The sequence below is a fragment of the Miniopterus schreibersii genome (assembly GCF_964146895.1).
Source record: "Miniopterus schreibersii genome assembly, chromosome: 21".
Taxonomy (NCBI): Eukaryota; Metazoa; Chordata; class Mammalia; order Chiroptera; family Miniopteridae; genus Miniopterus; species Miniopterus schreibersii.
In genome coordinates this window covers 15,543,151-15,649,202 of record NC_138123.1, presented here as the reverse complement: position 1 = coordinate 15,649,202, position 106,052 = coordinate 15,543,151, and the positions used below count along the sequence as shown (strand labels likewise).

Below are 106,052 nucleotides of genomic sequence, written 5' to 3'. Positions count from 1 at the left end.
AGGAGAGTTAACACTTCTTACCTCCCCAGACCAAGAAAACTCCACACTGTCCTCCAAAAACTGAACAAATCTTCATCTGTAAGAGGGTCATTTCCTCCAGGAAGTCTTCCCAGACCACACCACCCATCATCCACTCAGGTGTAGGCTAGGTGCACTACCTGTATACTTACAGAGCACCCTTGCATAACTGTCAGTCACTCCACTTGTTTAGAAGTTTCCTTAAGATAGAAACTATGCGTTGTTTACCAGTGTCTTCCCTGTGCTTGCCTGGACATCCAAAACTATCTTCGTTTTATTATACTGAAAGAATGTAGTTTGTCATGAGAGCCCCAGGCTATGACAAATATTACTTCCATAAAGAGGACCTCCAAGCATTGTCTCTCTCCTATAGTTGGTGGTGTGAGGTTCAACAACCCATCCTTCACTTTGTAGGCCATCTCTCAACCTAGATTATGGGCCCCCTAAAAAGCTTCCCTAAGTCACAGCCCCTGTAGATTCATGAGGTTTATTTCTCACACTACAATTTGCATGTTTCTTACCAACCTCTAGAGTAACTACTATTCCTGGTCTTGAGGTTCCCATTGCATGCGATCACCACTGTGACCTCTGCCCTAAGGAACATCCATCCAGGTGATCACAGTTTCTGCGGATCAAATTGTGGCGTGGCGCCAGAGTGACATAACTGAAGTACGCTGGAGGCATCCCTGCCAGCTGAGACAAAGCAGCTTTCGGCGTTCCTTGCTTACTGGGAATGAGAAAAAATTATTTTCCTCGAGGGGCTATATTGAAATCTCCACCTTATTAAGTTTATGATAACCCATGGCCACTCTTCAAGACCTATGCATCTTCTAAACAACTGGACAGTTAGGTGGAGATCGTGTAGGAATTTACCACTCCAGTAGCATTCAAGTTCAGGTCTAAGACTTGGTATGGGCACCAGATTGTCTGTTGATGACTGAAGTCGGACCTGGAGAGCTTTAGATTTCCTTCCATCACATGGATTATGTGGAGCATATAGGGCTGCCCATCTATTTTGGTCCCGGGCTCATGATCAGTTCATTTCTGTCAAAGATATCTGATGTGTAGACAATTCTGATCCCCAGACTGGCCCTGGGAATGGTCGTGGTCACCATGACTTCTACTGAGATGACCTCACCTCTCCTGGTGGTTGTGCCCCTACTGGCCTCTGACACCTAGGAATCTGGTGAATGTGAGGGAGTCTGTTTAATACCAGCAGCTTCCCACAGCACCTCCTAATGTACACTGATAGCCATGACAGTCCTTATGAGAAGTGGTGGCACTTTATTTCTCAATGCCTTGAGGAAAGGAGCATCTTCTGGTCCCTCTCAGGGCACAGGGTTAGGAGATTGGTGAGTGAGTGGGATAACACAGTATATCCACACCAACATTCCTGTTTCCTTGGGTTCCTGCTCCTACATTATGCCAAAAAAATTCAGGCATCTGGGCTTTTCTTGTGTGGGCCTCCAGGATTCATTCAACCGACCAAGCAAGTCAATGGTCAGAACCACACCCCCGGCTCTAGGAAGCACACTGAGCTGCACTGTCTTGCGAAGGAAACATCCTGTACTTCTCTCCATGGTTTAGCACCCTCAGGATTGATTCCCACGTGTGTTTCCAAGACTTTTACCAAGATAAAAAGCAAAATCTTGCAACTCTTTTGGTAAAAAAGTCTCCTCCATCCAGCTTTGGTCTTATAGCGTGAAGAGCATGTTAGTGCCTAGCTATGGTTTGGGTAGAAAGGCAGTGAGAAGAGGGGAGGTACAAAAGAACTTGCATTCCACCTTGTAAAGTGACTTCCTGGGGCAAGAACATTATAGGTCTTGAAGCAAGTGAGGAACAGTGTCTACACAGGGAGGAGGGAGGCTGTGTGCTCCGTGCATCCTCAGTCTCGTATGTCTCCACTCAGAATCTCCTGATCCTATTTCCAATCAGCTCCCATATCATCAATGGGACAAGAGGAGGTTGTGACGCTAACATGCTATGACTCAGGAACCCACAGATCTCCCTTTCAGTTTAGTTGCAGTTGCAAAAGACATTCTTTTCAAAGTCACTGAGTCCCTGGTTTTCAGACTGCCTTGAACCAGGATTCAAGACCCTGCCATTCACTTCTTAAGCTTTCTAGCCATTAGCATCAACCCCTCCACCCACAGTTCTAGATTCTTTATGCCTCAGGCTGTTCTCTTGGTTTCTTGATGCCTTAACCTCAGTGGCCCCTTCACTGTACTGGTGACCTTCACTGCAGGTGACCACAAAGGATCATTTGTGTCCTGAAATGTCCTAATACTGCTTGAATTTTTATTGTCCTAAAATCCAACCAGACCACATAATCTCAAATTCTCCCCATTCCCTGAGGGTACGTTGCTGCCACCACTCCTGGTGTCAATTTCGGAATTTCTCAGGATTCTTGATTGCAAGCAACAGAAATAAGCATTGGGTTTTTTGGTTTTGGGTTTTTTTTTTAATATATCTTTATTGACTTCAAAGAGAAGAAGGGAGAGGGAGAGAGATAGAAACATCAATGATGAGAGTCATTGATCAGCTGCCTCCTGCACGCCCCCGACTGGGGATTGAGCCCGTAACCAGGACATGTGCCCTGACCAGGAATCAAACCTCAATCTCTTGGATCCTAGGTCGATGCTCAACCGCTGAGCCACGCAGGCCGGGCCATTGGGTTTGTGTGGGTTTTTTACCCCAATCTCTGCCTTTATCTTCATAGTGTTCTCTCTGTGTGCATCTCTGTGTCCAAAAGTTTCTTTTTATAAGGACACCAGTCCTAGTGGATTAGGACCCACCCTAATGACCTCATCTTTAAAAAAAAAAAAAAAAAAAGACTGGTGAATTTAACGAAAAAGAATGTGTTAAAAGACATGTTATGTAGCTCATGAAATCTTCAGGACTCTAGAAAGAGGAGTGACAGCAGAAATAATGCTGCAGAACTGGTTTGACAACACTGCTCCCACCACTGGCTTGGACATGCTAATTTGCACCGTAGACCACGCAATGCTGGACACTGGAAACTACCTGTATTAGCTTGGAATGGAGACTGTTGCAAAGAACAGAAAACCTGGCAATAGTTATTTAAAAATAAATCCTTTTGCCCGGCCGGGCGTGGCTCAGCGATTGAGCATCAACCTAGGATCCAGGAGATTGGGGTTCGATTCCCAGTCAGGGCACATGCCCGGGTTGCGGGCTGCAGCTGACTCTCTCATCATTGATGTTTCTATCTCTCTCTGTCTCCCTCTCCTTTCGTCTCTCTGAAATCAATAAAGATATATTTAAAAAATAAAATAAATGCTTTTTTTTAAAAAAAAATCTGGAAGTCCTTTGTGGCAAGCATGGATTCAACTGTGCAAAAACAAAATCTGCCAGGGACCCTGGCTCTTTCAATCTGCTTTACTACCCTGAGCATATTGGCTTCAATTCTCAGAGTTATTCCCTCATGGTTGCAAGGTCGCTGCTGCAGCCCTAGATGTTGCATTTGCATTCAAGGCAGAAATTGGGAGAAGACAGAAAGGGTGACTCCTGTATCAGGAAGGCAGGAGTTTTCCAAGAAATCTCAAAACAGGCCTCCTCCTATGTCCCCTGACAGAAGAGCACCCTACAGCCATCCAGCTGGAATGGCTGGAATATAGGAGCCCACATACTCGGCAGGACCAGCTTCTGTAGTATGGGGCAGGCAGGGGAGCAGGCTGTAAAGGTGTTGGGTGAGTGAATCTAGACTAGATTATGAGTCCATGCGTCTTTGAGTCAGGAGCTTCCACTTCAGAGTCTGGGTCAGAGCCTCCTGGTTGACAGAGCCTAGGCTGTGTGCCCACATCCTGGCAGCAGTTGTGGCTGGGAACGTGAGGATCTAGCATCTTCACATTCTACTTCCTACAGTAGGAAGCCCCTCCATGGGCCGACATGATGACAAATATCTCCCCATATGTCAGAGACCTTCCCAGATGATTATGGGCACATAGCTAAAAGTTTAGAATTAGCTTTTCGGGAGACAGATATAATATTTACATGAAATTACCTTTGTAAATTATCTGTCAGGTGTCCTCAGAAATTCTTTTATTTAAGGGGTGAGGAGAAGGTAGACGAAAAAGGAATTTGTGCTGGCCCTTAGCTGGTCGCTGAGATCCAGCCACAACCAGGCATCTCTCCCAGCTCTGAACTTCATGTCCCGACCGCACACCCAGGTACCTGGGACCCCCACTGCGCGGCTGCCCTGGCCCCCTGACCTGTGCCGTGCCCGGCCCGTGCTCCATGCCGGGTTAGCGCATCCGCCTGGGCTCCACTTCTGAGACTTCCCAAGAGAGGGCGAGAGATAGAAACATTAACGATGAGTAGCTCATTTCAAGGAACAAATCCTTGCTGGTATTTTCCTGGGAAAGAGGCCTCTGTTGTATTTGGTATGGCTGATTCCAGCTGGTGAGAAACAAGGTCACTATCCGCAGCCGGCTCGGTCAAGGCCCCAAAGGGACACACTGGTCAGGAGTGGCAGTCACTGCAAAGACGTGCCCTGGACACACATTCACTGACAGGTAGACATTGTTAGATGAAATGACTCAGCAGCTACAGTGGCCACAGAATTAAGCTTTTCTACATATTTCAAATTCAACCCCTGGAATCTTGGTGTCACACGGCTTCAGTCTCCAGATTCTACTCCTAAAAGACTGTTTTGCTCTAAGCAACGCTGTCATGCTCCATCAGATCCGGTGTAGAGACACGGTGACCCCTTCATGTCCACGGTCAATGTGTTAGCTGCTTGTTTACTATTGAGTGAGCCACTGGTTTGCTGGCTATGGTTTTTGTTCTTAGCCCTTCAGGACAAAGTCAGCATTTCTTGTGGGCTTTGTGTCTAAACTGCAAGCTGAAGCCGAGGACGCTGGGGCTTCCGGAGGCCTCAGGATCCCCGGCGGCTCCAGGGGAAGGAGGCGAGATGGCCCCAGTGATGAGGGTTTTGCAGGCCAAGGTTATTTTTGTCCAAAAGTTCCTGTTTCAACAAATCTGACTTTTTGAGAAATATGAGTGATTTATGCACCTATCCGTTTTTATCTCATGCTTGTAATTCCTAAATTTAAAGCGCAGGAAGCATATCAGGTTTTTGAAACAACTTTACAGGATCATAAAATTCACCCATTTCAAGCGTACGATTCCGTGGTTTTTCAGTAGCTTTCCCTAGTGCTGCAGTTATCGCCATACACCTGGGTTCGAGTGTTTCACTCCCCACCCCCAGCATAAGCAAAACAGGCTCAAATTCAGTCAGCAGCCCCAGCGGGATGGTTTGTAACAAGCTCCAGATCCAGGAAAATCGTTGACCACTCACGAAGCGGGCAGGCAGACGGGGCTCACATGTGCTCTGCTAATCGTTCAATAATCGCATTCAGTGGATCTGGGGTAAAAGGGAACTTAGTATAAACTGAGGCCCACAGTGGTCAAGAGCTCAGAAGGCTTATTTACCTGAACCCAGAATGAAATGCCCTGTCCTCCGCTCCAGGGCAGTCACTCTGTTTGCCCGAGTTCTCTCCAGAGTCCTTGGAGCTGCCTGCTGTCCCCCCTGTTCTACTTCTCGGTTCCCATGTTCATCTCCAGAAAAAGTGCTCCAAGTAGCGGGACCAGGAGTGGGAGCCCATCCCACCGTGATACCGAGGGTGCGAGATTCATGCCCAGCAGGGAACTGGCTCTAGTGACAGCCCCCCGGCCCCCTGCACACACGCTTGGGCACTGAGGTGGCCGGGCTGCGCAGGCCCAGGGCCAAGGAGAAGGGCTTGCTGAGAGCTCAGGATGGGCGCAGGGGGAAGGATGAGGCAGGAAAAAGTGCTTCTGAGAAAGCACTCAGGAGGCCCAGGAACAGCCTGTGTCGCAGGTCGGAAGCTTCTTCGATGATAGAGACCCTCCCTCTTTAAGAAAAAAACTGCAAGTACAAAATTAGGTACTACAGTGAATATTTATTTAGAACAACAAATTATAAAATCCAGAAGAATCATGCAGCGTTGTTAACGTCCGAGGCATTTCTGAGCCCCCCTCCCTGCTCGCCATGGCTACCCTGTCTTCTTCACATAAGAACAAGTCTGCAACATGTTTTTCTGCCGAGAGAACAGGAAGATCATTTTCAATAGCACAGGATTGGTTAAGTCCTGTTTTTATTGAAGTTCCGGAGACTTTCGGCTTCACAACTGCCAGTCCTGCAGGCCTTTAGGACAGCTGTGGCTGGGAAACCTAGTGAACTTCTCTGTCACTTGCGACCCACAGCTTTCAGGCACCTCACGCCGCCTTGCACAAGGGTCGATCTTAAATAGTCTTTGAACTGAGGACGCCTGTTACCCAGTCTGTTGTGTTGTCCCCGTCATGGGGGATGAAGTTCTGTTACCCTCCCGGTTCAGGCCCAGACTGCTGAAGGGAAAACAAAGGCAGGCCTCAGAAAATGCCAGCACGTGGGCCCACGCCCAGAGCCTTGTTGGCATTGTCCCTCTGTGGGCACAGTGACTGATTTGTGCTTAGAAAGAGAAGAAGGAGCTCCCTGCCCACGTGCCAGCCTCCGGCACTCTCTCCTGTGGAGACAAAGAGGAGGAACAGGAGGCAGGGAGGCCGCCCCGGGCCCTGCGTGGGAGGCTGGGCTCCTGGGGGTTGGGCAGTCTGCATGGGGAGGACCAGCAGAGGCCTGGATTCCAGCAGGTGGCCTGGGATCAGACCTTCAGACTGACCCTTCTAGAGCAGACAGAAAATTCATACCTGGTCCTAGAGCATCTAGAAGCAAATCCTGAACCAAGTTCTTGCTAATTGTGCTCTGGAAATGTGAAAACAGCAGCAGGGATAACAATTCCAGCAGTAATCGTGATTGATCCCTTGTGTTGTACTGAGAATAAGGCAACTAACTATATTCATTTACTGGGGCCCTTGTGACAAGATACCCCAAATTGGGGGCTTAAGCAAGAGGAGCTTATCTTCTCCCAGTTCTGGAGGCTGGAAGTCCGAGGTCAGGGTGCGAGCGCCGTGGGCTTCTGTTGAGGGCTCTCCTCCTGCTTTGTAGATGCCACCTTCTCCCTGTGACCTCACGAGGTGGACAGGGACAGAGCTCTCTGGTGTCTGTTCGTATAAGGACACTAATCCTGTCATCAGGGTCCCACCCTCATGTCCTCCTATGAACCCAGTTACCTTCCAAAGTCCCCAACTGCATCACAGTGGGAGGTAGGGCTTCAACATATGAATTTGGGGACACAATTCAGCAAAGCACCAATTAACTGAGGGAAGGAGAAAGTCCAGGAAAGGAGCTCAGACGAGCTGGGGAGGAGTCATAGGGGTTGAGAAGCAGTTTGGGGAGCCAGTGGGCGGGTGAGCGGCTGTCCCCCCCACCCATAGTAAGAGCCACCTGTGGCTGCAGTGGCTGCAGCTGCCAACATGCGCGTCCTCAGCACACTGGGGTCACGGGACACTGCCAGCCTCTGCTTGGACGAGCTCAACACCAAATTTCAGAGCGATCTCCCAGATAGTGCCGTGGGAGCCCCCACCAGCTCAGGGCGGCAGCCTGAGGTCTCCCAGCAGTGAGCTGAGTATACGGCTGAGCTGGAGCACGTGGGGTCCCAGAGGAGGAGCCCCTGGCACACCCCATGCTAGGATGCTGAGGCAGGAGGTGGGTGGCTCTGGGCTCACCTGGGATGGACAGGTGCTCCCCTTACTGATTTAAATACAGCCTGGCTGATCACCATGGCTCTTCTTGTTCAGACTAGGCAGTCAGCCTCAGAGGGTCGTTGTGAAAATGAAATAAAATATGCACATGAGCCCTGTGTCTGGAAGAGACCACCAGCTTGGAGCAGTGAACGGCGCTGCTGCTGACAACTCAGCCGCGGTGACGAGCTGGGGGCTGCCATTATGTCAGTGGTGAGGGCTGTGTGCTGGTCTGTCCCCCTGCTCTGGTCTCGTTCCCCCGTAGCAAAGGTGACTCAGCTGCACATGCCCTGAGATGAGCAGCCACGTAGGAGACATGTGATCCCCCAGCTCCGGAGCTGAGAGTCACAGGATCAAGATGGAAAGAGGAGGAAGTGGGGAGTTAGGGAGAACTTGAGGGACAAGTGGGAACTTCGAGTGTGAGCAGAAAAAGAAACGTTCAGTAAAGGGAAGAGAAGAGGGTCTGATGTCACAGGCCCTGTGGGCTGTCAGGAGGGACATCAAGCAGGTTTGGGACCATCCTGAGGTCAGAACACGGGGAGGTGGGGTGAGGAGGCCAGGGACTGAAGTCTAATAGGCTCAAGGGAAACCTGAAAAGCAAACAACCAACAATCATTCTCAGAGTGTCAGGAGGAAGACATTTCAAGCACAGTATTTCATTCATTCCCAAGCACATCTCCATCAATTTATAATACCGTCAAACCTCGGTTCTCAAACATCTCCCATCTCCAACAATTCAGTTCTCAACCAAGTTGTTCACGGGGAAAAAAATGTCTTGGTTGTTGAACAAAACTTGAGTTCTTGACCTGACAGCCCTTTCCTGCTGACACATCAGCATGACAAAAGCGTCTCTCGGGCCACAAACAAAGGAGAGAGTAGGAGTCAGTTCACTGCTAAACCTCGAGGTTAACATCTCAGGAAACTGCGCTGTGAATACCGTCGTGTGTTTTTGCTTTTGTTGCTGGTGAAATGGATGATCAGCACAATTTTAAAAGTTAAAGACACATCACCTGCTGATGTTGCTAAGGGTGTGAGGTGCTCAGGAAATAAGATCACAGGCAACTGAGGAGGTGGAAACACTGTTGCTGATTCGGATAAAGGAAAAGCATTTAGCCGGGGACAGCATTTCAGAGGCAGTGATACGTGAAAAAGCCAAGATGCTGCACCCTGGCTCCTGAAAGACACCCTGGAACCAGTGCTGAAAGTCATTCAGTTAAGGCTAGTTGGGGGGTTAAATAAATTTAAGAAAATGAGGTTTATTTATAGATTAAACAGCACATTAGACATGTACTATGTATAAGAAAGGTTAAAACAGGGAATCATTAGAGGTCTGGAGTGAATTAATTCAACTTACATTATTTTTAATGGGAAAAAAATGATTTGGTTTTCAAACAAATCATCTCAAACAGCCTTCCTAAACAAATTAAGTTCAAAAACTGAGGTTCCACTGGATTGGACTCTCTGAATGGTGGGTGATGAAAGGCTCAGAGACGTGAGGGGCTTTCCCTAAAGGCACACAGCCCTCTGAGGGCAGAGCTGGCCCAGGAAGCCCGAGTCCAGTGCTGAGCACTGCCCAGTGCTGCCCAAGGAGCACAGGAAGGCCCTGCCACCGGCCCACGGCAAGCCCACGCCGACTCGGGCCACTGCAGCTGGCGGCTTTGTGAACTGTTACTTCCCCATCCAGCCTGCTGGCCTTTCACAGGCTACCGGGTGCTGGACTTCGAGTCCGGGGCCAGCAAGCAGCCGGCTGTCCCGCCCCAGTCAGAGCTGCTGAGTGCCCTCCAAGCAATGACCACCGTGCCCTGGCATTTGCATTATAAGTTGTCGATTGTTTGGGCTCGGCCTGGATCCCACCTCTGTGAGCACCAAGGACACCAGGGGATGAGGGACAGGCTACCGGGGACAGGCTGATTAAATGCAAAACGCACCAGGCCTGTGGCAGGTGTGAGAACCCAGAGGTGGTACCACCCAGAGGTGGGCCTTGAAGAGCCCAAGGCAGACAGATGCACATACCCATGTGACACGGGGAAGCCAGAGGAGGGAGGCTCAGTCCCTGGGCAGAATCCGAGTGGCATGACCAGGAGGGGAGGCTTGGTGGGTGTCAGCAGGAGGTGAGGGCAGCTGTTCTGGTCAGTGGCCTGTCCACAGGCCCAGAGGTGAGAGACCCCCAGCCCCTGGAACTTCCCCACACTACTGGGCCAGAACCAGAGGGAGGCTGGAGCCCGGCCAGCAGCCACTGGCCAGAAGCGGCTGAGTTGGGGTCTTACTGTAGGACTGCCTTCAACAGGCTCTCTGTGCTGCAGACACAGTAAACCATCTCTAATTAACTTCAGCACAAAAGGGGTCCATTAGTCAAGGACCCAAAAGTCAGGGAGTGCAGACGTGGGGCTGGCCTGAGAGGCACCAGGCAAAGGTGGGACCCTGTGTCCTCGCACACTCTTCCCTCCGTGTGTCTGTGTCCCAATCTCTTCTTATAGGATCACCAGTCAGACTGGGTAAGGGTCCACCATGATGACCTCATGCTCCCTTGACTACCTCTTAGAGATGCCTATCTCCAAATACTGTCACATTCTGAAGGTCCTGAGGGTTGGGGCTTCAACATCTGAACTTCAGGGGACACAATTCAGCCCATGGCATGGGATTAGCAGGTCGTTTGAGGTAAGTTGTGGCGTAAGGTGAGAGGGTGTGTGATGACCATTTCCAGTGTTGTTGGGCTAGAAACTGTTCTAAGACTGTCTCATGCAGTAGCTACCTTTATCCCTGTGACAACCAACGAATCGCTTACATCCATTAAAAAACAAAAGCAAAACAAAACACAAGCCAGATGCAGCGGCTGGTCCTGGACTGGAGCAGGAAAGTCCCGGCAGACTGCTCCCTGGGACGGTCGACAGTCGGTGTCCCCCGTCTTCAGCGCGTTTCTGGTTACAATACCCATCAGTTAATCAAATTCATCAGCAGGCATCTGTTGCGGATGCGCTCAGTACTGGGCACAGAGCCGGGGAGTGGAGAGCTGGCAGGGGTAAGATGTGTCCCTATGGGCAGGGCTACGGGTGCCGGGACTCGGGCAGGGAAACCCTGGAACCAAAAGCCAGCAGCAGTGGTTCGCTGTGCGTGGAGCTGGGCAGAGGGGACTCTATACCTCTTTGTGTATTTCAATATTTGTTTGAACCACACATCTATCTATATGTCCTGTTCACAAAAATTAAATTAAAAAGAAAAAAAAGAGACACGAGCCCATCCCTGGAGGGACCCGGAATTAGCCCCATTTGTATCAGGCTTTAACTTTAACGACACAGTAAGTCTAGAATTGTCCCATTTTCTTCACCTCTGAGAACATGGACGGCTGGAACCATTACCCTGCTTTGCGAGCAAAGAGCGAGGCCGAGGGAAAGTGTGGACGGGTGGCCGAGCCCACAGCGGAGCCCGGCCCTGACTCCTCGCTTGGGAGCCCTCCACACGAGAAGGGGAGGCTGCTGCTCAGGGCAGAGGCCGCGGGACCGCCGGGCGCTGAGAGGCAAACACCCGAAGAAACAACAAAGGAAAAGCAATCAGGACGTAGTTTAGGGCAGGAAAAAATGTCCTGCTGCTCCGCAGAGACTCTCAGGTGGCACCGTGCGCTGGAAGGCAGGGTAGCAAGATGGAACGCCCAAGTTCAGGAGCAGTGTCCCTCACACGCAGGGGGAGGGCTCGGGGGGGAGCTCAGGACTCGGGGTTACACAGGACACATTCGACAGAGCACCGCGTGTGCAGGGGGGAGGGGGGAGGGGACAGGGGACAGGGAGAGGGGACAGAGGGGAGAGGGGGGAGGGGAGGGGAGAGGGGGGAGAGGGGAGAGGGGGGAGAGGGGAGGGGGGGAGAGGGGGGAGGGGAGAGGGGGAGGAGGAGGGGAGAGGGGGAGGGGTGGGGGAGGGGAAGGGGAAGGGGAGAGGGGGGAGGGGAGGGGAGAGGGGGAGGGGAGGGGGAGGGGGGAGAGGGGAGGGGGAGGGGAGAGGGAAGGGAGGGGGGAGAGGGCAGAGGGCAGAGGCGCCCGGGAGGGCATGCGCAGGGCTCACGCCTGCCCGTGGACAGACACATTTCGCTGAGGTCCGAGGAGCTGCTAGAGGGTCTGAGACAGGAGGTGACAGAAGCCAAACCTGTGGGTTCCCTGCTGGCCCCTCAGCTATCACACACATAGCGACGTGCCCCACATGGCACCAGGTGACTTGGGATGAAAAACGAAGCGAGAAGAGTGCTTCTGGACCTGAAGGAACTTACCTCCTGGTCGGAGAGGTGACAGTAACCGGTGGAACCACCACAGTGAGGGGTGGAAGGCGGATGGACCTGGGAGTGGTTTGCTCAGTAGATGCTGGAGCCCAGCGGCCTGGCGGGCAGGGAACCGAGGTGCTGGCCTGGGTGTGCAGAGAGGGGGGCGTGGGGCCATAGTCCTGGCCTGGCTTCGAATCCCCACTTGGGTGGCACGAGCAAGTTATTTTTCCTTTCTGACCCTCAGTTTCCTAATCTGGAAATTAAATCCTCTGTCTTCTACGCCGTGGGTGGTTGTAATGAATGAAGTCAGATCTGTGGGGAATGCAACACCGGCCCAGCCACCTAGGGCTGCAGGTGGACCGGCTCCAGGGCAACTCGAGCTGAGGTCCCAGGGTCTGGGGCAGCCAGCAGCTCAGCCTCCTGGTTTACAGCCAGCTCCGGGGCTAGAGACAGCCGTCCAAACCTGTGCCCCCTAATTAACAGTCCTGACTAAATGATAGGTGGGTTTTGTGGAAACCACAGACAACCACTGAGGAAACCATGTGGGTCTGAGAGGAAATCAGCCCCTCTTCCCCCACACCCTGACCCTGTCTCCCTCCAGACCCTCCCCCCTTCTCCCCTCCCCCCTCCACGCCCTCCCCCTCTCTCTGCTGTGGACAGGCCAGATCTCATCCAGTGCCATAGTCACCCTTCCACGAACCCCAAGCAGGATGTATCTCACATGCATTGATCAAATATCCCATTTACTTCAGCTCATCACATACGAGAACAGTTAAAAGCGAGAGAGCAGCCACAGTTCCTACTTCCAGAGAAGAGCCTGGAATTATAGGGTGTTGATGGAAGAAGCCACAGAAATCCGGAGGCTGGTCTGGTGCTGAAGGAAGGGGTGGGGTCTGTGGTTACTGCACCCGGAGGAGTGAGCCACGACCCTGACACCCCGCAAAACGTGCACCAATTTAACCTTAGATGTGGTGAACAATCTTTAAATGAAATGTCCCCTTTCTGAATATTTCAGTTGGAAGAGATCTAAACGGCCCTTCGTTTTACACACGGAGAAGGCCTCTTGATAGTGTGAGGTCACAGGGCCAGTGGCTGGCAGGTCTGGGAAAAGCAGGACTGAAGTGTCCTGCTGCAGAAAGGCGTCTTTTCAGCTAATTCCCTGTCCCATAGGAATCAGCAAATGGTCACAGGCTGCGATGGGGAGGCAGACAGAGCCCCCGCCTGGGGGAGAACGGAGTGGCCCCCCTGTCCCCGCACTGCCTGCTGCACCCGCGCCAGGGGTGGCTTGGTTTCTCGGGCTTCTGGCACAACACCTGGCCCAGAGCTACTGGCTCTCGTGCAACCTGAGGAGCGCAGAGACCAGGGTCTGTCCTCTGCGCCTGGAACGGCTTCCGATTTCTGAAGATGTTTCAATAAGCAACAGTCATCAGGCGACTTGGGAAAACATCCACCTGGCCCCGGAGGGCAAAAGCCTTCTAGTAAATAATATCGTACGCCCTGCAGGAAAACCCCTTACTTCACACCAAATAGAGGAAAAAAGTTCTCATTCCACGTATGACGGCTTTGAGGAATTATGACTCGTCCTTGGAAATTTCTGAGAATATTAGCTGGTAGAGGCCAGAGGCAAATGTGAGAATAGAATTAAGAGGCTTATTTACCCTGGGAGTCTTTCAAAGAGAAAAGCCAAAGAAACCAAACAGCAGTCAGTTGAACTTTAAAAAAGAAAAGAAAATCTACCATCCAAGACTAAGTAGATGCATCAAAAAGTCAGAAAAATAATTAAAGATGAGAAGCTTATTACAGAGCATGTAAGTTTAGATTCAGAAGCAAACACATTTGGAAAGAGAGCAAGAGGACCATGAATTTAGGGAAAGAAGCCGCTGGCCCGGGGCTCAACCCCCCCAGGCTTCCTCATCGATGATCATCCAAATCTAAAATTCAGTAAGAAAATAGCTAAATTCTTTATTTCTTTATTATTATTATTAGGTTAATCCTCACCCAAGGATATTTTTTCCATTGATTTTTGGAGCGTGTGGAAGGAAAGGAGGGAGGGGAAGAGAGAGAGAAACGTTGACAGTTGGCTGCCTCCTCCACCCGCCCGGCCCCGGGCCAGGGATTGACCCTTCAGCGCGAGAGCCGATGCCCTAACCACTGAGCCCACGGGCCAGGGCTATTTTTGATTTTTAAAATTTCTTTATTTTTAACTGAAACACTACATCAGTAATTTTTGTAGAAAAAGTAAAACGTACGTTGAGAAGAAAGGAAAATTAAAATCATCCTTCTTACCACCTGGAGAAAGTGGCCGTGAGCGTGTTCATGTATATTCTCCCAGGTCCCTGTATAAGTGCAGATAATTTTGTTATTACCTGTTTTCAGTCAACCAGATATTGCAAGGCTCCTTCCTGTCGTAGTTTTGTGCCCATGTCGCTAGTGACGGCTGATGGATCAGTTTAAATAAGGCGCAAGATGTGCGACAGTGACGTGAGTGTGTCCAGGTAGAAAGTGTGAAGAAAGTGAGAGGGAAAACAACACGCGGTGCTTCTGTTTTCACATAAAAGCTTTTACGTAAAAGAGGTTTCTACGTCGTCTCTGTGACTGCCCAGATAGCAGTGTCTAGCATGTAGGAAACAGCACTGAACATTGCTGAATAAATGAAGAAATCAGTGAAAATGCATTATCTTGTGTATTTCTCATAAAACCGGGGTGAGATAGGCATCATCACCATCATTTCACAGACTTCACAGGTGCCTCTGTCACCCAGGGAAAACTGCTCTGCAACTAAGTAGAGTTTCAGTCCCATTAAAGAGAGAGGGAAACCGAGGCTGCGTGGTCAGGGACAGTCAGTCAGTGAGTGGGGGAGCCTGACCTTGAATCCAGACCCCCATGATACTTTCATTGCTCCCCAACTCTGAAATGCCCTGCCTCACGTTATCTAAGTGGTTTGTGCTATGATGGGACAGTCACGGGTGTGCTGGTTTAACACTGAGCTGTGAGGGCAGGAGCCCTGACTCACAGTGTTTGCTGATTCCCTGGTGTGACTCTGACAGGCTGACCTAAAGCTAATGGCACTTGGGTATGACCATTGTCAGTGCCCAGGAACCAGCTGCCTCTAATGCTGAGTGGAATAAACTTTTTTTCCACCTAACTATTCACTTCTGGATTCTAGGGACTGTGTATCTTTTCAGTTTCACAATAACACACACAGAGACAGCAATAAATAGACGTTTGGGCATAAATGTTCAGCCCGGCTTTGCCATTTCTGTCTCTCATTCTCTTTAGTTTTCTCACCTGGACTTGGGGGAGTACCTGAGGACGGCCCTGTCACTTTGCTGCTTCCCTCTCCCCATCTCCATCTGTGTCCTGGCCGTGGCCTGGGGCACAGCCGTGGGGATGGTGAGAGAAGGGGAGGCCTTGCGGGCTCCAGGGGTCACGCTTCACAGTCGCTTAACACCAAGTGTCCTCCCAGGGTCCCAGGACCTCACTGTTTCCAGAAACATCTGGGCCGTTGCTCTGACGGGTCAAAGGGAGGTGGAGATGGCAGATGGGGGGTGGGGGAGTGAGGGCAACATCAGGCCTGTTGGCACATTTCTTCAAAGCTGAACTGGCACAAAATCCTTAAGCAATTGGGAACCCTGGAATTTGCTAGTTCTGCCACCCAAGGCTACAACTCTTGGGACTTTTCCCCCTGAAACATCTTACCGCTGATCGTCCCCAGAGCCGGGCTCTGCTGTAAAGAGGTTCATCTTGAGGGTGAAATGCGCCCTCAATCAGTGAAGAGCCAGGAGGAAGGGGGAGAAAGACTTTGGCGCCATCTGCTGGAAGCTCCTGTTTTTACATGCCATGTACGAATTCAGTAACTGACAAAATAGAAACTTTGTATTGTTTTCTGATACGTGGTCGAACATCTCCTATACGAAGAAATATGGAAAACATAAATTTAATAAAACATTAGTTAATACTAACTTCTCTCCTAAAACATTTATCAAATCTGCTATCAGATTGAATTTTAACTCTACTTTCTTCCCCCTCCAACCTACCCTCCCTTCAGGTACTAATATCCAGTGGAACAGCCAAAGCTGAGAAAAGAGACAGTGGGAAAAGCAAAGGCTGGGACCCGCTGCGGGCCAGCACAGCCCTGTCCAGGAGAGCTTCCTCCCAGCAGCTTCTAAGCCAGGCAAGCACAGCAAAACGGGAAAAGCAAAGGAGGCCAGCTGCTGGCACCACCGGGCCGCTGGCCACATCCCCACAGCTTTCCTGGGGAGCCTCCGCCCATAGCAGGGCCAGGACGGGGCAGGAGCCTTCACCGGGCAGGTGACATCCTGGAGCCCAGGTGGAACTCAAGCCCACAGCTGCATCTCCACCTCAGGGAGAAGCTTGGGGAAACCTCACGATGCTCTTCTCTCCCTCTTTCGAGTTCTACTTTACCCAAATTCATTTCAACAGCTTATTGGTAGGACACAGATAAATGTTTTCTTTCCCCCAAAAGACTAGACCTATTTCCACAGTGACATTACTTGATATTTTTGCATCATTTGATGCTTTTCAAAGGTTGTCTTGGCTGTCACCTCACTCACTCTGGGAGGTGGGTGGGAAGGTGCTGCTCCTAGTGCCACTGATGAGAACTGAGGCTCCGAGAAGGCACAGTGTGCTGTCCAGACACACAGACCAGCCCCTTGGACTCCCAGGCACCCCTCGGGGCCTTTTAGGGACCCAGGGGCCAGGTGGGGCTTATGTCATGTGGAGAGGCGACTGGGTCACCCTCACCAAAGCCTGGGTGACTGCTGTCCCACCCCCACCCCAGGCTGCTGGAGCAGGTGCTCTGGGGATCTGGGGAGGGAGAACGCTCCAGGGATGTGCTCAAGAACACCTGGACCTGAGGGGGGGAGGGGGGTTGACGCGCAAGATCACTGTGGAGCCAGGACCCGAAGCAGAGTGGATCCTGTGCTGGCCCGGGGGCTTTCAGTTAGATCGAAGGTGAGATGGGTGTGAATGACCATGGGGGGGGGGGTTCCCCATACCAATCCACTCTCCAACACCAGCTCAGTCCTACGAGACTGCTCCCCGCTTCAGACACCAACTTCAAGTCCAAGTTGTCACCTGTGCTTCTGACCAACTATAAACTGGAGGTTCCCATGACCCCTTCTTCAATAACCCACTAGAATGACTCACAGAGCTCAGGAAACAGTTTGCTTACCAGGTTGCTGGTTTGTTATAAACAGGGTATTTATGACAGAGGAAAGGAGAACAATTGCACCAATAGAAGACATTTTTATAGGTGCAGTAAGCTAACAGAGTGATACTAATCTTATTTTTCTCAGTTTAATAGAAACTACGAAAGGTCAAAGGTAGTGCCTGCTACTGCCCACGTCAGCTGGCCAGCTCCGAGAGCTCAGGCTGTTTCCTCCAGAGGGAGAAAGGCCAGTCCTGCCCCACGCCACACCCGGGCTGAGAGGCCCATCCTGCCCACGCTACACCCGGGCTGAGTGTAAGAGCTAGTGCTTCAAGCATAACAACAGCAAAGAGGTTTTGTCCTCATGGCCGCCCACTGCCGCATGGCCCTCTAATGGCCAGTGCTCACTTCTGCTTTAGAGAACCTTCCTCAGTTCTTCTGGCCATGAGGCTTCCAGCCAGCAGGGCGCACTCCCCGCATTTGTCCGTGGGCTGGGAAACGTGAACTAGCCTGAGTCACCCACAGAGCGGCCACCAGGGAGGCCGTTTCTGGTGCTCTGGTGAAGGATGCCTTCATCATCAGTGATAACAAGGCCCTGAGTCAGGCGCCTTCATTGGCCTTTGAGACCCCACAGTCCTGAGCAGTGGTGCACTTGGGGGTATGACACCCAAGACCTGTCAGGAAAAGCCACACAGGCCAGTGGTGCTAGTCTAGAGAGTGGCGTTAGCTTTCAGCCCAGTGGGCATACAGTAAACAGTTGTATGGAATACAATGGTGCTTTAGGCTCAGTTCAAAGGTTATTTTTCCAGGTTTTAGCATTTCAAAGGGCTGAGCAGCAAGACCTGCCAGGCAGTTCCTCTGGGATGGCAGCTCCTGGAGTAGCTCCGTTGGTGGGAAGGGAGGGCGGGAGCCATAGAGAAGTGTGCACAGGTGAGGCGCGGTCAGGGGGCGCTGTCAGGGTGGTGAAGAAGTTCAAGTTTTAGAATGAAACAGACCCAAGTTTCAGTCCATTGATCACTAGCTTCGTGAACTCGAGCAAGCTCTCTGTGCCTCGGTTTCTCATCTATAAGATGATGCTCGTAAGAGTACCGACCTTCCTCGTATAATTGGGGTGTCCAGGGAATATGTTAGGTCAGCATGGCAGAAGGTGGGACAGGAGGAGTTCAGGGAGACAAGTTTCTATACAGTCAGGGGAAGGATGAGGAATGGGGGGGCACACTTGGGGGGGAGAATTTTGAGTTCCAGCTTTGGAGAGGTTGAATCTAAGACGCCTGCGGGACATCGGTGGAAATGTCCTCTGGCCATTCTGCAGCAAGATCTTGGCTGCAGCTGGAGATCTGGGGGAGTCGGGCAGAGAGGACAGTGAGCCAGCAGAGGATGTGCATCTGGAAAGAGCCCTTAGTGGGAAGAGGAGAGAACTGAGGACACCAGCACAGGGGCCAGATGCTGGGACTGCCAGGGGTGGAGGGAGGCTGCTGGGAAGGGGGAGGGGCGGGATGGGGATGGGACTGGGTGCTCCCCAGAACCCTCAGTGTGCCGGCTTTCTGGCCCCAAAGAACTTACCAGAAGGCCCAGGAGCTACGAGCCCTCACTTCAACCGGGCAGCAAGTATGCATTTGGCATCTCTCTTCCTTTTTCTCTCTTCCTTATGGATACATAATCGTCATAATCTCTCTGCCCATCTCCGTCTTGGCCTCTAGGGTAGGCGCCCAGGGGCTCCGCCCTGGGGTAGAACAGGTCTGCTGAATGCATTACCTGGGCGGCGGGGCCAGGCCAGCTGTCCAGCCCCTGGCAGCCGGGCTGTGTTCTCTGCCCACGCACTCCGCCCACACGGGCAGGATGTGGAGATGGAGTTAACGCGGGGCAGGCAGGCAGGCAGGCAGGGAGAGCGGGGTCTGTGGGAATGTGATGCGCCTGCTGTGTGACCTTCGGCTTTGCAAAGCTACGCGCACTTCAGACTAACTTTACAGCACGTCCCGCTGCGCAGTGATGCCACACAGATCTGGGGCAGGCGCCCATGTGTTTGGAGTGGGGCTAGTGGGTGGGAATGCTTAACTTCTGCTCACACCCCAGCAGCTCAGTGTGGAGCTGTGCCTCTCCTGCCCCATTGCTGGTCAAGTCCTCCCCACTGGGATGCAAAGGCCCCCAAGCAAACCTGCAAAAGATGCTGCCGATAGCTCCCCGTACAGAGGGGACAACACCGTCCTGAATCAAAGTCTGGGGGCTCGCCCTGTAAGGACTCGTGTCCCCTGCTCTGCTGGTGCTGCAGGTGCACAGACTCGGCATAACCTTGTTGCTTTGGTCCTGTATCAGGAAAGGGGTGCCAATGAAACAGTTAGTTTAGTTAACATACAGGTGCGTAGGGACGAGGGATGAAGGTGATGGTTAAAGACTAAACACGTCCCAAATGCTGAATGGGCCAGGTGTGGTTTCAAGCACTTCTCCCGCAATAACTTGACCCTTGCAAGCAGATGCGGTAGATGCTGTTATTAGCCGATTTAACGAATGAGGAAACTGAGCCAGAGAAGTGAAGTGCTCGCCCGACGGCACAGCAGGCAGGTGGTGGAGCCGGGACTGGACCCCTGCAGCCTCCTCAGTGCCCGAGCTCTCAGAAGTCCCCGTGCTGTATCTCTGTATAATCTCCTGTGTTTCGATTCGCTTCGCACAGCTTTTTTAAAAGTGGAAATCTCTCTTATCCCGTCCCTCTTCCCATTAGCTCTCTCTAGCTCCTGCCCTTGAACTCACACGGATTTTCCCCTTTTGGCCTTCTGTTCCCTCGGGCCTCACAGCTACCGGGTTCTTTCTTTCAAAAGGTCCCTCTTCTGGCAGATAACCTGTCACTCATGGCACGAGCACTGTCCCTGCTGTGTCGGATGGGTGAGAGGAGGGGTGGCCCAGAATGGCCACCTATGGGTGGGGAGGGGCGTTGTTGCTGCAGCCCCTCCCCCAGATCATCCGATGGGAAAGGGCAGACTCCTCCTCTGTAAATAAAAAGACAGAAAGACTCTCATATATTCCTGGAGAAGCCTAAATTGATACATTATTTCCAGAGTGGAATTTTGCAATATGTAACCAAATCCTATACGTTAGGATTTTCCTTAGCAACCTAATCCTCTGAACCTATGCTATAGACCTGCTGGGGAAAAAAAATTGCAAAAAGTGTGTGTAGAGGATGCTTGATCTGTAAAAGCAAAAGTGAAAATCACTGTGCGCGCCGAGCACCGAGGCTGGACCCCAGCGGGCCGACCTGGGGCGACCTGCCCGCTCCGCTGAGCGCAGGCGCGGGGCACAGTGGGCGGGGCACAGCGCGCGGGGCGCAGGCGCGGGGCGGGCAGCCCGCCGCAGCGAGCCTTCTTCATTTCCTTTAGTAGATCAGGTCCCCCACCCCCATCCATTTTAGGGGGCAGCCAAGGACTGTGTTAGCTGGGGGGGCACGTCAGCAGCAGGCAAGGCCTCCCCTCGCCCAGGGGGGACAGGAGGCCTAAACCCGGGTCAGCAGGATGTGAGAAGCGGCACACCCTTCGAAGGGAAGTCAGCTGTCCTTCCTCTGCCCCCTTCCTGCGAGCGGACCCCAGATAACGCCGGGGGGCTGCCGAGGACCCCGCCGGGGGCGACACTCGGCGGAGCGCAGGCAGCTGCCCGCCGGCCCACCCCCAGCCGCCCAGCGAGAGGCCGTCCTGCCTGGGCCCCTGCAGCCCGGGCTGTGCAGCCGCTAAGCCCGAGCCCTAAGGAGTGGGACGCGGGCCTACACTGCGCCCGCTAATGCGGCTGACACCAGCCACCGCCCACTGCGTGCCACGCACTGCTCCAGGCACGCGACGCGCAGGGCCTCCTTTCAGCTCCAGGCAACGCTGCGAGGTGAGTAGGGTGCACCCCGAGAAAGAAGACGCCGATTTGGGATCCTGGTGACTAAATGGGCTCAAATTGAAAAAAAAACAGAGCCCAGCCGCCATTTCTATAGGAGCCTCTCACGCAAACCGCGCCTCTGAGAGAAGCCCGCGCGGACCCGCCAGCCCGCGCCCGCTCCTGCCACCCAGCCGCCCTTCAGAGGAGCGCGCCAATCCCACTCCAACCTAGGGCGCCGAGACTTTCCCCAGCCAATCAGAGCCGCACAGCTATATCCGCTCCCCTCCCCCAACATCTTCACTGACCAATCAGAGAAGCTCCATTTTGGCCAATCAGGAAAGTGCCTGCTGAACCAATCAAACTGCAAGGATCTAGAGTCCTCATTTGCATGGCAACAGGCCAATCAGGGAGCAGGGGCAGGGCCTTCTCCCGATATAAGCCAGCTCTCCGGCGCGCGGCAGGGCGCTGTCCCTTCCCACCGAGGGAGGAGGCGGCTGTTCAGGGCGCCTCGTAGGGGATTCCTGTTGGTGTGGAATTGGCAGCAACCGCCATCACCTGACAGTAGCATTGTTGTCTCCGTTTTGCAGATGACAGAGGGAGACGTGAAGAGGTCAAGTAACTTGCCCAGGGTCTTGCGAGAAGCGTGGCAGAGCTGGGACGTGCACCCAGGCCCTCTGACTCCAGAGCCCTGTTCCTAATATGGATCCCAAATTCCCACTGAAGTGTGTAGTTTGGGGAGGGGAGGGGACAAGCGTTCCTTTTTGCTTTATACGGTTCTGAATGTTTGCATTTTGGATAACAGTCGTGCATTATTTTTACAATTTAGAAAAGGGAAAGTATTTTTTTAAGTCTAAATATTTTAATGAAAAACACACAGGGATAACATTAAAATGCAACTAAAAAATGAAAATGTAAAAAATCTGCTTTTCAGGCCCAATTGCTCACTCAACCTCAGAGAAGCAGGAAGGATGCCCAACTGCGCCCCAACATTATAACAAGATATAACAAGAGGATGGATTTGGTGCTGAGAAGAGCAGATGGGATTAAAATGCCCCCAGGTGGGTCAGACGAGCCAGCTCTGCTGTTGTCCAAACAACCCGTTGAACACATTTCTCATTTTTCATCATTTGTTTTGCCATAATGTATCTTCAGTATAAACCTAGAAAGAAAAAAACCCCTGAGTCAACCAGGCCTCCCTGAGAGTGGCAGCACTGGCCTCTGCATCTGTAAATATTTAGCACTCCAGTTCCTGGGGGAAGAGAAGCGCTGACTTTTGCAAGCCTGAGCTGCGTGACAGCCTGAGGGCATGCGTCTGGGCCTTGCTGTCGCACCATATTTGGCTGAAATGAGTGGATGGGGGACTGTTTTAGATCATCTAACTGTACTGGAGGACTTTAGATCTGCACAGTTTGAAGGGAGAGGGTATCTGCAAAGTCTCTGGCCTCTCCATCACCCGACTGGGAACCAGGTTCTGAAACCAGCTGGACGTGCTCTTGTCCCTGGCAGAGGTTCTGAAAGCTGAGGAGGTGGCCTGGCTACGTGGCGAAGTCAGCATATTTCAGAAGCAAAGAGGGACGCTCACGGTGACGGGAGTTGTCCTTTCCTAGCTCTGTAATGGAAAGGCCCGGACTAGAGGCCTGGTGTTGCCTCTTGTTAACTGGGCGTCCCTGGGTAACACATGTACTTTGAGTCTGTTTCCTCATCTGTAAAATGGGGGTGAAAATACTGCATATTAAATGAGATTGTAGATGTACTTTGTAAACTAAAGAGCTTTCAGCTGAGATGTGATTAACAGGGTGTAGGAAAAAGATGAGCTCTGTCGGGGGATCTGGGGAGGATTTTTGCGGGAGGTAGACGTGAGCTGTGCCTGTGGACAGGCGGAGAGGCACACGTCCTGTCTCTCCAGTGCTGGTGGCGATTTTTTCTATGTCCAGTGTTTCAACGCCCTTGCTCCTCGCTCCCAAGAGTGACATATTGGGGCCAAAAAACGTTCACATCCTTGACCTAGTAATCCCACTTGAGGGCAGAGGATTTCAGGAAATAATTCCCAGAGAGAAAGAGCAATATTCACTACAGATTTTTTAAAATAATAGCCAAAAAAATACAAGTGGCCTAAATACTAAAAGTAGGGAAATGGTCAGGTTAATTCTACTCTAATAAATGCAATGTCTGCAAAATAATGATTATAAAAGTGATGTCTCGACATGTGAATCATTGCGTCACCATGCTGATTGGAAAAAAGTGAACACAGAAGGATCTGTGTGTACTGCGTGTGGCCTGTCGGAACATTTGCATATTATAACGTTAGAATACAAAAAAGAAAAATACTGGCATAGGGTAACTGTCTCGGGTTGCTTTAGAAACTTTAAACAAAACCTGAGCATCACTCTCTGGTGGAAAGATGGTGGTGTTTGGAGTTGGGATTGTGCTTTAGCCTTAGCCATGCCCATAGTAGCTGCTGAGACCGAGGGCAACTGTTTACACCCCCTCGGCCCAGCGTCCTCACCAGGAAAGTAGAGGCCATCGTTCCTATCCCATGGGGCTGCTGTAAGGATCAGATGATGTCACACACACGACCACATGCCTTGTAAATGGCACAGATGCGGACAATGAGTGAGACAGTCCCCACACCTCACCTTTTACCTGGCCTGTAAAAGATGCAGGGAGGGAGCAGGGGAGGCAGGGGCACAGGCCCTCAGTGCAGGTCTCCCACCTGAGGGAGAGGGAGGAGGCAGGAGGGTGGGGGGAAGGCGCTCAGGTGCTACATGACCCTTGGTCAGGCAGATGGGACTTCTTGACAAAGTCACCTGGCAGAGGAGCGCACACCTGCAGGAACGGGCCTGCACAGCACCCACCGGCCCGGGTGGCGTGCTGGGTGCTCGGTGCCTGCGGCCGGCTGTCAGCGCTGCTCCCTGTCCCAGGTCTGAGCGCATTTTCGAGGCTGCCACATTCCTGTCCTCCGTCTCCTCCTGTGGCTTCTGTAACATTGGTATCTTCTCCACTGTCTCTGACACTCCTATTTCCATGTGATTTCTTCACGAATCCCCCCTAAATGTACTGACAGACGAATCTTTGCAGAGCACACCTCAGCTGATGTGACCATTCACACACTTCTGGTGGCTCCTGGCTACCTGAGACACACCTGCCCTACCTCGTGTGCCAGGCTGTGCCAGGCTGCTCTTCCAGCCCTCCGTGCCACCTGGCCTCCACATCTCTGGACTGGCTGTTGTCACACAGTGCAGCGGGACTGCGTGTGTGATGACTTTGTCACTTGTGGTCAGCTCTGCTCATGTAGTATGAAATTGTGCCTGGACCCTGCGTTTTATGTCCAGGAGGACATGGCTCTCTCTTACAACCCAGTGCAGTTTCAGGGAACGTGATTGTGGGTATAGAGCCTTGATAAGACCCTGGTTGGGGTCCAACCGGCAGCATGACACTCGGACAAGCAGAAAACCACAGCCCAAGTCCTTTTACACGAGGCACGTTTCGGAAACCATGCTCCAGAATCTTCCTCAGCCTGCCACTACCCCCAAAATATCCCTGTGCCTACTCTAGGCAGCTCTGACTTGTTTAAGATTCCTGTGGCGAAGCATTACCTTGGCCAGACCTCCCCTGTCCCTCTGCGTTTAGTCCTGCCCAGTCTGTCTGTCCCTGAAGCCCCTCTCCCACCTCACTTCACCTGCTGATACAGTTACCCTCCTGTCCAATGAGTCCCCTGGCTCACTGTTTGCTGTCAGAAGGTAATTTCTGCCGTCTAAGTAGACGACAGTGGGCAGGAAGCCAAGGGACACCTCCAGGAGGACACATGGGGACAGGCTGATGCTTTGAGAAAGATCTGGAAGGGGAAATCCATGGCCATCTGTGGGGAGACAAGGTTAGCTGAAGAGGGGAAATAGGCCAGGTGCCCTTCAGTCCCACAGTGGCCTAAATGTCATCGCTCTCAGGGACAGCATCAGCAGATCACCTTTTTCTTACTTGAAAACTTGACACCAGAGGGAGCCAGGTGCATCCAAGGAATGTCAGTTATCTTTGCTGTGCTGACGTCTGTTACTGAAATGTGATCAGTTCTGCTGATTGTAACACATGCCACGTGTTTTCCTGAAAATCGCTGCAGAAATAAAAACCACAGGGCTGGGGCATAAAACTCAAAAACTTCACTGAAATTTAAAAACAACAACATAGAAACCTAATACAAATGGTAGCGCAATTGGTGCAGGTTAAATGGTTAAGAAACACACACACACACACACACACACACGCAGCTCTAGCATGTTACCTGGGGAAAAACCTGAGGCCCAGGCCCACTGCTGTGTGAGGGGAAGGGAACAAAAAAGAGAAAAAGTGTGAGAAATGAGAGATAAGTAGAGAAAAGGGACAGAGGACACAGAGGAGAAACAGAACAGAGGATCGCTGGGCCAGAGGCCAGGGTGGCCAGGACCAAGGTGGCTGCTTGCGTGTCCTGTCAGGTGGGAGGAGGCCCTGAATCCGGAAGCTGCGACCCAGCCAGGGGCCGGGCAGCTGGGTGTCCTGCCAGAGCTGGGCGCCTGGGCCCTTACCCATTCCTTCGCCACTCAGTTCAACTGGAGGCGGTTTTCTGTGTTCATCTGGTGTTTTTTGAAGATAAAATTTTACATAAATATGCAAAACCACATTAATTATTTCCTAATATCATTTTTGTTGGGACAGATTTGCATTTCTGAGCTAGTATTATAGCAGAGCTGACTGTGCTTAAACTCATTGAGGAAACAGTAGGGTTTTGCTCTCTGTAGCTGTTCCTTCCCAGTGACCATGTCTCCTTTAGCCTTCCACTGGACTCATCTCCCTTCCCGGCTCCCTTCTTCTGGACTCTCCTGCCACCAGTGTTCTCCACAACGGAGGCAGCAGTGAACTCCGTCATGACAATGCGGACTCTGGTACTTTGGTTGGTTCCCTTTGGTTTTGATAGTGGTGCTTCCTAATGTCAGAAGCTCTTCCTGGGGCCTACAGGGCTGAGGGGCCCACCCCTCGCTCACCCAGCTCATCCACCTCTTACCGCCTTTGAACAGAGGGAGCTCATTCTTGCTAATGGACTTGACCTCTGTGGCCCCAGGGCCCCAAGGCGGCGCCCAGACCTCTGCCTGCAGCTCTCCTCCCTGCACACAGGGCTCCTCCCTCACTGCCCAGGCCTCTGCTGCAGAGGTGTTTCCTTGAGAACTTCCCACATCCGTCTCACACCCACCCACCCACGTCACTCCTAATACAGTTGTGTTCATAGCACTTCACTCATCTTCCACTGACTCAATATAACTGTTTATTTGTTCCTTTATTGTCCATCTTCTCCACTGAGATATTTTTGTCCTCGGGTATGTCCCAGTGCCCAGAACAATGTCAGGTGGGTAGTGGGTGCGCAATAAATATTAATGAAGAATGAATGACCAGCATAGAGTATTGATAGTGATTGAATTAATAAAGAAAATCCATTGTGGAAATAAGGAAATTAAGAACAGGAGCCGAGCCCGGCGGGCGTGGCTCAGCAGTTGAGCGTTGACTTAGCATCCAGATGATTGGGGTTCGATTCCCAGTCAGGGCACATGCCTGGGTTGCGGGCTGCAGCCGATCAATGACTCTCTCATCATTGATGTTTCTATATCTCTTTCTCCATCTCCTTTCCTCTCTCTGAAGTCAATAAAGATATATTTTTTTTAAAAAAGAACAGGCTCTGAGAAGCCATAAATATAAGCTCTTGAGATTAATCTCTCAGTAGTTTCCCGTAATATTGTCTTTGGATAAACATTGTCATGGAACATGACATAGTTATAAAAATATTCTCACAAAAATTATAGAGATAAAAATATAACAGAAAATTGATATTAAATAAAAATTCGAAAAACCATGATTGGAAATGGAATTAAAAACATGCAGATGCTTTACCAACCCTGAAAATGTGAAAGATAATAAATCTTTGTTAACAATAAGAGTAATAATTCTGGTGCTTACTGAAATCTTAATAGGTAATTTTACTTTCTAAAAAAAATCCAATGGAGAAACCTGGCAGACACTGATTTCAGCTGATCAGAGTCGATACCAGGGATAACCGGATGAATGACGTGGCGTGGCTCCTGAAGGGATGCAGCGAGAACAAGGTCACCTCAGCCCCGCAGGGCTGCCAAAGACTGTGCAACCCTAACCTAACCACATGGAAACCATGAGACGAGCCCAAATCGAGGTCGGGTTCTACAAACCATTGACCTGTTCTTCTAACAGATGCCAGTAACATCCAAGACAAAAAGAGGCCAAGGACCTATTCTAGATCAAAGAAGACTAAAAGGAAAGGACAACTTGGATTAGACCCTGGATCATTAAAAATTTCCTGCTAATGATGTTATTGGAACAACTGGTAGAACTTGAATGTGGATGATGTATTTAGATAATGGGATTGTGTCAGTGTCAGATTTCCTAACCATGATTCCGGGTCTTTGTTCTAAGGAGACCTATGCTCAGGTATTTAGGCACGAAGGGCCATGGTACCTGTAATTTACTCTCAAATGGTTATGCAAATAACAATAACATACAGAGAGACATTGAAAGAGAGAAAGCAAATGTGGCAAAATCCTAACAATTGGTGCTCTGGGATGCATTCTTTATCCAATTTTCTTAAGGTTTAAAAATTTGCAAAATAAAGAACTTAAAAAAATGACCACCATCAACAAAAAAACCCAGGCAACCCAATTCAAAATGGGCAAAGGACTCGAATAGACATTTCTCCAAAGAAGATACACAAATGGCCAGTAAGCACAGGAAAGGATGCTCAACATCACTGATTGTTAGGGATACGCAAATCAAAACCACAAAAAATATCTCCCCACACCCATTAGGATGGCTTATCTAAAAAAAACAAAAAACAAATAGATTGTATATATTATGTATCTATATATAATCAGTGTTAATTTCCTTATTTTGGCCACAATTGTATTGTGGCTATGTAAGGAAATGTTCCAGTTTTTAGGAAATATATAGTAGTCAGAGATAACGGGGCCTAATGTTCACAACTTACCCTCAAATAGTCTAGATAATATGTGTGTGTGTGTGTGTGTGTGTGTGTGTGTGTGTGTGTGTGTGTGGAGAGAGAGAGAGAGAGAGAGGGAGAAAGAAAGCAAACGTGGTAAAATATTAACATTTGAGGAAATCTGGGTGAAGGGTATGTGAGAATTTTTGTATTCTTGCAACTTTTATGTAAGTCTAAAAATTACATAAATTTAGATAAAACATTAAAACAACAACAAAGGGCAAGTGGAGCCCAGGCAGTTTCTGGTGGAGGTCCGAGGACAGCGACCCCGCAAGAGGTGCAGAGGGGAAAACAGCATGTAGAAACAGAAGGATTAGACTTTATCCTGAAAACTTTGGCACCTTCCAAACCAAACACACAGATGGACATAATCGTGTTTCCCCAAAGTACCTTGTACCCAAATCTCCTCTGAAAATACAATAAATTGAGCATGGAAATCCTGCTCGATGCTCCTGCTCTGTTCTTTGTTATCTTTATCTGAGATAGTGATTGCCCGGAAGCTGTTTAAAGTAGTGATAATCTTATTAATGAATTACAGGAATTCCTTTAGGCTTGAAACACACCATGAACTCTACCTGACACCCGGTTGAGAAAGAAATCTCCCGTGGCCTACGTGGTCAGTGGCCAAACCGCAAAGGACAGTGAGATGAGAACAGATGTCTCCTTCCGTGAACTGGCCAACTGAACTATTATCCCACTTAACTGCCTGCACTTTTGTCTGCATAAACCAAATAGAAACATTACTTTGGCTTCTTATAGATTTCGCCTGCTTCCTAAATGTTATCCTCCTGCCTCACCTGGATGACAGCAGTCAATGAGAATACAGGTCTCGAAAGTGCAGGGTTTCATTTAAACAAAACAAAACGAGTATTATTAGAACTGTGAGCGCATGTGCCACTGCCAATATCTAATGATTCTAAAAACTACTATTAAATGCTCAAACTGTTGACTTTTATTAATGTACACGCAGCACTGGGCTAGGTTTTGTGAACCTCGGAAAAGCAGCAAAACACGAGATCCCGTTGGCTGTGGCAAGAGCCGCGCCAGGCGTCAGACAGGCGGTGTCAGCAGCCTCGGACTTGGGTTCCGGCTGAGAAGCAATTCAGAGCCAAGACTCAAACTATACGACAGAGTTTATCTAGAAAGTCACAGCCATGGGAGAAGTGAGCCTTAGAAGAAATGGACTCAGCAAACAATTTATAGAGGCAAAAGAAGGGCCCTTGGAGCTTAGGAGAGAGGAAGGATAAGGTAAGAGCCTGGGAGGAGAGGAGGGGAGGGAGAGGCCCTGGGTCCTTTGTCCTAAGGGCTTTTAAGGACCGTGATTTTAGGGGAGGTCCCAGGGGAGAACCTCAGTAGAAAATTCATCAGCTTTCCAGGTGTGTTCTTTCAGGGTTGTGGTCTCCACTGATTGGTTGGTGCCGGAGCAGGGGTCATTAGTCAGTGCAGCTGGTCCTGAGGTCGGCTATGACATCACTTGTCTGGTATTACTGCTTTCCTGGGCCCAGAGCTGAAACGCAACTGAGGCCTAGATGTTATCCCTTGGGGTTCATGCTTAAGGGTTATGACTGCACACTAAACGTATCTGAAACTATAAATTGCAAAGGAGTGCCTGGCACCCAGCCCACATAGTCCTAGTAGGACTAGCAGCGTGGATGTCACGTCCCCCAAGCACCAGGCCCTGTGCAGTGAGTGCAGGGCTATAAATAGGAAATGACAGATAGTTTACAGTATACACTAGACGTACTTAAGCAAGATGATACTGAAGAAATAAGGGAACAGGAACATATGTAAATAGAATGTGAACGTTACGTGTAAACAACAGAGCAAATACATCTTGTGGATGGAAACTGGGGGAGAAACTTCTGTAGACTGGCAGGAGGGTGCGGCAGAAAGAATATCAGCTTTGGTTTCAGATACACTGGGATTCAAATCCTGGCTCTTCCACTAGCTGCTGGAAACTGGGCAAGTTATCTAACTCCCCCAAATCTCATTTCCCTACATCTACTATGAAGCTACTAGCTTGTGCAGTTGTGAATAGTATTAACTATGTTAGGACATGGTTAACATCCCATTGTGTTACTGGTATGTCTGTCTTCCTCAATGGATTGAGAGCTGCTCACAAAAGGAATTGAGTCTTAATGGTCTTCTTTTTTTTTTTTTTAAATATATCTTTATTGATTTCAGAGAGAGGAAGGGAGGGGGAGAGAAACATCAATGATGAGAGAGTTGTCATTGATCGTCTGCCTCCTGCACACCCTCTGTGGGGGATCAAGCCCACAAACCAGGCATGTGCCCTGACCAGGAATTGAACTGTGATCTCCTGGATCATTCATAGGTTGGTGCTCAACAGCTGGGCCATGCTCAGCCGGGCTTAATGGTCTTGCTATTTTGAATTTCTAGTACAGTGTCTGACTTGTGGTGGATTCTTAGTAAATGTTGAAATAATAAGAATCATGGAAATTGTACATGTAGATAATAATACTAGCTTAATATGAAGGGAGTGCTTACTTTGTGCCCTGCTCTGTGCTAGGAGCATTTCATGGGCCATCTTATTTAATTGTCCTAACAATCCTGACTGTAGGTGTGATCATCCCACGCCAGAGGGGAGGATACTGAGGCTTAAAAACCTCCCCCGTTTCCAGGGCGAGTAAACAGCAGAACCCAGGGGCTACTCCGAACCAGCAAAGTGGAGAACTGCTCTTGCTCCTGTATTAGCCGAGGAAAATTCCATGGACCAATAGGAGTTTCAGAAGCTGTCTGAGTACCAAAAAGGGCGAGAATTCATGAAAGGGGTGAGAGCATTCCTGCACAAGTGACTGCTGTGATGTGAGACAGAGGTGGGGCAGGGGTTTGAAGGACGAGCATCTGAGGGGCATGCTGGGTGGGTTATGGGGCTCCTGCTGTGGGCATGTGAGCACTGAGGATGAAGCAGGGGCTCCATCGGAGTTCCTGGCAGCTGGACTGGAAGTGCTGGGGCCCAGAAGCCTAGAGATGGATGGCCCAGCAGTTGAGGCTAAGGATGGCATGGGGTAGAGTCAGAAAGTGCTTTTGGGAGGGAGCTAAAGGAAAAGCCACTAGATTGGGCAACAGGATGCAGACACTCTTAACAAGAGAAGAAAATGTAGCAATGCAAAGGCCACTTAATTAGCTGGTTGTTGGCGTCAATTCAAGTCAGTGAGGAGACTGTATTCAGTGCAAACAGCTCAACTGTGATACAGCACAGCTGCGGAAAGCCTCAGCAGTGTTATAGCTCAATTGTGGAACAGCATGGCTTAGGCTCTGCTCAGCTCCAGTCCCCCCCCCCCCCCCCCCCCCCCAGGACAGCTCTACTCCACCCTAGCGTGGCAAGCAGTTATCTGTGCCTCTGCTCCAGCTGGGAAAAGCTAGCTTCAATGGAAAGGAAAGTGTGCTCTGTGGGCCACCAGAGAGCTGACTTATGTATAGAAAAGGCCCAGCCCCTGGTCCCTGATAGGTCCATCCTCATGCAAATCCACAGCCTGGGCACTGCCCTGACGGGGAATCAAACCCTGACCTCCTGGATCCTAGGTCCATGCTCAACCACTGAGCCACGCCTGGCTGGGCAAGGGCAGTTAGTGCAGGCTTCTCCCTAAAGGTGGCTTGAGTGGGAGGCCCATTTAGCAATAGCTGCTAGGCTCTGTTTATAAATTTGAGCCCAGTTAGCCGCCAGCAGCCCTTCTCAGCAGGTACATTCGTTCTTTCGGTCAAAATCTGATGACTAATGAATTTAAACGATGTCATGAGTCAATCAAAGACTTTATGTTCAGAGGGTGTATTTCACTGGCTTGTTCCTCATGTTTTCTACTGGTTCAGGACTCACGCTCCTTGAATATTCTTTGAAAATTGCTGTTTTATTATGAGAATTATTCCAAAGTGGGTCCCAGGTCCTCAATTTTAGCTAGCAGCAGAAACAGGGACGGCTGTTGTCCTCTCCAGGCTAACACATCAGATACATCCAGCTCCCACCGTCCCAGGTCCTCTTCCCGGACTTCAAAAGGCCGGCCTGGTTCTAGCTTTAACCTTTCGTCCAATTCTAGCTTTCCTCTCCATCCCCGAATATTAAATTTATAATCACGTCGTATGCCTTTCATCGTAATGCTGCTTAGATTCATGTCTTCTCAATTTCCACTTTTTCCTTTCTCAACCTTTTTTTCCCCTGCAGTGTCCCCTAATGTCTCCACTTGCAACCCAGTGCCAAATTAATAATCAGCCGGTATTGAGGGTACCACTGACCTCACTTATCTCCGGTTGTCAAGAGCTCTCAATAGCTCTCCTCTGAGTGTCAGAGCGAGTTTAAAGCCCTAGATCTGATATTAAAGGTTTTCCTTGGCCCAGTCCTTTCCGAGGGCCACCAGCGGGGATGGTCCTTGACGCCACGCTCAGCTCAGCCCCCCGCTTTCCAGAGCGGCCCGTCCCCAGCCTCGGGCTGGAGCTGCGCCTCTCGGTGAGACCGGGTCCGAGTCCCGCGTCCCACGCGAAGCTCTCCTTGGCCCGTGACTCCAGCCCGGATGTCCTTTAGCTCCTGGGGACCCCGCCCAACACTGAATTATGTTACACGTTAGCGGCCCCTCTCGGAGGGTGGGACCCCGTTTCTGGAGGAACTTCCGCAGTAGGGAGCCCTGGACCCCTCCCCAGGAAAGCTGAAAGTGGAGGGATGGTGCAGGAGGTGTCCCGGCCTGGCCCGCTGGCCAGTCCCCAGCGCCTCCCGCTCTTCCACCGGGGCCGGGCGCGCGGGTCCGACCCCCACGCCGCCAGGCAGCCTGGGGGGCGCCCGGCCCACCGTCCGGGACACACCTGCGCCCCGGCGCCGCCCGACCCGAGACGCCGCGCGGAGCCCGCGGCCGGTGCCGCCTCCCGTCCCGCGGCGGCCGTCCGGGGGGAGCCGGGGGCGCTCGGGACTCGCCGCCCCGCGCCCAGCGCCGAGGTCCAGCCCGGGGGCGCGGGCGCCCCGCCCCTCGCGAGGGCTCGGGGGGCAGGGCGCGCCCCGGCGCGGGCCCCCGCCCCTGCCCTCCCCCGCGGGGAGGGGCGCCGAGGGGCGTCGGGTTACAGCCCGCCTTCAGCCTCGGGAGCCGGCGCCGGGTAGCGGGCCGCAGTCGGCACCATGCGCGCGGCGGGCTGCAGGGGCCGGGCCGCGTGGGCGCGCGCCCTGCTGCGGCTGCTGCTGCTGGCGGGGCCCGCGGGCTGCCTGCGCCGCCAGGAGCTCTTCCCCTTCGGGCCGCCTCGCGGGGACCTGGAGCTGGCGCCCGGCGACGACCGCGTCTCCCCCGCGCTGCCGCTGGGCACGGCGCTGCGCTTCTTCGACAAATCCGACATCGCCTCGGTCTATGTGAGTGCGCCCCGGGCGGGGCGGCCGCGGGGGCCGGGGGGCCGGCGGACGGGGGCGTCGGGGGCCGGGGGCCGGGGGGCCGGGGGCTTCGGGGGCGGAGACCCGCCGCCGGCCGCCCGCGCGGGGCGCGCTCGGCGTCTCCGAGACCAGTGCGCTCCCGCCCTGGCCCCCGACGTCCCCAAGGAGCTCGCGGGCTGGGGAGCTCGCCCGTCTGCGAGGCCCTGGGTGCACCCTGCTGCCTCCGGGACCCCGAGACCGGGACCCCGAGCGGAGAGTTCTCCCTGGTGGTTGTGCGAGACATCGCGGCCGGGAAGTTGGTCTCGCCATTGTCCGAGCCTTTGGGGACCGGACACCGGCCCGGCGCGGGTGCTCTGCGGGGCAGTGGCCAGAGCTGGGGCGCGGCGCCGGGGAAGGAGGGGCCGCCGGGCACGGGCACTGCCCGCACCGCTGCGCCGGGCTCCGCGTCTGTCCCGGCGGCGGTTCTGCTCTCTGCTGAGCTCGTCGCAGCCCAGAGTTCAGGCCGGGGAAGCAGGGCTCCCCGGTGACCCAGTTTCCTGTAAGCGAGCACTGTCACCATGGGGGCCCCAGATCTGGAGCGGGGCCAGGCGACCCCCAGCTCTCTGAAGCCCGCTCCGAACGGGCCGGGGCGCTCTGGTGCGGGCCAGGCCTCTGGTGACGCCGCCCGCCCCCGCGCGCCATGTGGATCTCATAGCAAGCTGTGCGCGCTCCAAGGGGGCCCTCGGCGGCGGGAGTGGCTGTGTCCCCCGACGGTGCCTTCGGCCACACCCACGTGGACTCTCGCTTTGCCTGAAACGACCGAGACCCGCGGGGACAGTCGCCTAGCAGTTGACTGCGCTGACCTCCTTGGGTCGCTGGTGAAGCCTAGAAGACCCTTCTTAGAGCAGTGTTTTAAAATGCATAAAATAAAACCCAGGGGATGGCCAAGGAAAGCAATTATGTTGAAATACAGATAAAAGTATTAGAACAAAATTTTTGTGAATTTATATATGCACTTCTTTTTGACCACAGTAAATAGCGAGATGCAGCAGTGGATCCAACAGTGGGTCAGGTAATTACCAAAAGGCCAGGCTCATGAGGTCTGTAAGCATTGGAGACACCTGCAGTGACTGTGAGTGACAGAATATCTGTGACTTCTGCCAGTGGCTAGGCCATTGAGTGCTGCTACTGCTCTGCATTGTTGGCTCTGTGCACAATGGAAGGAAATGCTAAATATCGGGTTCCTGAAAAAAGTGATATTCCTTTTTCCAAGTTAACAGGCCCACTGAATTGTATTCATGAGCCCCCTTGGGGGGGTCACTGGCCCCACGTTTAAAAACCCTGGTGTTAAATATGGGGACCTCCTTTACTCATGGCATCAGACTAACCACACTGCATTCTAAAGACCTGGAAAATCTATTGCTAAAAAGTGATTCCTGTCAAACAATACCTTTGGGTCTGTTTGGGTTTAATTGGCATTTTGAAGACAAAGATTCCCAGAGCTCACTATGGATCTTATATCTGTGCTACAGTTGGGTTCTCAGGGAACTGACTCGGAGATGCAGCTTAGCAGGCAGATGATTTCATTAGGGGTGCTCCTCAGATCCACACCTCTGGAAGGAGGGGACTAAAGAGGGTTGACAGAGGGGAAACACAGCTGCAATAGTCCCAACAAAGGTCTCGGCGAGCCCCCAGTTTGCTCTGAAGGTGGGATGACCTTTCAAAGCTGTCTCATGTCTGAATGAGAGGGCTGGGGCTCTAGGCCATTACAGTGATCTGATCAGTCACTGGATAAGGGCTGCCCTGGAAAGAGGTGTGACCCTGGGTGACCGCTGCATTCTCAGGAGGTGACCCCACCCAGCATGCACCACTCTGTAGATGTGTAGATGCTCTCTGAGCCAATAGAAAAATCCTCATGTGGCCCTGCCTGAGAAACTGAATTGACAGAATGTGTGAGTATGAACCAGGTGCTCTAGACTGCTCTGGGCACTAGACTAGGAGGAGGGAAGAAAGAAAACAATCATTGGATGAGTATGTGTCAGGGACATAATAGTTTTACAGTGCTTAATCCCCAAAACAATTCCCCTGTTTTTTTCAGATGAAGAAATAGTAATAACAGTTAGTAATTGCCCAAGACCATACCACCAGTTAAATGCCCAAACTAGGATTCCTCCCAAGTCTGTGTCTGATTCATGAAGCTTTCAAGCATCAGACCCCAAACATGTGGAAATGGACAGAGGGGTTGTTGTGGGCTAGGATAGTCAGGGAAGACTTTAGAGAGGAGGTTACATTTAAGACTTGAAAGACAGGTTCAATTTCAGTGGGTGGAGGGGGGATGGAGAGGCTGTTCCAGGTGGGAGGGACTGCAGGGGCAAGTGCAGAGGATGGGACCAAGCTTGGCATGTGCTGGGGGAGTGAGGAATGGGATCCGACTGGAGCTGAGGGTTTCCACTGGAATAAATAGGAGGTTTCTGCCAGGATAGGTGGTGGGATTGGGAGATAGAATGTATCAGTTAGCTTTCGCTGCGTAAGAAACAACCAGAAAACCTCATTGAAGAAACAACCAGAAAACCTCATTGGCATGTAACAACAAGCCTTATTGCTTCATTGCCTAGAAGCAGCAGGGTGGACTGATCCACGGTGGCTTTGGCAGGGCCAACTGGGATGATTTGATTCTGCTCCATGGGTCTCTCATCCTCCAGAGCTGTTTTGTCTACTATGGTAGCCATTAGACATATGTAGCTATTTAAAATTGGATAAATTAAATACAGTTTCAGCCTTTCAGTAACACATTTCAGATGTTCAGTCCCCTCCTGTGACTAGTGGTTACTATCTTGGACAATGCTGCTATGGAACGTTTCCATCACCACTAAAAATCCTACAGGGTGGCGCTGCTTCAAAGGGTCAGCTTAAGCGTGTCTTTCATGGGGTCTGTCAGAGCCCAGAGAGTAAACAGAAATGCATAAGTGCTTTTCAAGCCTCTGCTTGGGTCATGTCTCCTAACATCTCATGGACTAAAGCAAGTCACATGGCTGAGCCGATGAGGCAGTGGGTGAGGTGGTTCCCCCACCCATAGTGGCAACGGGCACAGATCCAGGGAGAGGTGAGGCTGTGGGGCCAAGCGATGGAAAACACTGCGTGGAGGGTCATGAAGCATGGCTAGAGGACGGTGGTTGGGGGTAAGCTGTCTGTAGCTGGACACGAGGCATGCCTGTCTTTAGTTAGTAAGTCGGGCAGTGGTTTGCAAGATAGCATGGACAATCAGGGAGAGTTTGGGCGCAGGAAAATCAGTCCCATACATTGCTGATTTATCCGGACATGTGGGATGAGGGCTTACAGGAAGGGGGGCAAGGAGAGAACAGGGCAGCCCTGAGAGGTGATCTAAGATGCACCAACAGGATTTCTGACCAGTCACACATAAGGTGTGAGGAGAAGGTGGGGTTGGGGATGGGGGTGCAGCCAGTAGGCCTCCAAGCAAGCATTCAGGCTGGGGAGGAACATGGGAGCCCCGAGAAGCTGGTTTACTGGACTGGGGTAGTGAGAAACAAGCTGAGCTGGGTTTACAGCCCTTTAGTAATGATCTAAGGTGGCAGTTCTCAAAGTGTGGTCTGGGGACCCCTGGGTGTCCTGGAGACTTGTTCAAGAAATTCACAGGGTCAGAACTCTTTTCTAATAATACTAAAATGTTATTTGCTTTTTATGTCCCATGTTCTCATGTGTATGCAGTGGAGGTCACCAGAGGCTGCATGACCTGAGATACCACTCCCAACAGATCACATGAGTCCAGTGGCCTTCCATTAACCCAGATATCACATTGATGTAAATGTAAAACAATGACACTTCTTTCTCCAAGTACTTTTGAATTTTATTTTTGAAAAAAAATAATGATATTTATGTTAGCATCGAATGAGTTCATATTACTTAAGTTTTATAAATATTTACACTTTTCTTGGTTTTAATTCCTGACATGATAAATATTGGACATGATAAATATTGACCTATATAACCAAATAATAAATACAAGCTTTTGGAGGGTCTGGAATAATTTTTAAGAGTGTAAAGGATCCTAAGACCAAAATGTTTGAGAGCTGCTGATCTAATGGCCGTAGTCTGAGAGCTGTTCAAAGGCAGGAGAAGGAAATGTTCATGGCAGGGTGGAGGGCCATCCTGTGGGCCGTGGCAGACTTCCCTCAGAAGGTCTGGTTCTCCCCATACAGTGACCTCTAATTTTTGGATGATGACTGAGTACAGTCCCAGCAGTGAAGCAGTCCCAGTGGGGAGCATTCTTTGCTCCCCGCTCTGGGTAATGAGTGCGGAATGGACCAGTCTGTAAATGTAGCCAACCGGTGCACTGACCCCCTGGGCTCACATGAGCTCTGCGGCCTTGGCCAATGAACGGACCTCCCTGGGCAAGAGTTCTTCAGAAATATAATGAGGTTGTACAGAAGAATAAAACATTTTCCCTTTTTGACTAGAATTTTATCATCTCAGTTTATTTATTTTTTTAAATTTTATTTTTGTTTAAAATATTACAGATGTCCCTTTTTCTCCCCAATGACCCGTTCCACCCCGTCCCATCCCCCTCCCCAGTCCCTTTCCCCACCATTGTCCGTGTCCTTGGGTTGTGCATATATGCATATAAATTCTTTGGTTACTCTCTCCCCCTCCACCCGCCCACCCTTCTCCGTCCCTCTGACATTCATCAGTCTGGTCTGTGCTTCATGTCATTGAATCTATTCTGTTCATCAGTTTATTAAGTTCTTTAGATTCCACATATAAGCGAGATCATGTGATGTTTGTCTTTCTCTGCCTGGCTTATTTCACTCAGCATAATTTTCTCCAGGTCCCTCCCTGCTGTCCCAAAGGGTACGAGATCCTTCTTCTTTACAGCTGCGTAGTATTCCATGGTGTGAATGTCCCACAGCTTTTTTATCCACTCATCTACTGATGGGCACTTGGGCTGTTTCCTGACCTTAGCTATTGTAAACTGCGCTGCTGTGAACATGGGGTGCATATATTCTTTCTGATTAGTTCTCAGTTTATTAATGCTGGTCGTCTCATGCCGATCAGTAGTTCCAGTTGGCTGTGTAGACCAACAGAATTTCTAGAACATGATTTTATTGCATATTAAGTTATTTATGTCTTGATCATAAAAATGGAGAAATGAATTGGTTATTTGATAAGTTTGGTTTGTTTTGGAAATAAAATCCTTCATGTTATGAAAAAATCATAAAAGTTTATCCTTGGTAGCAAAGATAATTTATACCTCTATCCTGACTCATCTTGCCCCACAGATTTTCATTATACCACGTACAGGAATCTCTCCTTACATAGGGTAAATTTAACTCATCCTTCAAGAGCTGCTAGTTTTCTGTTTTCACCCTACCTTCTCTGCCAGTGTAGGCCGCTCACTTTCTTCAAAGCTGGAGTCATTCTGCCGTGTTTAACAAGGGACTCGTGTCGGGGGCACTGTGCTAGGTGCAGGGCCATAAGCTCTGTGAAATACAGCAACTGAGAATGGCCGGGACCCTGCCCTCACGGAGGTTTCAGAGCTGAGGGAGACACAGGGGACAGGTGACTCCAGTCTCCTGTGATAGCAGATCAACACCCCGAACCTGGGGCGCTCAGAGTCCGTGAGGACTCCATCCGACCGGGTTCATTTCCAGACCCCTCAGTAGCCGAGCGAGGTCTACAGTGCACTGTGATCGCTGCAAATGTGTCCTTTGCTCCTCTCATATATCCTCTGTCCACAAACCGACTCGAAAGCCCCTGGAGTCACAGAGTACGGCTTGGATTCCCTTTGCTCAGTTACTCCTTTCTTTGGAGATCTTGCCAACCTCTGTGGCTTCACCTGCCTGCTCCATGACAGTGTCTCTGGCCACGACCTCTTTCAGATTTTCAAAATCATACCAGATGTTTCCAACCAAATCCTCACCTGCCACTTTGGGTTCCACGTGGCAACTGAGACTTACTCACCTCCCTTGTCCCTCGGCTACTTTCACTGCCACTCGCTTTTCCTTGTTAACGGCACCCTCGGAGGGTTCTTCCACCCCCCTCCCTCCATTCATTTATTCAACAAATACTTAACGAGTGCCCATGATGGGCCAGGCACTCCTGCAAGGACCTAGAAAACAAGTGAACCAAACAAAGGACCCTGTCCTCAAGGAGTTTACACTCTAGCAGGGGCGGAGCAGGAGGCTAAGCAGCAGAAGTTGTGCATTAGTAGGTGACGAGCTGCTGAACACCCGGGTCTGGGATGGAGAAGGCAGTTGAATATGTGAGTCTGGCGTTCAGAAGAGAAGCCTGGGCTTTGGATATAAATTTGGGACTATTGGCGCATGGATGGTGTTTAAAACAAGAAAGCGAAATGCACTCAGGCACAGGAGTGTGTGTAGCTAGAGAAGAGCCTCCAACAGGTCAGGGGTACGAGGAGTCGGCGGCAGACACTGAACTGAGATAAGAGATGAACCGGGAGGTGCCCTGGAAACAAAGTGTAGAAAGTACATCAAGGAGGAGGGACCGCCATGTCACATGCTGCTGAGGGGCCAAAAGGTGAGTACAGAGGTGCCCATTGGGTTGAGTAAGATGGTGGTCACCTTGGAAAATCACTAGCTCTTCATTTCACCTTTTCAGCAGGCCCTTGCACCGCACCTTTCCTGCCGTCCTGGAAATGACATTTTCCAGTTGAGGTCTGTCCCTTAATGCCTTCCCTCCGTACTAACTTCAGGGAAAGGTGACTCCTTGGGATGGATTCGGGGTTTCACCCTATCTTCCTAGCTTTATTTCCAATTTTGCCCGGTCTTCCTTTGGCCCTCTTCTCGGTCTTCTCTGCCTTAATCCATCTCTTATCTCTCAGCTCCTCCCCCGTTCTCCCAGGACCAACTCCATCCTAGCTTCCTAACCGACCAGGGCCAGCAGACGACATTGACCTCCCAATGCTTAGCACTATCTGTAACTCAGGTTGTTTCTCCTTTCTGACGATTAAGAATAATGCTGCTGTGAATGTTTGTGCACAAGTTGGTTTGTGGGTATCTGCTTTCAGTTCTCATGGGTATAGACCCTGGAGCGGAATTGCTGGGTCTTATGGTAACTCTATGTTTAACTTTTGAGGAGCTTTCAAACTGTTTTCCAAAGTGGTGGCACCATTTTGCATTCCCCCCAGCTATGTGCGAGGATTCCAACTTATCATTCTCGCCCACACTTGTTACCTGACTTTGATTCCAGCCATTCTAATGGGTGTGAAGCGCTATCTCCCTGTGGTTTTGATTGGCGTTTCCCTGATGGCTAATGATGCTGAGCACCTTTTCAAGTGTTTATTGGCCATGTGTATATCTTCTTTGGAGAAATCTCTATTCATATCTTTGCTCATTTTTAAATTGGGTTATTTGTGTTTTTATTGTTGAGGTTAAACATCATGTAATAGGACTGCTTCATGAATGAAGCTATGTATATCGTATTGTGTAACATCGGGAGGTAAGCGAGGTTTGGCTGTTGCTCTGCTAGCTGCCAGTGTTGAGGAGGTGACAGCTGGATCTTGTCTGTAACACTGTGTTTTTCCCCTGTGAGCAGCGAGCTGACTAAAGGGCCATGATTTGGCTCATGAGCTGTCCCTTCTCCCATCAACCTTTCACCTAGTGGCTTAGCATCCACCGATGATCCTTGCCTGAGTCAATATTAAATTAAGGTTGCCAAATGGTGTTTTGTTTGGTTTGGTTGCTTGCTTGTTTCCATCAGTCTTTCTACATTTATTGGCTGGCATACTTCTGTAAAGAAGAGCTTTCCCTCACCACTAGGGCCTTTGAGTTACACTGATGCATGATCATCCTGGAAAGGCCATGAATGCTTAACCCTTTCTCTATAATTTCCCTATGATTTCAAATTAAGGGATTCATGTAATCCAAACTAAGGGAGACCTAGTGCTCCAGTGGGTTCAGGTAAACACCTGACCCCAGGTGTTAAGGAGGAGCACGTTTCTCCCCAGAGACTGGAGATTTGGACAGGCCCGGTCCTCCTCCCCGATCTCCTGTTCTGGAATACTGAAGGGCAGACACTGCTACGCCTCTTCTCTGATAGACACACAGAAGTTAAAATTTAAAGATCCAACCACTTAAAAATGTTGGAAGATCATCTTGGGTAGAAATTGGGTAGAAGAGATGGGTAACCAATCCAGAGTTGTTCATTAGCTATTAACTGGATTAGGTTGCAAACATTGATTCATCTCTTAACTATTGCCGCTAGGTTGTCCCTTACTTTTACTTACTAATCCTTTTGTTTCTATTTTTAATGGGAGCCACAGCCATTTCTCTGGCTCTGCGGGGTTAGGAGGGTTAATGGAAAACGTTTGTAATTTGGACTCAAGAGTTTTGTTCTGGCACTTCTAGTGTAGATCTTAGGCAAGTCCTATAAACTGAAACTCATTCTTTCTCATATGCAGAATGAGATGATATTAATGCTCGCTTTACTGGGTTTAATGGGATAGCTGGAGTACAAACGCTTCATGAACTTCGGTGGGGTAGGTCCCAGGCTCTGGGCTGTAGGCTGAAATGAGTCAGCCTCCACCCTGATTGTGTCATGGATTTGGCGATTTCCAGGGCTCTTTTATAAAGCTTTTCTTTTCTTAGGCCCTTTTAGTTTTCCAGCTTTTTCTGGCTGCGCAATCTCTAACCATTGCGCCATCCCATGAAGCTTTGCAGCTTCCATGACTTTTGCTCCCAATATCTCTAAACTAGGCAGCCGAATATAGGGTGCAAATTTTGGTTCCATCAATTGCTTGCTGTCCGTGTGACATTAAGCTAAATTAAGTCATTTCCTTTTCTATTTCGGATATGTGAAGAGAGGCATGGTTGCATGAAATTTTTAAAAAAGCAAAAAGCTTTAGTAAAGGGCTCAGATTTAGCAGACAGTAGTTGAGTTTGTTGCCTTTCCGTATCGCCCTCAGTTATTTTACCTAAAGCCACTGCTTCCTCCCACCCTTGGAGTTCGCTTTTGCAACTTGATGAATTTCATTGTCTTCTCAGTGCAGCCATTTGCATTTCTAGAGTGACCCCATTTGTTTCTCATTTGCACCGACCTCCTCTCACATCTGTTTTGGAAAAGACTTTCCTGCCACCACTGCCGGCTGCTTTCTGCCCTGAGGACCTTGACAAGGTTCATTTAAACCTAAAACGACGGTTGTTTCACTTCCGTGTGCATTTTAATGTAAGGAATCCAACATGCCATTTAAATTTATCTAGTATCTGCATCTAGACTTTTCCCAGTGGTTCGTGCTGTCTGGAAGGTCACCGTAGAGGTGAGCATGAGACAGGAAGTGCCCTTTTAAATGGGGACAGTCCCCTGTTCACAGTTATTCCTCTGAACGTCCTCTTATTAACTTAGCTGAGTTGAAACAATTGCACATAAGTGGCTCCAACTGTTAGCCATGTGGTGCTTGGCCTGTCATCCTGGGGTGCTTTGTGACATAATTGCAGTTTTCGGATAGAGTGTTCTGTAAAGGGGCATTAAGTTGTGAGTAACTCACGGAGTTGAAGTTTAACTTTGCTAAGGGAACTTCTTTTTCCCAGTGTGAACTGTAAGCAAGATTTCAGGGCAATATTTACCTTGGTCTGTGTGCTGGTAGTAGCTGTACAGAAACGCAGGTACAGGAACTCACCAGGGCAGAAAGCCGCAAGGGGCAAAACTGGTGAAACAACAACCTTCTTCCCCAGGTAACCTATCCTCCCTCAGCACGTTGCTGGTCCTGCGGTTTAGACCCCTGAGTGTTTCCTCCCTAAAGATAACATCTAGGCCTCAGTTGAATTTCAGCTCCAGGCTCAGAAAAGTGGCAAAACCAGACGAGTGGCGTCAGGGCTGCCTCAGGACCAGCTCCACTGACTAATAACCCTGCCCCAGCACCGACCAATCAGCAGAGACCACGACCCTGAAAGCTGATGAATATTCTATTGCGACCCTCCCCTGAGACCTCCCCTCAGATTTCCACCTGCAAGAAAGACGTAAATACAAAGGACCAAGGACCCAGGGTGCACTCCCCACGAGGGGAGCACACCAGTGCCATCTCCACCCCCCTTCTTCCCTCCAAGGGGACCAACGAGACTTGCAACCAGGGGAGCAATGGGCAGCGGCAGTGCGTCCTGGGCCTACCCCTTGAACCTGTCTCCAGGGCCCCCTCTCTCTCTGACTCCCCAGCGAGGCTCTCCTGTGGCTGCTTCTATGCTCCTCCTTATCTCACCGTCCTAAGTATATTTTTGCTGCCATCATGGACCCAATACCCTTTGACTCAGTGCTGTGTAGCTCTTCCCTTTGGATATCCCCATCTCCCATCCCTTTTCCTTAAATAAATTCAATTTTTCTTTATCCACCGTCTGAGATGGCTGTTTAGCCTGCCCACGCACCACGGACCTTAACCTTTCAGCTGTTTTTCCATAAGGGACTTAATTAAGAACCTCAGCTAGGCAATGCTTGGTTAGTTTGCGTTACCTAAAGACAGTAAGTAATATAACAGACAGGCTTTGACAGGAGCACTTCAGCGCTCTGGGGTTTTGCAGTGTGACCTACAGCGAATATGGGCGGGTGCCCTGGGAGTCAGGAGTCTGTTCCCAGGTCAGACCCCATGGCGTTCACTGCAAAGGTGCAAAGGAGCTCGTGGTAACTCTGCTGGGGCAGGTGGGGGGCTTCACAAGGAGAAATGGCACTTTGCCAAGGACCCAGCTGCGTAGGGGTCTTCGAGGCAGAGGGGACCATGGATGCAAAAGAGTGCAGTGTTCGTAGGTGAAACAACACAATGACTTGGGAGGAGTGTAAGCAATTTAAAAGCTTTTCGTAGTCCTGGCCGGGTGGCTCAATTGGTTGAAGTCTTGCAGCACATATTTCTGCTCTGGCCTGTGCTCATCAACATTCATATCAAAGCTAACGTCTGGTCCCATGATCCACGTCATTTTTAAAGTAGCAAAAATGGGTGCCCAGAAAGTGATGCTGGTGCCTGCTGTGCAACCCTTAGGATTCACCATTGTTTCTTTCTGCACTTGGGCCGCACCCGAGCCTCATGGCTCTGTAGCCTGGGATTAATGACTGAATCTGCTTTCGCCTGCACCTAGAAGTGGGATCACCGGGTCAAATGACAGTTTCATATTTAATTTTTTGAGGAAACTCCATACTGTTTTCCACAGTGGCTGCACCAGTCTGCCTTCCCACCAGCAGTGTATCTGAGAAGATGCTTGATATGATTTCAACCTTCTTAAACTTGTAGAGACTTGTTTTGTGTTCTAACATGTGGTCTTTCTTTGAGAATGTCTATGTGCACTTGAGGAGAATGCATATTCTGCAGCTTTGGGGTGAAATGTCCTGTAAATGTTAATTAAATCCATCTGATCTAGTGTGTCATTTAGAGTCACTGTTCCCTTGTTGATTTTTTGTCTGGAAGATCTATCCAGTGATGTCAGTGGAGTGTTAAAGTCTCCTATTGTGACTGTATTGCTGTCAATCTCTCCTTTAAAGTTCTCCAGAATTTTTTTTTTAATATATATTTAGGTGCTCCTATATTGGGTGCATATATGTTTACCAGGGTTATACCCTCTTGTTGGATATATCCATTTAGTGTTATGTAGTGACCTTTATTGTCTCTTGTTATAGCCTTCATTATGAAGTCTATTTTGTCAGATATGAGCATTGCTATCTGAGCTTTTTTTTTTCATTTCCATTTGTATGGAAAATTATTTTCCCATCCCTTCACTCAGCCTGTGTGAGTCTTTTGTTATGAGGTGGTTCTTTTGTAGACAGCATATATTTGGGTCATGTTTTCTTATCTATTCAGCTACCCTATATCTTTTGATTGGAGTATTTAATCTATTTACATTTAAAGTTATTATTGATAGGTACTTAACTAGTGCCATTTTAATTCTTTATACCTATGTTTCTCTTTCTATTTCTACTTATTACAGCAGTCTCTTTAACATTTCTTGCAATGCTGGTCTGGTGGTAATAAACTCCTTTAGCCTTTTTTTGTATGGGAAGCTTTTTATTTCACCAACTATTTTTAAAAAAATATATATTATTTATTGATTTCAGAGAGAGGAAGGGACAGGGAGAGATAGAAACATCAATGATCAGAGAAAGTCATTGATCGGCTGCCTCTTGCACGCCCTCTACTGAGGATCGAACCCACAACCAGCGCATGTGCCCTGACCAAGAATCGAACTGTGATCTTCTGGTTCATGGGTTGATGCTCAATCACTGAGCCACACCAGCTGGGCTCACCATCTATTTTGAATGATAGAGTAGTCTTGGTTTCAGATCCTTGCTTTTCATTTCCTTGAATACTTCATGCCATTCCCTTCTGGCCTGTAGAGTTTCTGTTGAGAAATCAGCTGACAGCCTTATGGGAGCTCCTTTGTAGGTAACATATTTCTTTTCTCTTGCTGCCTTTAAGATTCTCTCTTTGTCTTTAAATTTTGGCATTTTAATTATGATGTGTCTGGAAGTGGGCCTCTTTGGATTCTTCTTGCTTGGAACTCTCTGTGCCTCCTGAACTTGTGTGACTTTTTCCTTGACCAGGTTAGGAAGTTTTCTGCCATTATTTCTTCAAACAGGTTCTCTAACCCCTGCTCACTTACTTCCCCTTGTGGCATTCCTATGATGCGAATATTGTTACATTTCATGTTGTCCCACAACTCCCTTAAACTGTCCTCCTGTTTTTTAATTGTTTTTTTCTTTTTGGTTCTCTGATTGAGTGATTTTTCTACCCTGTCTTCTAATTCACTGATCTGATCCTCAGCTTCCTCTAATCTGTTGTTTATTCCTTCCAATGTATTCTTTATTTCTGCTATGTCATTCTTAATTTCCTTTAGAGATTCCATGTCTTTTCTCATGCTGTTGAGCATCCTTGCAATCATTATCCTGAACTCTGTATCTGATAGATTGGTTATTTCCATTTCATTTATCTCTTCTTCTGGAGAATTCTCTTGTTCTTTCACTTGGGGCTTGCTTTTTTTTTTTTTTTTTTTGTCTCCCCATTTTGGCTACCTGTTGGGTTTGTGTCTATGTATTAGGCAGATCTGCTAGGACTCCCAGTCTTTTTGGAGGGTCTCTGGTGCAGGCCAATGTCAGACGCTGTTTGTGACTGGCTTTGAGTACCCTGTTTGGAGCTATCAGCAATCCATAGCTTGTGGCACCCTGTGCTCGGTGTGGGCATGTTTGGAAAGGACCAAGATGCGCACCAAGATCTGCTTTTCTAAGCCCTGGGACCAGAAGCAGATCGGGCAAAGACTCAAAGTACCCAGAGACCGAATTTGCCTGCAGGCTGATTGTTATTCTCAGTCTCTTAATGTGCCTCAGGCTGTAGCACTGGGTTGGGGGAGATGATTTCCACAGGCAAAAGCTGCTGGGTTGGGGGAGATGATTTCCACAGGCAAAAGCTGCTTGGATGGTAAAGGTCTGCCTGAGAAAGATGTTCTCTGCCCAATGGGGGAATGACCTGGCACAGGAATCCAGATGGCTGCCTTCTGAGCTCTATCCCCAGAGACAGCATTCCTAGTCCACTCTGCCCTCCTTCATCTGGAGCCCAAGGTGAGTGAGTGCACACGAAACTGTGCGTTGCCCTCTAAGAGGGTGCCTCCATTTCTAGGTGTATTTCCCTGGCAGACAGAAACCGTGCTGCTTTTCACAGCCAGTTGCTATGTGGGCACCTTTCTCAGTTCTGGTGCTCTGTGCTGGGGAGCCCAGCTTGAGGTTTAAATCCCAGAGTTTGCAGTGAGAGCCCCCCACAGCTGAGATCTCTCTCTAGACCTTCAGCTGCTGCCTGTGGGAGCCCAGCCAGCCCTCTCACACCTCTGCACTTCCTACCAGTCTCTATGTGGTCTCCACTTTCCGTCCTTGGTTATGAGGGTGTTCTCCAGCTCATCTTCATTTGATTCAGGATGGTTTTTCTATGTTTTAGTTGTAATTCCAGTTTGGTCCTGGAAGAGTGTCAGTGTAGCTTCCACTTAATCCACCACCATCTTGGAATCCAGTTTATGGCTTGTCTTGGTACATTTCTATCTGCCTATTCCCAGTATCTTCCCCTCAACAAAACTGAGTTATTCTTAAGCAAATCCCAAACATTTTATTTCATTCTAAATATTTCAGGATGTATGTCTAAAAAAATGACTGTGTTTAAAACAAAATTGCAAAATTCACAATCTCACCTAAAAAATAAGTAATGATTCCTTAATATCATCCAATGTCCAAATAGGTTCATAAAATGTTTTCTTTTGCGTTTTGGTTTAAGTCAGGATCCAGAGACCACACATGGCATCTGGTAGACATGTTATTTAGGACTTCTTAAATCTACAGGTTCCTGTGCCTTGTTTTTTCTTGCAGTGTGTTTAATACAGAAACTGGGTTTTGTCCTGGAGAATGTCCCATGATCTGGACTTTACTAAGCATGTCTCTATGGTGTCATTTATGTTCTGTCCCCTGCATTTCCTATAAACTGGTAGGTAGATCTAGAGACTTGCTCAGATTCAAGTTATAGGCTCATATTTATGCAAACTCTTTGCTTAGCCATTCGTTTCAGTGTCACGCGCCTGTGGAAAGAACTGCAGCCACACCGAATGCTATGGTCCCTCATGGCTCTCACACCTTCAGGCATAATTTCTTGAACCACCTGCATGAAATCCCCTACCCCATTTCCTGAAGGAAGTGAGGGAGGGAGGGGACCAACACATGCCAGGCCACCTGTAAGATCTGTAGCTACATCAATGACCAAGATTGATGTGGTCCTGGTCCCCCAGGGGATGTACTGCATAGTGGGGACAGCAAGCAGACAGTGAGGTCATTACAAACTGTGGTCGCTCCTGGGAAGAAACAAATAGGAGGTGGAGCTATAAATCGGGATCAGGGAGCGAAGGAGGCAGAAGGAGGGGCGAGGAGCCTACGTGGATGGTTAGAGAAAGCTCTCCTAGGTGCTACTTTAGCTGAGCCCTAAAGGATTGAGGCAGAGCCAGTCATGTGACTGCATGCTGTGGAGGAGGGGTGCTAGTGGCTGTGGGGATGGAGAAGGTGCCAGATCCTCCAGAGGCAGGACACAGGACATCGGGTGATGGAATGTCCTAGCTTAAGCAACTGGGTGAATGGCCGTGTGGGGCAGCCCTGCGCAGCAGGACAGATGGCTGTGAATCACTCCAGTGTTCCCAGCCTAGTCCCCTTGGAGACTGTCCTCCTGGCCTCCTAGATGCCTTTCCTTTGTGTTCCCTGCCCTCCTATTGAATTGGTCCATGGCACTTTAGAAAGATGGAGAAAAGGCACAAGGAACATTGTGTGCTTGACATGTTTGTCAGATGAGACTGGCACCTGAACGTACCAAATATTGTCCGTCCTGCTTGCCGTCAATGGTGTATCTGAAAATAAAGTTTACTGGAGGGGGGTGTTTAAAGCTAAAAATCAAATGCAACTTCTGATGTTCTGTATATGATATTTATCTTTGCTGTCATCTCTCTTTAGGATCACCGACAACTGAGTTGAATGTGCAGGAAAACTGGCTGAAAAATCATTTTCCAAAACTGGCACTAATGGGGGTCATCTGGGCTCTGTACAGAGTGTCTGCAGAGCTTAGTGACTGGCCTCTGAGTCTCCATCCCTAAAGCATTTCTTGTGGAAATAGGAACATTCCTGTGCCCAGATTCTAAATAATAAAAGGCACTGTTCGTCTTTTCTAAACCATTGGACTGACTTAAATTTCACTGGAAAAACAGATTTTTAAAACCAAGTTGTCTGTATGTGGCCCTGTGTGTCACTTCCTACTAGCAGCTGATGACTGCCAACTTCTGGTGTCTTGAGAAAGTGAGCAGTTTCCCACGCCCCCGCCAGCTGGGAGGTGATTGGGTGGGGGTGGGGCAGAGCCAGCTGGGCCAGCTCCTCCCTGACCCGTCTCTGCAGCCTGTCTGCGTGCTCCAGAAAGTATTGCTTGTGCCAGGTGATGAGAAGTATGTCCCTTAAACAGCTCATAGCCCAGGAAGTTGGGTAAAGGGGGAGGTGCGCTGAGTTCACTCCCTAAGCTCCGTTGAGTGTTCAGTTGGCTCCACCACATGGAGCCTTTTCACCCAGTTCTGGGCATGTTGCAAGGATTGTGTTTTAAGTTCCTGGCCTTTTTGTCACCTATGGCCTCTCCTCCAGGAACAAGGTCTGAAGTGACTGAAGGATAAGGGTGTGTTTAGAGGAGGGAGGGAAATAAGTGACTAAGAGGCCAACAGGCCTTCAGCTCTCCTGGACAGTCAAGAGTTCCCTGCCGCATTGGTGTTTTTCCAACCTCAGCCCCTTAAAGTGCAAACTGAGGTGCCATTTGCAAAGTCTCTCCCATCTGATTAGGGATTTTATTTTATTTTTTTGACTCTCAGATACTTGAAGTAAAAAGACCAGTGGAGTGGACTCTGTGTCATCAGTGGGCTGTGTGCTAACGAGAACATGAGCAGGTCAAAGCCACATTGTCGCCTGGCTTTGCAGGGGCCAGTGCCCTCTCCCCCCACGGGGCTGTTTGTCCTTCCCATTTTCCCAAGGAGCATGGGCTTCCATTGCATGAGAACGGTGGTGCCTAGTCCCAGGCAGTGATAGCCAATTTCAAGAAAGTTGTACCGTGGTGATGACAGCCAGTGTGGAGCGGGCTCCCTGGGCTCACATCCCAGTGTTGCCACTTACTGGTAACTTTGGACAAACTGATTCACGTGCCTCATTTCCCTCATCTGAGAACACGGATACTGGTGGTCCCTAGTCCTGTGGGGTTCCTCTGAGACTCAGGTGTTAGTATGATGCCCAGAACATGGTGAACATCCAATAAATGTTAGCTATTATTCTATGACAGTAAACTACTCAAGACGACACCATATGCCCCATTCAGATTTCCTTCTAGACACTTCTCTTCTCATTCACTTGTTCCATCATCATCTGTTTGGGTCCATCTTCCTCAGACTTTTCTGGACTGTGGGTTCCTTGAAGGCAGAGTCTGTAGAACTCAGCGGCCTGGTATGTAAGGATTACTCAGCTCGCTGAGAAAATGAATGAAGGCTTTAATAATGACTTACGCTGAGGCTTTGCAGGATACAAAGCTCGCACCTAAGGGAAACCTGAGACCCTTAAGACACTTGTCCTTGGGGACTGGTGTCCCCAGGACATTTGCCCAGGAAAAAACTGCTTTCTACCATTCAGGGTCATATCTTCCTCTGACTCTGCTGTATTTGGCATTGTGTGGGCACCTGTTCTCTGAGTGGGCGCCCAGTCTCCCCTGTAGAAAACGTCACTTCTGTGCTCCTTTTAACTCTGCTTGGTTTTGGCAGGTCACCACAAATGGCCTCATTGCCATGAGTGAACCCCCGGCCGCAGAATCCCATCCTGGGCTCTTCCCTCCGACCTTCGGAGCAGTGGCACCATTCCTGGCAGACCTGGACACAACAGACGGCCTTGGGAAGGTTTACTATCGAGAGGACTTCTCCCCCTCCGTCACCCAGCTGGCAGCGGAGTGTGTCCAGAGAGGGTTCCCGGAAGCCTCCTTCCAACCCAAAAGTGTGGTGGTTGTCACTTGGGACTCTGTCGCCCCCTACCAAGGGCCCAGCGAGGACCCCGCCCAGGAAGACAAGGTGAGCACTCACCCAGGTTCCAGTGCAGAGTCTCACAGGTCGGCTCCACCTGGCTGGTGCTACTCTGAGGTACCGTGTGCTGTGTCACTGATAAAGGCAGGACACCCAAAACAAAATGAGCAGGCTCGTCACTTGTAGGTCCGAAAGCTCCAGCTCCTTACCTGCAAGGCCATAAACCTCTGTTTCAGTGGTGACCGGATGAAAGAAAGCCAGTCCCTGAGAAACTTCCACATGGAGCATAAGGTTGATGAATCCCACCCCCTGGCTGCTCTTACTCTGGGTCGGATAGTGGGAGGTCGTTTCTGGTTAAATAGGGACATTATTAATATGAAGTGAAGGTTAAAATGACCACATAATCCTGAAGGGAGTGAAGAAATGAAGACAAAGTCCACACTCTGGGTGGGGAGACAGAGCCCCTTGCACCTGGGGATGTTTCAGACACAAGTTCAGCCACAAAGCGGTGCAGAGCTCGGACGTGTCCTGAAGGGGGCATCTGAGTAGGTCAAGGAGCCAGCTCTAGATTGGAAGTCACTCTTAAGACATGCCTCAGTGTCTCCTTGGAAAAATAATTTCGCCTCCCCCGTTATCTAATTTTCATAGGATCACACAGTAGGGAGAAACTTGACAGGTCCCAGAGCACCCATTTCAGCGGGCATGTCCCAGCGTGCATGCACAGGACACTTGTCCCACACGGTCCCCGAGGAAAAGTCCTCCCTGGCTAAGTCCGTTTGGGAAATTAGACACGCGTGACTCCTCTTGCTGACTCACTCTGAAAAGCACTGCCATAAAGAAATCTGCTTCATTCTGATTAAATTAGCAGTCCCCCCCACCTTTTGGCCACCCCCCCTTTTCCGTCCCAAGTAAGACACATCACCTCCCATAGATCACCCTTTGGGAAGGTCTGTATGGGCCTGGCCAACACATTTTGCTTTGTCGCCTGTATCTGAGTGCTGTACTTGAACGCTGCGTCAGACCTTTGATTTCTAGAGGATGTGTCCCCTTTGCCCTGAGTGACAAATGCCCAGCCCCCCGTGAAGAGCCCTGCCTGCCTCTGCAGCCTGACCTACCCCTTGCCCGCACATGCTCTGCAGCAACTGTATGTTGTCACCTGCAGCATCTTGCCCTCGCAGTCCTCTCTGCTGTGACATCCTTGCCCTGACCCCTCTGCAGGTGCTCCTTCAGACTTGGCCAGCCCCTCCGCTCCCACCTGCCCAGGGTCAGCATGTCTTCCTGTGACCCCTACAGCACTGACACCCTTATAGAATCTGTTCCCCGGCTTGGCAATGTCTTGTTCACATGTCAGTCTCCCTTCCAGACCGTACATCCTCAAGTGCAGGGACTGTGTCTTCTTACTGTCCGTATCCACGTGCCCAGGGCAACGCCTGGCACATACGAAAGGTTCCACATTTAAGGAGTACTTTCTCTGAGCCTGGCCCTTCGTATGTTATCTCACTGGCCCTCCTGCCATTCCTATGAAGGAGGTGGTTTTATCTCCAACAGATTCAGAAACCAAGGCTTAGAGAGCTTGGGTAACGTGCCCAAGGTCACACACCGGTGATGAGTGAGGATTTGGATCCAGATCTGTTTCCACCCAGAACTCACGTTCTTTCGTGCTCTATGGTGCGTAGGCTCAGTGATGTATGCCTAATAATGACTGTGGCTGAACATGCTTAGTGGCCGTAGATACAAATTCTGAGGGTAAGAATTTGCTAAGTTGCGTGAGATTTTTAGGTCTCTATAATTATGGTTAACCTGAGGGTCACAGTTATGCAGAAGGTATCCATTAATTCATTAGAAAATTTCACGTTGCCACAGCCTTAGAGGCATTCCAGCGGAGCTGTCCTGGAATACTTGTTCCTCCTTTTAAAATAAGGTGAGGACACTGCCATCTTTGCACATTTTACATATAGTCTGGCGAGTAGCACGTTTTAAGATCTGTAGATACTTTCCTGAGTGACTGAATGTTGACCCATCTTCACAGAGAAACACCTTCCAGGCGGTCCTGGCCTCCTCTGGCTCCAGCTCCTACGCCATTTTCCTTTACCCTGAAGACGGTCTGCAGTTCACGACGACGTTCTCAAAGAGGGACAAGAGCCAGGTCCCAGCCATGGTCGCCTTCAGCCAAGGGCTGGTGGGACTCCTGTGGAGCAGCGATGGCGCTTATAACATATTTGCTAACGACAGAGAATCAATTGAAAATTTGGCCAAGTATGCTTCTTTGTTCTTCAGTAGATTTCCCCCCTTAATAAGATCAGCACTTTATTATTTTATTAAGGGTAATGTAATGGGCGTTACAGAACATTACCTAAAAACGTTCCTTGGGTTGCAATTCCGTGTATAGTTTTTATATTTAGTATTTTTTCTGATGAACTCAAGGGAAGATACTCTTAGAATGCACAGGTGTACTGTTTTTTAGGTGTCATCCTCATTTGAAACAGTTTCTACCATCTCCTTTGTAAGTATAAAGTTAGAAATAAAGTGTTTCAAGCCCATCTCTTGCTATGAACCCAAGGCTGAGAACACCCTTTCCCCACATTGACTAGGCAGGAAATCCTACAACAGAAACACTGCTCTCTCAGGCTCTTTTGTAGAATTTGGCAAAAGGGGAGAAAGGTCAGATGCCTTTTCTAAAATTAAAACCTTTTCTCTACCAACATTCTTTAAAAAATAAAGATTCCCCCCACCCCCAATTTCATATTATCAAATTGAGTCTAAAGCTCCTCTGCTTTAACTTAATGGTGTGCTGGTAGCTGCTTAACAGCCGGCTTTACAGGTGTGGAAAAGCCCTCGCTTACAGTGTTTGCCTATTTCTGTGGTGTAAACGCTCCAGCCACGGCCAGTTTCCAGCTGTTCAGGTCACCCTGCTCCACGTGGAGATGAGAGAAGATGAACCATTGTACGGTGTTCATACCATACAGGTGCAGTAGACAAATAACCTCAAGAACATAGATATTAGTAACGTAATTCAAATGTGATGAGTTTTGAGTATTTATTGCCTTTTCAAAAATATAACTTATTTCATTGTAATTTTACATCATTTAGTTTTGTACAACGGCTGTGTTTAATAACTGGCTTACAGAGTTTCTAAAATCTAAGTTGGCTCTCCCGAGGGGCGCGGGCGGACAGGTTGACTGGACGCCCTGTTTCTGCAGGACTCTCCTGATCCCCATCCCCAGGCTTTTGCTCAGTGCTCTCCACCGAGTAGTGGAGGTCCCTTCTTTCCACTGTATAATCTGGTAAGAGTAAAAACGGTGCAGCAGCAAGTGGAGATTAGGGTTAGTCTGTTGTGTTTTGTAATTATAAAATGCCTTTAGAGTCTGAATCTCATTTGCATTTCACTGTTCTTTTTGAGCATAAGAAGGTTAACTGAGACTAAGATTCCACAGCTAACAGACATGGGATTTCTCATAAGCCAAGTCTACTGTTTTCACTAACTACACTTCTGACACCAAATATGTGGCTTTCTTTCCCACACCAACCAATTCTCCAACCCTTCAGACACCATTCGAGTGTCCTCCAGTTCAGTTCAATTCCGACACTAACTGCCCGGAGTTAGCACAGACCCCCAGGTGAAGGGCTCTGTCCCACAAGTCGCCCCCACTTCAGACACCAGTCACAAGTCCCAGGTTGCAACCCCCCCCCGCCCAAGTCACACAACTCAGGAAAGCACTGACATGGTGTTACCAGTTTATTATAAAGATGCAACTCAGAAACAGCCAAATAGGAGAGGTGCACAGAACAAGGTATAGGAGGGAGAGGGGGCACCAATCTTCTCTGCCTCTCTGGGGTCACCACCCTCCTATCACCTCGATGTGCTCACCACCCCAAAAGCTCTCCAACCTCATCCTTTGGGTTTTTTTTATTACCAGCCATGATTGATTAAATGATGGCCACTGGTGATAAACTCAGTCTCTAATTCCTCTCCCCTCCCTGGAACTCAGGGCATGGAGCTGAAAATTCCAATCCTCTAATCACGCCTTCGTTTTTCATTGACCAGCCCCCATCTAGAAGCTCTCTAGGGTCCCCAGCCACCAGTCATCTCATTAGAATAAAAAAAGACACTCTTATCAGTCCAGAGATGACAGGGATTTAGGAGCTGGATGCCGGAACTAGAGACAAAGACCGAATACTACTGACCCTTGAACAAGGTGGGCTTGAACTGCAGGTCCATTTATATGGTGATTTTTTTTCAATCAACACTGTAAATGTATTTCTTCTTTATGATTTTCTTAATATCATTTTCTTTTCTCCAGCTCACTTGATTCTAAGGATACAGTACATAATACATATAACATACAAAATATGTACTAATCAACGATGTTATCTGTACGGCTTCCAGTCAACAGCAGGCATTTAGTAGTTAAGCTTTTGGGGAGTCTAACGTTATATGCTGATTTTTGACTGCATGGGGGTTGGTGCCCCTGACCATGCATCGTTCAAGGGTCAACTGTATATAATTCTTATTATATCACACCATGCCAAGGAAAGATAGTAACAGATAAAATGAATGACTCCAGTCAACAGGTTGCTTTCATGGGGGGCATATGACCAGGGGTTAGTATAAATCGCATTGTAAGGCCTGGCAGTGTCCCTGGAGAGCACCTCTTCAAAGGCAGAAGGTCAGTCTCTGCTGGTCTGTGTCCATTTGGATGCAGCCTCACCGAATGGCCTTGATAGCTTTAGCTCTGCGATGACCACGCATGACCCCATCTGCTCGCCCACCCTCCAGCCCAGCTGCATCGCAGACTGACACCGATCCGCAGGGCTCCTGCTTCTGGGTAGTGGGGGCCTGTTTCCAAGAAGCCTGTCCTTTCTCCTAGGAGCAGCAACTCTGGGCAGCAGGGCGTCTGGGTGTTTGAGATTGGGAGTCCAGACACAGCCAGTGGCGTGGTGTCCTCGGACGTTAGCCTGGGACTCGACGATGAAGAGTATGATGATGAAGATTATGACTCCGTGCCAAGTCTGGGCCCAGAGGATGTGGGCACCACTCCCTTCCCCTCTGAGGCCCCGAGAAGGGGAGACGCTGGCCCGCACAGCAGGCACAGAGCCTCCCCCCGCCGCCTGGCCACCGACAGACCCGCCGGGCCTTCCACTGAGAGGACCAGGTCTTTCCAGTTGCCCGGGGAGAGGTTCCCCCAGCAGCACCCGCAGGTCATAGACGTGGATGAAGTTGAGGAAACGGAAGTTGGTAAGGCTGCTGCAGCGCAGCTGGTACACCCTTAGACACCTGGGTTTCCAGACAGGGCAGGTGCTGGAGGGGTGCCCGCCGTGTGCTTTCTGTGGTGGGGTGTGAGGACGAGCGCTGGGCGGCGGGCGGAGCTGGTGCGGGGCATCCAGACAGGCCCGCACCTTCGAGGCCTCCAGACCTCGTTGGGGATTAGGGCCGTGGTTATGGAGACTGCGGAGAGTGGCCTCTTTCAAGTTCCTTATTATTCCCTTTTGTCTGTTTCAAGGAGAAAAGTGCTTTAGAATTATTTTGAAAGTCAAATTTCTTATTTGTGATTTTTGAGATCAGAAGTATACTCACCCACCTGAGAAAACATTTCAGAAGGCCCTTTGGCTGCTGACGCAGTGGGTCTTTGACATCCGCTTCCTCTTGGTTTTGGAACGAGAACAGCTGATTATTTTTCCTCCCAGCTCCTGTAAGCTTCAGAGTCACTTTGTGAAGATTTTAAAATACAGAATAAGTAGGTCTCCTGTTTTAGTGCAGTATCTTCTAGTCAACTGCATTACATCAGGTTTTTGCTACATTTTGAGGGGAAGCCAGCATGCTTTGCTTCGGCTTATAAAAGACATTCAAACTAAACTGTGTTCATTAATTTTTGCTCTTCAGATTGACCTGTAACCCATTGAAACTCATATAAATAGGATAGTCCAAGCCTTTAAATGATGTTTATTATAACATTATAATGATGAGAGAGCCTACGTCATTCCACAGTCGCTCCCTTTTATTTCTTCTTACTTGTTTTACTGTGTCTCCTAATGATAGCCATACATGTTTGTTCTTGAGTATCCCAATGAGTGGACAAGATCTGGTGGCCAGAGGTAGTGCGCCTCCTTCCTTCCGAGGCTCAGAAGTGGAGACAGTGCTCGTTAGTCACATGACAACGAACGACACGGGTCCGCGTCTCAGGGCTTCCTGCACACTGTATCCTGGGTTTCCTGGGGTGATGCTGACATCCCTCAGAGCATGCCGCTATGCTCTTGCAGCTGGGTTTCAGAGGGATCTGCCCAGATGTGTTGGGTTGTTTACTGCAGATGTTGAGATTTGAGCTTTCACCCTTATCTAGGAGTCTCGGAAATTCTCCTTTGTGAAGTCATTGCCTTGAAATGCTATCATCTCTGGCCCCAGCAACATGTGCATTGCTTGGCACTAGTAAAAGCCTAGATTTGAACCCAACATGTGTCTAAAACATATTTTTCTGTCCATCTATCCCAGTTATTTCACTGTTTTTATTAGAAGAGTCAGTCTTCGGCGGCCAGCAGTGCATTCCTGGGGTTATTTGAATAGTTACCCACAGAGATGCAGGCCACAGGGACCCACTGGGAGCTGGGCCCACAGCTGGAGCTAAGCAATCTGTAGTGTCACATGTGTTCAGCTTGGGGTCCAAGTGTTCCCAACTCCACACTCCACCTCTACACACACTGGAAGTTCCCTCTGGGCGTGTAGGGCTAATGGAACCTTCCTGGGTGAAACTTGGCTTTTATCTTCATCCCTAACAGTCAGCTACAAACTGGATCACTCTCTGCTCTCAAGTTCACCCCTCTTGTCCTTTTGAGCTCCATTCCAAATTAATTTTCTCTGTATAATGAGTTGGTTCTTAATTCCAATAAACTGAACCCGGGAGGTAGACGTTTGAGATAGGTAGAGACTCTTTTTGTTTCTTGAGTGAAAGGAATTGAGGAATTATTTCTAATCAGCTTTTGAGTGTAAGAGCTTCTGAGTTACGCCCCGGGGAGAAGAGGCAAAAAAGTTCCAAAATGCTTTAAAGTCATTAAAATGGCAAATTTAAAAAACAGTAAAAGAATATTTTAAGGTCCCTTCAAAATGTGGAGCTGACCTTTCTGACTGCACCAGGCGGACGCCAGACTGACTGACAGTGGCGCAGGGGCCCGAGCAGATGAGATCAGAGTGCCTTTTGGTGGTTCACCCCTGGGTGGGTGGCTGCTTCCAGCCGCAGCCCCGCGGGGGGGGGGGGGCCGCCCCCTCCCCTCCCCTCCCCCCTCCCCTCCCCCCCTCCCCTCCCCCCTCCCCCCTCCCCTCCCCCCCTCCCCTCCCCCCCTCCTCCCCTCCCCTCCCCTCCCCCCTCCCCTCCCCTCCCCTCCCCTCCCCCTCCCCTCCCCTCCCCTGCCCTCCCCCCTCCCCTCCCCTCCCCTCCTCTGCCCCCCTCCCCTCCCCTCCCCTCCCCTCCTCCCCTCCCCTCCCCTCCCCTCCTCCCCTCCCCCCTCCCCTCCCCTCCCCTGCCCTCCTCCCCTCCCCTCCCCTGCCCTCCCCCCCTCCCCTCCCCTCCCCTGCCCTCCTCCCCTCCCCTCCTCCCCTCCCCCCCTCCCCTCCCCCCCTCCCCTCCCCTCCCCTGCCCTCCTCCCCTCCCCTCCCCTCCCCTCCCCTCCCCTCCCCTCCCCTCCCCTCCTCCCCTCCTCCCCTCCCCCCCTGCCCTCCCCCCTCCCCTCCCCTCCCCTCCCCTCCCCCCTCCCCTCCCCTCCCCTGCCCTCCCCCCTCCCCTCCCCTCCCCTCCTCTGCCCCCCTCCCCTCCCCTCCCCTCCCCTCCTCCCCTCCCCTCCCCTCCCCTCCTCCCCTCCCCCCTCCCCTCCCCTCCCCTGCCCTCCTCCCCTCCCCTCCCCTGCCCTCCCCCCCTCCCCTCCCCTCCCCTGCCCTCCTCCCCTCCCCTCCTCCCCTCCCCCCCTCCCCTCCCCCCCTCCCCTCCCCTCCCCTGCCCTCCTCCCCTCCCCTCCCCTCCCCTCCCCTCCTCCCCTCCTCCCCTCCCCCCCTGCCCTCCCCCCTCCCCTCCCCAGCGGCGCCCGGCCCGCGGGCCGGAGCTGCGGGCCGCGCTCACCGCGCTGTGTTCTCCCCGCAGTCTTCAGCTACAACACGGACTCGCGCCCCACGTGCGCCACCAGCCGACACCAGTGCTCGGTGCACGCCGAGTGCAGGGACTTCGCCACCGGCTTCTGCTGCAGCTGCGTCGCGGGCTACACGGGGAACGGCCGGCAGTGCGTGGCCGAAGGTCTCTGCTCCTCTGCGTCGGCAGGGGGCGGGGGGGGGCAGGCGGTTCCCCAGCTCGATTGGAAATGTTGCCGTCAGCCGGGTCGGACGGGGGCTGGCCTTGAACCCCGCGCCCCGTTTCCCCGCGCTGCCGAGAGGGCCCCTGTCCCTGCCGCGGGGACGGGACGCCGGCCACCCCCCGGGCCACCCCCAGGGCCGCCTGCAGGGCCACCCCCCGGGCCACCCCCAGGGCCGCCTGCAGGGCCACCCCCCGGGCCACCCCCCAGGCCACCCCCAGGGCCACCCCCAGGGCCGCCTGCAGGGCCACCCCCCAGGCCACCCCCAGGGCCGCCTGCAGGGCCACCCCCCGGGCCGCCTGCAGGGCCACCCCCAGGGCCGCCTGCAGGGCCACCCCCAGGGCCGCCTGCAGGGCCACCCCCAGGGCCACCCCCCAGGCCACCCCCAGGGCCGCCTGCACGGACGGGGCTGGCCGGGTGCAGTGGCGCGGCCCGGACCGGGGATTGTGGGTGCCGCTCGTTCCCCGTCGCCTTCACCCCTCGGAGCTGGCGCAGGTTCGGACCCGACGTCCACGGGTTAAACCCCGGAGCTGGCGAGGCCCGTTCCGGCCCCATCCCCGGGGCCGCCCTTCCCACGCCCCCACCGGCCCCCGGTACTGGCCGGGCACAGGGTGACCACAGGTCCTGCGGGCGAGCCCCAGATGGGACGCAGCTGTGGCGTGTCCCCCGCGCTCTGCTCCCGGGGCCCCGCTCAGGGTCACGAAAGGCTGGAGGCTCCAGATAACAGTTTACTCAGCAGGAGCCCTGGGGGGGGGGTAAACTCCAACGAAAACAAAAGCCACAGAAACACTGCCATAGTGAACATTCTGGTTCCTGCAGATGCCAGATTACCTCACTTGTCACTGGCCATTTTCCTGGTGTTTAGTGAGGAAACTCAATTGCTGCTCAAAATTTGACTAAAGTAAAACTTGGAAGAATTTTTCTGTTTTTCAGATCCCCTGCCATCGCTATAGTTAAAAGTTTTTTAATTTTCTAAAAAAAAAAGCTGCTTTCTGGTGCACAATTAGATAAAGTGAGTTTTGTTAAATAACAACTTTGGAAGTGAAAGAAAATTTTGTATACTTCATTTGGGGAGATGTTTTTAACTTCTATAAATGTGTTTTCTGTTGTTTTTACAAATCGCACCACCCAGGGGTGGTATGCCTGAGCTTTGTTTTGGGCTTGGCTTTTGTACCCTGGGGGAAGCTTCCAGAATGCACAGTGAAAGCCTCTCCTCAGGGCCGTCCCGGAGGCTCTCCCGTGCCAAGCGTCAGAGCTGGGAGTGCTGAGCAGTGCACTTGGCTGCAGGCTCAGATATGACAGGCCGTCGGCCCACATTTTAACATTACATACACGCCCAGCAAGAGTCTGGTGGTTTAAACATTTGTTGGATTCTTGCAACATTTGATACATTTTTTTAGCTCAAAGTTTGGTGGAAAAAAGTTGATTTCCTTACCTTGGTTTTCCTGCCTGTTGCTGTGATTGTCTGGGGATGTGTTTCTTCAATGTTAGTCTTCTAATGTCACAGCGTCCCCAGTCCTGACAACCTGTGCAGAAGTGCTGTCTGTCCAGGGCTGTTCAGCAGCTTTCCTGAGGACACACTTTGCACAGAAAATTGCAGAGGTGGAGCGAGGGAGTGGATGTGAAAGCCCTGTCCCTAGTAATTTTTAATCTAGGAAGAAAACCAGACCGGTACAATCAACAATTGATGAAGTTAATCAATTCCAAATCTATACCTGAACAGTCCAAGGTGACCAATTTACCTCTTCAGTTTTTATAAAGATAAAATGAACACACTTGTTTAAAGTAGACAATTTGGTGGGCTTTAGTATATTCACTAAGTTGTATAACTCTCACCAGTACCTAGCTTTAGAACATCTTCATCACTCCAGAAAGAACTCTACCCATTAGCAGTGCTCTTGATCCCCTCAAGCCCCCCAGTCCCAGGCAGCTTTCTGTCAGTGTGATTTCCCTGTTCTGGAGGTTTCATATGAATGGAACCATACAACATGTGACCTTTTGTGTTCGGCTTCTTTCACTCAGCATAGTGTTTTCAAGGTTCACACATGTGTTAGCATGTGTCAGTGCTTTGTTCCTTTTTTCTAGCCAGATAATATTCCATTGCACAGAGAGGCCACACTTTGTTATTTGGGTGGCTCCTATCTTGGCCATTAGGAATAATGGGGCTAGGAAGGCTCGTGTACACATCTTTATGTGTACATGTTTTCTGTCCTCTTGGGTACACGTTAGGAGGTGGAATTGCTGAGGATCCACAATGAAATCTTACTCTTAAAGAGCAGACTCATGTGTGATGGAGGTCAAATGGTAACCTTCAGTTTTCTTATTTAAGTACAAGAACTTAATTTTTTTAGAGCTTCTCTTCATTAAACAATAACAAATATATGCAAGTTATAAATATTCAAACATTATAAAGACATAGAGTGTAGGAAATGAAAGTCCACCGTATCTCCCCGAGTTAACCACTGTGGGCAGTTTGTGTACATCTCTTCAGATATTTCCCCCTAGGGAGATGCTGACATTTTTTGTTAATGTAACTTTTAAAACAAAAACAATACCCCGGATACACTATTTGGCAGTTTATGAAGAAAGCTTTTAAATTTGCGGCAGGTCTCACATCTGTCCCAGTTGTCCGAGTGGAACAATCAACACATCCCCCTCCACAAGGGGGTCCTGGGTGGGTGGGCATGTGCGTGGCTGTGACGTCTGCCCACAAGGCCCGCGTGCGGGCGTGGGCTGCAGTGAGCTCCAGGGCCAGGCTGGCGGCTGAGCTGGGAACCGGGCTGTATTTCAGCCAGAGATGCTCGGTAAGGTGTCAGCAGTCAGGCCACCGACGGCTGATTCCCAGGCATACAGTTCAGCCTTTCTGTTCCAGTGAAATGACTCATTCTGTTCCCTGCCTCTCAAAAGTGACCAATTTCATGGTCATGTAACTCTAGGTCACCCGTGACACTGTTCCTCCCGTAGTTCCTCTGTCACTCAGTTCCCATGGGAGCCCGTCCTGCTCCCCGTCATCAGTCAGCCTGGGGGGCAGGCAGGGCCGAGTTCCTTGGGCCACAGACTCAGGTGTCGGCGCTGTCTTGGAAAGAGCAAGGACTTTCGCTGACCCCACAGCCCCTGACCCCAGTGCTGTTCCCCTCTTTGCTTACAGGGATGGGTCCTGCCAGACATGTTGTTCTTTTGTGAAAAGCTGGCTTCTCTGTTTGTCGCTCAGGTTCCCCCCAGCGAGTTAACGGCAAGGTGAAGGGAAGGGTCTTTGTGGGGAGCAGCCCAGTCCCCGTCGTGTTTGAGAACACCGACCTGCACTCCTACGTGGTGATGAACCACGGGCGCTCCTACACGGCCATCAGCACCATCCCGGAGGCCGTGGGCTATTCCCTGCTCCCTCTGGCCCCCGTGGGCGGCATCATCGGATGGATGTTTGCGGTGGAGCAGGATGGATTCCGGAACGGGTTCAGCATCACAGGTATCACAGCACATGTTAAAGTCAGTGGGCACGGGGTGGGGTGGGGGTGGGGGCCTGGGGATGAACAGAAAGGGAACGCCACGTCTGCGGACAACTTACTAAGCATTTTGTGGCTCTGGGAATAAGATGTTGTGGTAAGATTGCCAGTATTGTTTCATTAACATATATTCACTAAGACAATAGAATTGCATCTGGACCAGGGACTCAGAAATCTCCGCAGGGCAGGTGATGCCACCTCAGCGCCTCATGACCCCAAGTGTGGGGCTCACTGACCCTTGTCCTGCTAATTTAGCTGCCTCCACACCCAAACCACTGACACTGGTCCTTGATATGTCCTCAGTCTCGCTCGGAGGAAAGGAGCCTGTCATCTCCAGCTGGCAAACAGTCCTCACAAGACTCAGGACACCTAAGTCTCCTTGGAGCTCCATAGACACTGGCCCTGCCAGGGAAAGGTGTCGCTAGCAGACATGTGGGGGCAGATGGCTGGGGGGACATTCCGAGTGCACTGGTGCCTCTCCTTGCTCTGCCCACCCGCGTGTGCTGGAGGCCTTTCCTGGAAAGGCACAGGTGGCAGAGCCTTCGTCCCTCACCTCTGGCCGTGTCCAGGACCTGGAGCCTGCTGTCTGGGGCACAGGTCCGTAGCTGCTGCCCCCGACTGCCTCTCCCCACCCTCCGCCCACCACCCAGCCTCGCTAGAGCCTCGGCCATGGCTTGGTTGTGGACACACTGCTGAAAGCAGGGTCTCTGGGCTTTATACCAGGACGCTCTAAAGTCACAGGGCATAGCCGCCAACTTCCAGAAGTGTGGCCATTTTTAGAAAGGAGAGCCTTTATATTTGAGAAGAGGTGAATCTACCCATCAGATAGCTAACCTGTGGCCTAAGGTTTTTTCTCCGTTCCTCAGGCACATAGATCCTGAGTGTTATAATCATGTTCACATTCTTTTGCTTGTAGACGTCGTCAAGCTTTACGGTCAGACCCACAGACCCTACTCCTCCCCCGCATATCTTTCCCTGGGTGATGCTTTGTAACATGCGCCCACTTCAGCGGGGCTAGGGAGTCTTTACAAACTCCCCACAGCAGCAGATCTTTGTTGCTAGCGTGGTTCACTTCCCCAGCACCTGTGCTGTCAGCTGGACGTCAGCCTGGAGGCTGGATATTACAAAGCAGGAGTTGTCAACTTTTTCTGCAAAGGGCCAGAGAGTAAATAGTTTCAGCTTTGCCTAAATATTTTAGGCTATATGGTCTCTTGCGACTCAACTCTATCATTGTAGAGAGAATATAACCATAGATAATACGTAAGGGAATGAGCGTGACCATGTTCTAATAAAACTTTATTAATGGGCACTGAAATTTAAATGCTATGTACTTTTCACATTTCATGAAATATTCTTGTGACTTAAAAAAATTTACAGATGTAAAGACCATTCTTAGCTTAAGGGCTGCCAGTGGATTTAGCCTGAGGGCCACAGCGTGCCAGCCCTGCCTCAGTGGGAGTATGTGCGTGTGGGAAAGGGGGAAGCTGAAGGGGAAGTGCTTTTCCTGCCTGTCTGGGGCTGCTGCCCTGCACACACCCTGGGCAGTTCTGAGTCAATCCCAGTGTGCGCTCTGGTGGTTTCTGGTTTGCCCTGGAGAAGCCCCCATCCTGATCAGGACTTAGCAGACATCTGGGAGCACTTGACACCTAGCAGAGCACTGTCTAACGTACTTCATTCATCTCATTTCCACAAGATAGATCGCAACCCTTTTATCATCAGGAACTGGAGGCTCAGTGGGCTCAGTTCACCCATCCAGAAGCTAGCACAGTTGGGTGTAAAATCCTGGTCGTCTGCTTTTTCCAGCACAACCCCTGAGCCAACCCATCTTGATGCTGGTTTGTGGCTGGGAAACAGCCTCTCTCAGTTGGGCCACATGGATGTCCCAGCTCTGCCCTCAGATGTCATCAGCCCCATTTCTACCAACCGAACTAAAGCACCTCCAGAAGAGGTGCTACCCCATGGCCCTTGACCAGCACTGTGCACCTAGGGCAGGCACAGAGGCGGCTTTCCTGATGGCAAAGTGAAGGATGACCTTGCTTTCCAGGGGGCGAGTTCACCCGCCAGGCTGAGGTGACCTTTGTGGGGCACCCGGGCAAGCTGGTCATCAAGCAGCGGTTCAACGGCATCGATGAGCACGGACACCTGACCATCGACACGGAGCTGGAAGGCCGTGTGCCGCAGATCCGGGTCGGCTCCTCGGTGCACATCGAGCCCTACACGGAGCTCTACCACTACTCCCGCGATGGTGAGGGGACAGCCTGGTGCCTGCACGGCTCCTGGCCACCACTGTAACAGCCGAGCTGCTGCAGTCTCCTGGGCCGCAGAGGGAAACACTGGGCGATACCTAGTAATACCACCTCTCTCCCAATGACAGACACAGTTCACACTCACTCCAGAGAATTTAGGACAAAAAGAAAATAAGCATAACTTAGAGTCACAAAACCAGGCTATAACTCTTATTAAATTTACATGTATTTCCTTTCAGCCTTTTCCCTAGTATATATAAAACATCCCAATATATGTACCCATATATATACAATATCCCAGCAGAAATAGCTCAACATATTATATAATTTTATTGTGCTATACATCTATATGTAGTTTTTACCTACTTTAAATATCAATTTACAGCAAAATTGAAAGTAATGCAATTTCCACATACCACTTACCCACTTCACCGGTTGTTAATATTTTGCCACATGTATCATTCTCTCTCCCATATACACATACACACACACACACACACACACATATATATATACATACAGATTGTAAGTTGTAGACATCGTAACCCTTTATCCTGTAAAAATGTCATGTGTTTTCCTAAGAATAAGAACATTCTCTTACATGGTCGCAGTACCATGATCAGAATCAGGATATTTAACACTGATGCAATATTACTGTATAATCTACAATCAGGTATATAGTCTTTCTTTAAATAAAATTGCAATCATATCACATTATTATATTTTCACTTTTCCAGTTAATATCAAATCATGAGTATTTTATGGTTTTATTAAGGTTTTGAAAACACTGTTTAATGAATCTTTATGGTTCTATTATATGACTTAATTTAAAACATCCTGTTTTCTAAAGCTTGGTTATTTCCAATTTTCCCTTGTCATAATGAGTTGAAAATGACCATCTTCATCATAAATAACTGACCAAATTTCTGATTCTTTTCTAAGACTCAATGCCTAGAAATAGAAGTACTGAGTCAAACAACAAGAACTTTTTCAAGGCTCTTGTTAAGCTGCCATCCAGAAAGGTGGTACTAGTCACTAAGGCTCTGTGGCTTGATGGGCTCTCCTGGGGGTGAGGTGGGTGCCTAGGAGGTGGAATGAGCAGCAGGACCCACTTGCGGTTCTCTGCAGTCAGATGGTGTTTCTGGCAGCCCAGCATGTGGTAGCTGGACGAGAAACAGCTTATACTAATCTTTTATTTATTCTCTGGCTTTATTTTGAACTACAGCACAGCACACAAACATAAAGAGTCTTTTATACTTTTTTTTTTTTAAATAGGAAGTGGAGAGTTTTGTGGTGGGGTGAAAGCAGGCTGTCTTCTGAGTGGGAAAGTCTCTCTCTCCTCTATTGAGGTTTGCTCCCAGCACTTAGTAACTTGTCAGAAATTGGCTACTGAAATCCATTTAATGTTTTAAAATATCAGTGAACTGCTTAATCTAGGGTTATACATAGCAACCACTATTTATTGAATCCTAAATGAGATCATTTCTATAAAGCAATGAGCACTGTGCTAGTCACATGGTAAATGCTTCATAAGTGGTAGGTGATCTGAGTAGTATTCGCCTGCTCATTTCCAGAAGTTTTACCTACCTTATCTCATCCTCTCCCAAGCCATGCTCTAAAAGAAACAGGCTAAAGAAGTTAGTGACTGGCCTGTGTTCACACAGGTGGTGAGTGATGGTGCAAGGTGTGAGTTCAGATGTATCTCCTTCCAAGAGTGTGCTCTTTCCACTAGACCTTAATCTTTAGGTTGCTTCTGGGCAGCTTAGGAACTTGATGGGAAAAAGCAACACATATTACTGATGCAAATAATACCAATAATAGTATGGGAAATCTAGGTAGCAGAAGGAGTCTCCATGTAGAAATAAATGGTCTTATTTACCTGCTCCACCTGCTGTCTCCTGTGGAAGCCGTGAGGCCAGGGATCCCGCTGATAGTTCTGAGGCCTGGATGAAGCCTCTTGCATCCTTACGCTCCCTCCTTTCTCTCCCTGCCTCGTGTCCCTCTGCCCTCCTTTGTCCCCGCCTTGTGTCTCTCTGCCCTCCTTTGTCCCCCTGCCTCGTGTCCCTCTGCCCTCCTTTGTCCCCCTGCCTCGTGTCCCTCTGCCCTCCTTTGTCCCCCCGCCTCGTGTCCCTCTGCCCTCCTTTGTCCCCCTGCCTCATGTCCCTCTGCCCTTCTTTGTCCCCCTGCCTCGTGTCCCTCTGCCCTCCTTTGTCCCCCTGCCTCGTGTCCCTCTGCCCTCCTTTGTCCCCCTGCCTTGTTTCCCTCTGCCCTCTCGCATCCCAGTGATCACATCGTCCTCCACCCGGGAGTACACCGTGACAGAGCCCGAGCGGGATGGTGCTGCTCCCTCGAATGTCTACAGTTACCAGTGGCGCCAGACCATCACCTTCCAGGAGTGTGTCCACGATAGCTCCCGGCTCGCCCTGCCCAGCACCCAGCAGCTCTCGGTGGACAGTGTGTTTGTCCTGTACAACCAGGAGGAGAGGATCTTGCGATATGCTCTGAGCAACTCCATCGGGCCTGTGCGAGGTAAGAGACGGCAGCTCAGACTGGGCATCGTGTACCTGCACGTCTCTCTGTGCTCCGGGACATACTGTTTTTTGTCTCCTACTCATTAAGAGGAAAATTATGTGAAAATATCTAACAGAAAAAAACTGTCTTGTTACCTGTGGTTCTTAGAAAGCCCATCTGTTTGGCTAACCGAAGGCCTCATTACTGTTTGGGGTGAAGGGTGCTCACCTGTGACTTACCTTACAGAGAGGGCCATCCAGGGCGGCAGCTGGCTCTGGAAGGGCTTTTTAAACACTGTAATACTCAACCCCGAAAGGAACATGTGGTCAGGGCCTAAGGAAATCCAAATAAAAGCCGCCGAAATGCAGACAGCCTACAGCAACCTGCCCCATGCCGGCAAGTTGTGGGTGCTTATGGCTACGTGGAAGGAGCCTGCATTTGGGGGAGCTAGGGGGATCTCTGTGCTAGATTTCACGTGGTCCCAATCTTCAGGCCCCTGGGGTTTTGCGTATCTGGGGTCCAGGCAGTAAGGTCTTGCTCTTTGTCAGTGACTTTGGTTCTGCTGCCACACCCAGATCCCTTCTCCAGCTGATCAAGTCTGCCCTTGTCTAGCTCCACGGAGCAGGAGGGCACGTGTCTTCTCCTTCCTTTAGCAACTGTAGCTTAAGGCACCAGGGGTTGGCGCCTTTTTTGTGCAGTGGTCAGACGGTAGACACTGAGGCTTTGCCAGCCAGCCAGAGTCTGTCGCAGATCTCGGCACAGAAGCAGCCACTTACCGACGGCAAGCCAGTGGGTGTGCGGTTCCCCGGACACCTGCTTCACGACGGGGGCGGGGGGCCGGGGGGCCGGGGGGCCGGGGGGCCGGGGGCCTCACTTTGTCTTGGAGGCGGCTGGCCTCCCGCCAGGCACTCCTGCCGCAAACACTGTCACTGCGCGCCTGTCGGCCGTACGGTAACACTGTCGTAAAAAGAGGTAAACCGCGGAGCTCGCGCGGTCTGAGAGCAGAGTCGCGGGCCTAAGCCTCCGGAAGTCAGGGGGCGGCCGGAAGTCGGGGCGCCGCGCGGGGACGCAGTGAGTCTGGAGCGGAAGCGAGGCCTGCGCGCCTTCCCTTCCCGCTCGGACTTTCAGTGGAGAGAAAGCGGTGAACTAGTGGTGGTCTTAGGACAGTGAGCCTTTCTTCCAGGTGACACGGTTTTGTCCCAGATTTTGCTGGTTCCCTGTTTTGAAACAAGCGCGTGGGGAGCAGGAGGGCGGCGGTGCCACCACAGAGATCAGGATCGTCCCAACCCACGCGCGGCTTAGGCGTATTCACGGGGTTTGTAGTTCCCAGGAGTCTTCCTAATTTTACGATGTCCTCAGTGCCCTTCTTAGGCGTCGTGTTTGGTCTTTTACGGTCAATTCTGCGGTGGGAGCGCCCGCAGGTTGCTGCCCGGGCCCTGGCCCCAGGCCCACGGCCCACGGCCCACGGCCCAGGCTGGGCCACGGCCCCGCCTCCCTCTCCGTGGGTGGAGAAGCCTGCGAGCGTTTCTGAGGACTCACTGTCTTTGTCTCTGCCCTCGCAGAAGGCTCCCCGGACGCCCTGCAGAACCCTTGCTACATCGGCAGCCATGGGTGCGACACCAACGCGGCCTGTCGGCCGGGCCCCGGGACGCAGTTCACCTGCGAGTGCTCCATCGGCTTTCGAGGAGACGGACGCATCTGCCACGGTACAGCCTCGGCCCTGACGCGGGGCGGCGGGGGTCCGCGGGGGACGCGTCCACGCCCTGTAACCCAGACTGTGCCGGAGGGGCGAGGCTCCGAGATGAGCACTGGTGGCATGGCCTCTAGGGCCCCCGGGAATGTTAGGGGCGCTGCCCCTTTATGTTGATCAGATGCACTGCTCCAAGCCGCAGAGCAGAAAGTGTGAGGCCACACCCCACGCAGGTGCAAAGGGAAGCTAAGGTCAGGGCTGTTTATAACACGTGAAATATAAGGTTCCCAGGCACAGTTGCATGAGCCGCTTCACAGACACCATCTCAGTTAGTTCAGTAACTGTAATGAGATAGAGGCTTTCATTTCTGCCTTTTAAAAGTTATTTTAAATTATGGTAAAATACACATAATATAAAATTTACCATGTAAACATTTTTAAGCATACAGCTCAGCGGCATTAAGTACATTCACCCTGTTCAACCATCACCACCATCGATCTCCAGAACTCTCTTCATAAAGCTCTGTTCCCATTAAACAACTTCCCATCCCCTTGCCCCCAGCCTCTGGCAACCACCATTCTACTTGCTATGAGTTTGCCTATTCTAGGGACCTCATATTTGTGGAATCATATAGTTATTGTCTTTTTGGACTGGCTTATTTCACTTAGCATAATGTTCTCAAGGTTCATCTATGTTGCAGCATGTGTCAGAACTTTATTCATTTTTAAGGCTGAATGATATCCCTTTGTATGCATATACTACATTTTTAAATTTATCCGTCAGTGGACACATGAGTTGCTTCCATTCTTTGGCTATTGTGAATAATGCGAATATTTGCATGGCTGTGCAAATCTCTCTTTGAGTCCCTGCTTTCAGCACTTTCAGGTTTATGTGCAGAAGTGGAATTGCTGCATCCTGGGGTAATCGTGTGCTTGGTTTTCTGAGGAACCACCATACTGTTTTCCATAGCAGCTGCACCATTTTTCATTCCCATTAACTGTGCAAGGGCTGCACTTTTCTCAACATCCTCGCCAACACTTATTTTCTGTTTCTTTGATAGTGACCATCCTACTGGGTAGGAAATCCATTCCTCTTGTTATATTTGGGAAATTGAAGCTCGTTCAAGTGAACTCATGCCTCTCACTAGAGTCTCTGACTCCAGTGTGTATATTATGCTGTCTTCTCATTGAATTTATTTTATTACTTATAATTTAGTTTCAGATACTTTCACATAGACAGCCTGATATTTACATGTTTGTTGTTAAATTGTAATCTGCTACCAAGGGGAGCTTAGTTGACTCCAAACTCAATGAAGAGTATGAAAACTAGAGGCATCTACTGTGAGAAAGTCCGATTCTTTTTTTTTAAGATTTTTTTTTTTTCTTTAAATATATCTTTATTGATTTCAGAGAGAGGAAGGGAGAGGGAGGGAGAGAGACAGAAACATCAGTGATGAGAGTGTCATTGATCGGCTGCAGCCTGCAACCCGGACATGTGCCCTGATCGGGAATCGAACCCTGATCGCCTGGATCCCAGGTCGACGCTCAACTGCTGAGCCACACCCGGCCAGGCAAGAATGTCCGATTCTTTAAGCTGTTCTACCTCAGTCTGCACCAGAGGGCTCACTAATAAACGTGAGATGCCCGGAAGAAGTCTCCCCAATGAAATGAGGGGTGTACACATGTACATTTGAGCAGCCCCTGTGAATGACTGTGGTATGAGAATCTGAGCCCAGCAGCCTTGGAATGTGGGAACAGTGCCTTAGGTCTGGAATCCCAAGCCTCCAGTTAATGGCGAACTTAGCATGCTGGTTTAATGTGAAGGTTAGAAGACCCTGCTGTCTTGGGTGTTGCTGTGTTTGCGTCAGAGTGAAATGGGAATAGGTTGCACAGTTGTTTAGCCGGCTTACTCATAACTTTGTACGTGTGGGGGAATTCAATCTGAATCTCATCTGCCTTGTAACATATCACTGGGGAGGGGATAAATTCCTACTCATCTCAGATCAGAGTTCCCCAGTATTTCCCAAAAGAGCCTGATAGTCTTGAATGGTTGAATTTGCTCTGGGCAGTTTGAAGCAGCATAATACTGTGGTTGTGAAAGCAGAGCCCTCCCAGGGTTGAGAGGACAGGATGGACACCATGCAGGGGTGGGGCATCCCATTCCTCCAGTCTTTATGGAGCCCTCCTTCAACTTCGTAAGCCAGCTGGATAATAGTAAAGCATGGAGACACTTCCCCACCTGCTGCTGCCGAACCCCAGCCTCTGCTGATTCCATTCTTGGTGCCTGAACTGGTCGTCGTAGGGGTGCTTGCTTCAACCAGTCATGCTTGCACGACCAGCCGTGCTTGATGTGATCTGTCACTGCCACTCTCTGATGTCTTCGCCCAGGAAGACAGGTGGCCTTGTGTGGACTTGCTTTTGTCCTGTGGTTAGCCCTCTTTCTGGCAGATTAGCACCGGGGAATGTGAGTGTACTCCCAGGCAGGCCATGTTTTTTTCGGGGTCACTAGAACGTGCCTCAGAGTGTCAGTACACTGAGACCCTAGGCTGTTGATAGGAAACTGCATTAAGCAGATCACTTCGTGTATTATTTTGGCCTGGGAAGGGCCTTAGGGGAGAATGAAGCACAGCCTTTGTGGTTCAGTGTGCATAGCATTAATAAGATGATAGGCAACACTGCAGGGCGGGTGTTGGTCAGACACTGCCCAGGGACCCTCCATGGTGCTTTGGAGATTTCCAGTTGAGTCACAGCTCTGCCTCTTGGCTCAATGGCTCCTGTATATTTCTCCACTGGGTTTCTGTAAAGGTAGTTTTGGATAAGCTCTCATAGAGTAATTTTGAATATGAACAGGCATTTAACAAATCCATCATGACATTCCTCTCAAAGAGCCTGGCCTTTATGAAAGGGACAAATTGGAGAAACTTAGAGTTGAAGATACGTGAAAAGTAGTCAAAAAGGGAGCAGTAATTAATTCCAAGAGTAATCTAGGATTTTTCTACTGGGTTAGAGAATGATTTATTTGAAAGGAAATCTCTTCCCAGAGAAGAGGTTGACCAGATACTGAATAGTAACAGTAATTTTCAAGCCAATATTGTGATGTTGTTTATGAGGGACAGTCATCACTAATTCACTGTTTCATTGAAGAAATGATTAAAGTCCTGGCCTCAGTTTGGAGAAGGGAAGATTTAAATTAGATGCTAGGAAGGATTTCCAAACTGCAAGGGCCATGAAATATTGGTGGGGAAATTGCTAAGGTCTTACTCTAAGAGAAGCTGTCACCAGCTCTCATCATGCGTGTGGACCTGCATGGAGGTGGAGGTTGTGCTGAGGACCCCCATCCCACCGGTCCTCACACCCTGTCTGCAGTGGTTCTCCAGGTAGGCTGTGAGGGTCCAGTGCCTCTGTGATCTTCCAAGAAACTTTTGAAACATACTCCCTGTCCATAAAGCTTCCTGGGGAGAACGGAGCTTGGTGGTGATGTTCTTGTCCCTTGGATTGAAACCTGCTCTGTGCTCCCTCATGTGCTTTGGCAGTGGAGTGGCAGCCTTGGGGCCCTGCCGTCTGCACACGGCATCCAGATGTCTGTGCTGGAGTGTCCTGGGAGCTGTGGAGCGGGACAGTGGGAGCCAGAATGATCTCTTCTTCCCATGCTGGTGTCACCACAGCTGGTTGATGAGCTGTGAGGCGCACACTTGCTGAGCCCCCCATCTCCACGCTGCTCCTGCTGATGGAAGTGACCACCTTAGGAGGTGCTCTGTTCCTGAACCTCCCAGCTGTGCCTGGAACCGACATCTCGTGTCTGAATTTCACAGAAACATTCATTGCAGTATGTTTTCAAAAAGCTGAATACCATTTGGTTGGGTTTTTGCCTAGGTTGAGGTCCACTGGCAAGCTTTCTCTTATTATATGTAGTGATGTGTGGAGAGGTTTAAAACAAGTCTTCATTGTTTAAAAACTTGCTGTAGATATCGACGAGTGCTCAGAACAGCCCTCGGCATGTGGGAGCCACGCCGTCTGCAATAACCACCCAGGGACCTTCCGCTGCGAGTGTGTGCAGGGCTATCGGTTTTCTGAGGATGGCACGTGCGTGGGTAAGTTCTATGTGTCTGATTTCCAGAATCTTTATTCACGTGGTGGATGTTAGTGCCTGTGGAACAGTGTGGCTGCAGGTAGCCATCCTGGCTGGGTGGAAGGCGCTGGAGTTGGGGGCAGTTTACAAAGCTGAATCTGATTTGTCCCTTTCCTCCAACTCCCTGGGGCGTCATATGTATAAGGAATCAGCACTGTTACTGTTCACGCTAGTAACATCACCTCACCTGTTGCAAGCTTTGTATTACTTTCCGTTTTTATAAAACTTTTTTTAATTCTTTTTTGTTTTGAACATGTGCAAAATTTATTCAGCTCATTAATTAATGAAGACACCAGTGGAGCATAAAATCATTTCAAAAAGACACTTTGAGGAACTACTTATAGGCCACTTGAAAGACAAAAAGAGGTATTAGAAAAAGAAAGTCTCTGACCGTATTTAGGAAGGGTCATTAGAACATGTGTTTGTCATTAGTTGAAGTATCAGCCCACTACATGTACTTTTTAACAGAAAAGTAGGAAACACATTCAACTGAAAGTATTTGCTGAAGGACACATCTGTCACGTCAATGTCAGGCAGTGCGACTCACCAGATGGGCCCTCAGGGAAGACCAGGAACCGTGCCTAATATGGATCATGACACGGTAGAGGTTTCGAAACTTACTTAAAAATTTGGACCTAGGAGCATGCAGGGTTGGGAAGCCAGAAAGCAAAGCTTGAGGCTACAGTCAGTCAGATGTCAGTAGCCAAGATCTTAATGAGCCATCAGGCCCCAAAGCTCAGGACAGATGAGAGTCAGATAGACTAAATCCAGGGCACAACCTAAGACATGGGAGAGCTTTGACCTTAGCCTGTACTCGACAGCCTTCACCTACCCACACTAAAATGAGGCTGTCTCTAGAAACCAGAAACTGATTCTTGATTTCTCAGTTTTTGTTACACCCCACTGACATCTCCCTGATGTTATTGAAAAGCATAAGACCTATTTTTGCATAAACAAGAATCTTAAGTCTCTTTTGCATTGATGAGTGGAGGTGATTTGAAAATTAATCATTGTAGGAAGTTAACCTGAGGAGCAGATATCTCTTGAAGTGACTACCCAGAACATGAACATTTTCTTCTAAGAATTACACCCCTCCCCCTTGCACATAAGGGTTGGTTCTGGCTGCTATGTTGATAGTGTACATTCCTACCCCTTCCGCAAAGCTGGTTGAACCAGGGGTGGTACCTAACACAAGTTGGGCCAGTCAACATTTCTCTCTCCAGAAGTTGAAATTGGAATTCAGGAAGGCAAGTCAGTCTCCGCAAGTTGGTCAGACTGAGGGTATGCAAATGAAGGCACTACCAGACAGCGACCTTTTCCATGTTGCTCTCTGATGTGGTAGAGACTAGCCACATGTGGCCATTTAAGTTTAAATTAAGTAAAATTGAAAATTAGGATCCTTACTTACCCCAGCCATATCAAGTGGTCAGTGGGCACCTGTGGCTAGTGACTACCATATTTAACAGTACAGATATAGAATATTTTGATTACTGAACAAGTTTTTTAAACAGCCCTGATTTACCACATGTTCAGAGAAGCAGAGAACACTTGTGTGCAGAGACAAGGGAAGAAAGTGGATCCATAGACAGAAGTAGAACCAAGAGACAAAGAAAAGGTGGAGGTTAACTGTGTTTTCTACGCCTTTGTTCTAGTCTTGAGTATGTATCCCTGTAATAAATTCTCCTTTCTCACTTAAGCTGGTTTGTTTAGAATGTTTTACTTGCAACTCAGAGATGCTTAGTTAACATAATCTGAATCGTTTTAACCCTCCCCATTTTCTTTCTCAACACACTGTAGCACTGAATTACTTCGATAATTATTGCTATTTTTTCCCCCTTCATTTTTATATCTACAATATGAGGGGTTTTTGTGGGGGTTTTTAACATTTATCTGCAGTAACAATTCCAAAATTTTACTGTGCAGGGAATATTAATTTTTAATTTTAAACCTTTAAGTAATATGGGATAATTAGTTCATACAACCTATGGATAAAGCTTGGCTGGGGTAAGGTAAGGTGGTAGGTGTAGAATTAATTGGAGGGTGACTTGTTTATTTCCTCTATTAATTCTTTTGATTATTTTAATAGCTATTAAAATTAGACTTGTTTTCCCTTAAATTAGTCGCCTTGGGATTCCTGTGGAGGGGCCATCTTATTAGGCACTGCCTCAGATGAATTCTTTCTGATTTGCATCTAAAATTCCATTGGGGGCCATTCTACTTTTGGGTTTCAATTTTACAAGCCACAAGTAGTAACATAACTTCTGAGCCTTATCAAAGTAAGTGAACTGAGGTTATAAATGAGGCTAACTATGCTTTGAGTTGACGATGATTTGGTGATGATGATGATGGGCAAAGAAAGAGATTGTTTGAATTTTTCCATTTTTTCTTTCTGCTGCACTTTGAACTGTTGGTTCCAAGAATTTTAAGTTCAAAGATTCTTGGATAATTCCAGTCTGGAGGGCAGCGTGCTGAATGGGCCATCTGAATTCAACATTTCTTCCCAATTTAAAACAGATTTCTCTTTTACTGCCTCACTGACCCATCTCCTTGCCCTTCTTTGCTGTTACTAAACCCTAATGTGCTTTCTGTTTGCTCTGTCTCGAAGCTTGGATGAGGCTGCCGAGGTCGTAGGGTGAGGTGGAGTCTTGGGGGCTGGAGGGAACAGGCAGTTCTCATATTTTGAGTATGACCCAAACATCTGTGAGTTGAAAGAGGCCAGTCCCCTTTGCACAGAGTTGAGATTTCAGCTCTGCTAAAGCTGCTTCTATCTTTTTTTTTTTTTTAACTAGAGAACAATTTCTGTGCATTTGGCCTGATTTCCCTTTTTGCTTTTTGAGATGGAGATTCAAGGGTTTATTTTTCCTGGCAACAACATCTACATTACATTTCAACTCAAATTTGGGTCGTGGGTCCTTTACCTCTTAGGTGGTAAAGTTCATGGTCCTGGGACAGGTATGTGTGGGGCAGGATGTCCTGGGTTTCTGGATCCAACCATTTTTGACGTCCATTCTCACTAGAGGGCCAGGCTAGGTGCAAATGTCTCTTCATAGGCATTTGATTTAGAGGAAGATACTTAACCTCTCTGGGCCTCAGTTCCTCACCTACAAAATGAGGCAGTTAGACTGCATCATGGGGGTACTATGTCCCATAAGCCCTTGGAGCTGACTCAGGAGCTGCTAATGAGGCTACAAGGAAGCCGTGGGCAGACTCTTATCCTCTGTCCCCAACCTTCATGCTTCCATTTCTTAATATGTCAAAACCTGAGCAAGATTTTCTTTGCATAATGGATCCCATTGCTCAGAAACAAGTGTGGAAACCATCTGAAGATCATGAAATTCCACTAAGACCTGGCATCATGAGGCTTCTCATTTCTCCCTCTGCCTTTAGACCCCATGCAGTTCTTTTTGCTGGGCCTTCACACCTTTCATTCGCTCCTCAGACTCACTGTGTGGAGAGATGGCTCACTGTGCCATACCAAGTCTGCCTAAATGCATCCAAACAAACTCTGGCTCTCACTGGATAACTCCGTGGTCAGTTTCACCTCTCCGGGAATTTCCTTATCAAGACGGGATCCGGGCTGGAAGGCTGGGTTGGGAAGGTTTCTCTCTGGGTCAGGGGAATCTGTTGTGGGAGGGCTGCTTTGTGGACTTCCATATTTGGCAATTTCTGTACTCCTGTGACTTTCTCTTTTCTGCTGGGTAAAAACTTTTATGACTAATTGGAACATGCAGATTGGCGTCAGCTCACCTATAAATCACCTTGATGTGATGACATTGACACCCCCCTGAGCAGACAGTGGGGTTCTGTGACATGGCCTGGCATATGGAGGTGGGGGAAATTTGAGGTCCCACCAAGCCCTCATCGGGGCGTCCGTCAGCTGGGACCGGGCCGGGCTGAGCCTTGCCTCAGGAGTCCTGCTCTCTCCTTGCCTGTCGCGTTGTTGGGAAATTATTTTGAAGCATTAATTCTTGTGATCTTGTTCTCAGTGACTAGAGGCTGTGCGAGACCACCCTTTACACCCGCCCTTTGTCCTTTCTGATACGCGACTTCTCCCCAGCTTGGCCGCCTCAGCATCCCCTCCTTCTCCCTCATTCCCTCGTTTGCCACCCAGCAGCCTGCCAGTGTCTCTCGGGGACCACTGTCAGGTGGGTCAGGTGGGCGGCAGCACCTCAGAGCCAGCCACCTGCTCTGCTCTTTCCATATCAGGTACAGTCCTAGAAAAGTGAAACCCCAACTTACAGTTTAATTCAATTAATTTTTAATTCCCATTTTGAGCCCAATTTTCTCTACTTTCCAAAACTTTCCCTCCATCCCACCCTGCAGCTTTCCATTGGTTGAACAGCTGGAAATTGCCATTCGGAGGGTCAGGAGCCCCGAGGACAGCACAGCTGGGCGCACTGGTGTCCCCGCTGGTGTTTCAGGTCTCCTTCACGTGGGTGGGGTGGCAGTGTCTCTCTTGTGATGGGCCAGTGACTGCCCTGGTTTTAAAATTACTCCTCCTTGAATGAACATAAATCAGAAGAACCATTGAGAAGCTCCGTTTGTGTGAGGACTGGGGAAAGCAACCTGGGTTGTCAAGAGCCTCGGGAAATATTTTCCTTTTAATTGATGTGAAACATTCCCTAAAAAATGCTCTATTTATTTTAAAAATGAAAAAGGTAGAACTAAACTGTAAAGTTGACTTTTAAAGCTTATGTAAGAAGAAAATTCCTTTGGTGTGATTTAAAACATTAAATTATAAACTGCTTTTTTTGATCGGTGATTTTAGGAGTATAGAAACCCCTGTGTGAAGGTGACAGCTGGGCAGAGGACCTGAGGATCTGCACGTGCCTGCAGTGAGGGCCTCTGTCCGTGAGGGTGGGGGCAGGGGAGGCTCTGAGCAAACATTTGAAATAAGAGATAGAGAAAAGAAAGTGCAGGGAGGCTCATCTCCTGGTGGTTTTCTGTCTGAATAGATCCTTCCCACCTCTTAGGCGCTACAGTTCTTCGAGAGTGTTCCCTTTCACACTTTGTAAGCTGATGGAGTTGGCAGGGTACCTAGAGACAGGAGGAGTATTAGAAGTGATGGGAAGGGAGGGAAGAGAACAGGGTCCAGGGAAACGGGAGTGTGTCCTTGGACTGGTAGGCTTTTTCGGGTTACTGTTTTTCAGACAGAAATTGGGACCATTTGTAGCAAATTAAACTCCAACTGCCTGTTGGTTCACAAGATTTGATGTGGTGGTGCCAGTCCCACAGGAGTTAGTCGACAATCTTGACTCGGGAGCCTAAGCTGCTGAGTGCACAGGCTGGGCCTCCAGCTGCCAGCACTTTGCTAACCTCGCGTCTGGCAGACTTTGGAGAATATCCTGGTCTGTATCTGTTCTCTGACAGTGCGCACAGTGCTCTGTCTCGAAGCACGGGGGCCAAAATAAAGTGGATAATCTTGGGAAGACCCATTGAGGAGGATGGGACCTCCTGCGTCTGAGGTAATCCAGACCGTAGGCTTCCTTGGAGGGAAGGAAGGGTTCTGTTCTGATGTTGTGAGGGACCAGACTCCGTCCTGGTCTTAGAGCTTTAAAACCAGAGGCTAAATGGTGTCGTGGGGCCTGCAGAGTACCTGAACCAGCCACTGGAAACCATCCCCAGACCTCAGCCCTTGGCTTCCATCTTGGTGGTGGTGGTTGTTGTTGATACTCACCCAAGGATATTTTTTCCATTGATTTATAGAGAGGATGGAAGGTGGGGGAGAGAAAGAAACATCAGTGTGAGAGAGACACATTGATTGGTTGCCTCCTGCATGTGCCCCAACCAGGGCCGGGGATTGAACCTGCAACCAGATATGTGCCCTTGACTGGGAATCGAACCCACGACCTTTCAGGGCGTGGCGGTGTGGCCGACACTCTAACCACTGAGCCACATCGGCCAAGGCATTGACTTCCATCCTGAGGCAAGAGCACGGATGGGGTATTGTTGGCTCGCTTCCATGTCACTCACCCACTTCCTGAACCCTCATTCCATGAGTTGTGTCATCAGGACCCGTAGAAAACAATAGTCCCATTTACTGGGCCTCCCTGTGCTCAGCCTATTGGAGTAATTCCTGTTCCGTAGAGAAAGAGTGTGAGGCTCTGGGGGTTTAGGATTTACACAGGCCATGTGGTGGACACATGCACACCTGGTAGAAACCCAGGGCTGCCTCCTCCAAAAGCCCCACTGTCCTTCTCACATACCTGCCCACTGCCCTAGAAGTTCATTTCTCCTTCCTTGGTGGGAAATGGGTGGCCTTGACCTCAGCATTCACAGTGACCATCCCACCTGCCCAGTGAGCCCCAGTTGAAGACACTGTGCAGAAGTCTCAGATCCTTAGCTCCAAACATTCCACCAGCAGAGTTGCCCTAGGGAGTGTGGGCCTGCGATGTTCCACCTCCACACCCAGATGACAGGGAAGTTGGGTGTGAGATTGGTGTGGAGAGTGGACCCACACAGAGCCCTGGGGTGAAACTGAGGTGGAAGCTAGGATGAGTGACCAACCCTGGTGTCATTCTGTGAGGCCTAGTCAAAGGCTGAGTCCAGGTGAGAGGAAATAGAGACTGGTACCAGCCCTGTGGGAAACAGGATGTGAAGCCTGAGAGATGCCTGGAGGCCTGGGCTCCAGGCACTGCCCCCTAGTGGACTAAACCACTGTTGTGGAGGGACCTGGGAAGGCCACTGGGACTTCTTAGGGCCTCCCTTCTGAACATTGTGTCCACTTGTGTTTGAAGCTGTCGCGGACCAGCGCCCTATCAACTACTGCACGACAGGCCTGCATGACTGCGACATACCCCAGCGGGCCCAGTGCGTCTACACGGGTGGCTCCTCCTACACCTGCTCTTGTCTGCCAGGCTTCTCTGGGGACGGCCGGGCCTGCCAAGGTGTGTGGGGACTCTGATTTTTCTCTCTGTATAACCTGAAAAAATGCCCCGTGGGGTACTTATCATATGCTAATTACCGGCTCACCCTGAGTTTAAAAGAGTTATTCTCTCAATTCTGTTGGTGAATGGGCTGCATTTTGTCTTTCTCTAGTAGTTTGAACTATGCATTTTCTTTTGGGGACTGTTCTTATTGGGGAAAACACTTGGCCTCCCCCCTGGTGTTTTGTTCTGTGTGACTTGCTCGTTCAGGCAGCAGTTATACACCTGCTGTCTGCTAGGAACTGGGGGGGGGGGGGGGGGAGGATTGTCTTTTACGAAAAGAAAAACCATCCTTGCATTCATGGAGCTTAAAGTCCAGCCATTTATTTAATAAGGTGTGTAGCCATTCACCTGGCCTGCTCTAATCATCTCCAAAAAGACGAGCTTTGCTTATTGAATAAAAGAGTGGAATAGAGAGCAAATGACCCCACAGAACTCTCAGACCTGAACAGTCCTGCGCTGGCCACCAGGGCTCTGGATAATTTAGGTAAATAACTGTCAACATAGTGCCCCAGTCCCTTGTTCTGCAGGATTACTTAGCTTTATACCACGAAGTATTTCTGAAAAGTCCAAGGTTTTCTAGGATAGATTATAATTTCTGAGAGACTGTCTCTTCATTACTGACCATGTGAATTTTCTCTAGTCACTGAGGTTTTCTGTCCAGCAGTTAATCTGTCTGCAAACCCTCAGACATTTTTGAAGCCCTCATTTATGATGAGAAGAAGCATTTTATAATACAAAAGAATCCTTCCTTTTTTCCGTTGATGAAAACATTATCATCAAAGTGAAACAGTTTGTAAATGCACAAGATAGACATTGGGGAGTTACTGGTTTGATAATTAATGTTGGGTGAATTTTAAATCACTGTTACCAGATCAGAAACAGGTTCCCATAGAGTTGAGCAAGTGGCTTAAATTGCTGTGTAAACTGTGGATTCCAGAAGAAATCTCATTGTCCTGGGGCCTGGGGCAATTTTGCAGATGTGGATGAATGCCAGCCAAGCCGCTGTCACCCTGATGCCTTCTGCTACAACACTCCGGGCTCCTTTTCATGCCAGTGCAAACCTGGTTACCGGGGAGATGGCTTCCGCTGCATGCCTGGAGGTAAGGTGCTAGGACATTTGGAGTCAGTGGGCCGGTGCCATATGGGTGAGTACTGAGTACATGGCCCTGGGAGGGAAGGTGAGGTGGGGATGTGTGAGGCTCCATGGCAGTCCTGAGGGCTGTTGAGGTAAATCAGAGCATGGCTGCACTGAACAGGCATGCAGGTTGTGTACTGCTAACTACAGGGGGTACCAAGCATGAACCATCCTATACTGGCAGCCTGGAGTCTGGTTTTTCTGGTAACTTGAGTCAGCAGTGCAGGGTAAGAACTGGTCTGTAGCAGTCAGGTTCTCCAGAGAAACAGAATAATAGGATGTATGTATAAATATATATATTTATATTAAAGAGATTTAGTATAAGAAATTAGCTCACATGATTATAGAGGCTAGAAAGTCCCAAGATCTGCACTGGCCAGCTGGAGACAGGAGAGCTGACGGGCTAGTTCCAGTCTGAATGCTGGCAGGCTCGAGACCAGAAAGCCAATGTTTTCATTTGAGTCTGAAGGCAGGAAAAAGTCCATGTCCCAGTCGTTAGGTCATCAGTCCTTTTTTCTTTTTTTAATGTTTTTATTGATTTCACAGAGAGGAAGGGAAGAGATAGAAACGTCAATGATGAGAGTCATTGATTGGCTGCCTCCTGCACACCCCCTACTGGGGATTGACCCCCCCCCCCCCCAACCTGGGCATGTGCTCTGACTGGGTGGTTCATAGGTCAACGCTCAACTACTGAGCCATGCTGTCTGGGCAAGAATTCTTTCTTACTTGGGGAAGGTCAACCTTTTTGTTCTGTTGTGGCTTTCTACTGATTGGGTGAGGCTCACCCTCATTAGGAAGGGCAGACTGCTTTACTCAGTCCATAGAGTTAAAGATTAATCTCACCCAAAACACCCTCACAGAAACACCCAAATAATGGTTGACCACATATCTGGGCTCTCTGTGGCCCAGTCAAGTGAGTGCATAAAATTAACCATTGCAGGTTCCTGGAGCTGTGTGGAATAGAACTAGGCTGGGGTGAGAGCAGGGGTGAATGGTTACCAGTTGGGGAAAGATGCAGGCTGGGGCCTCCATAGAATTGTTGGTATTATGTGTTACATCTGGGCTGTGCAGCTTCTAAGGTTGCCTGCTGACCTAAGACCTGAGTGGAATCTCATTAGATCATAAGGACAGCGATAGCCTGAGGTCAATACCAGGAACTCGGGAAGCACTCAACAGAGGTTGTGGGATGAATAGGTATAATTGGCTGCCATTTGTGGAACCTACTGTGTGCTTAGTGCTTTACGTATACTATCTCATATATTGTTTACAGTCACCTTTTAAAAGTAGGTGCTATTACTATCTACATTCGTGCTAAAACTTAGAGATAAAGGCGCAGCCGAGGTCTCACAGGTAGTAAGGGTTAGGTCTGACTCAAACTCGGCCTGTCAGATGGACCCCAGCCTGGATGCAGCCTGATAACCATGTGGGATCCTGTCATGAGAGTAACCATGTATTTGACTGGAGTTAGCCAGTCATGTTACTGATTATTTTTAATTACTGCTGCTGCTATTGGCCAGACAGGTTTATGCCACCATGTTTCAATAAGAGATCTAAGTGGAAAGTTCCATTTCACCACTTTTTTAAGCAATTAATAACTATATCAGTGTCTGTCCCCTTCGCTAGCCTGTCAGTGCCCTGAGGACAGGATGTGTGTGCATTCTAGTTTGTATTTTTATTAATTGGGGGGGGGGAGTGAGAAACATTGATGTGAGAGAGAAACATCGGTCAGATGCCTCCCACATGCAGCCCAACTAGGGATTGAACCTGCAACTTAGGTATGTGCCCTGACCAGGAATCAAACCTACTGCCATTTGGTGTATGGGACTACGCTCCTTGGAACCATCTGAGCCACCCAGCCAAGGCTGTGTATTTTATTTTTATATCCCCAGTAACCAGTGGAGTATGTGGCCCATGGTGGGGCTCACAGCTGTCTAGAGTTGTTGAAGAAATAAAGGAATGCACCAGTTTCCACTCCTACCAGCAGCATTTATCCACACTCAGCAGGACTGAGTGTGACCAGTTTTTAGGATAGTTGATCATCCAAAAGGAGAAAACTTTCAGATTAAAGTTTAAATTTTGATATAACTACTTGTTGCTGGTCTAAGTTGTTTTCTGCTTAGAACAATGATCAGTAAGCTACTACTCATAGGTCAAATCCTGCCCACCTGTTTCTGTAAATAAAGTTTTATTGGAACACAGTTGTGCTTGTTTGTTTATGTATAGTCTGGCTGCCTTCATTCTACAAAGGCTGAGTTCAATTTGTGGCAGAGTCTGTAAAGGCCCACAGAGCCTGAAGTGTTTACCACCTGGCCCTTGACAGAAGTTTTCCAACCCCCGGCCTAGATGAACCCAGGCAGGGCCACCATTCTGTTCCTGAAAATATGGGTAGAAACTGTAGTAATGCCCAGAGACTCTGATCAGCAAGTTGCACAGAGAAGACTTCGTGATAATTTGAGTGGAGACATTCCAGTTGCTATTAACAATGACTAACATTCATTATTTCCTTCGGCTTCCTTCACATCTCCAGTTCAAAAAGAAGTTCTTTTAAACCTGACTCCTTGTCCCCCCTTTAAGGCTCTGTTGACTAAACAAACAAATCCAGACCTGCAGGCTGGGATGTAAGGAGGGACCAGGATGAAACCAGTAACAGCTACTTGCTAGGATTGTTTATGTAGTTAATCCTGTTCTTTTAAGAAAGTCAACATCCAGTTATATACTAGTGAGAATGTGCATTAGAAAATATAGTATTGTTGGTAACCTAAAGAAATCTAAATGACTATCAACAGAAGGAATGGACAAATGAGTTTTGGGACATTTCACACAATTGAAATAATATACAGCAGTTAAAATGAGTAAACTAGAATTAATGGGTAAATCTCAAACATGCTGAGCAAAAAAAAAGTTACAAAAGGATATATGCAGTATGATCCCATTTATATAAAATATGACCCTTTATGGAAATAAACCGATGCATGTGTACCCATATGTAATAAAACATAAAATGGCCCAGCTGGTGTTGCTTAGTGGTTGAGCATCGACCTAGGATCCGGGAGATAGTGCTTCGATTCCCAGTCGGCACATGCCCGGGTTGCAGGCTCGATCCTTGGTAGGGAGTGTGCAAGAGGCAGCCAACCAATGACCCTCATCATTGATGTTTCTACCTCTCCCTCTCTCTTCCTCTCTCTGAAATCAGTAAAAATATATTTTAAAAAAGAGAAAAAGGAAAACATAAAATGCACGCATGGGAATGAGAGACAACAGCTGGAGAAGAAGGTTCCCCGGATGGTGACAGAGAGGGAATGGGTCAGGTGGGCAGGGCTACACAGGGGCTGCATTTATGTTCTAATGGGTCTGTTTCTAGCATGATTATGAACATATCATATTTTTCTGAAGTTTGTATGACTAAATATTTTATGAACTATTAACAGAAAAGTAATGTGTATTGTCATCTGGACTCCTCTTGCCAGACAATGAAGTGCAGAGATTAGACAGTTGGCATTTACTTGGCACTGACTCTCCACAGCGGGGCTAATTCAAAAATACAACTGAACTGGCTTTAAGGGTGAGTCAGTTAAAGCCATGACTACTGCAGTGTCAACAGGCAAAACAGAAGTTATGATTCCCCACCCCTGCCCACCCCCATCCTCCCGAGCTCTGCCCCACAACCACATGTGTTTTGAAGTCAGTTCAATGGGCTGCTAGCACCATTTTCTTTAAATGAAATGGGATGAAACAAAGTAAGGAAATATCAGAGTATGTAGAGTGTATGTAGTAGGAATAAATATTGTTTTATGAAAGGATACTTGCATATATGCTTGTACTTGCATGGAAGAGCGCGCGTGTGTGAGAGTGTGTGTGTGTGTGTGTGTCTGTCTGTCTGTGTATGTGCTGAATTGCCGAGTGGGTCACGGTCAGAAAGTTTGAAAGCTGCCATATCAGTTATCTTTTGTTGTGTAACAAATTTTCTTCAAAGTTAGCTTCAAGCAATAAACATCTATTATCTCACAGTTCTGCGGGTTAGGAACCCAGGAGCAGCTTCAGTGTGGGGCCTTGTTCAGGGTCTCTCATGAGGTTGTCAAGACATTAGCCAGGGGGAGCTGCAGTCTTCCCTGAGGTCCATCTGGGGCTGAAGAGCCCACGTGGTGTTGGCAGGCCTCAGTTCTTCGTGGACCGTGGACCGAAGACCTTGTTTCTCATAGCACGGGGCTGCTGAAGTGTCTTCAAGACCTGGCAGCCAGCTCCCTCCAGGGCAAGTGAGAGAGAACCCAAGATGGAAGCCTTTTGTAACCTAATCTTGGGAGTGACAATGCTGTCACTTCTGCTGATACTATTAGTCACAGGCCCGTCCTCAGCAGTGGGAAAGGGAACTGCGTTAAGTGTGAGAGTACCGTGAGGTAGAGATTGGGGGCCATCTTGGAAGCGGGCTACCACGGCCACGACCTTGCCTGGACAGTGTCTGGGGGAAAGTCACTGACTAGTTTGGGGAGGTGGGGGAGCTTATTAGAGGATCAAAGAGGAGTCTAAAAAGTCTAGGGCTGCCCGGCGGGCGTGGCTCAGTGGTTGAGCATCATCCTAGGATCTAGGAAATCACAGTTCGATTCCGGGTCAGGGCACATGCCTGGGTTGCGGGGCTCGATCCTCAGTGGGGGGCACACAGGAGGCAGCCGATCAGTGACTCTCTAATCATTGATGTTTCAGCTCTCTCCCTTCCTCTCTCTGAAATCAATAAAGATATATTTAAAAAAAAATAAAAATAAAATAAAGTCCTGGGCTGGAGATGTAAAGCCTGGTCCTGAAGGGCAAATACCAAGTCTGTGGAATCTGAGCACCTCTCCTCACGCTGGGCACCAGTCACACACACATACCAGCCCACTGTATCGGGCTCACGCCACACATCCTACAGAGAAAGATAATTAAAGAGATCAGGAAGTAGGACTGCAGGGAAGATGAAACATTTAGGACAGTACAACTAAAAGGGGAGAAAACTGCGGATCAAGAGAATGTACACTTAGTTTGTTACGTGTGGTTGTTTGTGTTACAGTTTGTACTTTATTTTAACAAACCTGATGTCAGAAAAGGAATTTCCTAGTTATACCTAGAATGGACTCTAGAACTTCTGTAATTTATCTCCTTTGTTTTATAAATAAGGAACACAAGGCCTGAGTATTTTCTTAGTTTACAAAAAGATTTCTTGAACTTTTTATGTAAAATAATTTTTATAGAAATTTTCTCAAAATTGAGTAAGACCTTTTTTTTTTTTTTAAATAGCTCTTTTTTTTTTTAATATATCTTTATTGATTTCAGAGAGAGGAAAGGAGAGGGAGAGACAGAGATAGAAACCTCAATGATGAGAGAGTCATTGATCGAGCCCACAACCAGGCATGTGCCCTGACTGGGAATCGAACCCTGATTGTCTGGATCCCAGGTCAACGCTCAACCGCTGAGCCACGCCCGGCCAGGCGAGCAAGACCTTTTTAAAAGAAAAACATCCTTAAGGCATCCAGTGTAGGCTTAGATTGTTTTTATTATGGATAAATCTAGGGATCAACTTCTTTTACAACTGTAAAAGCAAAACATTTATAAAGTAAATTATAAATTATAGTTTTCCAGTCAACCTTCATTTAATGAAATCTGCATTCCTGCTGTTGGCTCCCCTGCGTAATTCCAGTCAGCCTGCAGAGAAGCTGTGAGATTTCTCCTTTGAGAGACAACAGCAAAGACTTTCCTTGACCCCACACCCGTCTCTCACCGCCATCCCAGTTCCAGCCTCTCCTTTGTGATTTAATCCCTCATAAGGGTTGTCTGGAGTTGCTGCACCCACTTCGTCTTCTCACATTCTCTCTTTTTATCCTACCTTTTTATTGTTAAATAAAACAGATACTGAGAGTCAGACAGAACAAGTGTACAGCCCAAGGAGTGATTCTAAGGTGACCCTGTAACTACCACATGGGACAAGAAGCAGGACTTGACCAGCAGCCCCAGAAGCCCCTTCTGGTGCTTTGTCCCAGTCAGCCTCCTCCCTCTCCCCAAAAGTCACAACTAACTTGACTTTTACAGCAGTTACGTCCTTGCATTTCTTCATAGTTTATCACACGTGTGCATTCCTAAGCACTATACATTTAGTGTTGCTCATCTTTTCATCTGTAGTTCCCTCTTCCAGCCCCCCCCCCCCCTTTTGCATTTTGTGTATTGAAGCCTTGGAGCTGTGGAATTTCCCACTGTCTGGGTTTTGCCGATGGTACACACACTCCTGGCGCAGTCCAACGTGCTCTTCTACCCTAATGTCTGCAGACTGGCAGCTGGGTCCAGAGGCTTGATCAGACTCAGGTTCAGTCCTTTGGCAAGACAGTAGGTGGTGTATTACCTTCCATCAGAAGCACATGAAGCCTGCTTGTCTCGTGATGTTAGGAGCCATTTATGATTCTGGCCTAGACCTGTTCATTTCTAGGGAGTGGCAGATGGTGAGATCTGTCCGTTCTTTCTCATTTGTGAGTTGAACTTGATGCTCATTTCTTAGGTCTTTTCATTTTTACTGGGTGGCAAAAGGTGATAAGTCTAAGTGTGTTATCATGTGTGTTTTCATTTGTTAGTTGAGTACTTACAAAAAATGCTTCCCTCATCTACTCTTTAGTTTGCCCAGTGGTACATTTCATAAAGGAAAGTCGGGAGAGATGCTTGGGTCTTACCCTTACTTAGTAGTTGTCAGGATAGCAGATTGATTTCTTATCAGCCCTGGAAGGGGACTAATTCATTTTTAGTTTTTTAATATCATTACAAACTCATGGGTCTCAATCGGCTATAATTATTATACTCATTGTAGCGCTCAGTCCCGTCTTCGGCCCACAGGAACCTCTTCCAGTTGGCCCCCGGTCCTTTTAACACGATCCTAGTAGCTTCCTTGCTCTCGGGTATGACAAGGTGTATTTGGGTTCAGGTATATTTCCTGCCTCAGACTAGAACCAGCCATTTCTCCATTGAGCCCTGGTTTCTTTCTGTGGAAAATGGTATTGCAGGACCACAGTCTTAGCACTAGGGATGCTCAGAGCTAGGAACACTTGAGTTTTTGTTGATATTTCCGGTTCAAATTCTTGACTACAGGGTTTTTCTTAACCTCTTCTAGATTGTATCTGTAGCTGTTTTCTTCCACATTGAGAATCCTGGTTCTCAAGGGCACTGTGGATGACAAGATTTAACCCTTTGCGGTCGTATTAAATTTGGACATGGGTGTCGTACTGGTTGGAATTAAGAGCTTTCAGAGAAATTATGAACTGATACATGAATGGAGTTAAGATTCGTACGGTTCCTTGCTGTGGTGGCTGAGAGCAGACATACGACCAGAACGGTAAAAAAGCTTTGGTGGCTGAGAGTAGGCAAACGACTGCAAAGGGTTAAGATTCGACCATAATTATTATTATTATTATTATTATTATTATTATTATTATTATTTTTAAAACAGGTTTTTAAAAAATATATCTTTATTGACTTCAAGGAGAGGGAGAGAGAGAGACAGAAACATCAGTGATGAGAGAGTCATTGATCGGCTGCAGCCCGCAACCGGGCATGAGCCCTGACTGGGAATCGAACCCCAATCGCCTGTATCCTAGGTTGACGCTCAACCGCTGAGCCATACCCGGCTGGGCCATTGTGAATGTTTCTTAAGCATCTATGCGTTGCCACTGTGCTCAGCGTGTGAGTAGTAAGGTCTGTGCTCTGGAGGAGTCACACTGTCATTGGACAGGAAATGGGAATGCTCAAAACTCCTAGTGAGTCTGTCTTACCAGGGGCTGGAGACCCCACAGAGAGATCCCAGCGAGCTGAGAGGGTCTGCACTCAGCCTTGTAGGATGGGTAGGATTTGAACAGGAGATAGGGCGGGATAATAAAGAGGAGAGGCAGTTGGGCAGCCCTTGGGAGGTCGGACTATGGAGGATCCTGAAACCAGGCCCTCATGGCCCCTCCAACCACTCCCAGCCTCACAGCTCTCCCAGGGCCTTGTTTCCGGTTCTGTGGCGTCATTGCTGAGCCTTGCAGCTCCTCCATCCCATCTTTCTTTCCAAGTCCTCTCATCTAAATCCCAGGGAGCATGTGTCAGTCACCCTCACCAACACCCTGAACTTCTTAGCTTCTCATCCTTCCTTCACTCAGCCTGAAAACCTCAGGCCTTAGGTCACTCAGCCCCACACCAGGCCGCTTGGCTCAGCCACATGCTGTGCATATTAGGGACTTGCAGTAGCCCTTGGGGTGAGGTGAGCCTTTGACCAAGGCGGCCTAGGTGCCCTCCTCCCTGCTCCCACTGCAGCCTGTTCGGACCCAGCCAGCCACTCACAGTACCCACCCTGATGGGGCCCTGGGAGCTCCCTGGCCTCTCCTACCAGCTCTGACGCCTGCTGCTCACAGGGCACCTGCTCTCAGCAGGTTTCAGTTAATGCTTATTATAACAGGTACAGTCAGGATTCAGGGGGCCACGGGGTTCCTGATTCATGAAATATCATGAATACAGTGATTTTTACGGCCTAGAGGACATGTACAGCGAGGGGCCCGAGGAGACAGTTTCACATGATGAGATGGCACCCAGCCTGGAGGCCCTTTTCCCCTTCCCGCAGTTTCATGAGTTTCTGCTTCCCCTGCCCTTTCGCCTGGTTCTAGTTGCTAGTTCACTCCCTGCTCTGGGCATTCTTCCTCTCCTGTCCTGTCGGGATTGGGGATAAGTGTCGGGAAGGGAGTTGAAGAGAGTTCATGTAGAGGTGTCTTTGTCATCATCATCATTAGTGGTGGTGGTGGCAGTGTTCTTAGTAAACCCCCCGGAAAGTAAGAATGACAACCACATCAGACTGGTGTTTCTCCTTTACTGTAAATTCCCATTCTTGGACTATATGTGCCATCTGGCAACTGATGAGATGAGGCCACGAGCCAGAAAGTGAAACCCAGCAGAGCACAGGCATCGCTGTCCACGCTCGGCTGAGGTGTGCACGCAGAGGACTGCTGGGAGCAGCTGGCACCTGGGAGCCAGGGTGCAGACTGTACAGGAGGAGCTGGACCAACGCCTCCCAAGTCCCTCTTCCCCAGGCCTAGATCAGATGTGAGCATTAGTTATTTAGGTTAACACAGAGAAGAAAATTTAATCAGCTGTGCTCTGGCCCTGACAACAACCTGAGCTTCGGTTCTCTCATTTTGTGTAAAAAGCAGGGCTGTCTGTTTCATAGGATTATAGTGAGAATTAATGAAATGTGAGTGGAGACAGCTTATGTGGAACCTCTGAAACCCTATACAAATGCAAGATGTTGAGGAAGTAAACAAATTCTGTGTCCAAGAGTGAACAAAACCCAACATTTTTATTTTCAACCAGATGGTTTATTTCTGGCTTTGTTTGACTCTTCCTACATCAAATGTGTTTTGTTTTTTTACTACACTGTTAGCTTTTGGGACGAGAGAAAGCATAGCAGTGTTCCTTTGCCAGGTGCAACAGCTCTTCCCTGCACGCTCACTGCTGCTGTCCAGGCGCAGCCACATCAGGCAGGTGAGAGTGAGAACTGGCAACGAGACAGAGAACTTCAAATATTTAATGGCAGCATGTGCACCGGTTGTCACCACAGGCCTTGTGTAGACACATCTCAGTGAACGTGGGCACAGGACTGGACATTCCGCCCGTGTAGACGCGTCTCAGTGAACATAAGCGCAGGACTGGACGTTCCACCCGTGTAGACGCGTCTCAGTGAATGTGGGCGCAGGGCCAGACATTTCACCTGTGAGCATTGTCTGGTCATGTTCCACTCACCCCCTCAGAACGTGGCTGTGGGGTCCGTTGCTGCTGCCGTCGCTTCCTGCACTGGGGTCGCAGCCTAACCAGCATTGTTGACCTGCTCGAGGCAACACCTGGCGTGCTGGGACCAGGAATCACAAACATTTCTCAGAGAAAAAATTCTGTGAAATATACTCCATTATTATAGTATATATATTAATTAACACACTAATATAGTAACATGATGCCATATGAATTAGTATATTTATATAAAACTTCCCCTACATATCTGTGATGCCCTAGAGCAGAAGTTGACAAGTACAGTCCCCACAGGCCTAATCTGGCCTTGTGCCCACTTGTATGGAGTTTTATGGGAACACATTCATTCATGTATTGAACTTCTTGCTTTCGTTCTATAACCGTGGAGTTGAGTAGTTGTAACAGAGACCATATGACCCACAAAGCCGAAAATACTGACTTGCGACCCTTAGCAGGAACATCAGGTGGAGTCCCACCCCTCCTGCTTGTCCTATGCTGCCCTTCTGTCAGGACTCTCTGGCTGGACTGTACCTGTGTTCACTGGTCCCTCCAGACTGCGAGCTCCTGAGGGCTGCCCTGTGGGCCCTTCCCTGTGCATCTCCACTCCACCCAGCAGGTGCTGCCTGCGTCCAGGTGAGGGAGATGCAGTCACTTGCTGCGCTCGGAGCCTAGAGTCTGCCCAGGGAGGCTGGGCAGGAGGTGTCCCTGTGACAGCTGCTGGTGGAGGAGCCTACGGGGCCTGGGAGGAAGGGAGGAAATGCCAAAGCCGAGTTTGAAGGATTAACTTGGGGGGAGGGGGCACACACAGTGAATAGCACATAGAAAGGCCTGGAAGAGACTGGCAGCTATAGGGTGCCGTTGGGGTGAATGTAGTCAGGGTTCCCACCGGTGCCTGCACGGCTGGCCTGGCCGTGTGATGGCCGGACTCGAGCTGTGCGGAACCAGCTGCAGCTCTGCCTGGGGTCGGAGTTGTTTATTCCAGGCCATAGCTGTTATCAGCAATTCCCCGCAGAGTCAGAAGTATTTCCTGCTCTGGGGTCTGAGTCGCACAGTTAAGAGGCCATGTTTTGTGCCAAACATGAGTGTGTCATTGAAGGGAAACATACATATTGGTAACTGTGCCCTGTGTGTTTAGTCCCCAAATCTTTGTGACTAATTGTGGGTAGTCCAGAAGCTTGAGTGATAAAAAAAGACAAATTCAAGAAAAACTTAAAAGAAAAATTTAAAACAAATTTCAGGGCTGTCTATAACTCCTGAGTGGACAAACAGAATAGAATGTTGTTCAGCCACAGAAAGGAAGGAAGTACTGATAACATGGCTACAACTTGAATTAGCCTGAACACATTCTGCCGAGTGAAAGCAGCCAGGTACAGAACTCAAATGTTGTGTGTTCCCACTTATGTGAAGTGTCCAGAACAGGTAAATTCTGAGCCACGGAACAGATTGGTGGTTGCTGGGGGGCGGGGTTGGGGGGATGGGAGCCACTGCTCAGGAGATGTGGGGTTTCCTTTGCTGGAAGAATTGTGTTGGAACTAGATAGAGGGGGTGGCCACACAGCATTGTGACTACTAAATGCTGTTGAATCCATCACCTAAGATCATTCATTTTGTGTTAATGTCAATTTTGCCTCAATCTTGAAAAGAAAAATTGCCCAGGAGAGAAGAAAATGTAAACACAATCTTCTTGACTGTTAAGTCCATTAAATAACATGCATCATTTAAATTTTAAAAAGTTAGTAAAACATGACCCAGTGCTGACCACGCAGCTCTGCTGCAGTGAACCCCTGACGATGACACAGCTGACATGTCCCCTTTCTTGTCTCTGACAGAAGCGGAGAAAACCCGCTGCCAGCTCCAGCGAGAACACATTCTCAGGACAGCGGGGGTGGCTGGCCCACAGCAACCCCTACCCCTGGGGCTGTTTGTCCCTGAGTGTGACGAGCACGGGCACTATGTGCCCACCCAGTGCCATGGCAGCTCCGGCTACTGCTGGTGCGTGGACCGCGACGGCCGTGAGCTGGAGGGCACCAGGACCAGGTCCGGGATGAGGCCCCCCTGTAAGTTGGGGGCAGTGCGTGCTTGGACTTGGGCCTTAGAAAGGCCTGAGGACCAGAGACCCGAGTGCCTGTGAACACCGCAGTGGGGCCCTGCCGAAGACACAGGTGGCGCTTTCTGCTGCCCCAAATCCTGAAAGCTCCCCTGGCTTGAACCCCATTGCCTCCCTCCGTTTCTCTCCTCTCACCCCTCTTCTTTGTCTCCCTCAGCATTCCTCACTGCTCTCTATCACTCCCCCCTCGTCGCACTCTCACTTTCCTGTTCTGTGCAAATGACTGGTGGCTCTGCTGCAGCCATGCTGATAGCAGAGAGGGCATGTGTCCCGGGGTGAACACCCTGCAGTGGGTGGCCTGGCCTCCCAGTGTCTCTGCATTGGGACATTGCAGGCATGGTAGAAACCCAGGGCCTTGCTTCCTCAGGTGGTGGGAACGGTTCTCACCCTGGGACACTGGACTCCTTTCTAGTTGTGCCCTGGGCCCGTTAGGTACCAGGTCATTTAGGATTCAAAGAGCAAAGAGCTTTGGAGGTTTCTGCAGCTGGTTCTGTGACAGCCGTAGCAGTGGGACCCAGGTTTCTCGACATGTCTTCTGTGCCCCTTACCCTGCAGCACAGGCTGCCTGTCCCCTCCTGGGACACTATTGTCAGGTGAGCCAGGGAGCCATGCGCGGCATTAGGGCCAGTAGTTAGGAGGCAAGGCCTAGCCCAAGGGAGAATCATCCCTGGTCCTCACGCTCTGGCAAGCCCAGAGGGGCACTTTGCTGCCATGGGTCTGAGACTGCCCACCCTGAAACTGCACGTAAGCCAATCCTCTCTGACAGTCTTCATTACAGAGCTCAGCAGCCATCCCTGTGGGTGAGCTCCCTGTGGGTGGGGCGCCGTGCGCCACTGTTGGGTTCACCGTCACCCACATCCGAAGCAGGCGTGCACAGTGAGGTGGCTTCCATTTCCAGTAAGGAGAGGCCAGACCTTTTCTTGACTTGACCTTTAATGTTACACGTAGCCCTGTGTTATCTTCACAAATGCCCTTTGAGGTCTTTTTGCTCCCCTGCTTTCAGATATAAAATGGTCATTGTGTGCCTGAGGTGTGTGGTGCCCAAAGGTGACGTGACCTGGTGTGTGGGTTTGTGTGCATGTGTGTGTGCATGTGTGTATTCCTGCTGCACTCAGGCCTTGCTCACTGACCTCTCCTACGCCCTAGGTCTGAGCACAGTGGCTCCTCCGATTCACCATGGACCCTCAGTTCCTCCCGCCGTGATCCCTCTGCCCCCTGGAACCCACTTACTCTTTGCCCAGGCTGGGAAGATAGAGCGCCTTCCGCTGGAGGGAAGCACCATGAAGAAGATGGAAGCCAAGGCATTGCTGCATGTCCCGGTGAGTGTTGGCATGTCACACCTGGTGATATGGGGAGGCCTGGAGAAACAAGCAGGGTAGTCAGGCCCGCCTCAGAGAAGCCTGTCTGGCAGCGCTGTCTCCTTGTCCTGCTTTGTCTCATCACACTCTAAGCACTACTGATGCACACGTCAGTGTGTGTGCTCTGGATCAGACGTGCACCTTCCCACCAAGAATATAAAACTGCCTATCCGGTCCGTGGAGGCATTTCTTCACGGTGGGGTTCCAAACGGTGCTCGGCACTCAGGCAGTATCTGCTAACGAAGTGTGAGTGATCTTGGTGTTCTCCTGTTGCCTCGTGAAACAAACCCCCAAGGGTGGTCGCTTCTCTTCCCGTGTAGCCTCCAGCACACTCAGAGTGAGAACAAGTTAGTTCTCTGGGAAAGTCATTTTCCCCCAAGACCCAAGGGGAGAGGCTGTGAGGCTCTGAAAAGCAGAAATGGAGGTGGGAGGGTACTGACATGCAGGGTGACTAGCCACTGTGTCCTTTGTATTTATCTGTTTATTACCACCTTCATCATTTTCAAGGGTATCACTCAGTGGCATTAAGCACTTCTGCAGTGTCGTGCAACCATCATCACAGTGTTTCCACAACTTTTCACCATCCCAAACGGACGTTTTATGCCCGTTAAACTCTAGCTCTCTTTCCCTCCTTTCCCTCGCCCCTAAAAACCGCCCTTCTGTGTTCTGTCTCTGACTTTGCCTACCCTAAGCATCTCATGTAAGTGGAATCGCACAGTATCTGTCCTCTTGTAACTGCCTTACTTCACTTTGCATATTGTCTTCAAGTTCATCCATATTGTAGCATGTGTCAGAATTTCCTTTTTAAGGCTGAATAGTATTCTGTTATATGGACATGCCACATTGTGTTCATTCATCCATCAGTGGACATGGTTGCTTCCATCTTTTGGCTGTTGTGAGTAGTGCTGCTATGAACATGGGTGCACAAATGCTTGAGTGCCTGCTTTCCCTTCTTTTGGATATAACCCCAATGTGGAATTGCTGAATCCTATGGTAATTCTATTTTAATTTTTTCGAGAAACTGCCGTACTGTTTCCTTGACAGCTGCACCATTTTACATTCCCACCAGCAGAGCACAAAGGTTCCAGTTTCTCTGCCACCTTGCCAACACTTACCATCTTCTGTTTTTCAGTAGTAGCCGTCCTGATAGATGTGAAATGGTGTATCGTTGTGGTTTGATTTGCGTTTCTCTATGCTTAGTGATGTTGAGTACCTTCTCCTGCACTTGAGGACCATTCGTGTATCTTCTTTGGAGAAATGTTTATTCATATCCTTTGCCCGTTTTGTAATTGGGGTGTTTTTTGTTGTCATTATTGAGTTGTAGGAGTTCTTTATATATTATAGATGGTAACCCCTTATTAGATACCTGTTTTGCAGATATTTTCTCCCCCTTCATGGGTTGCCTTTCACTCTGTTGATTGTGTCCTTTTATTTTCAAATGTTTTGAATTTTGACAAAGTCCAATTTATCTACTTTTGTTCTTGATGTCATATCCAAGAAATCATTGACAAATCCAGTGTTACTAGGTTTCCCCCTGTGTTTTCTCCTAAGTTTTTATAATTTAGCTCCTACATCAAGGCCTTTGGTTCATTCTGAGTTAACTCTTGTGTGTGGTGGAAGGTACGGGTCTCTCTGCCCTTTTTTGACCTGCCCTCTTGAGGGACAAGTGTCTGTTGATAGCCCTGATTTTCCCACTGAAAGATCATCCCATCCTCTGCTTCTGTGGTCCCAGAGCCTCACTTTGCACTTCTGTACACTTTTTAGAGTAAGCTTGTCAGCTTCTGCACCCTCCCCTCCCAGAATAAGCCTGCTGGATTTTAATAAAGATAGCACTGAAAATCTTTAACTCTGTTTAGAGAGAATTGGTCTGTTAGCAATATTAAATCTTACAGTTCGTTAAACTAATTTATCTCTTAATTTATTTGGGTCTTTAACTTCATTCTGCATTGTTTTATAGTATTCCATGTCGAATATTGCACATTTAAAAATATTTATCCTTAAATACTTTGTTTTTGATGCTATTGTAAACATTATTGTTTTCAAATTTCATTTTTTGCCAGTAGAAATACAATTTATATTGACCTTGTATACTGCAGCCTTGCTAGATTCAATGATTAGTTATAATAGTTTTATAGATTTCCCCAGGATTTTCTGCAGTAACAATCATATTGTCTTGGAATAGAGTGGATTCGCCTCTTCCTTCCCAATATTTATGTCTTATATTTCTTTTTTTAATGATACTCAGGTCGGTAAAGATTTTTTTAGGTAATATACAAAGAGCATTAACCATAAGAAAAAATAAAAATAAGTTGGATTTAATAAAATAAAAACCTTTTTCTCTTCAAAAACACCATTAAGAAAATGAGAAAATAATCTGTGTACTGAGAAAATATACAAACACACACGCATATATAGATAACAAGAGATTTTTTTTCTGAAATCTATGAAGAACTCCTACAACTCAATAATAAACGTCTTAAAACAGACACAAGTCTTAAAGACACTTGATAGAACAAGGCACAAAAGCACATGCAGTTCCCACCGTCACAGGTCACTCAGGTGCTGGTGGGTGGGCCCCTCTCACCGCCGTCTGTACTTCCAGGATAAAGTCATCATTGGACTGGCCTTCGACTGTGTGGACAAGGTGGTTTACTGGACGGACATCAGTGAGCCTTCCATTGGGAGAGCCAGTCTGCATGGCGGGGAGCCAACCACCATCATTCGACAAGGTGGGCAAGAAGGACCCTTCTTCCTTTTTGGTTTTGCTTCTAGCAGCCCAAGTGGCTCTTGGGGGAGAGTGGATGGATCGAGTGTATGTTGCTCCCAGGATATGGCGACTTCAGAGGGGCCGGGCCCTTGGCCTCAAACACTACCCTTTCCAGCCTTCTCTGAAGAGTCCTCCGAGGACTCATCGTGGAATCACCAACACCTCACCTGGGATGTGTTGCTAGTCTAAGGAGAATAAAACTAAAACAGGGTAAGTGCGTGCCATTCTCTGAAAGCTTATGTAGCCAGTTTCAATGAACAGTAAAGGCCATACTCAGCCTTTCAGTTGGTTATACATTCTTCCTCCAGCTGCTGGAGAATGTATAGAATTAATTCTCAGAGTGGCTCCCCACCTCGTGCTCCATTAGGGTTTTCCCACAGGCACCAGGCACACGAATCATACAGCTGGAGGGTCACAAGCATATTGGCCAATACTATCCATGGTAGTTGAGTCTGTTCCCAAGACTGTGTTCAAGGTAAATAAAGGGTGGCCACTTCATGGGAGTGGTCTCCTCTGCCTACCCCCGCCCCCTCACGTGTTCAGATTGCCTGTTCCAGAGGAGTCCAGCAAACCAAGCTGAGCTCTTACAGGTTTCCCTCATTCTCTTTTTTTTTAAATTGATTTTAGAGAGTGGAAAGGGGGTGGGGTGGGGAGAAGGGGGGTTGGAGAGAGAGAGAGAGATGTGAGAGAGGAGAAACATCGATTGGTTGCCTCCTGCATGCTCCACAACCGGGGATTGAACCCGCAACCTGGGTATGTGCCCTGACCAGGAATCAAACCTGCCACCCTTTGGTGTATGAAACAGCGCTCCAACCAACCGAGCCACCGGGCCAGGGCCCCTCAATCTTTGTTGCATTATTGATGGTAAAGTTCCCAAAGCTTTGGCACAGGCTACCCCTCAACATGTAGCTTCAGTTCCTTAGCATACGGGTGCTGATTTAAGCTGGGGCTCTATGCACTGTTTTGATGCATGCGTTCAACAAGTCAAGACGATTTTACATGGTTGTGTTTTATCAACACTAAAGACTGTTAAAACCAAAATGCAAGGACTCTGCAAAAATCCCCCTGTCCTGGAAAGGGCCGCTGATGTGGTTTTGCTGGGGCTGCTTGTTGTGTAAAATCATCTTGCTTCCTCCGCAAAACACTCAGATCAGAGACAGAGCTTTGAAATGCACGAGCATTTGGTATTCTCTTTACTTGGGGCTGAATGTGGCTTTACAGTTTCCTGGTTAACATTTCCCACACAATTGATATTCCAGAAGGTTCTTTTGCCTGTGGAACAGCCCCTGGGGCATTTTGTTTCCTCGGCCCCGTCATAAGAGACAACGCCACCGGGATTGAGTCAAGATAAACCCGACTGGCTTGCACAGAGACCCAGCATCCTTTTCTGGAAGCTTATGTGGGATTTAAACAACATATGCTGGTTTTCATGGTTTGGTTTAATGAACAGAAGTTTGGAAATGTCCTTTTGCATCCTGTGTCTCTGTTAAAAATGTTGCTGTTACTGGGATTTGACTTCACAACCCAGTGGGAGGGGGGCAGGTCATCGCTGCTATTTCCTGTTGCTTCTGGGCCAGGAATGCTGTGAGCACAGTGAGACGTTCCAGGCAGAAGCCCACTGTGAAAACAAGTAAACCAGGAGGCGATCCTTGTAGAAGGAAGGGAATCGATTTTTTTACCTAAAAAGAGAAAGGAACTTGCATGTTGTGTCCATCCTGGCATAGTCGGCGTGTCCCTAGGAAGGAGCGTGGCAGCGACTGGTCTCCTTTCGCTTGTCCTCCTTACCTCCTCCAGTCGGAATCCTGGGCTTCTCTTTCTCTCCTTGAGTTAAAGTCCTGATGAATTAGCTTTAAGAGGTACCCTAATCTGTCCCCTGAATATATTGCCTTGCTGTCTTTGCTTCTCACCATGACTCCCCAGTAAAGGGGGGCGTTTCCATGCCCTTCATCAGCACTGTGGCCCATATAGAAGTGTTCCCTGGTGGGGGGAGGAGGGTGGGTTGCTCTTGGGATTGAAGTCAGGGCTCCCAGGTGTCTTGTAAATACGAGACTCACTGAGCAGCCTCTCCCACTCTGCTGTGTCTGAGCAGCCCCTGTCACTCTGCTTTGTGTGCCTGATTAGCTCCTGTCACTTGCACAGGATGTGCTCATTGCAAATGGACCCCAGCATGATTTTTTCTGCTTTGAAAGTCCAAAGGGGCCTTTGGAGGTCATTCTTGCTGTCCCTTCACCTCTAGGGATGTGGGGCATATTTTCATACTTTGAAAATCTCTATTTTGAGTTTAAATAATGAAGACCTTGTTCAAGGGTTGTTTCTTATTCTTAATAAACTCCCTCAGCGGGGCGGGGGCAGGGGTGTCCTTTCAAGGCTCTGACATTTCTAGTATCCACAGTCTCGATCGTGTAGCTCTCTGCTGGAGGCCAGTGTGGGGCTGAGGTCTGACTTGCTCACATACTGATGAACAAACTTTTCAATGATTCCCTCAAACCCCAGAGTCCTCAGTTAGGGCAGCTTACCCCTCCACTTCTTCCCTTCCTACTATAATGAGTGACTTTCAATTCTCTAATCAGAGAGGAGGAGAAACCCTGAGTGACACAGGAAACTCTGGTAGGGTTTTGATTTTGCTTACAGCCAGGAAACCACTGCAGTCTGACCTTCCTACTAGCTAGGTGGGCACTGAAGTCCACACCATGGCCAGCTTACCCTGTGGCAGCTCCTGGCTGGGAGTCAGTTACTTGTAACCTAGTGAAGATTTCCAGGAGTGTTACTTTGGGTGACTGACACCCCTTCTTTGTACTCCTAATACTTGTGTCAAGTTAAAATTAGCTATGATTTCTTACCTATATTGTTTCTCTGAAATGACCTTTTCCCTTGGTAATTAATGAAATGATAAAACTGTTTCATTCCTCATCTTAGTATCTTCCTGTGCCTCCCCCTTGCCTGTGGGACAAGCTGTAAGATCATCAGCATGGCATCCCAACTTATCTCTGACCAAGCCCCCACCCTCACGCTTTGCAGCCATGCAGTTTACAGGGATCAGTCCAGGCCATGTCCAGTCTTCCTTTATGCCTGTGTGCTTGTCCCACGTCCTGGAAAACCCTTATCCAGGATTTTGCCTGGGAGACTCCTTCAGGAGCCAGCTTCATGAATGTTACCTCCCCCGGAATCCTTCCCTGGTCTCCGCAGGCTGAGTCCAGGTTCCTCCCCTTCTCCCAGAGAACCAGAACTCGGTCAGAGTTGGCTCAGCTCTTTGACGGTGGGGCCAAAGCTTCGGCATTGTTTGGACCCAAACATCTACCAAGTGAATGTGTGGCATTTATAATTTGTCACTTTGAGTGTTGCTTATCTCATGAACAGCAAGCATGTTACGTTCCCGTTAGTTTTCTCAAAGTGCCAGGATTGGACGTCCTGTGAAACAGCACTGAGCAATCAAAAAAACTGGTTCTTACCTGCTCAGACCAATCAGACATGTTCTGCGTTTGCTTTAGATCTTGGAAGCCCAGAAGGCATTGCCCTTGACCACCTTGGCCGCAACCTCTTCTGGACAGACTCTCGCCTGGATCGAATAGAAGTTGCAAAGCTGGACGGCACCCAGCGCCGGGTGCTGTTTGAGACGGATCTGGTGAATCCCAGAGGCATCGTGGTGGACTCCGTGAGAGGGTACTGTGGTGTCAGTCTGTGTGTGTGTGCGCTGTGCTTGCCCCACCCTTCTGGGTGCTCAGTGTGAGGCTCCAACGCAATGTCACCCTGAAATGAGTGCCGACAGCTGGTGGTGATCAGCGTCCACAGTGAAATGCCACAACCCATGTTACATTGTGGGCTTGATGCCTGTTCCACTTGCAGGTCTTCTACCAGGGGACTGACTGTAAGTTGGGTACTTCCATGTGGGTTGAATGTGGATCAGTAGCCAAGTTTTATGAAGAGCTTCAGAAGAGCTTCAAGTACAAATGTACCCCGGGGCTGCTCCCTGGGGCCACCCAGCATGAACACCTTAGAGACCCCTCTGATGGTTTCGTCAGCACCTCAGTGCTTTCTCTCCCTTTCCTACTGCAAGGTCCGAGTGTGACACACCAGGCCCTGGGCTCTCGCTGCTGAGGCCCTGTCACCGGTCTATGCCTCCCTGTGTGGTGAGAGCACATGTGGTTCCCACGTGCTTATACCAGCCTGATCTTTTTTAACAGCTTTGAGATATTGAAGGGAAGTGAATTCAATATTCACAGAATAACCAGTTCATGTGAAGAACCAAAGGAAAGTGTGCCTTGTTAACTCCAGGTCCTTTTTAGCCAGTCTGTGTTTTCACGTCTGCTCACGTCTTCATCACACGTTCTTTCCACGTGTTTTTTTAATAAACTCTCTCTCATGCATCTTCATTATTTCTCCTCCTCTTTCCCCTCATTGCTCTCCTCTAGGAACCTTTATTGGACAGACTGGAACAGGGACAGCCCCAAAATTGAGACTTCCTACATGGATGGCACAAACCGGAGGGTCCTCGTGCAGGATGACCTGGGCCTGCCCAACGGGCTGACCTTTGATGCCTACTCGTCCCAGCTCTGCTGGGTGGATGCAGGTGACTCCTGGGGTGGAGGAGTGCCTTTTCTCTTTAACCAGACAGTTATGTGACCCACTGGGAGCCACTGTGTCTGTACATCAAGAGGATCCGTGATGGGAAAAGGGCATGAGATAACCTTTTCTTTCCTGCACAGAAGTAGCTGCATATCCTTGCTCTGAAATTCACAATTTATCTGGGGGGAGGGGGGGATCCTCCATCATTTGAGTCTAGGGTCAGCAAACTACAGCCCATGCGCCAGTCCAGCCTGCCACCTGCTCTGGTGTAACCCAGGACCTGGAAACAGTTTTTACATTTTTAAACATTACATTTTAAATGGTTACATAAATGCCTACTTAATGTCCTTGATTTTGCCTCTTGGCCCACAGAACCTAAAATAGTTACTATCTGGTCCTTTAAGAAAAGTTTGCCGACCCCAGAGCCTGTCCCCATTGTGGTATCTATTAGTCACAGCTTGCATTCCTGTAGCTCCCACTTGTGCCCAGGGGCCAGGGCAGGACTTGAGCCAAGGGAGGTAAAGTAATATCCTTCTGACACGTGCCCCAGCCCTGGCAGGTTTGGGGTATCCCTCGGGCAGGGACTCTGGGCAGGGTGCTCAGGGAGGAACATTAATCGTCCATCCATCTCTGGAGAACCTGCTCTGGTGCCGCAGGGGTGTAGGGATTAGTCTTGCACTTGGAGCGCACAAGAGGTAAGGTGTGCGGTTAAAGGGAACGCAGCCTTAGTCGTCACGGGCACGGGCATGTGGCCGGCACACGTGCTGGCCAGCAGTGCTGTTTAGTTTGTAGGCCCTGAATTCAGGGAGGGATCTGGGAGGCTTCAGGGAGGACAGACTAGTGAGAGCCGGAAGGTGCTGCCTTCCCCCTGAGCCCCCGCTGCTCCGGGAATGAGCTCTGCCCCACTCACCTCCCAGCAGAGCCAGCGTGGGTGCCGATGGAGGTGGGTGTTGACCAACAAGGGCAAGAGAGAAGGGGCGGCTTTCCAGTCGTGAGGAGCACATCTCCTGCGTTCCCCAGGATCCGCCATTGTCATGCCGGATTTCTCTTGCCCCCACTCTCATTGCTCTTGCTCAGTGACACAAAGGGGCCATTTCTTGTGCAAACAATGAACGACTTGTTCTCTCTCACACAGGCACCAGCCGGGCCGAGTGCCTGCAGCCTGGGCAGCCCAGCAGACGCAGGGTTCTTGAAGGGCTCCAGTATCCTTTCTCGGTCACGAGCTTCGGGAAGAATCTGTATTACACGGACTGGAAGACGTATGTCAGCGGCCTGACCAGCAACCCTTCACCTCTGGGAGGCTGAGCCCTTGCCTCTGCTGCTTTGCTTGACCTCCTACCTTCTGAATGCCCCCTCTGCCCTGGCCTTCTGGTTGTCTGGATAGGGCAGGGCAGGGCTCCTGAGGGAGAGGGCGCACCATTTATCGCGTGGATGCCGCAGTGTGGGCAGCAGCTTCAAGTCTGTAATCCAGGTTTTCTGAGTACTGAGCATGCTGCCCTTTCCCCAAGAGCTGGCCCAGTCCCTTGGCTGGTGGGCTCCATGCCCACTCCATGCCCCACTCATTATTCTTAAACTGCCACAGCACCTTGACCACCCCTTCCTGCAGAAAGGAGGGTTAAACCGAGCAAGCGCTGGGCCAGGGGCATCTGTGTCGGAAGCAGGTTTCCCAGCTTGGAATTCAGTGCCAGAGGAGGGGATGCCAGCTGGTTTTTGTCCTTTTTGAAGGAGACAGAGAAATGCAGGCTTGACCCACCCCAGCGGAGGGAGGGATGGCTAGGGAGCAAGGCAAGGGTATCTGTTTACAGCCTCTAGTTTATCCCCTAAACTGTGAAAGAGGCTGCTCTACAAAGTTGGAGCCATCAGATTTGTTTTACCTTCTGTCCTTTGGTTCTTGTAGGAATTCTGTGGCTGCTGTAGATCTTGCTGTTTCCAGAGAGACGGACACCTTCCACCCCCTGAAGCAGACCCGGCTGTATGGCATCACCACTGCCCTGTCTCAGTGTCCCCAAGGTAAATCACCTGTGCTCTTACTGTTCAGGGGCCAAGGGCACCCTGGGACTCAGAGCCCACACTCTGGCTGTTGCCTGTGCAGCTGATCACAAGGGTCTTCATTATTTGGTGGGTGAGTCAGATGACTAGGAAACATTCGGGAATTCATTGGACAGGGAAAAGCACTGAATCTTGGTCTGGGTGTAGAAGCATGTGGTCTTCGGGTACCAAACAGGAACATCATCAATGTTAGGATCTCTCTCTGCTGCTTTGAAAGTGCCCTTACTTGGCCTAACAGCAACAACAGTAATTAACAATCAAAATAATTACAGACATGGATATAGCACTGTAAACTGGGTGCTTTGCATAGATTAACTCCCTCATTGTTCTAAGTGCTTTGTATCCATTAGTTCATTTAATCCTCATAGCAACCCAATGAGGTAGGTACTCGTATTGTGCTCATTTTGTAAGAAAGGAAACCGAAGCCACTTGCCCAAAGTCACACAGCTGACAGTGGCAGGGCCAGGGGCATCTAGGCAGCCTGGCTCTGGAGCCTGTGCTGGCTCTTCAAGGCCTTTCCCCTCATGTACTCTCTTCTCTGGCTTCCCTCCTCCCCCCAGTCAAGTGCCAAGTCAAGTGAGCAAGCTAGATAGAGGGTACTTTGTGCTTCAAATTCCAACTCAGTGTTATAATCAGAGCAAGACTGCTCTCCCTGAGATCCACATGGCCCCCAAATCAGAATTCAGGCTTTTTGACTATCTGGCAAATCCTCAATGCTGAGGAAACAGCCAGGAGGTGAGCTTAGCTGAGTGCCTGGAACTGCCTTCCCTGCTCCCTGGAGCCCCCACAGGCTTGGCCTCTGTGCTCTTAGAGGGCTGTTGAACTGTTTGCTGCCTCTTCCAGGTCACAACTACTGCTCAGTGAACAATGGTGGCTGCACCCATCTCTGCTTGGCCACCCCAGGAAGCAGGACCTGCCGTTGCCCTGACAACACACTGGGAGTTGACTGTATCGAGCAGAAATGAAGACAAGAGTGCCTTGTTCCCTCACCAAGTATTTCACAGCAACACCCTACTTCAAAGGGTCTAGACTAAAAACTGTCTGACTTGGTGGCTGAGTGGCCACCAGCCTGAGCCTCAACAACGTTCCCTCATTGTCCCGAAAACATAAGCCCTGAGCTTCTGGAATGGGAAAGTCTCTTTTCCTACACAAAGACAGGACCACTGTCGTGTCCCCCCTCCCAAATCAAATTCCAGACCCTTAGGCAAGCATATACAGCCCTGAGTGAGGGTTATATGCCTCATCCCTGTGCTCTGGAAGTGTTCCCTGGCTTAGCACCCCAGTGGTGAACAGACCTCCCAGGCCTGAGCTGCACCTTCCCTGTGGCCTTACAAGCTCAACCTCACTGACACACCCATGACTTTGTCAGCTCCTTAATACCAGCCAGGGCCGCAGCCCATTGGAGCTTGAATTGGGAGACACCCTTTCTGTGAATAATTGGAGTTTGTTTTCAGGGGCAAATATATCCCCAAGAATCACAAGGTTTGGGGAACATGTAGATCGTTTATATAGCCCAATCCATAAATTAGTTTCACTTTCTTTTTATATTTATCATTCTATATCAAGCTCTCTATATCAAATGTTTGTCATGATTTTGTATAATTTTTATAACTTTTTTAAATGGTAAATTCTTGAACTGTGGAAACCATTGAAGGTGCTTATTAACTGTTACCCCAGTTTATTCAAGTGTTGGATGACTCCTTGAGTTTACAGCTATATAAAATATTAGTGCAGAAAATAAAAATAAAATTTTTGGTAATAAATCTTCCTCTATCCTCTCTGAATAAAGAAATTAATATCAGGAGGTTGATTCACAATGGAAAGACAACCATTTGATAATCTTTGGACTCCATTGTTATGAGAGTAGTTTGTTTCCCAGTTGAGTCCACAAAAGACTGAGGGGCTTGTGATTGGCTTTAACACTAACTCAGTCATACACCCCAAATCACCCTTTTGGACATTGTTTTCATTTAGAAACATTTCAGTTTCCTCATTTAGTTCTGAAGATGAGCTGTTTTTCTTCAATCCTCACCTCCAGAATAAACACTTTCCTGGCACTGGCCATGAATTGAAACCCTGGTCAGTTCTGAGTGCC

General features: G+C 49.4%; 1 protein-coding gene across 2 annotated transcripts; it reads left to right on the top strand.

The window, feature by feature from the left end:
- The first annotated feature begins 33,066 nt into the window (after positions 1-33,066).
- On the top strand, positions 33,067-105,758 carry NID1 (nidogen 1). Of its 2 annotated transcripts, XM_081124223.1 has the most exons (20): positions 33,067-33,324; positions 50,619-50,918; positions 52,900-53,126; positions 55,739-56,106; positions 58,994-59,143; positions 62,410-62,661; positions 64,743-64,943; positions 67,228-67,473; positions 69,018-69,161; positions 73,110-73,235; positions 80,011-80,160; positions 81,180-81,302; positions 92,943-93,170; positions 94,367-94,539; positions 97,181-97,307; positions 100,834-101,005; positions 101,755-101,912; positions 103,044-103,167; positions 103,806-103,918; positions 104,801-105,758. In XM_081124223.1, exons 1-20 carry the CDS (start codon positions 33,100-33,102, stop codon positions 104,920-104,922), a joined length of 3,729 nt encoding a protein of 1,242 aa, XP_080980349.1. In that variant the 5' UTR covers positions 33,067-33,099; the 3' UTR covers positions 104,923-105,758. The 2 variants fall into 2 exon arrangements, with proteins under 2 accessions (XP_080980349.1, XP_080980350.1); XM_081124224.1 differs by lacking the exon at positions 92,943-93,170.
- The last annotated feature ends 294 nt before the right edge of the window (positions 105,759-106,052 follow it).

Excerpts from the sequence above, each read along its gene's own strand:
- NID1 (XM_081124223.1), top strand. The coding sequence starts at position 33,100 with ATGCGCGCGGCGGGCTGCAGGGGCCGGGCCGCGTGGGCGCGCGCCCTG. Across the intron at positions 59,144-62,409 it reads CCGGCAGTGCGTGGCCGAAG|GTTCCCCCCAGCGAGTTAAC; the intron begins GTCTCTGCTCCT and ends TTTGTCGCTCAG. Across the intron at positions 97,308-100,833 it reads AACCACCATCATTCGACAAG|ATCTTGGAAGCCCAGAAGGC; the intron begins GTGGGCAAGAAG and ends CGTTTGCTTTAG.